The sequence below is a fragment of the Mesoplodon densirostris genome, chromosome 7 (assembly GCF_025265405.1).
Source record: "Mesoplodon densirostris isolate mMesDen1 chromosome 7, mMesDen1 primary haplotype, whole genome shotgun sequence".
NCBI lineage: Eukaryota > Metazoa > Chordata > Mammalia > Artiodactyla > Ziphiidae > Mesoplodon > Mesoplodon densirostris.
The window spans coordinates 62388669-62508700 of NC_082667.1; the positions used below are offsets into that span (position 1 = coordinate 62388669).

The 120032-nt window shown below is 50.3% G+C and overlaps 6 protein-coding genes across 12 annotated transcripts; 2 read left to right on the forward strand and 4 right to left on the reverse strand.

Moving 5' to 3' along the window:
- The first annotated feature begins 23532 nt into the window (after positions 1–23532).
- Positions 23533–28141, forward strand: SMPD1 (sphingomyelin phosphodiesterase 1). The gene is made up of 6 exons (XM_060104808.1): positions 23533–24017; positions 24952–25724; positions 26287–26458; positions 26766–26842; positions 27047–27192; positions 27376–28141. The coding sequence occupies exons 1-6, from the start codon at positions 23718–23720 to the stop codon at positions 27783–27785; spliced, it is 1878 nt and encodes a 625-aa protein (XP_059960791.1). The 5' UTR covers positions 23533–23717; the 3' UTR covers positions 27786–28141.
- Positions 28142–28273: 132 nt separating this feature from the next.
- On the reverse strand, positions 28274–51303 carry APBB1 (amyloid beta precursor protein binding family B member 1). 5 transcript variants are annotated; one of them, XM_060105463.1, is made up of 14 exons: positions 51171–51303; positions 43066–43797; positions 37097–37272; positions 36946–37002; positions 36777–36862; positions 36599–36662; positions 36012–36161; positions 35509–35636; positions 34993–35107; positions 34760–34844; positions 34402–34485; positions 29251–29366; positions 28931–29107; positions 28274–28846 (listed from the first exon to the last, which is right to left on the reverse strand). In XM_060105463.1, the coding sequence occupies exons 2-14, from the start codon at positions 43781–43783 to the stop codon at positions 28679–28681; spliced, it is 2124 nt and encodes a 707-aa protein (XP_059961446.1). In that variant the 5' UTR covers positions 43784–43797; positions 51171–51303; the 3' UTR covers positions 28274–28678. The 5 variants fall into 5 exon arrangements, with proteins under 5 accessions (XP_059961446.1, XP_059961447.1, XP_059961444.1 ...); XM_060105464.1 differs by having other exon boundaries at positions 51121–51303; XM_060105461.1 differs by lacking the exon at positions 51171–51303 and adding an exon at positions 50716–50847.
- Positions 51304–56398: 5095 nt separating this feature from the next.
- HPX (hemopexin) lies at positions 56399–65605 on the reverse strand. The gene is made up of 10 exons (XM_060105467.1): positions 65523–65605; positions 65309–65373; positions 64971–65042; positions 64671–64792; positions 62910–63060; positions 62004–62216; positions 61646–61753; positions 57038–57168; positions 56795–56957; positions 56399–56658 (listed from the first exon to the last, which is right to left on the reverse strand). Exons 1-10 carry the CDS (start codon positions 65603–65605, stop codon positions 56399–56401), a joined length of 1368 nt encoding a protein of 455 aa, XP_059961450.1.
- Positions 65606–73195: 7590 nt separating this feature from the next.
- TRIM3 (tripartite motif containing 3) lies at positions 73196–97730 on the reverse strand. The gene is made up of 12 exons (XM_060103603.1): positions 97594–97730; positions 89486–89651; positions 83736–83967; positions 83365–83516; positions 82953–83133; positions 81939–82671; positions 81730–81833; positions 75711–75878; positions 75347–75515; positions 75039–75109; positions 73892–74032; positions 73196–73769 (listed from the first exon to the last, which is right to left on the reverse strand). Exons 2-12 carry the CDS (start codon positions 89614–89616, stop codon positions 73617–73619), a joined length of 2235 nt encoding a protein of 744 aa, XP_059959586.1. The 5' UTR covers positions 89617–89651; positions 97594–97730; the 3' UTR covers positions 73196–73616.
- Positions 97731–100183: 2453 nt separating this feature from the next.
- On the reverse strand, positions 100184–105021 carry ARFIP2 (ADP ribosylation factor interacting protein 2). 2 transcript variants are annotated; one of them, XM_060104859.1, is made up of 8 exons: positions 104927–105021; positions 103984–104124; positions 103631–103727; positions 102783–102901; positions 102385–102606; positions 101700–101857; positions 101377–101551; positions 100184–100920 (listed from the first exon to the last, which is right to left on the reverse strand). In XM_060104859.1, exons 2-8 carry the CDS (start codon positions 104080–104082, stop codon positions 100765–100767), a joined length of 1026 nt encoding a protein of 341 aa, XP_059960842.1. In that variant the 5' UTR covers positions 104083–104124; positions 104927–105021; the 3' UTR covers positions 100184–100764. The 2 variants fall into 2 exon arrangements, with proteins under 2 accessions (XP_059960842.1, XP_059960843.1); XM_060104860.1 differs by lacking the exon at positions 103984–104124.
- Positions 105022–105180: 159 nt separating this feature from the next.
- On the forward strand, positions 105181–114012 carry TIMM10B (translocase of inner mitochondrial membrane 10B). Of its 2 annotated transcripts, XR_009533034.1 has the most exons (4): positions 105181–105266; positions 105458–105553; positions 105751–106038; positions 113994–114012. XR_009533034.1 is itself a non-coding variant. In XM_060104887.1 (3 exons), exons 1-3 carry the CDS (start codon positions 105225–105227, stop codon positions 105925–105927), a joined length of 315 nt encoding a protein of 104 aa, XP_059960870.1. In that variant the 5' UTR covers positions 105181–105224; the 3' UTR covers positions 105928–107770. The 2 variants fall into 2 exon arrangements, 1 of the variants encoding a protein (XP_059960870.1); XM_060104887.1 differs by lacking the exon at positions 113994–114012 and having other exon boundaries at positions 105751–107770.
- Positions 114013–120032: the final 6020 nt, after the last annotated feature.

Consider the following 120032-nt stretch of genomic DNA (forward strand, 5'->3'; position numbering starts at 1 on the left):
CTCAGTGACTGGGGCCCCTCAGTGACCTTGAGTCCCCTCATTCAGGACCCTCTGCCTCTCAGTAACTCGAGACCCTTACTCAGAGCCCAGTGGGCATATAGAGTGGCATTTGGGAGGCTCTTGGCTCCCAAGAGCTGAGCAGATCCCATCTGGTTTCCCAGCTACCTTCCCCCTTCCCCCCAGTCTCCAGAGAGGCCAAGACAGGGGCCTCTGGTCATCAGGGTTTTTCCATCTTGTTTTGCCTTTGCTCCTGGGTCCCTATTTCAGACGTGGCCACAGCTGTGCCCAGGTCTCATGAGGAGAGTGGGCCCTGCTGAGGCAATTGATCGCATCCCAGGAACCCTGGCCTGAGAGGACCAGATTCTGTCCAGAGCAGAGAAGCCCACCCGCCCTCACCTGGGGCTCACATCTGCTGGCTCCCAACACAAGGTCACACGTCTGGGTCACCTCACCCCTTCTCCCTCACAAACAGGGCCTCTGTCCCATCACAGTCCTAGAAAGCTGAGAGCTCCTCAGACCCAGCATCCCGCTAGGCCTGACACCCACCCCAGACCCTAGTGTTACCGGGGCCCTTCTCAGATTCTTGGACAGCAATACCATAGAAATGAATATCCTTTCCACAAGACTCTTAAGCAAGCAAAGCTTTTTATTTTAAAGAGATAACTTGTGGGATTTCCCTGGTGGCGCAGCGGTTAAGAATCCGCCTGCCAATGCAGGGGACATGGGTTCAAGCCCTGGCCCGGGAAGATCCCACATGCTGCGGAGCAACTAAGCCCGTGCACCACAACTACTGAGCCTGCGCTCTAGAGCCTGCGAGCCACAAGTATTGAAGCCTGCGCACCTAGAGCCTGTGCTCCGCAACAAGAGAAGCCACTGCAATGAGAAGCCCATGCACCACAAAGAAGAGTAGCCCCCGCTTGCCGCAGCTAGAGGAAGCCTGCGCACAGCAACCAAAACCCAATGCAGCCAAATAAATAAATAAATAGATAGATAAATAAATAAAAGAGATAACTTGTGTACAAGGAAGAAGGTAGAAAAAAACAAAATGCCAACTCCCACAGAAGGGGCAAGTTGCTTTTATAACAAAAGGGATCTTGTGATCACTGATAAGTTCCAGAAATCATCAAAATTCTTTGACCAGCAGCAGGTGGCTCCATGGTGGCTATCAGGAATTGGGAGTGCTTCTGTGAGGGGAATGGAATGCATGAGCATCTTCTGCAAGAAAGCTCAGGAACACATAAGGTTAAGATTTATAGTTGAGCTTCTTGTCTTGCGGCAACTAGGTATACTTGTTAGTGTGACGGAGATAAAATTAATCTTTTACTCCTGCGAGCCTGGTTTTTGTTTCCAGGGCTCAGGTCCCCAGGGACTTTGTTTTTTAACTTGAAAGTCCTCTTTTGTCCAAAGCTGTTCCCCAATCCTTTCCCAAAATGGCTGTACTCCTGTCTTCCTATCTCACTAGTGCAGACTCCCTGTCTCTCTTTCTTCCAAACCCAGCACAATTCAGGCCCTTCCCTCCTCAGTCCTCATGCCACTCGAGTCCATCTATTTATTCAAGCAAACATTAAATGAGCTTCTACATGGAATCATGCAAAGGAGGGTTGGGGTCTGGTGTGCAGCATACAGCAGCACAGAAGAGGCATTTGGGCTGAGATTTGAAGGACACGTAGGAGTTTGCCAAAGGGTCAAAGGATAAGAAGGTATTTGAGGAAGGAACTGTAGGTACAAATGCACAGAGAGGGCCGGGGGTGTGTTCTGAGAACTCCACACCGACACAGCTGCACATAAAGTGAAAAGCAGGCAAGAGGGAGAAGAGAGACATGGAGGGAGCAGACTGTGGGAAAGAGAGCATGGGGTTAGGAGCAGGAGAGGAAGCAGGGACACCAGTTAGGATACCTTGAAGCAATCTAAGCAAGAGATGATAGTGGCTTTGGCTAAGAGGGGAGCTGCAGAAGTACTTAGCAGCAGCAGGTTTTAGGATAGACTTTGGAGGAGAAGTAGACATAACTTGGTGATAAATAAAAGTTAGAGATAAAGGGAAATGAGAGGGCTTCCCTGGTGGCGCAGTGGTTGAGAGTCCGCCTGCCGATGCAGGGGACACGGGCTCATGCCCCGGTCCGGGAAGATCCCACATGCTGCGGAGCGGCTGGGCCCGTGAGCCATGGCCGCTGAGCCTGCACGTCCGGAGCCTGTGCTCTGCAACGGGAGAGGCCACAGCAGTGAGAGGCCCGCGTACCGAAAAAAAGGGAAATGAGAAGCCAAAAATGACTCAGGTTTCTGGTACAAATAATGAAGACTGGAGCACCGCCAAATCCAGGAAACAAGATCAAAAGTTCCATTTTAGACATAGTTAAGTTAGAGATGTCTGAGCTCAGCAGTAGAAACTGGATATATAAATCTGGAATCATCAGCATAAAAAGAGTCTGTGAGGCCGCAGGCGTGGCTGAGATCACCTGGTCCTCAGGAGGTGCAGGGATGCCTGGTTCAAGCCGATCAAAAAAGATCCCAATATAGGCAGCAGATCTTCCTTAGCACTTTGTGGACAGCTAGATTACCCTTATCTAATTTTTTTTTCTTGGTCAGGAGTGAATCTCTGCTTTCTACTATGGCCTTTAGACTCCTACAAGCAAAGCCCCTGCCCCAATCCCACGACTCAGGGGATCCCTGCTTTGGAGTGCCTTCCTCAAAGTTTGCTGTCTCCTCTGGTGCCTGCGACTGGCTGGGGCCAGGAGTGCTGCCCCTTTGGGTCACCCTAAATCTGTATCAGGATCTCTGTGTGCCACAGTCCCTATTTTCTCCCTTCAGAAGAAAGCACAGGATTTTTCTAAAATGAATCCTGGAGTATGGAAGATATTTCTAGATATGTCACAAAACTCATAACCCATAAAAGAAAATATCAAAATTTTAACAATGTAAAATAGAAATTCTGTATTGCAAAAACCACCGTAAGCAGGCTTCCCTGGTGGCACAGTGGTTACGAGTCTGCCTGCCAATTCAGGGAACACAGGTTCGAGCCCTGGTCTGGAAGAATCCTACATGCCGCGGAGCAACTAAGCCCGTGAGCTGCAACTGCTGAACCTGTGCTCTAGAGCCCGTGAGCCACAACTACTGAGCCCATGAGCCACAATTACTGAGCCCACTTGCCTAGAGCCCGTGCTCTGCAACAAGAAAAGCCACCACAATGAGAAGCCCCCGCACTGCAACGAAGAGTAGCCCCTGCTCGCTGCAACTAAAGAAAGCCCACACGCGGCAACAAAGACCCAACACAGGAAAAAATACATAATAAATTTTTCTAAAAAAAGAATATACACATGGCCCTAAATATAAAAAGATGCTCAACTTTACTCATAAAAATAAAAGGTGCACAAAGCGAGACAGAGGCATGGACATATATACACTACCAAACATAAGGTAGATAGATAGTGGGAAGCAGCCGCATAGCACAGGGAGATCAGCTCGGTGCTTTGTGACTGCCTGGAGGGGTGGGATAGGGAGGGTGGGAGGGAGGGAGACGCAAGAGGGAAGGGATATGGGAACATATGTATATGTATGACTGATTCACTTTGTTATAAAGCAGAAACTAATAAAAAAAATTTTAAAAATTTAAAAAATAAAAGGTACAAATTAAAACAACTCAGAAATATTTTATATCCGATCAGATTAGCAAAGATAATGCTTTGTTATAGTGAAATTGTTAAGAGATGGGCACTCCCAAATATTTGTTTTTATATTCAAAGTTCATCTCTGGAAAGATACCAAAGAAATTAGTAATACTGTTTGCCTCTGGGAAGGGGAACAGGGTAGGGGCAAGATTTTTTTTTATTCTGTATCCTTTTGTTCCTTTTGAATTTTGAACCATGTGAATGTGTTACCTTTTTAAAAAATTAATACAATTTTAATTAATAAAAATATAAATAAATATGGTTGTCTGAGTCCAAATCTACGTTTGCAAATTTGTTTGGAGGATGCCGCCCCTCTTGCTTGGTCTATCCAAATCCTATACACCCCATAGGGCCCAGTTCAGGTACTGCTTTTCCTGAAGCCTATTTTTTTTTTTTTTTTTTTTTTTTTTTGGCCACGTGGCATGTGGGATCTTAGTTCCCCACGCAGGGATCAAACCCACGCCCCCTGCACTGGAAGTGCGGAGTCTTAACCACTGGACAGCCAGGGAAGTACCCCCACAAAGCCTTTCTTGATCACTTAGCCCGTACTGACCTCTCCCTCCCCTGAACACAGTGACCTTTTTGTACAATCTGGGTCGGGTAAGTACAAGTAGTTAAAGAACACCAAAGTAAAAATAGAAAGCTTGAATTCTTATCTAAGCTCAAGCCCTTAAGTCATTCAAAAATTCAGACCATTCTCTGAGCTTGTGTGGGCCAGACACTGTGCAGGGGGGTGAGTGCAGAGAGGGAATATCAAGATAAGTTTAATTAGACCTGGCACTGAAGAGTTCCACATTGTGCTCTCCAAGAGCCTTGTTCTCTCCTTCCTTGGCCCACAGCCAAACTAGATTCCCCAGGCTTCCTTTTCCCACTTCCTGCCAAAGGAATATGGGCAGTAACGGTGGGTACTATTTCCAAACTTGGTGCATAAAAACTGCTTCCAAGCCTGGATCCTCTGCATTATCCTCTCCCCCACCCCCACCTGCCGCCTCCCCCGCCCCATCTGATGTCTGGATTTCCACATCTACAAGAACTTCAGGAGTCATGAGTTGAGTATGATAGAACCTTTATCTACCTGGGTCCCCCTCATTTCTCTTTCACCACAGACCCATGCTGGACAGTGACAACTTATATCAGGTTAAGTCACTGATATTTTAGGATGTTTCTTATAGCAGCTAGTGTTACTTATCCTAATATACAAGTATGGAAATAGAGTCATAATAGTCCTATAAACACAAAATTGTCCTGCAACATTACTATGCTTCCCGAATCAAATGGCTTCTGAGCTATCCACAGCACTATTTTTAACTTTCCTCAAATCATCAACTTCCCATCCACATGCTCTTCACTTACATCTTCATACTATGGTGATACAAATCTGCCTGTCCAGGGAGAGAGAGCCAAAGCCCCATCCTTAAGCTAAGGAATCGGACCACTTCCTTAGTCATTTCTTACACTTCCGTCTGTCTTCCTACCCAGGCAAGGAGTAGAGAAAAGACTTTTCAATTATTTGTTGTAAAGTTACTCATTATGTTATTGGTAGGCGTTGCAGTGTCACACACGCTTCCCACCTTTGCAATAATGTCCCGTCCCCAAGGCACACTATCTGAGAGGTTTACATGGCACCCTGAAAACTACTGTTTTCTAAATTGGAAGAAATCTGACCATCTCATAGCTTGTGTGACTGGCAAGATTTTCACAATGGAATGCTGACAGAGAGAGGCAGTGCCATGGAATCACTGAGAGCATGGCCAGTCTCTGGACAACCTGGAAGCAAGTCCCAAGCCTAATTCCACCACTCACTGGCTGCATGACTTCATTCAAGTCATTTAATCTCTGTAAGTCTCAGTTTCCTATGAACTGAGGATCATTATAGTACCTGTCTCAGAGTCATGTGATAATTTGATTAAATTTTCTGGTCCTTCCAGGCTTCCTCTCCCCATTCTTAGCTGCTAAGATACTAGAGCCCAGCTCTAGAATCTGATTTTGTAAGCCCCTCCAGACTTTGTACATTAAATCTCTGACTGCAGCAAATAAAAATTAGAACTCCACCATTTGCATCCAAAGAAACAGTGAGAGCGACAAATTAGATTTCAACAGAAAGAATACCACAGGCCCAGCAAGTTCTGGAAGGTCACCTGCCCTGTCCACACTGCACAGCTGCCCAGCTCTGGGAAAGCAGCCAGCTCTTCAGTGAGGTGGGAACTACAGGCTTTTGGCCACAGAGACTCCCAAGTATCTTTGTGTGATTCATGTGTTAAAGTGTCTGCTTTAACACAGGAAAGTTAAAGCAGGAAGCCTGCTTTTGGCTGGAGTTCTGCAGCAGGTAAAGAGCAAAAGAAAGTCCATTATTGGCTACTGGTAGCTTCTCATTGTCAAAAGGAGGAATAGATAAGAGATTTTTTTTAAAGAGAGAAATAAAAAGGAAAAAAGCTTGCAGAAAATAATATACTACCTTCTTGGCTTAGATTCAAGAAAGACAAGAAACATAAGGGAAATACCAAGAGGTAAAGTTCTGAGCCGGGCAGGCAGAAGACCCTGTTATTGGATGTATCCTTACATTAGACACTGGACTTTCTTATATTTTTAGGTGATAGATGCTGAAATTAGCTGCCTTGCTCAAGAGGAAGTGCAAGGCAAAATGCAACTGTGTTGCAGGTTCGTTTGGTCAGAGTTGCAGGGTCTAAGGGGAAATAGCATAAAGCCAGGAAGGTCATCCTAAAGGAGAATAAGACAGGGGACTGAGTGTTAAATAGGATCTAGAGTTTTGGGCTCTGTTTGAAGCTGGGAACAGAACCATGATTTTGGCTATCAACCCAGTTACTTTGTTTGCACCTTGAAGCCTCCACTGATGCTAGGCTGGGTTAGCAAGTAGCTTGTAAAACCAAGATCATTTTACCCCTCAGGTAAAATCAGAATATGGGTGAAGAGCACTTGTCACCTTCTGTTTGTAGCACTTCCTGCTCAGCCCGGCTTCCTGTGCAGCAACCGGAAGTCAAAGTTATAAGGGCTCTGGAGAGGAGTGAGAGGAGAAGGAATAGCAAAGGGCTGAGAAGGATCAGACAAGGGGGAAAAAGAGGAGGAAAGTGAAAGCTGAGATGACAGAGAAGCTGAGAGAAGATAGTGCTTGAAGACAGAGGATTCAAATGTGTCCAACTCTGGGACTTTCCTGGTGGTCCAGTGGTTAAGACTCTGCACTTCCAGTTCAAGGGGCGCGGGTTCGATCCCTGGCTGGGGGACTAAGATCCCATGTGCGGCACAGTGCCGCAAAAAAAAAAAAAAAAAAAAGTGTCCAATTCTGCTGGCAGATCCAGAAGACTGAAAAGTGTCTATTAGATCTGTTAATGTAGAGGTAATAGGTGCCTTAACTTTTTTGGTAGATTGGTGGGGTCAAAACAAGACCGGAGTCTTTTGAAGAACAAATAAGTGAGGAAGCGGAGACAGCATGTATGGAGAGCTCTCTTGAGATGCTCCGTATTTAAGAGAGAAGAATAAGGATGTTTGGAGATCAGGTTAGGTCCAGAGAGAAGACCGAGTTTGTTTTGTCTTGGTTTGCATCATTTTAATTTTTTTTATAAATTTATTTATTTTTTGCTGCGTTGGGTCTTCATTGCTGCACGCAGGCTTTCTCTAGTTGCGGCGAGCGGGGGCTACTCTTTGTTGCGATGCGCGGGCTTCTCATTGCGGTGGCTTCTCTTGTTGCAGAGCACGGGCTCTAGGCGCACGGGCTTCAGTAGTTGAGGCTTGTGGGCTCTAGAGTGCAGGCTCAGTTGTTGTGGCTCACAGGCTTAGTTGCTCCGCGGCATCCCGGACCAGGGCTCGAACCCGTGCTGCCTGCATTGGCAGGTGGATTCTTAACCACTGTGCCACCAGGGAAGCCCTGCATTATTTTAATTTTTAAAGATGGAGTGTCAATTGGGTTTTGGGGTTGAGTAGAAGCGGTTGAAGATGTCAGAGAAGGAATGAAACTGAGTCCCTCTAAAACCGAGTTCCTCTGCTCAGTTTTTGATTAACCTCTCTATCCAAGATATTATTCCCTTTCTTGTCCAACACCTGTTCCCCTCAAGACTGAGGAGAATCAAAGCAAAAGGGGAATTGATACCGAGGTGGACACTTTGGGGACCTCCTGGGCATAAAAGCCTTTCCGTATTCCCTGTTTCTTGTTTGTAGGAAATAGACTTTCAGCCTCCTAGACCTTCCAAAGGACAGATTCAAACAGTTATTAATTAGGAAAATAAGGGAATGAAGAAAAAAAACAGTAGTGAAATGAGGCCTGGGCCTGGTTCCTCTGCGGGGGAGGTGCAGAGCAATCTGATACGTATCTCTGAGTTCTTCTCCAAGAACTAAGGCCTCCACCCAGGGGGAGGATGGTAACTTGAGGCTGAGCTCAAGCACAAGGATCCCAGGTCAGATGGAACCAGAAGGGTGATGATTGAGTTTTCTGGAACACCACCCAGTTAAGTTACCACCAACCAATCAAAGGAGGGTTACACACCCTGCAACCCTTTCCCCAGATTTGCCTATAAAAACTTCCCTGAAACGCATCAGGGAGTTTGGGCCTTTTGAGCACGAATGTCTCGTTCTCCCTGCACGGCCCTTGCAATGAACCTTTCTCTGCTCCAAACTCCAACGTTTCAGTTCGTTTGGCCTCACTCATCGTTGGGAACACGAACTTGGGGTCGGCAATCAGAAGAGCGAGAGAGTGTGGCTGAGACTGTTATTGTTCTCCAGTAGCCACTCTCCCATATCCTGTGGTGCTTGAATCTATGAATGGGATGAAACAGAGAACAATAAAAGAAGTATTGGCCTTTGGTAGAAAGAGGAACACTTCCTCTGTTCAGAACTGAGCTCTACACCTTGTGTGATCTTAGGCAAGTTCCTTAACCTTTCTGCACCCAAGTTTCATCATCTGTAAAATAGTGTAAGAGTAGATGCACACACAATACAGTGCTATATAAATGTTTGCTGTGGCTGTTAGGACACAACAGAAAGGAAAGGGAGAGGATAGCTATAGATGTGAGTAGACTTTTAATTTGTTATAGCAAAAACAAGGATGTTTCTTTGTGGTGGCTCCTAAATTATCTGTGAAATAGAAGACAAAATCCTTAAATGCAACTTCATGGTGTGGGAGCAGATGAATCAGAGATACAAAAAGATTTACAGGGCTTCCCTGGTGGCGCAGTGGTTGGGAGTCCGCCTGCTGATGCAGGGGACATGGGTTCATGCCCCAGTCCGGGAGGATCCCACATGCCGCAGAGCGGCTAGGCCTGTGAGCCATGGCCGCTGAGCCTGCGCGTCCGGAGCCTGTGCTTCACAACGGGAGAGGCCACAGCAGTGAGAGGCCCGTGTACCGCAAAAAAAAAAAAAAAAAAAAAAAAAAAAAAAGATTTACAAAGTCTACAAACAATAAATGGAGAGGGTGTGGAGAAAAGGGAGCCCTCCTACACTGTTGGTGGGAATGTAAGTTGGTGCAGCCACTATGGAAAAAAGTACGGAGGTTCCTTAAAAAACTAAAACTAGAGTTACCATATGATCCAGCAATCCCACTCCTGGGCATATATCTAGAGAAAACTCTAATTTGAAAAGATACAGGCACCCCCATGTTCATAGCAGCACTGTTTATGATAGCCAAGACATGGAAACAACCTAAATGTCCATCAACAGATAAATGGATAAAGAAGATGTGGTGCATATATACAATGGAATACTACTCAGCCATAAAAAAGAATGAAATAATACCATTTGCAACAACATGGATAAACCTAGATATTATCATACTAAGTGAAGTAAGTCAGACAGAAAAGGACAAATATCATATGATACCACTTATATGTAGAATCTAAAATATGATTCAAATGGACTTATTTACAAGAAAGAAACAGACTCATAGACATAGAAGCAAAACTTATGGTTACCAAAGGGGAAAGGCTGCAGGGGTGGGTGGAAGAGGGGGATGAATTAAGACTTTGGATTAGCAAATACAAACTACTATATATAAAATAGATAAACAATAAGGTCTTACTATATAGCACAGGGAACTATATTCAATATCTTGTAATAACCTATAATGAAAAAGAATATATATATATATGTATATATAACTGAATCACTTTGCTGTACACCAGAATCTAACACAACATTGTAAATCAACTATAATTCAATTTTTTAAAAAAGATTTACAAAGTTATGGGACAAGCTGTAGAAAAAAATAGGGCAAGCTGACTAGAGAAAAGCAGAAAAACTGCCAGGCAGTACTGATGGGCCATGTGAAGCTGTGGATTATGAATTTATCATCATATCAATCTTCTCCCCTGTAGAATTTTCTATAACAATTTCAGCCCCTAGTATTCAGTAGTAGAAAAGCCAGATGAAAAGGACAGAGGGAAGAGGAGCTAGGGAGCTGCAGGTATCTGGAGAATCATTATAATGTTGGATTATAGACTATGATCTAGAAAGAACGTGAAGCCAGGAGGGGTGGATAAAAGGGAAAAAAATAATGACAGATTGAAGGTATTAATAAAGGCAGAGAGCTATTGCAGTGGTGGGGAGTGGTGAGCACATCCAGGCTCACCACTCAGGTGCACATGTCCACACAAATATATATATTGGTTTTCTAATTAAATTCCTATTTTCTGGCTGAAAAGTGCCACGTGGCTTAACTTCTATGGATAGTAGAGATGCTAAATGATCCATAGGTTGTGGACCGGATTCCACCCCCGTTCAGCCCCACCCCAGTACAGGATGGTCCCTCCGGCATTTCACTCCACCCATGGTGTCAAAGACCTGATCACCTGCTTCAGTGGAGCTCAAAATATCCTGAGCCATTGAAAGTGGGGTGTCCACATGGGGCAGTATGGTTGGGGTACAGCACTGTCTCAGGACACACACGGGTAACCTTCATCATTAGTAACGTGTACATAGTGGATGGGGAATCTCCTCCCAATGATGACTGGGAGATCATCAGCCAACACTGGTGACATGGGGTGGTCATGTGACTGTTGACAGGCAGTCCACAGGGCATGGCTTCTGCACAGCTTCCTGATTCTGGCTGATGGAGGTGGTACGGGCTCAGGCATCTTGGTGCTGACCCTGGAATAAGAGTCACTCCCGGTCCAGACTCCCAGCCTACCTTATCACTACCATCTCCTTGCTATCAGAAGTCCCCATGATCCTTACCTACTTTCTCCAGGGCAAGGATGTGGGGTTTGAATTACCTGCCTATCCCTGTTCTGTTCCCTATCTATTGTAATGGCATAAACTCCATGCCTTGATCCCCTTCCCTTTTTATTCCCCAAAGCTTGTTTGAAAATAAACACTACACCCAGTTACACACACACACACACACACACACACACACACCTCTAAACATTAGCCCTTTGCTTCTATTTGCATTCCTCCTACTAGCATAATCCTAAATTCCCTTGAGGTAATATGTATTTCCCACTGTCTAGAGCCCTGGGCAGCAAATATTTCCTGCAAAGGGCCAGAGAGAAAACACTTTAGGTTCCAGGGTCATAGAAGTTCTGTTGCAACTACTCAGCTCTGCCATACTGGTGTAAAAGCAGCCATAGACAATCATAAACTAGGGAGGATGTCTGTGTTCCAATAAAACTTTATTTATAGGCATTGAAATTTGAATTTCCTGTAACTTTTATATGTCACAACATATGATTCTTCTTTTGATTTTCTTTAACTTTTTTTTTTTCGGTTGCGTTGGGTCTTCGTTGCTGCGCATGGGCTTTCTCTATTGCAGCGAACGGGAGCTACTCTTCGTTGTGGTGCGCAGGCTTATTGCAGTGGCTTCTCTTGTTGCGGAGCACGGGTTCCAGGCGCGTGGGCTTCAGTAGTTGCAGTACATGGGCTCAGTAGTTGCAGTGCGTGGGCTCAGTAGTTGTGGCTCACAAGCTCTAGAGAGCAGGCTCGGTAGTTGCGGCACATGGGCTTAGTTGCTCCTCAGCATGTGGGGGATCTTCCCAGACCAGGGAGCGAACCCATGCCCCCTGCACTGGTAGGCAGATTCTTAACCACTGCACTATCAGGGAAGTCCCCTCTTTAACTATTGAAAAGTGTGAAAACCACTCTTAGCTTGTAGACTGTCCCAGAAAAACAACAATGGGCCAGATTTGGCCCATGGACAGTAGTTTGCCCACCCTCTGTCTAGAGGAAGAATATGCAGAAAGGAAACACACACAAACACACATAAAGAAAAATATTCCAAGATATCTCATGATTATTTATAGTGGAATACTAAAGTGCTTTTAAATTTTAGAGTAGAAGGTGCTTATTACAGCATTATTCAAGTTTTCATGGAGGGGAAGTACTTCTGCTACATTTGTGAGCAGATAAGGTAGGGGGTCTCCAGGGAAAGAAAACCAGGAATGGCTTTTCTGACATAAGAGGAGCCATTTTTTACCTAAACCACTTTGTGATCTAAGCCTGGCCACAGTGCGAGCCCTTGAACAGGTCTCAGTAATGAATGATCTTAAAGGAACAAAAAAATGAAGAAATAAACTGTTATCAGGCAAGAGAAGTAGCAATAGCAAGGATAACAAATTAGCTGTAAAGGCTCCCAGTTCTGTTTCAAAGACTACCCTAAAGCACTGTCTGGAGCTGTTTTGCAGAATTAAACCTTCCTCAGGTGCTCAACCACGAGACCAACTGGAACCTAAGGGATGAAATGTTGACCTTTTCTCACCCTCGTGACTCCTCTCAACTAAAGCCTGGACTCTGCAGTCACCCAAGCCCCTTCATGGATATGCATGTACCCTTAACTTGAAACTTCCCTGATTTTGTTGTTCGTGGAGACACTGCTTTGGGAAAGATCCCTAGTCTTTCCCAAAGATCCCTGGTTCTCCTTACTTGCTGCAGGTAATAAATCCTTCCTTCTCCCAATCTTTGCCTTTGTTGTGTCTTTTAGCTCGACACCCACCAAGAGGTGCACCCAGTTTTTGGGTAACACATTCTCCACAAGAGAACTCTATTGAAAGAATACTTCAGGTCTCTTTCTCCTCTCACCAAACTCGTGACTCAGTTGGTGAAATGAGGCAAGTGGCTGCTAAACCACAGCCCAGTCTTCTGGCTCTTGCTCTCACATAGGACTTGCAGGCCCACAAGGAGCACACTCTTTCTCCACTCTCGTTCTCCTCTTCTAGAGCAGCAGAGTATACACATCCCAGGCAGTGCACCAGTCAATCCACTGAGATGCGAGAATAAAATATTAGACTTTTAGAAGAGGTTTTTATTTTTATTTCATTCTCTTAAATTTATATTTTAATAATTTTTAAAGAAAAATAATGCAACAGTAAATTTATATGTAGTGATTTGTAAATGAATGAATATATGAGAATGAGTACTTAAAAATCATTTATTCATAGGAATTTGCCAGTAAAAAAGTGTGTTGCTCTCTCCCAGTAGATGGGCTATGGGCCAGGCTGTGATCCTCTATGCTTCTAGCTGAGTAAAGAACTGTTCTATAGCCCGAATTTTCCCCACAGATTGTCCCAAAGTCTGAATCTTGCTGAAGGGTGGCTTCAGGAGAAGATTCATAGGAAGTCTCATGCTGGCCTCCAGCCTCAGCATCCTCCAGCACAGTACCAGGTTAAAGCAGATGGTGCCCCTCCATCCCCATCTGCTTCTGGGCATTTACCCTCCATTCAGAATCCAGTGAGGACCCCTGTGATTAACTGCCTCCCTGGAACCACCCCAAAGTTAGCTCTCTATATGTTGACATGAAAAGATACTTTGCTAAGTGAAAGAAACAATGTACCTTTTTCCCTTTGTGTATTTTGTATTGTTGCCTATAAATACACCTGCAATGGAATATTGAATGAACTGAACTCAGTGAAGTACAATCATGTCTCAGCTTTCTTTCCTACCACAGCCTTCATACAGGTTGCACTGAATGCCCTTTCACACCACCCTTCCCATGATGTCTCAAGTAGATCTCATAGATTTCTGGTCACTTTCAGATGGAAAGAGTCTCACATTGGTAATTAAAACTAAACTCAGGATTTCCCTGGTGGTCCAGTGGTTAAGACTCCATGCTTCCTCTGCAGGGGACACAGGTTCCATCCCTGGTCAGGGAACTAAGATCCCACAGGTCACGCAGTGAGGCCAAAATAATAAATAAAATAAAATAAATAAAATAAAACTAAACTTACTTCGAGGTATTGAAATGATTCTGTTCTGCCTAAATCAAAATTCAAGACATTTCCAAATCAGAATTTCCCCCGTTAACCTTGCACTTCCAGCTCAGGCCAGTTCTGTGGCCTGGGGACTTGTAGTGATGAAAGAAGATGTGAATAGCTCTTTCATTCTCCATCCACCTCCTTCACCTCCCACAGCTGGCTCCGCCACAGTCCCCAGAGCATGTTTGTACATGAGTTTACTTGAAAGACATAGTTGGAAAGAAGGCAGCAGACTCTGTGCCACATTTCAGTTCTTCCAAGAACTCTCTCACCACACTTTGCCCTGGTAGCGTCATTGAGATTGCACTGGGTATATGTTTCTGCAACTCTCCCAAGACTTTCTCCCCGAGAAAGTTACCGGGTTCCCAGTCACTCTGAGTGGTTTTCTTGGAACACCGCGCCCCTCCCCCCATCTGACACTCACACATACACAAACATACTTAGAAAACCATAGCACTTGCCCCTTATGCTTTAACTTTCATAGAATTTCAGACCTATTTTACATAGACTGAAGGTGGATGTTAGGGTGAAGGTCAAAGGATCTATTAAGCCAACTTTTAAGTAATCCTTTGGGTATGTGTATTGCCTAAGGCTAGAGCGTTTGTCAAAATATTTAGATATCAGAAGTCTCATTCGGGCTTCCCTGGTTGCGCAGTGGTTAAGAATCTGCCTGCCAATGCAGGGGACACAGGTTCAAGCTCTGGTCCGGGAAGACCCCACATGCCTCAGAGCAACTAAGCCTGTGTGCCACAACTACTGAGCCCATGTGTCACAACTACTGAGCCCGCACGCCTAGAGCCCGTGCTCCGCAACAAGAGAAGCCACCGCAATGAGAAGCCTGCACACCGCAACAAAGAGTAGCCCCCACTCGCCACAACCAGAGAAAAGCCCGGGGGCAGCAACGAAGACGCAACGCAGCCAAATAAATAAATAAATAATAAAATTAAATAAATAAAATTAAATAATAAATTTATTTTAAAAAAGAGTCCCATTCAACATTCTGTTACACACATGTACACACACACACACACACATTATGGCAGGAACATTCTACAAACACACAGAGAAGTAGTCATGGTTCTCTCCAGAGAAAGGCTCAGGAGTTTGGGGTAGGAAGAATGCATCCTCTGTTTAAAGTATACCCATTAAAGTACTTAAAAACAATTTTTAACATGTGTATATATTACTTTTTCAATTCTAAGAAAACTGGCTGTTAAAAACATTGAAATCCTCCCAGTTAATTCTCCCATCTCCAAGATGGTCTCTGAAACACCTTACTGGGGTATGGTGACTACACAGGTGTAACAGAAAAGTGTGGGTGGTATTACTCACACAAAGCCAAGCAATGGCCTTGTTAAAGCAACTTCTCAGACAAGTTGACTTAATCAAGGGTTAAAGTTTTATTTTAAGCTATCCCTCAAGGGATCTAGGCTTCCAAGAAACCCAGTTGAAAAAATTTTTTTCTTTGGAGGAAAAAGGAGTATGTAGATAAAATTATTAGATAAGATGCAAGAAAAATATGTTCGGTTAAAGATCATTAGGCTCATCACAAGACTAATGAGCAACTGAGAGGGTTAAGTTCTAACTTTCTAAAAGAGACTGTTAACCAGATCAATCAGACCAAACCACAAAGTTCTTTTCCATTTAGTCTATCCAAGTGATTCAACTTTACCATCCAGGCAATAGCATAAGAGTTCATCTTTTCTCAGGTTTTGGATCATTTTTTTTTTCCATATCCATATCTGGATTCCCAGTCTTTTTTTTTTCAGTTTTATTGAGATATATTTGACATATATCTCTGTGTAAGTTTAAGGTGTACAGCATAATGACTTGACTTACATATATTGTGAAATGATTACCACAATAAATTTAGTTAACATCCCTCATCTCATGTAGATACCAAAAAAGAAAAAGAATAAAATGCAATTTTCCCCCTTGCAATGAGAACTCTTAGCATCTACTCTCTTAACTACTTCCACGTATACCATATAGCAGGTTAACTACAGTCATCGTGTTGTACACGACATCCCCAGTACTTGTTTATCTTATGATTGGAAGCCTGTACCTTTTGACCTGGATTTCCAGGCACACTTGTCAATAAGGTTGGCTGTTTCTCCTTAAATTCTTTGTCCTTCTGCTATCTCTGTACTGTCAACATTCTCCTCCAGACCCCTGCCTCAGCCTCACTCCTTTCTCAGAAACAAATAAACAGTGAGTGCCATTCCAGGAAGTGGGGACAGAGAGGTGACACTGAAGCTGTGCCCTCGCAGACATCCGGTAATTGGGTAACTGTCTCAGGCTGGGTGCCTGATGCGCGTGTTGCGTGGAGACGCACCCTGTGAGTGTCCGAGTGGCTGAGCTGAGACCTCAGCCACTCGGACCTGTTAGATGAGGGAGAAGGCAGTACAGACCAAGGCCTGTGTGGCCTCAAACTCCTACCCGCTGGAGGCCACAGGGACTTTGAAATCCCTTCACTTTCTGTCTTCTTCCTCCCCCTACACAAGGCTGAGGTACAGCACCTTCAGCCTCAGGGAAGCTGTATCTCTTTTCTTGTCCCGGTCCAACACTTACACGTGTGCTCCATCTGTCTATCTCCCAAGCCAGAAACCCTGCTGTCTTTAACTCGAGTATTCACTTTTTTCACTTATTTACCTATGGATCTGATGTGGCTGCTTGGAAGGTATCAAGAGTTCCCTCCCCACAGTGTCCAGTTGGTTCTCTTGAGGCTGCTTTCAAATATCTCTTCTATCTGTATGCCCTGCAGAAAGCCCCTCTTCAATGCCACTTTTCAAAATTCATCATCTCTAACTTGACTTATCACCATTCTTTACCAGCTGATCTTCTGGCCCTTCCTCATTGCAACTCCATAGCTTATGGGGAAAACCCCTGATTAAAGGATCCTTTAGTGACTCACTTGTCCAGATTGTAGCTAAACTCTTCAAGATCTGGTCCCTGGCCACGACTTCTCTTGCATCTCCTCTCAAAAGTACTCTTCATCTAAACTTTCAAAAATTTCCCCTTGTTGCATAATATTTCATGCCTTTTGTCCTTTACTTATACTCTGAAGTCTAATTTATTTAAGCAACCATTCTTTTTTTAAAATTTTTCTTTATTTTTTTTGCTTTATAACAAATTTAATCAGTTATACATATACATATGTTCCCATATCCCCTCCCTTTTGCGTCTCCCTCCCACCCTCCCTATCCCATCCCTCTAGGTGGTCACAAAGCACCAAGCTGATCTCCCTGTGCTATGCGGCTGCTTCTCACTAGCTATCTATTTTACATTTGGTAGTGTATGTATGTCCATGCCACTCTCTCACTTTGTCACAGCTTACCCTTCCCCCTCCCCATATCTTCAAGTCCATTCTCTAGTACGTCTGTGTCTTTATTCCTGTCTTGCCCCTAGGTTCTTCATGACCATTTTTTGTTTGTTTTTTAGATTCCATATATATGTGTTAGCATACCATATTTGTTTTTCTCTTTCTGACTTACTTCACTCTGTATGACAGACTCTAGGTCCATCCACCTCATTACAAATAACTCAATTTCGTTTCTTTTTATGGCTGAGTAATACTCCATTGTACATACGTGCTCCATCTTCTTTATCCATTCGTCTTAGTCATCTCTGTGTCTCGTGCTCCCTGGCACAACACGGGGCACAGAGTAGACTCTCCAAAGTGTTTGTCACCTGAATGGCCAGCTGGCCAGATGAAGGAAGGAATAAAATTAATAATAAATACACCCATTCCTTTGAGGATTAAGACTAAACTCTTTAGCGCAATCCTCCTAATTCAGCCTGTGCCAGCCTCTCCAGCCTCAGCTCTTGGTCCTTTCCAAGTCCGACTCCCTCTCAGGGCTCCCATCTTCTCTCCCAGTTCCCGAACCTGCCCAGCCCTCCCCGGCTAGAGGACGGTGCGAGAGGTTCCCTGTGCCGGAGCATCAGTCCTCCTACATCTATGCACACAAATCTCTTCCTCTGGAAACCTCCACGAGGGCCCTCAGTTGCAGGGGACGCTCCTCCTCTCCGCTCCCACGACTCCGCTCACTTAAACCGGTGAAGCACTCATCCGACTGATTAGAATTGCTCAGTTACTAGCACGATTGGTCCTCAGTATCCACGAGTTTGGCATTCACGGATTCAACCATCTGAGTGGTTGGTTAACTCCACGGGTGCCAAACACGCGGATATGGAGGGCCGACTGTACTCATTGTACGATGCCATTTTACACAAGGGACTTGAGCATCCAGTGGATTTTGGCATCTCCCAAGCTCCTGGAACCAATCCCCAACGGATATCGACGGTCAACTGTATAACAATATAGAGAAATTTCTAACTATATTTTCCTTAGATGCAGAATTAATCCCTCTCCTTTCAGAGGAGAATTGTTTGTATTGAATGAATCCTTTGATGAGAAGTTTAGGGGTGGGGAGATTGAGGCCCCGGAAGGCTGCATGAATAACAATAGGTGACTATACAGTAGGGCCTTTTTAGGGAGACTGAATTCAATGAGGGGTTTGTTTTGAAAAATCAGTGTGTATGTGTGTATGTGTGTATGTCTGTGTGTGTATGTGTTTTGAGTGAATGAATGCATGACTTCCTGGCTATAAAAGGAGCTGCTACTGTCTGTTAAATAAATGTTCCCTACATCTTAGGTGGACGGGGGTGGGGGGGTGCGATTTTTCAAAGTTTCCCACATTCTTTCCTTTGGTCTTCACCTCACTGCAGCCAGAGTTCCTCTCCCCTGACAGTGGACAACGTGAATAGGGGGTGGAAAGCCGGGGAGGGCTGGGAGTTGGACCTCATTAAATTAAATCAATGATCGTCATTACAGATGGCAGATGCAGACACTGTATTGCTGCGTGTTGCTCTAAGTACTCTTTAGCTCACTGAATCTTCACCACAACCCTGTACTATTATCTCCACGTCACACAGGAAGAAACTGAAGTTCAGAAAGTGACATGCTTTGCAGGGTCACACAACCAGCGAGTGGCAGAGCCAGAATTCTAACCTAGGAACCTGATTCTAAAGCCCACACCCTTAGTCACTGCCCTGCCACAGCGGGTTCTGTACTCACTGCGTTGGAACTGCCTGTCAGAAGAAACCGTTTTTTCAGGGTCTCTGGTACTCCCTAAAAATTCCACAAGAGGGAGCCCTTTCGCCATCAGTTCTTGGCTGCTGATGAATTACAGATTTAATTTGCAGTTTCCAAAGCAGCCCAAGAATCTACTGGTTACCTGTATAGAATTTGAACAGGTTTCCGGACAAAATGGAACATTAGGTACCCTAAATGGGATCAAATTAGCCCAAATTAATTAGGAAGTTCACAGTCCCAACCAGGCAGCCCATATTATCCCTCTGCCAATCACTCTCCTAGACTGGAACCCAGTTTGCGATGGTGGCAGGGGCTCTGTGAGCCTTAGATCTTTAAACACTGGGCCCCCCTTCCCTTCTCCAAGTTCTCCCCATTGTCCAGGAGACTGGGAGCCTCAAAAATAGGTTTCAGTGGTTCTAAAGACTGGAGAAAATCAAGAATAAAGTTGTCCTTGACCACTCTCACTACCAGCCCTGAAGGGCCCCACTTCATAATGACTCTTAGGCCACAGTATATCCAAGTTGTCTATGTGCCCTATCCTAAGACAGACATTGGGAATAAGAATGTGGTGGACGTGGTGTTATGCCCCCAGGTTCCCCTTCAGGTATGAAGGACTCACTCCTCCAGCTGCTGGGGTGCTGCTGGAACATGGCCCTCAAGGATGAGGCACTACAGGAGCCTCCACCTAGGACAGCCACCTCGCCCAAGGCTATACCCGCTTTCTGGGGCAGCCCTCATCCTATGACTGATCTGTTTTGGAGGAGAAAAAAGGTCCAATCCCCTTGCCTCAGCTTGGAACAATCCTGAAGAGTCATCTCAGCTTCAGAGTTCACTGTAGGGTCAGCTGCGGCCTCTGTAGGGAATGCATCAAAGCTAGTCCTCTGTCACTGCCCAGTCCTACTTTCTTCCTTTCTGCCACAGGTGGTGATCCTGAGACCACTCCCTAATACACCTGCTGCACGTTCATCTCCATCCTAGGGTCTGATTCTTGGGTAACTCAACCCGTAACAGTTGGTACCAAGGGTCTCTGAAAAAGCACATGCTGGGATGGGATTTGGGATCAGCTGGATCACTCACTACCCAGCTGACAACGAGGACCCTGTCACTGGTCAGGTGGAGCTTGGAGAGACCCTACTGAACTGGGATGGTCTACTGGTGGCAAGAAATGCATCAGGCTTTTGAGAAACATGAGGAAAACAGTAACTATAAGGATAAGGGAATTGCTCAGTCTTAAAAAAGAATGAGGGCTTCCCTGGTGACACAGTGGTTAAGAATCCGCCTGCCAATGCAGGGGACATGGGTTCGATCCCTGGTCCAGAAAGATCCCACATGCCGTGGAGCAACTAAGCCCATGTGCCACAACTACTGAGCCCACGTGCCACAACTACTGAAGCCCGTGTGCCTAGAGCCTGTGCTCTGAAGCAAGAGAAGCCACCGCAACGAGAAGCCTGCGTGCAGCAACGAAGACCCAATGCAGCTAAAAATAAATAATTTTTTTTTAAAAAAGAATGAAATAATGCCATTTGCAGCAACATGGATGGACCTAGAGATTATCATACTAAGTGAAGTAAACCAGACAAAGACAAATATCATATGATATCACTTATATGTGGAATCTAAAAAAAAAAAAAGGTACAAATAAACTTATCTACAAAACAGAAATAGACTCATAGACATAAAAAACAAACTTATGGTTACCAAAGGGGAAGGAGGGGAAGGGATAAATTAGGAGTCTGGGATTAATATATACATACTACTATGTATAAAATAGATAAACAGCAAGGTCTTACTGTATAGCACAGGGAATATACTCAGTGTTTTGTAATAACCTATAAGGGAAAAGAATCTGAAAAAGATTCTTTTATATATATTATATATATTCTTATATATATGTATATAAAACTGAATCACTTTTTTGTATACCTGAAACTAACACAAAATTGTAAATCAACTATACCTAAATGAAAATAAAAAAATTTTTAAAGGATAACGGAATTGAGTGACTATAGCTAAGCTTGATCAATACTCTGGAAAAGATAATGGAAAGTTGAAAATAATCAGCAGTTAAAAGCATCAAAAAAGTTTGGGATTGACATATACACACTACTATATATAAAATAGATGACTAATAAGAACCTGCTGTATAGCACAGGGAACTAACTCTACATAATACTCTGCAATGGCCTATTTGGGAAAAGAATCTAAAAAAAAAGAGAGAGAGGGGCTTCCCTGGTGGCGCAGTGGTTGAGAGTCCGCCTGCCGATGCAGGGGACACGGGTTCGTGCCCCGATCCCGGAAGATCCCACATGCTGCGGAGCGGCTGGGCCCGCGAGCCATGGCCGCGGAGCCTGTGTGTCCGGAGCCTGTGCTCCGCAACGGGAGAGGCCACAGCAGTGAGAGGCCCACGTACAGAAAAAAAAAAAAAAAAAAAAAGAGAGAGAGAGTAGATATATGTATAACTGATTCACTTTGTTGTACACCTGAAATTAACACAAAATTGTAAATCAACTATACTTCAATAAAAATAAATAAATAAATAAATAAATAGCATCCAAAAAAGTGATGGCCCATACCAAGTGAGGAAGAAATGCCATAACTGACAGGGAGGCTTTAAAAGGCTCAGAAAAGAGGGCTTCCCTGGTGACGCAGTGGTTGAGAGTCCACCTGCCGATGCAGGGGATGTGGGTTCATGCCCTGGTCCGGGAGGATCCCACATGCTGCGGAGCGGCTGGGCCCATGAGCCGCTGAGTGGCCTGCGTCCGGAGCCTGTGCTCCGCAAAGGGAGAGGCCACAACAGTGAGAGGCCCGCGTAGCGCAAAAAAAAAAAAAAGGCTTCTCCTATGTCAAAAAGCTATATCTGATTCTTTTCCTCTGGGGATACCCTAACCTATCTGCTTACAAAATGTCCCAGGTTGCCACCTATACTTCTGACCAACCAGCTGTAAATTCTAGGGTTCTATGACCCTCTACTCAGGTTTGATAATTTGCTTAGAACAGCTCACAGAACTCAGGAAAACACCTTACTTACATGTCCTGATTAATACAAAGGGTACAATTCAGGAATAGCCAGATGAAAGAGATGCATAGGGCAAGGCATGCGTGGGGGAATGTCACAGAACTTCCATGCCCTCTGCAGGTATACCCGCCTCCCAACACCTTGATATGTTCACCAACCCAGAAGCTCTGCGAGAGTTTTTATAGAGTTCAGTCTCCAACACCCTTCCCCAACCAGAAGATTGGGAGTGAGACTGAAACATCTCACTCTCTGATCAGTTCTTTCTGGTGACCAGCCCCATCCTGAGGCTATTTAGGGGTCCCACATTAACTCACCTTATTAGCATAAATTCAGGTGTGATTGAAAGGGGCTTGTATAAAGAACAAAAGACCCTCTCATCACTCAGGAAATTCAAAAGGTTTTAGGAGCTTAGTGCCAGAAACTGGAGATAAGACCAAATATATTTTCTATTATACCATAATTACTCTATCTGATATGATTCGGGGTGGGAGGGGTGGGGAGTCACTTGAAAAAAATTCTCAAGGCAAGAACTGACAGGACTTGGTAGATCTGTGCATCCTGGAGAAGCACTGAGTTACACAGTTTAGGTTTTAATTGCTATTCTGCCACTTAACTTTCCTATGCTTCAGTTTCCCCATCTGTAATATGGAGGTAATAATAGTACTATACTTACTTTTTTTTTGCGGTACGCAGGCCTCTCACTGTTGTGGCCTCTCCCGTTGCAGAGCACAGGCTCCGGATGCGCAGGCTCAGCGGCCATGGCTCACGGGCCCAGCCGCTCCGCGGCATGTGGGATCCTCCCGGACCGGGGCACGAACCCGTGTCCCCTGCATCGGCAGGTGGACTCTCAACCACTGCGCCACCAGGGAAGCCCTATACTTACTTCTTAGGGTTGTTGTTAGAACTGAGGATTAGTCATTATAAAGTGCCTGTTCCAGTGCCTGGGGCATCCTGTAGAGCTCAGTAAATGATAGCTTTCCCCATCATGGTTACAGGAAGGTGGGAAACCCAAGTCCTAATCCATGTTCCTGTCTGTATGGTCTTTACCCCTTCTTGGCCACTTCACCATTTTTGAGTCTGTTTCCTCTTCCATATAATGAAGGTATGGGTGTCCCCGCATGAGCCCAGGGTCCCTTCCATCTGGAGAAGTCTGAGTCAAAAAGATTATCAGTCAGGGCGACTCAAGGGTGTGGATAGCAGTGGCAGAACATAAGAAATTGAGGGTCGGAGCCCTCTGGGCCGGAGACGTAACAGTGTGAGAATCCCTGCCCCGCTGTACTCCCGGCCACCAACACCCCCCATGCCCTCTCCACTTCCACAGTTTAAAGTCCGGTGGGCCTGGCAGTTAGCTATTCCAGGAATTTGAGTGCAGGTTTGGAGAGAGGAGGGGCCTCTCACCAGCCACACATGATCGTCTCCAGCAAGGGCTGGGCGGCTACAGCGGCCTCGCACAGCGGGCAGAGCCTGGGCGGAATCGCAGGCGGGATCCTGGGCGGGTCCCAGGCGCGCCCGGCCCACTCCGCCTGCACCTCCGCCTCCCTAGCCTTGCCCAGGCTGCCAGCCACCGAGATCAGCTGCGGCGGAACCCAGGAAGAGGAAGGGGCGGAGCTGCTTTGTGGCTTGTCTCCGAGCAGTCAGCCGACTGCAGCGGGGGACTAATCGGTGTCCCTGGCACCGCCAGGGATCCTGAGAGCCGACCAGGGCCTACGCCTTCCGGGGCCGAGTGGGCGAACCTGCCTGGTCTAGGAAGCCAGGCGATGCCCCGCCACGGAGTGTCTTCCGGCCAGGGCCGCCCCAGGTCGGGCCGGGAGCAGACACTGGACAGGTCCTTGGGGGCCCCCAGCCTGAGGCTCCTGTGGATGGGCTTGGCGCTGGCGCTGGCCCTGCCCAACTACCAGGTTCTCTGCGCCCCTGCCGGGGCCCATCCTCTTCCCGCCCAAGGCCATCCCGCCAATTTCATTCGCCTAGCGCCCCAGCTCCGGGAAGCCTTTAGCTGGTGGAACCTTACCTGCTCCGCCTGCAAAGGACTGTTCACCGCGATCGACATCAGGCTGCGGGTGAGCGCTAAAGGGGCTGCGGGAGGTGCAGGCCAGAAGGGAGGGCTGGCGGTGGCGGCTGGGGCTAAGGCCGGCGCTCCGGGGTCCCCAAGAGCATCCCTGATGGAGAGGCTGTCATCCACAAGCCTTTACTGAATTTGCCCCCCTTTGGGGCCCCCCGCGGCTGCACACCACCACCATCACTACCTCCACTGTGACCTTGTGAAGTAAGGAAGGAGCGCAAGTTATATGCTGGGCACCGTGCCAACCCTTTTATACCGGGTAAATCTAGCCGGAAATGTGGTTTCATTACTGTGGTTATCTCCGTTTTACAAATGAATAGACGCCCCGGAGCTGAAGTCACTTGTAGGAGGGGACAGCTGCTGGGGGTTGGGCTGGACTCCCACCCTGGCGTGCCTGACTGAATCCCCTCCGCCTTACACCTAGCACCTCCGGCCCTGAGCACCGTGCCTGGGACAAGCTACTCACTCAAAGGGGACCTGAATTAAGGAATATCCAGATGTGTGGGATTAGTTGGGGCTGGGCTGCCTTGACTGACCCTGATGGGGGTATGAGGAGCGCTGGTTGGTAGGTGTGCTTCGTGGGGCTCCTTGGGGAATCAGGGCCCTCTCCTCGTGTGTGTCCCCAAACCCTGGTCAGTCTGTCATTCCGCCCAGCCCAAGTTTCAGAGCACTCAGCAGACAGTGCCCGAGAAAGCCAGCTGCGCAAGCAAAGGCTTGAAATGCCACTGAGCTAAAAAGGAAGTACCGGCCTGGTGATGCCTGAGTCAGGGCAATGTCTGTGAGAGGCAGGGGTGAACTGACATCTCTTCACCATGTGGTACTGAGTCCATTCTAGCCCCGGTGTGGATATGGAGACCCACAGGTCGTATCCAGGTGTTGGCCTGGTCCCTGTGCTGTTTCTGACTTCTCACCACTGGTTCTTCCCACCACAGAACGAGGCCAGCGTGGCCTGGGTGGGCTCCATGGCCATCAAGATGTGCATGCTGCTGAAAATAGCACCGCCTGCTGTGTGCCAGTCAGTGGTCCAGCTCTTCCAGGACGACATGGTGGAGGTGTGGAGGCGCTCGGTGCTGAGCCCGTCTGAGGCCTGTGGTCTGCTCCTGGGCTCTTCCTGTGGACACTGGGACATCTTCTCATCTTGGAACATCTCTTTGCCGGCTGTGCCAAAGCCATCCCCCAAGCCACCCGAGCCCCCGGCCCCAGGCTCCCCTGTCAGCCGCGTCCTCTTCCTCACTGACCTGCACTGGGATCATGACTACCTGGAGGGCACAGACCCCACCTGTGAGAACCCACTGTGTTGCCGCCGGGATTCTGGCCCACCGCCTGCCTCCCGGCCAGGTGCTGGATACTGGGGCGAGTACAGCAAGTGTGACCTGCCCCTGCGGACCCTGGAGAGCCTGTTGAGTGGCCTGGGCCCCGCCGGCCCTTTTGACATGGTGTACTGGACGGGCGATATCCCTGCCCACAACATCTGGCAGCAGTCTCGACAGGACCAGCTGCGGGCCCTGACCACCGTCACAGACCTTGTGAAGAAGTTCTTGGGGCCAGTGCCTGTGTACCCTGCTGTGGGCAACCACGAGAGCACACCCGTCAATGGCTTCCCTCCCCCCTTCATAGAGGGCAACCAGTCTTCGCACTGGCTCTATGAGGCGATGGCCAAGGCCTGGGAGCCCTGGCTGCCTGCTGAAGCCCTTCGCACCCTCAGGTATTTGAGGCCCACGGAAACCCAGGAAGGGAGGAGGAAGATGGATGAAAGTGAAGGGAGCAGGGAACCTAGCATTATGTGTGACTACTCTAGGCTGGGTCCTCAGCTCTCGCCACTGGCCCTCCAAATCGGACCCCGCTTTCCATTTCCACCCTTATCTCCAGCCACCCTCCTTCACAGGGTGAAGGGCGAGCAGCATACCTTCTCCATGGTAGTCTGTGTCTTTGCTCATGTTGGTCTTCTCTAAAATGCCTTCCCCTCTCTAACTTCCCAGCTTTTCCCAACCTTCCCAGGCCTAGGTCCTCTTCCCTCTGGATGGCCTTTGCCTCTTCTAGCTCACTTTTATGTCTCCTCTGAACTCCTAGAGCCTTTAGTCCTCTGAGCCACTTGCTTCAATCACAAGGGCCCTATCATCAGTGCTGTCTGATCTTCAACTAGAATGTGGGCTTGAGGGTAGGGATGTCCTAGGTGCCTCTGCCCTCCACCCAGATTCCCTGCACAGGACTGGGAATGCAGAGCTAGGATTATGAATGCATGCTGACCCGTGTTCACTTTGTTTCAGAACTGGGGGGTTCTATGCACTTTCCCCACGCCCTGGCCTCCGCCTCATCTCTCTCAATATGAATTTTTGTTCCCGTGAGAACTTCTGGCTCTTGATCAACTCCACAGATCCTGCTGGACAGCTCCAGTGGCTGGTGGGGGAGCTTCAGGCCTCTGAGGACCGAGGAGACAAAGTGAGGGAGAGTGGTGGGAACCCAGTGGGACAGGTGCCGGTAGGGTGGGAGGAATAGCAGGCCCTTCACAAATAGACTTCTCTCTGGATCTGGAGCACCTGTGAGCAGAGAAGCTTGACTTTCTGGCACTCCCAACAGTGTTCCTTGGGGTTTCAGCTCACGGTCACCCTTAGAAAGTCCTTTCGTTTGCTCCCCCTCTCTCTGGCCAGGAATGCCAGCCACTGTAGGAAAGATGAGTACCAACTAGCCTAGCCAGGGCTTCCTGGACCCCTCCTGCCCTGATAACCTTCCTTAACTCTCCCCACAGGTGCATATAATTGGCCACATTCCCCCAGGGCACTGCCTGAAGAGCTGGAGCTGGAATTATTACCGAATTGTGGAGAGGTAGGAGGGAGGTGTGTTGGGGTCAAGCGGGTGAAGAGTCTAAAGGTCAGAAATTCCCTCAAGCATCTCACCATCCCTGCTGCCCCACTGGGGCGGGGACGCTACTTCCTTGAACAGGACGGAGAAACAAAGCATCCAATCGTCCCCAGATCTCCTCCTCCCCTTGCTTGAAACTTCTGAGTATGATTAGTGTCTTCTGGCCAGGTATGAGAACACCTTAGCTGGTCAGTTCTTTGGCCACACCCACGTGGATGAGTTTGAGGTCTTCTATGACGAGGAGACCCTAAGCCGGCCGCTATCTGTAGCCTTCCTGGCGCCCAGTGCCACCACCTACATCAGCCTCAATCCTGGTGAGTGAGGTGAAAGCAAATTGTTGGGATAAAGGTCTCGGGATAGAGGAAGCTGATGAGAGGGAGGAAGTTGTCGGGGTAGAGGAAGGAGGGTTGGAGCCAAGGCCGCCCAGGGCGAGCTCTGCCTCCCCACTGGAGTTGCCTTTGCCCTTTCCCTCTCCAGTCAGCCCTCCCTCCTTGCAGGGTACCGTGTCTACCAAATAGATGGCAACTACTCCGGGAGCTCTCACCTGGTCCTGGACCACGAGACCTACATCCTGAACCTGACGCAGGCCAATGAGCCCGGAGCCACACCGCACTGGCAGCTCCTCTACAGGGCTCGGGAAACCTATGGGCTGCCCAATGTGCTGCCCGCTGCCTGGCACGACCTGGTGTACCGCATGCGGAGCGACACGCAGCTTTTCCAGACCTTCTGGTTTCTCTACCATAAGGGCCACCCGCCCTCAGAGCCCTGTGGCACACCCTGCCGCCTCGCCACTCTGTGCGCCCAGCTCTCCGCCCGGTCAGACAGCCCTGCTCTGTGTCGCCACCTGATGCCGGACGCAAACCTCCTTCCTGTCCAGAGCCTGCGGCCAAGGCCACCATTATGCTAACACCCCCAGGGCCCAGAGGTGGGAAAGTGCTTGTCTTAGAAAAGGAGCAAAAACCCCAGAAGGCCACTGTGGTGAGAAGAATGTCTGGTGGAAGAGCTTATCCCTGGGCCCAAGCACACCTCGGAAACAAGACCTCCTTTCCTGGATCTCGTTTAACAAAATATGGGAGTGGGGCTGGCTGCCCTGAGGCCGCTATCCTTTCGTGGCCGCGGAGCAGAGGTCTAAGTTGGCACTGCCCTGGGAAGACCAGACAGAAGCTGTCACCCCAGGCCTGTTCTGGCCAGCCAGGAACCCTGTACTGCTGCTGCTGCCTGGTTGCCAGGCTGTTAAAATAAAAACAAGGGACTTGGACTCCAGACCCTGCTATGACTGTCCCAGTTTCTTGTTTTGAGGCGGGAAGGTCAGGGAGGCCCTGAAAACAAGAGCCTAACTGAGGGATCAGGGTACCGGGAGTGATGGTGTGGTACAGGCACAGCAAGGCACACAGCTCAGCAGGGCAGACTTTATTAGTGATATCAGTACAGCAGAGGTGCCCATGGAGCCAAGGGAAGGGGACCCATGCCGGGACCAGTCCCCTCCTTTGGCCCCTGCAGGACCCTGCGAAGACGGGGCCTGGCCTAGACCAGTTCCTCCCGCTCCAGCGGAAACGTGGAGATGGAGAGCCTGGGGCTGGCCTTGCTTTCTGTTTCTCTTCTAATCAACCCAGTATTGTCACTTCCTTGCAGGATTAGATCTCCCTCCCAGCCCCTAGGCAGGGAACCCCAGCTACTGGGGAGGGGCAGCTCTGGGCGGGGTGCCTGAAGTCTAAGAATAACCTGTAGGGCCCCTCCCTGCCCCGTGCCCTTGAGTTCCCTGGGCCCCAACACAAGCAGGTGGAGGGAGCACTGAGGGCTTCAGGGCGTGTGGGCCCCCAGCCGTTTGGGCTTAAGGGAGCCCCACAGCGACTGAACGCCCCTGCGGACGGTCCACCCTACACGCCGCGCAACAGACTCAGCTGGGGGTGCCGGGAGGCAGGAGGTGGACGCCTGGGAGCGGGCATCCAGACACTTCTGGTAGCGGAGCTGCAGAGAGGCGGGAGGGGCAGTCACGCTCCGGCCTGCCCCGTGTGGGCCGCGTGCCACCGCTCCACCACCCTACCCGCTTACCATACACGCAGCCTGCACGGCCTCTGAGAGGCTGGCAGCATTGGGCTCGCACCAGAACATGTGGCAGCAGAAGGAGGCTGGGCCGGCAGCCATGATGAATGCAAACGTGTGGACATCTCTGCCCACAGCCAGGAAGGACAGGAAACGCACTCGGCACTCCCCCAGCACTGCCTCCGTCTGCGGGGAGGGGAGCCAGTTGGAAAGGAGTAGCCCGCCCCTCTTACACTGGGTGCGTCCGCCTTACTGACGGCCCTTCCCCTCATTCCCGGTCTCCCCTCCGTGGCAAGGCCCCTCCATACCTTCTCCACCCAGGTCTTTACCTGCTGGTGCAAGATGGTGAGGGTGGCAGGGGCCACGCTGACGTGACTTGGGGTCCACTGCTCACGGCTACTGGAGGACAGGACCGATTCCAGGGCCCCATTTATCACATCCACCCCTGAAAGATAAGGATATGAACATGGCACTGCCCGAGGTGGAGAGAGGATACCCCCGCTCTACACTAGACTTTCCAGCTCTGCCCAGTCAAGCCCAGGGCCTTTGCTCCATCCCCACTTCACTAGCCTACAGCCCTGGATGATGCTGTATCCCTTCCTTGGTACTCTCCTGCTTGGCTTCAGTGACTGGCACTTTTCTAGCCTCTTCCACCTTGAATCCTAAGCTTGGTATGCTTCACTGACTCTCTTTCTCCAGCCTCCTAAGCAGACTGACCCCCCAAAGCTCTATCCTCTCCATACCTTGCTCTCCACGTTCCAGTCCTCAAGGCCCAACCTTCATTTTTGTTTTAAAGATTTCCATTTGAGGAATGTTTACTCGTGTCATACCGTGCTAAGTCATTACAGTGCACTATGTCATTTACAGTCTCACAAAAGATCCCTTTATCTTCATTTTATAGATAAGGAAACTGAAGCTGATAGAAATCTGGTAATAAACCTTAGGTCACACTAAGAAATGGGGATCTGAAGGCAAGCAGTCTGATTCCAGAGCCTGGGTTCTTAACCAGGCCTTTCCCCTGCCCCTTGCCTACAGTCCTAGTTTCAGAACCAGAGTGCTGTCAAAATCTTAGCTGTACTCAGTAATTTCTATGATTTGCTCAAAAGCCAAGGAACCCCAGGTTCCTGGCTTTTAGATCAATCAACTTTCCCTTGTAACAATATCTCCTCTACTTCAAACTGCTGTTAAACATTTCCACCCATGCATCCCACTTTTGCTTGTACTCAGCAGAGAACCAAGGCAGGAGCACACTGGCATGGTGGGGCATGGGTTCTGTTTCCTGCACTGCTCGTGAGTTGGCTGTGTCATCTGGGTACCATCGCAGTGAAGAATTTAGAGTGAACGATGCCAGTGCAAAAGCACATACCTCTGTGGTCTGCTCTTGGGCCCTCTTGCCCCTTTCAGTGCCTCTGGGCTCCCACTAGGAGCAGAACACATGGACCCTTTGAGGGCAGAAAACAGATCTTCCTCGAAAGTTCTCCCTCATCTTGGCCTTGCTAGTCTTACCTCTGGCTGGATCAAAGCCAAACTCCTCTCCTAAGCATGAGGTACTCCAAAAACTGGCCTCATCCGATCTGTCAAGCTTCATATTTTACTGCTCCCTGAGCTTCAAATGATTTATGTAGCATTATTAACATCCAATCTTGGCGAATGCCCAGCTAGGCAGATGGGGAATACAAAGTAAGAGAAGTGGATGCCCTTGAGGGACAAACTGTAACTGAGGGAAAAGCCTCTGTCTAGAGGGCCCTTCCCCTCTTGACTGTCTGCGAAGCTCCCAATTCTCATGCTTCAGAGTTCACCCAGGGCCCACCTGGGAGGCCTTCCCTGCTGTAGGGCAGAGAGGGTATTGCTGGGACAACTCTCAGCACATCTTGTAACTGCTGGGAACCCTTTCTCCACACTGGGCTGTGGCCATCTCAAGGACAGAAACCAAGTTTAATTCATGTCTGTGTCCCCAGTCCTAGCACAGGGCTTATCTACTGAAGGAATTCCAGATGCTTGAGCAAGTCACCCTCGAGGCAACATGGGCAAATGCACCCAAACCGGAATAACCAAGCAACCCAGGAACCACAGAAGGGTGACAACACAGGCAGGAGTGGGTGGGTCAGGGCAGCCTGCAGAGGGCTCAGATGTGAATGACATCGATGCGAGTCAGTGGAAAAGCTCAAAGATCATGAGTGTAGACCATACATCAAAGTCAAACTGCTTAATAAGCAGATGGAGCTGTGGAGGTGGCACCTGGCCCCAGGATGGGGAGAAGCAGCATGCAGGCGGGGAAAGCAGTGGAACTAGGTGGCCTGGAAAAAGTCTATTTGGTAACAGCTCAGGACTGAAACCTACACCCTGACCCCAGCCCCAAGCTCCCAATCCCCCTTATCCTTATTTTTTTTCCATCTCGGTTGTAGCCTTCTAACATACTATATAATTTACTTATTTTATCTATCCTGAATAGAATGGCAGCTACTTGAAGGCAGGAATCTTGGTCAGTTTTGCTCATTAACACATACCAAGAACCTAGAGTACTGCCTGGCACAAATCAGGCACTCAGTAGTCATTTGTTGATGAACGAATGATTTATGAGTGAATATTGCAGCTTCAGGAGGGACCAATGTTAAACTCATGGAGGTTAAAAAGGGAGCATAAATAAAGCATGAAGTGGGACTTCCCTGGTGGCGCAGTGGTTAAGAATCCGCCTGCCAAGGCAGAGGACACAGTTCGATCCCTGGTCCGGGAAGATCCCACATGTCGCGGAGCAACTAAGCCCGTGCGCCACAACTACTGAGCCTGCGCTCTAGAGCCCACGAGCCACAACTACTGAGCCCACGCACCCCAACTACTGAAGCCTGTGCGCCTAGAGCCCGTGCTCCACAACGAAGAGTAGACCCCGCTCTCCGCAGCTAGAGAAAGCCCATGCAGCAACGAAGACCCAATGCAGCCAAAAATAAATTTTTTTTTTTTTTTTTTTTTTTTTTTGCTATACGCGGGCCTCTCACTGCTGTGGCCTCTCCCGCCGCGGAGCACAGGCTCCGGACACACAGGCTCCGCGGCCATGGCTCGCGGGCCCAGCCGCTCCGCGGCATGTGGGATCCTCCGGGATCGGGGCACGAACCCGTGTCCCCTGCATCGGCAGGCGGACTCTCAACCACTGCGCCACCAGGGAAGCCCCAAAAATAAATTTTAAAAAATAAATAAATTTAAAAAAAAAAAAACAAAAATAAAGCATGAAGTGAGTTTAGGGACTACTGTGTGAAAGCCATGGCTTCAACAGAGCAGACCCACTGAGCTGATGGACGGCAGAGGGGCCGTCAAGGGCTACAGACAGTTGCTTTAATACGGTGAGAACTTATGTGAGTGGCAGGTGGATAGGAGAGCAGGGTAGTAACTGGAAGAGGGGTGAAGTTGAGGGGGAGGGGGAGGAGGAAACTAGCGCAAAGGTGAAGGGCTCAGCCACGCCTCCTTCCTGCTCCCCCAGCAGGACTTTCTCGCCTGCAGCTTCTCATCTGTGGCAGTGCCACGGAATCCAATCCACTCCTCTCTGCAAATCCAGGCCTTCCTTCAAACCCCTGCTAAATCCCCACCCTCTCTAAGAAGGTTCCCTCACTGAATGTAAGGTGCTGGTCATTAGTCAGCATGGTTTGAGAGGAAGAGCAGAGAACTGAAGATGACCAGGGTTAGAGTCCTTGGTCTACCATCTCCTGGGCTATGTCATCTGAGGCATTCTTTCATTTGTGTGTTTGTTTATCCAATCACCCTACACTGTAGAGTTCTTCCTAAGTGTCTTTTGACGTGACACCCAACCATTGCTTAAAGCCGTCTCTTTTTTTCCCCTCTGACTTCGCTCCTCCACTGTCCATTAAATGTTGGAGGGGCTCACGGCCAGGCCCAGGCTCGTTTGCCTTCTCGCAGTGGCTGCCCACTTTCCGGCCTCGATCTTCTTCACACTCGTGGCTTTGCGGACCTCTCTACCCAGAGACGCCCACATTCGTATCTCCAGCCCAGACCACTCCTCCGTGAATCCAGATGCCAATTTGAGTTTGCCGCTCACCTTCCTGAAGGCATATCAAACTCAGCATGCCTGAAAATTGAACTCAAGTCTCCAAACCAAAATTGGCCTCTTCCAATGCTTACTACCTTCAGAGAATGGCACCACTATCTGGTTAGCTCCAAAAGCCAGGAAGCCAGGGGTCAGCCTTAGCGCCTCTGTCCCTCACCCCGCATCCAACCAATCACCAAGGCCTGCTGACTTTAATTGTCTAATCGTCTCTTGAATCCACACACTCCTCTTCAGCCCCAGCACAGTCCAAGATGTTCTCATTACTGGCCACAACTACTGCAAGATCCTCCTGGGTTCCCGACGTCCCCCTCCACCTGCTGAGCAGCCTTCTCCACTGGTATAGCCCAGGTGAGCGTTACACAACTCAAATGATCACGACTAGTGCGTGCCAGAGAAATCCCCTTATAACTCCCTGCCGCTCTTAGGATGAAGAACAAATCACTAACATGGCCTCTGAGGTCCCGCGGGGTCTGACTGCCCCCGAGCTCCCAGCCTCACCTGGCACGGCTGGCCTTTGAAGTACCAAGGTGCCTCCCATGATGGGTCCTCACACGGTTCACTCTGCCTGGAGTGATCTTTCCCCCTTTACTCCTGTCTCCATTCCACTTGGCCACATTAGATCCCACTCATTTTTTAAATCTCTGTTCAAATGTCACTTTCTCACGTCTTTTTGGACTCCCTAGACTAAATGAGGCTCCTCTGCTACACAGTTTCATAGCATCTTGCTACTTTCTTTCAGCGAATGACTCAACTTGTAGTTTTACATTTATTTGTGTGATTATTTGATTTATTCCTCTTTTTTTCCACTGTAATCTCCTGTAACCTCCATGAAGGCAGGGCTGTGGCCATTGTTCTCCCAGGACCTGGTACATGGTAGGCTTCATAGGTATTTGCTAAGTGAATGAACAAGTGAATAACAGGTACCGTAAAAGCACTAGAAATATAAGAGTGGACCTAATAGTCTCTACCCTCGGTTTCTTTATCTATAAAATGGGTATCATCATAATCCCAACCTCACAGGATCCTCAAGAATTAAATGACATGTAAGGGAGTACTTTACAAACACTAAAGCACATTGACAAACATGCTCACTGCTTCCTCTCTAGATGCTCACAGCCCATACCAAACCCAGCTCCCGGCTGCTCCAGCGTTTCCAGTCATCGAAGACCTGCCTCCCAACCTAACCAAAGCTTTTCTGTGGGATTCAGGAGTGGGTCTCCCTATATGCCTGGTTCACGGGTTCAGTGAGTGAAGGCAGGGTACGGAGTGCAGCTGGGACAGAAGTACAGGAGGTGGGATGCATGTTGAAGGGCAGGGGGACATCAGCAGGGGGAAGGTCTGGTAGAAGGGGCACCGGGAGGCAGAGGGTGGGAGCAGAGTTTTGGGATCAAGGAGGTGGTCCCTGCGTGAAAAAGGACACACATACCAACAGGTTTAGCAACAGGCACATTCCCCAGGTAATAGACTTGGAACTTTTGTACCAACTCATTCTTAGGCGCTGGGAATTCCACTGTGGGGAAGAAAGAAGAGGATCAATCATAGTGGCAGATCTTGCTCACTCCCAGTCCCCACCACCAGGGTATAAGCTGGACATTCACCCAGCCAAGGCCCTACCTCCACCCCCTCCCCCTGCCTCCCTTGAACCAAAGTCCCTCCACTTATTTGACCCAAAGAATTGAGTCTCCATTTTTCTATCACTCTGTCCAGTAGCTCGTGCCTCTTCTTGGGTCACCCCACCTTTGCCAACCAAGCTGAGACAGACCCGGCAGGGCTGTGACACTGACCTTGGAAAGGGACATCCACAAGTTTAGAGTGGTCCAGAGAGAGTCCATTTACCAAGCAGCGGGCATTGCGCCGTTCGGCCATGATCTGCAGAAGGGGAGAGGGGGAGGGGAAGAGCGAGGGAGGGTGCGTTAGGCTTCACAGCCCTGGAGCCCCCCACCCCGACTCAGGGACCCCACCCATATCCTTGTAGAGCAAAGGTGGCAGCTAGTCCAGGGTGCGAAGGGGGCCGTGCCTTAGAGCAGATCTCATGCAGGCTGGTGGCGATGTTCTTGGCAGGTGCCTCACAGCGAAACACGTGGCACTTGAGCATCTGGGTCAGCTTATCGCGAGCCACGTAGGCAAAGTCCCTGTTGAGGGGAGGGGCACCTCAGCATCTCCCAGTGCCTTCCAGTGCTGGGCCCCATTCCACCCCACCCACGCCCTCCCCATCCATCGCAGCTCCTCCAGGGCTTCTGCCCTCGGGATGGGGTCCTGCGGGCGCTGCCTTCTGGCCGGAGGGTAGACAGGCAAGCATGCCAAGGTCGAGGAGAATGGGCGAGCACAGCGGGCAGGGAGGGGCAGGGCAGGACAGGGGAACTCGGGTGCTTCATGGCATCTGGTCCAGGTGTGGGAAGAGGAACGGTCAAGGCAAATTAGGCACAGTACCTCTCTCTGGGTCCGGCAGCACAAGAGAGGCAAAGAGCAGAGTTAGGGAGGAGGGCCCCACTCTGACTGCCCGCCCCCCCAGGATCCCTGGCCCTGCTCCCACCTTCCGCTGTCCCGCCCGACGCCCCACACGCGAATGCTGACGATGGGCTGGGCGTGCAGCAGGGCCTGACTGTGCGGCTCCACCAGCTTTAGCGTCTCATCCTCCAGCTGTAGCAGCAGATCCTTTCCCTGCAGGCCCAGGAAGCAGACGCTCAGCGGTGCCCCAGCTGGGAAGGTGGCTGATCTTTGCCACTTCCAGCTTGAGGGAGGGTGAGCCACAGCTCGAGGGCCCTTGCTTTGGTGTCGGACCAGCCACCCGGCAGCCTCACTCTAGTAAAGGTCACACCTGTCATCTCTAACGAGACTCCTTTTATCATCCCCATCGCCGTTAAACAACCATCTCCCAAGGTCCCAACATGGAGTCACACATCCATCTCACAGGCTGTCACCTGGTGGGTGTGCACCTCCCTCCCCAGCCCTTGGGGCAGCAGCTGGGCTCTCCCAGCTCTCACAGTTCCCTTCATTTCTCCGTTGCCCAGCCACCCTGCCAGCTCAGGCCCTCACCTCCCCCCAGCCCCCAGACATGGGGTCGTGCAGATTGTTTTTGTGGTAGGAGAGCTGACGGATGCAATTGTTGACTGCCACACTGCTGCGGCCAGGGGCCAGCTCCTCCTCCGTCATCTCCACCCAGCCAAGGGAGCGCACGGCGAAACACTGCCAGACACAAAACAGGGGGTGGGAGATAGAGGCTCTGAGCTAAAATCGGAAGAGCTCCTAGCCCAGGACGCAAGGAGGTTTGCTGAGACCAGAGGAGTTCCTGACTCAGAACACGGCGGGTGGGAGGGTATAAGACTAAGAGGCTCTACAAACAGGATATAGTTGCAGGAGGGGTGCTGATCTCAGAGGAGACCCCTGCCAGTCAAGGAAGCATCTGAGCCAAGCCTGGAACGGCCCCCTGCCAGGCCACGGGACTGGTTGAGTTAAAAACTGAAGTGCCTCCCGCTCAGACACAGGGGTCTGTGCTGAGACTTCAAGAGCTCAGGACCTGGCAAGCTGTACTGAGACCAGAGAGGCCCGCAGAACGTGACCCAAGGGGCATTCCTGTACACAGGGGGGCCCAGCGTGGGAACGGGCATTGGTCTTGAACAAACCTTGATCCCTGGGTTGGCATTCCGTGGGGGCAGCTTCTCCTCCTCTTGGGGCAACGGCTCTGGGCTGGAGGCAGATGGTAACACTTGGTACAGGCCCCCAAACGGGGAGCTGTCCCAAGGTCCCTTCCAGACAGACCCATCCCACTGTCAGCCCACTGTGTCATGCCTTCCCACTTACCTGAGGCTCTGAGCTGGGAGAGGCAATGTCCCCTCCTCAGGGTCCTTCAGTCCCAAATCCATCGGGGCCTCCTCACTGGGCTCATCCTTGGGAAGGGGAGAGAGGAATCAGGACCAAAATGATGCCCCTTCTCCAGCTCCTCCATTGTGAAGGAGGTCCCCTCACTCACCTTCCAAAATTCTCCATCCTCGAAGCCTTCTCCATGCGCGAAGCCGGTCCAGGTGAGCTAGGAGGGGTGGGAGCCAGGGGTGGGTGGCTCATCTAGCAACAGCAGCGCCACCCTCCCCCCGGGTCAAAACCATCAGGCCCGCGAGCCTCACCTGGGACTCCTCTCGGGGGCTGCTCCCCTGTGACGGGGAGGCCTGGCCCGGGGGCTCCCACTGAGTGGTCCCTGTTGGGATGTGCCAGTAGTAGGTCCCTGAGGTGTCCTGGACCCTCATCCATCCAGCTGGCAGGTCGGAATCCGTCTCGAAGGCGTTCGGGTTCCAAAAGGAATCTGCCAGGTGGGGGGTCTTGGTGAGGGTCTGCCCACCCAACAAGCATATCGTGGGTGCTATGCCCAGTCCCCTCCCAAGACCCCATGGTGGAGGAAGGGCGGGGGAAGGGCTCCAGCACAAGGCTCCTGCTTCCTCCTAGAGCCTGAAGTCTGGAGTCACAGCATGGGGGGCCCCCAGCATGAGACGTGACTCAGGTCTCCTCCTGGGCTCTGCTCTTGGCTAATATGGCCAAACAGAGGGAAGGAGGGAGGCAGAGAGAAGGGAAGGTTGAGTGACCCCAAATGACCTCCTGTCATACATATCCAGATCCCAGGTGCACACACTTAGCAGCTCCTGCACACACAGGTGCACACAGACATACAACATATACAAGCCCTACTACATACCTGTGCAGCCACCACAAACCCAAGGGTGAGCACACACAGGAGATACCTGCACAGACAGCAGGTATTGCATGTGGGTGCACGCGCATGTGCAGGGGCAGACACACACACACCAACTCCAGCCATCCACTAGTGCGGCCACCATACACAGAGGAGTGCACACATACAGCGATATAGTCCAGCCCCTGCCACATGTGTGTGCAGAGACCACACCCACAATGACCCCCAAAACATGTGTGGGTACCACACAGACAGTGAATACACATTCAGACACACAACATATGTCAACCTCTGCCACATGTGTGCAGATACCGCAGACACCCACAACCTAACCCTTGCCACACACGAATGCAGGCAAACATTTCATGCACATGCACACACACCACGCACCTGTGACATAGCCCCTCCTCCCCCGGCAGAGCCACGCCACTCCAGCCCTGCAGCCCAGCTCAGGCCTCCACCACTTCTGTGCTCCCTGCCAGCCCCGCCCCACATCATACCCAGGACCGTGCTGCCCCTCACCTGGGCTACTGTCCTGCAGGACGATGGCCAGGAAGAAGTCCTGGGAGAACATGGCGCTTGTTCCCAGTCCCTCCTGCCTCCACCCTCCCTCCTCACAGCCCCTCCAGCCCAGCCAGCTGGGCTCACAGCCTGGTGCTGGGCTGCAGAGAAAAGCTCATCCCGCCCCCTTCTCACCAGGGCAGAGCGCCTGCCAGGCAAGATCCTCCCCCGCCTGGAGCTCACTAGGGAGGGGCCAGGACCACCAGGGAAGGGGACCCCATTGGGGTGGGGTAGGGCTCATGAGACCCCAGCCTTCCCTGCTCACATCTCTTCTTTCTAATCCTGCGTCCCCTCCCACCATCCTGAATCTCCATCCCACCCCAAAGCGGTCACCTCAGTGCCACAGTCAAGCCCAGTCTTAAGGACACCAGGAGGCTCAGCCCTTCGGGAATACCCCAGCTACCTGGGGCCCTGCAAAGCCTAGAGCTCTCAGTACAAACAGGGTGTGGCTTCAAGGCTCCCAGGGATCCCTCCCCTGCCCAGAACCTGCCCAGCGGTTCGAGCGGAGAGTGGGCTTCAGGGGCTGGGGCCCAGCAAGCTTGAGGCCGGGCTTGGGGCTTCCCAGCACCAACCCCCCTCACCTGCCAGGGCCCAGCTAGGCTGCAGCGTCTCCTCGGCAACCGCAGCACCAGGACCGGCTGGGAGCGCCCAGACTGCTGACGTGCTTCCCGTTACCAGGGAAACCAGGAATCCTGACTGGTCCAAGAGGCAGCACTGAGGGACAGGCAGTCCCCAGACCCAGGCTGCTGGGCAAACAGGCACGGAGGGCTGGGAGTGGGCGTGGTTACACCAAGGTGGCTGCATACCTGATGTGAGAGTCATTGGGGTGAGGTGCCTCACTGCCCTCAGCTTCCCAATGAGGTGGGCCCACAGAGGAGGGGCTCTTCTTGCCCATCCAGCCTCTAGGTACCCATTACTGCCTCTTTCCCCCCCACTCTCCCCTCCCCTCAGGCCCTAGGGAATTAGAATGCACACTTTTCCCCAGAGACCCTCCATCGTCTTCAGGGCTCTCCCGCCAAACCTTCCAGGAACCCCACACCCAGGGCAGCCGTGCCCCTCAGAGCCACACCTTTCTTCCTGAAGGGTCACAGACCCCTTGAATCTGCGGACCAGTTCACCATCTTCTGACTGAGTCACACACACCAATCCATCTGCCATCCCTGTCAGCCTGCACCTTCCTGCTTCAAAGAGCTTCATCCTTCCGATCTGTCCTGGAGGGGCCGCTCTCCCCCCTTGACCATCTGGGAGGCCCTTCTGGAGCTTGGCACATCTCCCTCCAAGCACAGCCCCACCCCGGCCTTGGCTTCCACAAGCACGCATTTATTCAGGAATGTACACTTTCACTCCTGCACCAATTCATTCCGGCGCTCCTCCACGCACTCAGAGGTTCATGTATCATTCATTCACCCACGCATGCCTCCCAGGCTAAGCCAGATGTAGTCATTTGCTCAGGAATCAGGAACGCTCTCCTTTCCCCACCCCCACGCACGCCCGTAGTCCAGACTACTAGTATCTTCTACCTAGGTCAATGCAGCAGCCTCACGAAGGGTCTCCCTCTTCCTGTTTAGTCTCCTCCAGTCTGAGCTGCATGCTACATCCCAAATGATTGTTCCAAAATGCTAACCTTCCCTCCAGTTGAATACTCGAATTGTTTTCTCCTTGCCCTCAGGATAGAACCCAAATTCCTCTACAAGGTTTGTTTGCTGTTTTGAGCCCCTAATCGCCTGCCTCTCAGCCTTACCTCTGACCACCCTCCATACCTCTGGTCTCTCTCTCCCTGCCTGGGACACGCCCCTTATCCTCCCGGAGCCCAGCCTCCCTCCCCTCAATCTTCACCTGGCACCAGCCACTCCTCCTTCCAGCATCAGTGTAAAGGTCGCTTCTCAAAACTGACCCACCCCCTCTCCCCGACCATGCACACAGGCAGGGTGCGTGATGTCCCTCCTGCACCTCCCCCACCCCATGGCCCAAACTACCTGTTTACTTCTGTCTCCACCCTAGACTGTGAGTGCCGTTGAGGGCAGGAACATCTGTCCCCGGCAGTATGTACTCTTAGCATTTAGGACAAGGCCTGGCACTGAGTATGAACCCAACACAGGTAGGAAAGTTCATTCATTCATCATTCATCATTTGGTCATCATTCGTTCATTCATATACTTATGCATGCAATCAACAACTTTGTGGAGATCCTAGGGTGGGAAGGAGAAAATAATGTTTGCTCAATTCTACCACACCCCTACGGGAGGCCAGACCTCCTCTGTGGCCTTCCTGGTCATAGCAGCACAGTTACAAAAGAGGCAGTGATGCAGCCCCTTCGGCCACCCTCAATTAACACAGCCTCCAGCAGAGCTTGATCCTTGCCCATCCTCTCGCCACACCCGCTCCCTTGCTGAGGTCACTGCCCACACCCAGCATACCCTTCCCAGCTCTTCAGCAGTTCTGTCCTCCCGCTCTCAGAAAGCTCATAGGAGCGGCCACTACAGTGACCATTCAGGGGCCCCAGAGCAGCCAGCCTCTCCATTACTTGGCCCCAGATTCACACCCCCTAAGGCAGAGGTTGCAAATAAGCAACCTGCAGTCTGATGTAAACCTCAGATAGATTTCGTTTGGCCTGCATGGTGCTTTTTTAAAAAACAGACTTGGTTGCTAGCATTTAGAAATTGGGATGTTTCACAGCGATATCTAATTTTCAGTTTCCCTTGAAAAGTTACATGAACTGGCTCCATTGAGACTACATCCCCCCCACCCCATCTAACCCTACAAAAAACAAGCTGGAGTGGAGTAGTAGTTGTTCTCTGCAAAAGGGACCCAGGCGATGACCACTGACTGCCGCTAACATCCCCCTAAAGACAGGCAATCAGACTTTGTCTTTGGTAGAATTACTCAATACCACCTGTGAAGTGTTCTTACAAAAACAAAACACAAAAAAACCCTCAAATCTGAACCTGATCAAGGCTCTAGAATTCACTGCCAATTGACAGGAAATCCAGGGGAAGAGGAACACGTACAATGCCACACAGGGAGGGTCTGCAAATCCAGACCGCGGAAAGCCCCGGGCCAACAACACAGTGGCTTCAATTAAAACAACAACAGCAACAAAACTGCGAGCAAAAATAGAGGTGGAAGAATAATGTATAGATCAAAAGAAACCTTGACATATTGACTATCAAAAGGTCTGTTCCTACTTGGATATTGATGCAATGAATCAAAACTTTTTAAAAAGAGTGGGGAGGGGCTTCCCTGGTGGCGCAGAGGTTGAGAGTCCGCCTGCCGATGCAGGGGACGTGGGTTCGTGCCCTGGTCCGGTAGGATCCCACATGCTGCGGAGTGGCTGGGCCCGTGAGCCATGGCCACTGAGCCTGTGCGTCCAGAGTCTGTGCTCCGCAACGGGAGAGACCACAACAGTGAGAGGCCCGCGTACCGCAAAAAAAGAAAGAAAAAAAAAAAAGAGTGGGGAGGACGTTTATCAGAAAACTGGGAAATGTAAACATTGACCGGATATTCGATGATATTAAGGAATTATTGCTAAATTTCCGTAGGCTTGATATTGATATTGTGGATTTTTTTTCAAAAGAGTTTTATCTTTCAGAAAGGCATGAATGAGTGGGGACTTCCCTGGTGGTCCAGCGGTTAAGATTCCGAGCTTCCACTGCAGGGGCCGTGGGTTCGATCCCTGGTTGGGGAACTAAGATCTTGCATGCCACATGGTGCAGCCAAAAAAAAAACCATGAGTAAACATTTACGGATGTATTTGCTTCAAAATAACCTAGGCTGGGGCCCAGGAGTGGTGGGGGTATAGATGCAGCAAGGTTGGCCATGTGTTGCTAATTGTTGAAACTGGGTCATGGGTAAATCAGGCTCGTTATTCTATTATTTTCGTATATGTCTGAAAATGTCCATAGTAAGTTCTTCGAAAGGGGATGACATGCTGCCCTTGGCTTGTCTGAACTGCATGCTCCCTGCAAAGGTCCCCCAGTTTGGGGTCTGGGTAAGGTGCCTGCTGCCTGGTGTGTGAGGAGTCTTTCCTGACACTAACACCCAGCCCAGGCTTGTGGCTGCAGCCCATTATCTCTGCCCTTTTCTCCTCAGCTGTCTGCATCTCTATGTGACACTAGCAAATGCAGAGACTCAACTTATTTAAACGGGACACATTTAATGGTCAATGCTTGGGAGTCCTCATATCTATCCCCCCCACCCCAACAAAGCATACGTTTCCTCTTCCTTTGTTTCCTCACTTTTAGTCGGTATCTTATTCCTGACTAAACAGTTCTCTTGCCATGTCCAGTGCAGTGCTCTGCACACAGTACCCCATTCTTTCCAAACAGACCTCTGTGGGGAGAAGCTGCCTCTAAAACACAGCCCGGGTGCACCTGAGCTCACCGTGCTGTAGGCATCAGTGACAGCATAAGGGCCCAGAGCTCGGGTCTGCACTTGGACTTGGTTTAGATCTCAGTTCTACTGTGATCTCAGACTGTCTGTGACCCCGGGAAAGGACTAAACCTCTCCAGGCCTCTTTTTTGTCACCTGTAGTATGGGCATCATTATGGTATCTACCTCACGTTATAGGGAGGATTCCGTACGATAATGCTGAGCACAGAGCCAGGACCTGGTAAGTGCCTCATCAACAGACCTAGTCCACCATCCATCAGGAGTGTGGGATGGTTGGGTCTCTCAACTTGTTCAAGCTGAATGTAGAGACCATTTCCTTCAGGAAACCCTGGACGTGGCCTGCTGAGGACTGAGGATGCAGGCTCTGTGACTCACGCCCAGGCTGACCCTCTGTATGGAGAGACCCACCCTCTGCCCTCTTGCCCTCCCACATTCCCCATAGCAAGCTCCAAAAGGTACCTGTGTCCTCCGGGGAGCCATAGGAGGGGCTGCCCTGGGATAAGGTGGCCCAGCTCGAGTCCTCGTCACTGGCTGCGCTGTTCCGCATGCCAAACAGAAGGCTGGCACTCTTGCTGTGCTCTCGGGGGCCGTCTGCAAGGGCCTGGGGACCGGGGGGCACCTCCGCACTCTCCAGGGGCTCTGGCAGCCCTGGGGGAGAAGACAAGTCCTCCTCCTCCTCTTCCTCCTCTTCCTCGTCATCCTCCTCGGCCTCCCCTGCCGCCTTCTCCTCTCCCTCATCTGGGCCCTGCTCTTGGGTGCTGATGATCAGGCCGGGTCCTCGGAGCCCTCTGTTGGCCGCATTGTGGGCGGAGAGCTCCAGCTCAGAATACAGGTGCATCAGGCCTTTGGGGCCCAAGGGTGCCATCTCGGGCTCCTGGCTGGCTTCCTCAGCCAGGGTCAAGGTCACGTTGCGATTCTGGTCACGGTGGGCTGTGGCGGCCCGCCGGAGCTGGTTCTGGCCCTCCTTTAGCCACTTGGCATTGGCGGGGCCTGGCTCGGGCCCACCCCCCTCCCCCATGGCGCTGCGCAGGTCCTTGGGTCCCACGGCCGTGGCCTGCAGCTTGGCGTTGAGCAGTTGGTTGTGGGCAGCGTGCAGGGGCAGGGGCAGGCTCAGGGCGGGGCCTCCGTGGCTGTTGGCATTAATGGCCGACTGGCTCAGGGATGATGGAACAGACATGGCCTTGGCAGATCCTGCAGGCGGGGAGGGGAAACCACGTTGAGCCTCCAGGTCAGGATAGCAGCACGCCTGCTTCTGTCCCAGGCCTGTGCCCTGCACCTCCTCGTCTCCCTGCACTCAGCAGGCCAGCACACACTGCTGTGTCTGCTGAGCTATTTTCCAGGAGAATAACTGGGCTCGACTTCTGTCCGCCATCACCACCACCACCAGCTCAAACCCCACCCCCACTGACCAGGCCCAGGCCCACAGTCCACCCCATCCCCAAATCCCCAGCCCTGAGCTTGCTGGGATAGCACAGCCAGCCCCTGCTTTGCCCTCACTCCCAACTGCAGAGACTCCACACAATGGCTCTCTGTGCATCCCCACCCCCAGCTCATCCAACTGGGGCTTGCTGTGCCAGGGTCACAGATGGTGAGGGACTGGCTCGTGTGTTCGGGACACTGGACACTGCCTGCCCCCTTCCTCCTGCCACACCGCTATGCACAACCCCACCACTGTGAGCTCCCCATGCTCTGTTCCTATCATCATAAATCGCTGGGTCCAATCAGCCCCCAAGCCCACCCCATCCTAGGGACCATGAGGACAAGAGAGAATGAGCATAGACCAAGCCCTCAAGGGCAAGGTCCTGGGAAGGCAGGTCATAAAGGAAGGGCCTTCAGCTCCAATTCGTGGTTCCTTTGACCAGTTGAAGCAACATTTTGGTGACTGTTTCTATATAGTATCTCACCTCGGGTACCAATTCCTCTGCCAGCCCCTATAATGCCCCATGCCTGGGTCACTGCAGGAGTCTTTGATCTGGACCCTCCAGCCCTTCAGGTCTTTGCCCAAATGTCACCTTTTCAGTGAGGCCTTCCCTGAATACCCTTTGTAAATCTGCAGGCCACCGTGGCCCCTCCCAGCAATCCCCAAACTCTCCCCAGCACCCAACACCATCTGACAAGCTAATTTATTATTTACTTTGTTTAATGATTGTCTGCTCATGACTCTAATTTCAGTTCCATGGTGGTGAGGATTTTGTCTTTCTTGTTTTTTTTTTTTTTTCCATGTAGTGTGCCTAGGGCTTAGCACAGTGCTGACACAGAGCAAGAACTCAATAAATATTTGTTGAATCAGTGTATGAATCTGCCCTCCCATCTGCCCCAGGCCCCATTTAGCATCTCCTCTGCCAGTTTCAGAAAACATACTCTGGTCATGTTACTGTGTCTCAACCATTGCTCACCATGCCCCAACCAAACTCCACCCGCCCTTTAGGTGAGGGGTCCTCCTGTCCCACAGCGAAAGCCCACCAGTCCTATCCCCTCGGACCCCTCCTGCATCCTCAGAAGCGCTTCGTGGATCACCTTCTCCTCCGATCAGCCAAGCCCATCACCCTAACGATTGATCTCACCCTCAAAGCCCCATCCCACCCTCCCCATCTCCCTGACCTTCCACTGCTAGGCTTCTCTCCTTCCCTGACCCCCACTGTAATGTGCTCATTCCCTGGACCCTCCCTGGCCACCCCCTCACAGTTTATTCTCCCTGACCAACCATTATCTGACTGTGTCTCCACCTGACCGTCTTAGACACCATCCTCCCCTCCCTGATACCCTCACTCAGAGGTCTCCTCCTACCTGACCTCCCCGCAACATGCAACTCTCCCCTACCGACCGCCCCCCAGGCACATCTTCCCCTCAAACTCCCGCTGCACAGTCCCTTCTCCTCAGTTTCTTACCTGAGCGCTCTCCACCTCCCTGTGTGCCCTGAGTTCTTTCTCTCCTTGAACCCATGGCCCCAGTGCTCTCTGTCTCCACAGCGCAGCTCTCAACCCTGAGCACAGACTGCCCGGAGGTGTTTAGGCTGCCCCGCAAGGCTCTGCCGTCTCTCGGGTGCAGTGCCGGGTCCTGGGGCAGGAGCCGCAGCTCGCCTTTCCATCACTCCTAGCCCCTCAGACCCTAGCACAATGCTATGCACACATCTGTGAAATAAATGTGAGAAGGTCCCTGTCCACGTGTCTGCCTCACATGTAACTACCTGCTGGTCTGCTCGGTATGGATCCACCTCGGCAATGGGAAAGCTCGTGGCCACCAGCATAAATGAGAAAGACAGACAGCTCTGTCTCTACCCAGAACCACAGTAATCGTCCAGAAATGGAAACCAGATCATGTCACTCTCCAGCTCAAAAAATTAGATGGCTCATGACTGACTGCCTTTAGGATAATGTCTGTACTCATTAGCAGATCACCAAGAGCCTCCTTGAGCCAATGCCTGTGACCTCTCGGGCCTCCTCCCCGTCCTGCCTCCTTCCCACCTTACACTCCAGCCACAGGAAGTATGGTGGATTCTAGAACGTGTCACACTCACATGGCCCCGGCTCTTTGTTTACACTGATCCCTTGGCTTGGAATCCCGTCTCCCCTCACGAGGACCTCTGCTCATGTTTCACTACTTGGCTCAGCGGTCAAAGCTCCTAAGCAGTAAGTCTTTTCTGTTCAGTCCCCTATCCCCATCCTCAGGCGCCCATTCCTTCCTTAGCTCACCATACCCAGCACTGCATTCTGTCTGAACATCTGAGACCCTGTCTCATTCAACTTTGCACCCCATTAGCAAAGAGTGTGTGCTGTGCGTCTGCACAGAGTGGGCCCCTGGTCAGGATGGAGGGGTGAGAGGAACAGGAGCTAGGAGGCTGAGAACTAATTGGGAATAGACACTGAGACAGGCTTGTGAGGCCTCATGGCTGGGGATGGGAGTGTCAGGGAGGGTGCTGGAGAATGATGAAGTGTCCCTGACAAGGAAGTAGGATGGGGTCCTGGACAGGTGAGGCCTGAGATCTAGGAAAAAAGGGAGGGAGGGAGTTAGCTTAAACTGATACCCTAGCTCAAAGGCTGTTCCTTTGAGTGGCATCTCCATGAGTTTCAGGAGATGGAAGACCCCATGACTCTGCCACACTCAGAGCATCCTAGGGATGCCAGGCCGTTCTCTGAAGCAGCAGTGTACGGAGCCAGGTTTCTCAGTGCTCAGGCCAGGACCGACCTCCTTCGCATTTGGAAGTATGGTCCGGGAAGGGCACATGCCCCGTGAGGCTGGGACAGTGAAGAACCAGGGTGACTGCAGGGCAGGCCTGCCCATCTGGTCATGGGGACAGAAAGCACTGGGGGAGGGAAGGGGGAAGTTGTGCTGTGTGAAGAGTGCTAAAGCCTGAGCGCCTGGCTCAAAGCAGTGCGGTCTCCTTCACCTCACTTTTTAAGGTCAAAGGATGACCAGCTGCCCAATACCTTCAAGAAGGGGCACAACCTAACCTCTCCCCTCTCACTGGCGCTACCCATACCTGGAGCCTCTCAAAGGATGGAAAGAGCCAAATGGATTCTGGCTCAAGGCAGGGAGCTGGGTGGAGCCCTCAGGGGAGGAGCTAAAAGAGTGGCCACTAAGCCTGAAGGGGCTGATAGGAGACCACACGGGTAGACAGGTGAGGCCTGCTCAAGGTCAATGGTCTTCTAACCTGACCACTTACTATATGCCAGGCACTGTGCTGAGCATGGGGGGAGAGTGATGAATAATAAAGAAATGACTGTTCCCCGAAGGAGCTCACAGTCTAGCAGGGAAACAGTCACTGAACGACTCATTACAATGCAGTGTAATGGCAGTCTCTGTCGCTCTAAGCACTCTCTATTTGTTGAATAAGTGATTGACTATTTTGATGGGGAAAGAACAGGGCACTATAGGAGCCCGAGGCTTACTTTGACCGAGACATTGGCGAAGACCTGCCTGAGACAAGAACACGACTCTCCTTGGACCACCCCCTTCACCATCCCTCCCTCTCAGAGGATGACCCCCAAGCCCCAACGCACTCCCAGTTCACGGAGGAAATGGCAGCCATCAGCCAGAGATGATCAAACCTACAAACTTACATCCTCAAACCTACAAACTTACTGACTCAGCACCTATCCTTTTCTCTCCTTTTTCCTAAAACCAGTTGCTTCGCCTGTCACTTAAATCCTTCCTTTCATGCATTTCCAGGAATTGTATGCCACTGTTAATCCATTTTTTTCTTCTACCTAATCAACCGCTCCTCAGTGGGATCCACTATCTCCCAACTTAAACACAGAATCTTTCTTGACCTGACATTCTTCCAGCGCCACTTGCTACTCTCTTTTCTCCCCCACACCCGCAAACTTCTTGAAAGAGCTGTCTTCACTCATGGTTGCCATATCCTCACCTGGGTCTCGCTCTTCAACTCTTCCCAGTCCTGCTTCCACTCTCAACATGCTTCAGTAACAGCTCCTACCAAGGTCAACATGACCCCTGTCTCATTTAATCCAACAGACACTTGGAGTCCTCATCCTGGTTGTACTCTCAGCAGCATCTGACACCATGGGCCTCTCATCCAGCTTTCATCCATGGCTTCCACACACTACATCTCCTGGTTTTCTTCCTACACTCTAGTTACTGCCTGGTGGTTTCTTACACTCCTTTGCTGGCTCTTCATCCTCTGCCAGCCGTTACACGTTGGAGTTTCTCACAGCTTGTTCTTATGCCCTTTTCTCTTTCTCACCCCATATTCGACACAGCTATTCATTCATGCCCATAGCTTCAGGTGCCCCCTACAAATTGACGCTTTCCAAAAGTACACCTTCATTGCAGACCTCTCATCTGAGCTCCAGACACACATATTCATCTTTCTACTCAACATCTCCACTTGGATGTCTCAAAGGCCTCTCAAACCAACATACCCACTCATGTTTCTCTCTCCCACACCCTAACTGGTTCTTTCAGGATCCTGGCTCATGGAATGACATGACCACCAGTTCTGTTCTGTAAACCAGAAGTAGCAATACCATTCTTGACACCACCTTCTCCCTCACTCCCCACATTCAATCCATCCCCAAGTACTGACGATTTTCTATCCAAGAAAAATTTTTGGACTTGATCGACTCTCTGCATCCACTACCGTCAACAGTCCACACCAAGGACAAAGATTTTAAGACCAAAATTCTTAACATGCCCTAAATTGCCCGGCTCAGCCTTCCTCTCCAGCTTTGGCACTCTGCTGTCCAGCATCACTGGCCTTTGATTCCTCGAAGACATCATGCTCTCTCTTTCCATAAGGTGTCTGCACGTGATTCCCCTTCTGCCTGGACCCTCCTTCCCCTACCCTCTCAGTCTAATTCCTTTGCCTCTTAGGTCAAATGTCATGTTCTCAGAGACGCCTTCCTTGACCCTCTCTCCCTACCTCCTAGTCCAGTTTAGTTGGTGCTCTTGTGTGTTCTCAAGGCACCATTCACCTTTCCCTTCATGGTATTTATTACATTCGTAATTTTATTCTTATCTGATTTTCCCCTTAGACTGTCAGCTCCATGGGGACAAGGACACAGTCTATTTTGCTCATAATTATATATTCAGTGCCTGACAGTATCTGGTATATATTAGGTGCTCAAAGCATACTTGTTGAATGAATAAATGATCAGACAGGTTTTTTTTTTAAGGAAAACACCACGTTAGAGTATTAAGAGGAGGTAGGCAAGAGGGTATGTTATCAGAGCAATCAAGGAAAAAAGGGGGTGTGTGGCCTAGATTAAGTTTGGCAACAGTGGGTGAGATGGAGTGAAATGAATGGATTTGTAAAATACTTAGGTAGTGGATGTAACAGAACTTGGTGACACAAGATGTACAGAGTGAGAGAGAGAGAGATTAATCTAGAATGTTGCCCAGGATTCCAGCTTGGGTAGCTGACTGGAAAGTATCCATTTCTGAGAGTTGAAGGAGGAACAGATTTGAAAGAAGGGGTAGAGAGGAAACATAGGAAAGATAATACAGCTTGGGATCAGTAAGTCTGGAATTCCTGTTGGATTTCCAAGGGGATGTCATGAGGCCAGTTGGATATTGTGTCTGGAGTTCAGGAAAGAGATCTGGGCAAGATGTATAAATCCAAGAATCATATATATACATATATATATATGAAATTTGAAGCCTTGAGAGTGAATAAAGGACCCGAGAAGAAAGTGCAGAATGAGCGAAGATGGCCCAGGAAAGAACCAAGAGCCTCACCAGCATCTAGAGAGAGGGGAAGGAGGTAGCAGATGAGATTGAGAAGGAGCAGACAATGCTGCAGGACAGAAACCAGGAAAATGTTTCAAGGAGAGTTGACACACACTACTAATACTAGAAAATGGAAGGGGGATAATAGGAAAGTGTCCATTGGAGTTGGCCACATGGACATCTCCAGTGACCTTGGCTTGAGCAGTTGCCGTGGGTGCCAGAGACAGAAGACCGAGTGAAGTGAATGAATGGGAAGTGAGGAAATAAAGACATCAAGTGTAGACGAGGTTCTGGCTTTAAGGAGTGGAGAGAGCTGGGACTCTGAGGTACTGGGAAAGCAAGAAACCCCCAGGCAGATTCAATAGGTTCGAAATATCCTCTGAATTGGCAGTGGGAAAACTGCTCCTAATGGGTGCTCCTGCCAGAGTGCTAGGCCTCCTGGCCGAGCGGGGCCACAGCCGGCCCCAGGGCACACCCCTCGGTCGCCGAGGGCAAGAGAATGCAGCTTGACAGATGCCAGGCCTGGGACCCTGCAGGAATCTGTGCAGCCTGTGAGCTTACCTCACCACACGTCCTCTTCCCAGTCCTTGACCTCCCCTCCCCCATCCCCTAGTCCCCATCCCCCATCCCCCATCCCCCCACAGCCCCTCGCTTCTCTTCCCCTGTTTTCGCTCCCTATTCATCCCGGAGGGGCAGGAGGTAAAGGTCGGGGAGGGGACGGTGTGAGGACCGAAGTAGAGTCAGACCTTGTATGGGGGAGAACAGGAGGGTAGTCGGAATACGCGGTGGGAGGGCCGCGCGCGGGGATGGGGCCTGGCGGGGGGACGCGGGCCGCCGCGGAGCTCGGGCTGCGGGGTCCGCCGGCCACTGGAGGCCGGGATCCGACCGCCCGGGCTGGGTCCCGGCACGGGCAGCTCCTACCTGCGCGGGGAGGCCCCAGGCCCAGGTGGCGGAGGTGGCTCAGGCTGCAGGGTTCGGGCTCCGCGGCGGCTTCTCCATCACAACATCCCCCGCCCAGGAGCGCGCGGGCCGCGGGGCCGCGCCCGGAGCAGCGGAGGCGCGCGCGGGGCAGCGGGTGGGGGAGGGGCGCCATCTTGGGCCGGGCGCGGGCCCGGAAGCGGGAGCCCCTCGGGGGCGTCACTGGTGGCAGCGCAGCGGAGGGCCCCTCCCTGCGGGACCCTCGGGCCTCGATGAGTCCAGCGGGCCAAAGCCCCTCGCCGGCCGCCATCCCTGCGCCGAGGTCCCAGGGTTCCAGAGCGCTGCCCCAGCCTCCGCCGACCCGCGCCCAGCCCGGCACCGCCCTCCACCACGAGGCCTTGGACTCACCCTGTGCGGCCCACAGGGCCCTGGCCCCGCACCCCGGCGGGGCGACTCACCGAGGGGTTGGAGCGGGACCGGCTGTGGCAGTGCCCGGGCCGCGGCCGCGCGGGGAGGGGCTCCGAGGAGGCAGCCTGCTCTGCACTTGCGGCAACACTCCGTGACGTCCTGGTGGAGAAGCGATGAGGGCACAGCGTTGGTGATAATAATAGCTCTTATTTAGTGGCCGCTTACACGGTGCCAGGCTCTGTGTTAAACCCGTTATATGCATTCGTCCTCACATCAGCCCTGTGAAGTTGCCACTATGATCATCCTCAGTTTTCAGAGGCAGATGCTGAGGTTCAGAAAGGTAAAGCAACTTGCCTGCAGTTACAGGTAAGTGGGGGAAACAAACTGGAACCCAGATGTTTCTTAACACTGCTGCTGAACATGAAACTGTGACAGCAAGGCCTTGCAGATGTGAAGAACGAATCGCTCCCTGGTGGAAATTCACAGGAGGGAAGGAAGAAGGGGGAATGTGGATGAAAAGTGTGAAGGAAGGAATGATGGGGCCCAATATTGCACAGACTCCCTGGATAGTGAGATAGTTCCCAGTGGTCAGGTTAGCGGCACAGAGGCTTTCAAAGATAGTGAGGGGGAGTATTACCATCCAGAAACCCTCTCCTGGCTCATTCCTCTAAGGCAGACGTTTTAATTTATTGTAACTACTAACTACTGAGCAACTCAAGATGCCCTCAAGGTACCTAAAACTAAAAATGTCCAAATCTAAATTCATTGTCTCATCCCCTTTATTGGCCTTCTTAGAAGTTTCACTGGGGTGAAAAAGAACCCTCCCCAGTGCATGTGTGCACGAACACACACACACACACACACTCTCACACACACACACACACACACACACACACACACGACTGGATGCAGCTCCACTTTATCCATCCCAGTGAGTGGCACCACCATCTACTTCTTGCCTAAGCCAGAAGCCTCAAGATCATCTTTGACTACACTTTCACTTGATTTGAGGTGAATATAAATGGTTTAACTTTTTTTTTTTTTTTTTTTTTTTTTTGCGGTACGCGGGCCTCTCACTGTTGTGGCCTCTCCCGTTGCGGAGCACAGGCTCCGGACGCGCAGGCTCAGCGGCCATGGCTCACGGGCCTAGCCGCTCCGCGGCATATGGGATCTTCCCGGACCGGGGCACGAACCCGTGTCTCCTGCATCGGCAGGCGGACTCTCAACTACTGCGCCACCAGGGAAGCCCTTAACTTTTTGTTACGGAAAATTTCAAATATATATAACATAAGGAGACAGAACAGTATAATGAACCCTCATATCCCCATCATTCAGCTTCAAACATTATCAACTCCTGGACAAGAAGTTACTATGAATTGACAACCTTCTATGATATACGAACCATGTACCAAGTCCCAAGCTAAGTCCTAGGGACCCAAAGATGAATCAGATTTGACTGTCACCCAACCTGGAGGGTATAACATGTGACCTTTGTCCTTGAAAGATGAGTAAGAGTTACCCAGAAGAAGAAAGGTGTCCTCATTCATTTGATCATTCTCTCTCAACAAATCATTATTATGTGGGAGGCACTGTCCTTGGTGCTAGGAACTTGTAAAGAAACAAGATTGAGTCCTTGCCCTCAGGGAGCTTGAATAACAGGGGAAAGAGATATTAAACATATGATTAGAAATGTGATGAGTATTTTGAAGATGTACATGATGCTGTGTGAATGGACTCAATTTGGTCTGGGGAGGTTTGGGAAGGCTTTCATATGGAAGGGCACTTATGTGAAGGGAAGGGGTGAAGAAGAGAAAATGATTCCAAGTCAAAGGGGAAGTACAATAATGGGTGGCCAGTATGGGTGTGGAGAAGAATGGCATAAGGTGAGGTGGAAAGGTGGACAGGTACCAAATCAAGGAGGGCCTTGTATGTTAGGCTTAGGGTTTTGGACTTTATTTTAAGGGCAATGGAAAATCAACATAGAGTTTGAGGCAGGGGAGGGGCATGTTCACCCTTGCATTTTAGATCACTTCTGGCTGCTAAGTGGAGGATAGATAGGAGGAGAGCAAAACTGGCAGGGTGGGGACCAGTTAGAAAGCAATTGATACAGTCTAGGTAGGAGATGACTATAGTGGTGGGAGTAGGGATGGAAAAAATTGCATAGGTTTAATAAATGTTCAGGAGGTACAATTCACAAAAACTGGTGATCAATTGATTGCCTGGCTATGGTAGTATAAAGGAAAGGATGACTTCCAGATTTCTGCTTGAGCAAGTGAAAAGAATCCAGAAATATCACTCATTTACAAACAGCCCACCAGAAGACTTGTCTTGCCAATCCCATTGAACAGAATGGCTTTAATATCCAGGGAAGTCTCTTCACGTAATCAGAGGTTCACAGATAGGATGGTGAGGATGGGGAGAGGAGTCTAATTAGCTAAGATGAAAAAAGTAAAGTGTACAGTTCACACACAGTGCTGTTTGACCCACACACCATCTTCCTGAATCCCTGATCTCCTAGGTCTGCAAAGCCTCCTGATCAGTGGGGAGTCAACCTGTGACCTTCATCCATCCCTTCTCTATTGTATCACATCCCCCTTCTGATGCTTTCTAGAGCAACCAATAGCCTATGAGCCACCTCAGATGCTATGTGTGGTTTTGACCAATGTGGGTCCCTCTGAGGCAGCAAACTTTTAAAATTATTACCTTGGACCTATCAGGAAAAACTTGAATTAGAAGTAAATCCATCCAGAGTCATTAACCAAGAGTACTGGCTTTATGCTATTTGGTTTGATAGATCAGCCTGGTGGACAACTGCATTACCAGGCAGCTGGCACCCAAATCACTTGTAGGGAGGAATAGAGCTTACAACTCAATTAGCAGCAAAGACACTTTTGGAGCAAAGGCAGCCTTTTCTACCACTACATGTAAATATTGCTTTGATATTGTAATTTTTCTTGTAGTTGATCCAATAAACCCTCTTTCTTCAGGGTGGTTGTTATCATTTGGGAAGCCCATAAGGAGTAGAATCTTCCTACATATTATATCGCAGTGGAATTCATCAATCAGTTGCTAGTCCTGGGAAGGACTTCCTCAAGACCCTTCTTCAACAGGATTGTTCTAATACATTCCCAGGAAGAGCATATAGGATGAGAAAAGAAAAGGATGGAGGATTGAACTCTGGGAGTGCCAGCAGAGGCAAGCCAGCAGAGGCAAAAAAGGCCAAGAGGAAAGCTGAGAAGAAACAGAGAGTAAGAGACGATCAGGAGAGAGTAATGTCACAGAGGAAATCCAAGGGAGGAAAGACTCAAGGAGGAAGACATGGTCCACAGCATCAAATGCAGCAAAGATTTCCAACAAGGTCAAGGCAAAAATGTATCCTTTGGCTGATGCCTTGTCTGCGTCCCCCTCCTGACTGTGTAAAGTAGCAGGCCTTGGGGGCAGGGACTGTCCAATTCATCTTTTTATCCATTGCCTGACACACTGCCCTGAACATAGGAGGTACTAAATGCATGGATGGAAGAAGCATGAGTTGGACCTTTTCTGGGAGTCCTTGGACACAAGCTAGAGGCTTCCCTGCAACAGAGCAGATGGGAGAAGAGAAGAAAGAGGAGGCTTAAGTCCTCCTTTCTCAATAGAGAGGAGGAAGTTAACCTAGTATCCAGCAGAGTTGCTGGATAACTGTTTAGACACTACTAGCCTCCCTGACATGATGCAGGGATGGCCCCATAGGTGACACATGGACTGAATAAGGCCCAGAACTGAGACTCTGGCCTTGTCCTCACCCCTCAGACTGAAGGAGGAGCAGCCAATCCCATGAGGAGAACCATCCAGACATCTTCCGGGTTGGAAGAGAAAGCTCAAGACACTCCTTGGAAGTGGACCCCACAGCCCTGGTGCCTGGCCCCTACCTTAGTTCCCAGCCCCAGCCAACCTCAAGTGCTGGGTGGACCCTGATCTAAAGGGCCCAGGTTCATCCCCTGCTTCCCTTTCTAGCTGTTGAGGCTGGGGAAGGAACCTGAGGCAGCTCAACTGAACTGCAGGGGCCTGGTGCCTATTGGGAGCCACTCTATGGCCTGGCCTCCCAGTGCAAAGCTTGTCCATCTACTCTTCTACCCATGAAAGCCCCACAGAGCAAGGGGCCACCAGGTCAGGAGGGGCTGACCCTAAACCAGGAGAGGCCATGGGCCAGAGTATGGGTATCCTTTCAGGCCCCTTCCGGAGTGAACCCAAGAGATGGGTTGAGTCCATACTCATGGTCACTGGGAGGTGTCTAGTATTATACCCATTTTATGGAAGAAGTCACTGAGGCTAAGATATGGAAGCTCAGAATGAGGGCCCCCTGCTAGAGTCTGAGGCTATTTTTTTGAGCCTAAAACAAACAAACTTTCAAGCTCAGGTGGGTTGGAAACGTAGAGGAGGAAAAGGGTCTCATCTGAGACCCAGTTGCCTATAGTCCAGGCCAATCCCCAGTCAAATGGTTGTCAGTAAGTTTGGAGCCTAAAGCTTTGGTCAGCTTATGACCTGAAAAGAACAAACCACTGCACCCTCCACCCAGATGACATTCGCTGGCCTAGATGGTGCAGATACCCAGGGGACTTAGCCAGCAGGACCCCCAAGGGCTGTGTGATATTTTGCAAATGAGTTTCATGGTGCCAGCTCCCCGAATCAGGCCTTCTCCCCTTTCCCCAGCTTGCCTCAGGTGAGTGAAAACACTCTGTTTTCATTCCACTTATTATGCCTAACTCATAGCAACCAAAGACTTATCTTCTGGAGTGATGCTCCCTGAACCCCCTGGACCTACAATTTGAGGGCCCCCGCGGCCCTCTGCGGCAGCACCGGGCCAACCCACTTTGCACAAACATAGACGCCTCCAGCCCTATTTTCCCAATGTCCTGGGGCCAAGCTGTGGTCAGTTATTAGCAGGTGGGGGCAGAGTCCCTGCTCTGCCTCTTACGTGCTGGGTAGACACAGGGGTTCCTTTCTCTACTTTTGTTCCTCTGTTTCCCTCTCTGTCTCAGTAGTCTGGAAGAAGTCAGTTTATGACCGGGGTTCAGGAATCACCTGTGCAGAAATGAGGTCTGTCCCTGAGCCCTCCCCTCCCTTGTCTCCCGCAGCCTGTTTAAGAGCCTCAAAAGAGAGGTTACGAGCTTCTCAACTCAAAGAAGAAGTGAGATTGTTCCACAACCAGGGCCCTTTGATTCAAGCGAGGAAGCACTCTGGCTTTATTGGAAGGAAAACCAGGAGAAGGAGCCGGGCCAGACTCACATCAGCAGGGCTGTCAGTGAAGGCAGCCCAGGAGGCTGTTCACTTTCTGGGGCTGGGGAAGGGCCTTGGCCACATTCAATTTCTCCACGTCTCTGTAGCAGTACAAATTGGGGCCTTGGACGAGGTACAAGCCGAGACCATTGGCGGAACACGAGTTGGGGCCCAGAGACTTTTCCGTACACAGGGCCGTGTCAACCTTTTCATGGGGCCAAGGAAGCTCTGTCCACGTGGCTTGAGCTCCTAACTTCAGGTCCAGCCACCACAGCTGCCGTCCTAGGAAGAAACACTGGACATAACATGGCTTCCACATCATGGGGATCCTGACCTGGCTCTTCTCATGCCCTGACGGGGATCTGTGCCATGGAGAAGTAGCAGAACAAGCCACCCCTCAGCACCCGACACCCCTCACCTGCCATGACATGGAGCCGAGAAGACCCAGGACAGGTAAAGGCTGCATCCACAGTATCAAGGTTGATCCCATGAGGGCTCCCGAATTCCTTCTCCAGCCGCTTTGGATAACCATCTGCTAGGGTATAGCCTCCCTTTGTCAGGAAGATATATACCTGGGTGCCCTGGAGGACAAAGGACATTAATCAGCACAGAGCTGGGTATTTTCCCAGTCTCCACCTCAAGCGTCTCTCCCAACACACACCTGGATCAGATAGAGCTTATCATCCCAGGAAAAGGCACTATCCACTGTTGAAGGACCATGGGGCCACAGGTGCTCAATGGGCCAGCTGTGCCACCCGTCCCGGCTGCTGTCCAGACGCCAGTAGTGGGATCCTGTGGGGTAGCAGAGGTACCTCTAGTACTGGTGGTAAAAGGCCAGGCAGTGAAGAGGCAAGGGACAGAGGCAGGGGTGAGTCTCAAGAGGGAGGAAGGAATGCATCCAGAGGCCAAGAGGGAAGAGGCCATGTGAGGAGTTGAGCAAGACTTGGTTGGCAAAGTTGGCATTGTGACCTAATTGGAATTGGAGTCAGTAGGGGCCTGACTTGCCAGGTAAGGCCAACGTCATGGGGTTCAGTGGGGTCTCCTTATGCATCTCAGATGTCTGTGTGCAAAGATGCTACAATGAGACAGTGGCCAGAAGTTAAAAGGGAAGCACTGCAGCAAGCTTCCACTGGGCGTTCTCATGCTGGCTGTGTTCTCTAATCCCTTGAGATGGTAGGAGACAGAGGGAGTAGCCAGACCAGCACCCTAATTTTCCTCTCCCTTTTTCATAACAACTTATTAAAGGAATTGTCTGAACACTCATTTACCTTTTCTTCCTCAGCCCACCTCACTTCATTCCTGTTTCCCTCTTCCATTGAGATTTCTCTTTTCCAGGTCACCAGTATCCTCCAACTTGCCAAATCTAATGTCTTCATCTTACTCTACCTCTCAGTGGCATTTGACTGCTCACAGCTCCCTTGTTTAAATATCTTTTTTGGATCTTGGCTCTGTGATTCCAGACTCTTCCAGTGTTCTTCTTATCTTTCCGACTTCCTCTTCAGCCTGATATCTATTATTGGAATCCCCCAGTTTGGACCTCTGCTCTATCTACACTCACTCTCTTGGTGATTTCACCTAGTCCAGAGCTTTAAACACCATCTATACTTTTGATCTGTTCTCTTTGGATCTGATGGACTTCTTCGAGTGTCAGGCTCAAACTCAGCTGCCTACCTGACCTGTCCATTTGGGACCATTAGACACCAAAACCCTAATGTGTCCAAACTTAATTTCTGCCCCCACCAAACACACACACACACACACACACACACCTCCTTCCCTAGTCTTTCCCAATTTTAGAAAAAGGAACCACCAGTCACCTAGTTTCCCAGTCCCCCAAAGCCAAGTCATTCTTGAAACCTCTCTTTTCCCTTCCCCATTCCGATCAATATCCAAGGCATTGGTTAAATGCTATGGGCCCGACTTCCAGCATACATCATGATGACTCCTCACCACCTCTGCTGCTGTTATCCCAGTCCAAGCTGTCATCACCTCTAATCCAGACAGCTGCAAGAACTCCTCGCTGGATTCCCTGCTTACACAATTGTACCTCTGTGACTTATATTCCACAAGAAGCCAGGATGATCGTTTAAAAAAAATAAGCCACGGGCTTCCCTGGTAGCGCAGTGGTTAAGAATCCACCTGCCAGTGCAGGGGACATGGGTTCAAGCCCTGGTCCGGGAAGATCCCACATGCCGCGGAGCAACTAAGCCCGTGTGCCACAACTACTGAGCCTGCGCTCTAGAGCCCGCGATCCACAACTACTGAAGCCTGCGCACCCTAGGACCCGTGCTCCGCAACAAGAGAAGCCACTGCAGTGAGAAGCCCGCGCACCGCAACGAAGAGTAGCCCCCGCTCGCCAACTAGAGAAAACCAGCGCGCAGCAATGAAGACCCAACGCAGCCATAAATAAATTAAATAAATAATAATTAATTAAAAAAGAAAAAAAGACAGATCCTTAAAAAAAATAAGCCAGAACATATCACAGCTTTGATCAAGAACCCTTCCCGGCTTCCTTTTACAGTTGAAAATCCTTACCAGGTCCATGTAATCTGGCCCCTGCCTCCCTCTTTTCAAGCCACTTACCTGCTCCTTCTCAACGTGTCAGCCACACTGGCCTCCTTTCTTGACCCCTCAAAGTATTTGCTGTCTACCCTCCCTAAAATGCTTCTCCTCCAGTGCTTTATGTGGCTAATTCCTTTTGATCACTGAAATCTCAGCTCAAAAATCATCTCTTCAGAGAAGGGGCCCCTAATTCTCTTCACCTCTATCCCATTATCCTGTCTTATTTTCTTCACAGCTTTTTGGGGACACTTAACATTTTTTATTTTCTATTTTAAAACATCAACGACTCATAAATTCATTTATTCTAGCTTCAAATGGTATTTGAGAATAAGAAGCATTCTGATGTTCCCAGAACACATCACAGCTATTAACACTGCCTGAAAGTATTCTCTTTCATTTTCTCTTTTTTACTGTCCTCTCTCCATCTAGCAGGCTCTCTGAGGGCAGGTGTCTCATCTGCCATGTTCACGACTGTATCTCAGTGCCTAGAAAAATGCCCAGTGCCTATCAGGTGCTCGATATTTTTTGGTGCTCGAAAAATAGCTGGTATTCCCAATGCAGCCACAAGTTCTCTTTATGGGTATTAACTGTGCAAGTCACAGTAACTACATATCCACCTTCCCCTCCTACTGAAACTACCCTGCTCGTGAGCCCTATTTAGAGAATCAGAGCTGTGCTGCATTTTGTGCAGAGAAAGTAAGTGCTGAGCCCCCAATCCATTAGAAGTCGATGCAGAGGCTGACCAGCAGCCACTTTAATGTGGTCTGGAATAAAAATATGGGCTGAGCCAGTCCCATTCTCTCTCTGGAAATCCAAGTAGGAAAAAGAGAGCCAAGGCAGTTATCAGTCAGATCTGAGGCTAAAAGATCCTGACTAGAGAGAAAGTAGAGAGGGCATGATGGTCCCTGTGCGAGCCGAAGTAGTGACAAAACAGAAAGAATGGATTAGCAACTAGGAGGTAGTGACGAGATTTATCAATAAGGGAGAGGAGAGGACCAGCCCTGTGCTGAGTGGCTGGGTCACACTGGTGTTTTCACCAAGACAGTGAGTTCCCACCTCAGCTGGGTATTTTTTTTTTTTTTTTTTTTTTTTTTTTTTTAGTTTCTGCTTTATAACAAAGTGAATCAGTCATACATATACATCTGTTCCCACATCCCTTCCCTCATGCATCTCCCTCCCTCCCACCCTCCCCATCCCACCCCTCCAGGCAGTCACAAAGCTCAGCTGGGTATTTTTAACATTAACAATATTCTCTCAACAGCTATAGAACATCTCTAATACTCTTTTTTTTTTTTTTTTTTTTTTTTTGCTGTACGCGGGCCTCTCACTGCTGTGGCCTCTCCCGTTGCGGAGCACAGGCTCCGGACACACAGGCTCCGCGGCCATGGCTCGCGGGCCCAGCCGCTCCGCGGCATGTGGGATCCTCCGGGATCGGGGCACGAACCCGTGTCCCCTGCATCGGCAGGCGGACTCTCAACCACTGCGCCACCAGGGAAGCCCTCTAATACTCTTGATTTAGGAATTCAGCTGCATTCTATGTATGGACACATGGTCTTGAGGTTCCATGATCTCTCCATGGCTGGGTGTTCTCTCTACATCTCTGTGTGGTCCCTGTGGCCCTATTTTCTTAGTGTCTCTATCTCCATGTCTCTCTGTCTATTTATCTCTCTATCTCTATAACCATTGCTATTTCACTTTGTGTATGTGTCCTCCCCATGGTGTCTTGCTCTCACCATAGCTGCATGTTCTCCTGATATTTATGTGTTCTTACTCTGGCATATATTCTCAGCATAAGTCTACCTTTTCACTACAGGTGTGTGTTTCATCACAGATGCATGTTCTCATTACAGCATGCATTCCTGCTGTGGGGATATGCTCTCCTTGCGGCTGTGTATTTTTCATTATAGCTTCGTAGTCATATCTGATCAGATTTATTCAGGGATTAGGAGCAAGAAAGGATTTTCACTCTTCTGTATTCTCACCGCTATTTTACATTTGTGTCTGATCATACATATATTTTAGGCTGAGTGTAATGTGGTAGGTCACTCCTTCTCCTGGAGCTGTCCTCAAGTATAGATCAAGACTTATCACTACCTGTCTGACTAGCCCTAGAACATCCTTAGGTATCATTAGATGGCTTTTTAATGGCACAGGTCTGGGGAGAGGAGGTTCTCCTGGTCACTCAGAGGAGAAATCTCTTCAGGCTGGTGAAACTATTGCCTAGAGGTCTAAGGGACTGAACACTTCTTGGCTGGTTCTCAGCAATGGGAACATCTCATCCCCAGGTAATGCTGTGCCCAGAGGCCTGGACATAGGAACCAGGCACCTGGAACAAGATGGAGCTCCTGATGATAAGCTCAAGGTGGGGAGGGCCAGAGGACCCTGCAAGACATGCAAGAGCAAAGAGAATATGAGAAGTCATAGGGTCCAAGAGGTCCAGAGAAGGCACAGATCTGGGAACCGATGGTACTGGGAGGTAGACAGGTGAAGTTAGAGGCCTCAGCGATGAGAGACAGGTTGAACCATATGCATCGGACAAAATGAGGGGTGAAAAGGGGCATGATAGGGTGTAAGGATGGGGGCCGATGGGACAAAATATGGGGCACAATGATGAAAATGGAGGAAATACGCCAGAGATGGGAGACACACATGAAAGAGATGGGAGGTATGGAGGGCAGAGATGGGGGAGTTGGAGGACATCTCTTACCACTGAAGGCATAGGTGGCACCATGTTTGTCAGACAGCAGTGCAGACAAGACTAGATCTGGGCTACAGCGTTTATCCCCATGGTGGGTCGCATTCCTGTGTGCATGGCCTTGGGGGAGAAATAGGTGAGGGGGAACACAGGAAGGCAAGAGGTCAGAATGAGTTCCGAGGTGGAAGAGATGGCTGGGGTTATTAGGGGTGCAGGTTGTCCCCATATGAGGACAGCTGGGAAGAGCCAGAATGGAAGTGGAGCTAGGGCAAGGGCCACAGGGTGAAGGTAGGAGCTGGGTTATATGGGGTCCGCGAACTCAGGGAAGGTGGACAAATTCCAGGAGGTCCCAGGGCTTGGGCTTTCTCACCTCTGCCAGGGCAGGGCATAAAGTAGTCTCGGACATCCAGAGGGTATTTAGGATGCACCTCTCCCGTGGTAGGGTTGAAGCGCAGGAATTGGTTACCCCGGAAGCAGTAGTAGCGGCTGAGCCATCGCATGGCAGCAGAGCAGTTGCCAACAGCCTGCCAGGAACGTTCCTTTTTGGTTTTTGTAGTGAAGTCCCAGAACCACGTGTGGTTGCCTTTGTCCAATCAACCAACAAGCATTCAGTGAGGCCGAGCTGTGCCTTCCCTTGTGCTTGTACTGGCCCCAGGATGGACCAGATATGGCCCCCATCACGTGGAGCTCACAGCCCAGCAGGGAAACAGTTGAGGAAAGCAATCATACAATAAAATGGAGCAGCAAAGTGCACATGATCAGCTCAGCAAGGGCGGTGGGTCAAGTCAGGGAAAACTTTCCAGAGAAGGTGATACTTAAACTAAAATCTGAAGGAGGAGTTACGAGGCAGACAAGATGGGGAGATGTAACTCTAGAAACAAAAGTCTAAAGCATGAAGCAAATTGGGTGTACAGGGAACAGCATAGTGTTTCTGGGGCTTCATATTCAAGGTAAGAGTTTGATGAGACTCAAGGCTGGAGGGTCAATAGGAACTTGGTCATGGAGAACCTTGTATGTAAAACTAAGGAACATAGATTTGTCCTAAGGGCCGTGGGGGACAATGAGGGACTTTTAGCAGAATTACACCCGGTAACCTTCTCCAGGATGACTTCCCCTCCTTCCCCTACTTGACCTCTAGACCATAATTGGCTTCTCTACTCCTTCCCTTCCTCAGGAAACCATATAGTGGTTCCACCACCACCACCATCCCTACCACTACCTCTGTCACCACCAACCTACCACTACCCCAGCCTCTCTTATTCCAGCCTGGACCGACCTTGGAAGAAGAAGACACCCTCATGGCGACATTCTTCACTGTGACATTCCACAGCTGCATCCACTGGGGATGGGATTCCAGGAAACTCCTCTTGGAGCAACTTTGGATATTCCTTGTTCTTCTCAGGAGGGTATGCCCAGAGTCTGTCCCCCTGCATGCAAAAACATGCTATTTTTAGTATGCACGCCAGGTACTGCCACTCTGCCGTCCCACACGTCTTTGATCTATTGCACTTACATAATATCCTTCTGCAGTCCCACACACTCTCAATCCATCTGTGGACAACAATATGCTGTCCCCTTGCACAACTTCAGTTTGTGCAAATCCCATCACTGTTACTATACCACACACAACTGACTGTGTACAACCAGATACTCCCGTGGCACAATTATCTGCAATACCACTGGTTTTGGCAGACACATCCACAAATAGTCGTCCTGCAATCATCCATCCATTCATACATTCACTTGTTCATTTATTCACTCAAGAAACAGTTGCTGAATGACTTACCATATGCCAGGTATTGTGAGAGGCACTGGGGATAAAGGGGTGACAAGACTCTGTCTCTGCCTTCAAGGAGTTCACTGTACAAAAGCAGAAAGGATCCTACAATCCTAGCCATGTGAGCCCCAAGGTGGAGGCATGTGAAGTGCACTGGGAATAAAGGGGGAATACCTAAGTCCTAGAGAATTCCTGGAAGGCTGCACAGAGGAGGAGGCATTTAGGCCAAGAGTTAAAAACTGAGCAGGAATATTCCAGGTAGACAAGTGTGGACTGGGCGTTATCAGCAGAGGGAGTAGCATGTACGCAGCATGCTCATGTGGCTGGCACACAGTGAATGTGGTGGAGGAGGAGATAAACCTGTAAAGGTAACCAAGGTCGAGGTGTCAAGACCCATGTGCACCTGGCTTGCAGGAATCAGCACGTGGTGGTGCCATTTGCTGAAACAGGGAACTCAGGAGGAGGGGTGGATTTGTACAGAAGATATTGAGCTCCGTTTGGGGGATGCTGAATCTGAGGTGCCTACGGAACATCTAAGTTGAAGATGTCAGCCTGGAAATCGGAAAGAGATGTCTGGAGCTCCAGGGAGAGATCCAGATCTGGGGTCCATAACGTGGAGAGAACTCAGAGCCATGGCATTGGTTGAGATCACCCAGGCAGGGTGTATGGAAGGGCTGGGAAGGATCCCCAAGAAACATTCAAGGAGTGGCCCAGGATGAGAAGCCTGAGAAGAACAGGAAAAGAGGCAGAAGGGAAAGCAAAGCCGGTATTGAGGGCCACCCTGACCACACAGCATCTTTGTGTGAGTCAGGGGAAGGTGCCAGAAGGAGCAGACACAGGCTGGGCCAAGGCATGGGACTTGACGAGCACAGTAGGCTGGATTTCATCCTCCACTTGCCCCTCGGCCAGGTACCATTGTGTTGTGAACAACCTGGCAACCATAGGAAGAAGACTTGATGCAGGGTCATGGAAGCAAGGGAAGAAATTTCCCGGAAGGAAAGGATGGCCGACAGATTGAGGAGTAGCAGCAGAGAGGTGTGTACGCAGATTAGGACTGAAGAAGAGCCACTGGATGTTGTGCCTCCCAGGCCCGCGTGCACACAAACTCCCCTAGCCCGACCTTTCTCAGAAAAGGAAGGCATAGGGGGCGGAAACCTGGAACCTGTTGGTAAGGGCTCCATGCCAGGGCCACTTGGGGGAGGGTCTCTAGTGTTGATTCCAGCACTTTCTGGCCTGGCCCTGACCTTGGTCCAGCCGTACCTTGATCAGCAAGACTCTGTCGTGGCCATGGCGGAACGCAGCGTCCACAGGGCCGGAGATATCCTTCCACTGCTCTGAGATTAACTCCTGAGTCCAATTCGGACCCTTCCACACGAACTCCCCTGCAAAACGCACACTCACTGAGGGACCTGGAACAAACTTCTGGCCTACTGAGCTAGTTACAAAGAAGCTATGGGTGATACTCTCAGATAATTCCTATGATCTCCCGTAGATGGATACACCCTCAGTGAAGGGGACCAAGTCTGAGGTCCCAAATGCCCCAATCCCAGCCCCTCCTACCTTTAAAAAACAGCATAGTCCCATGCTCATCCAGGGTGGCGGCATCAAAGCCCCAGCCATCCGAGCAGCGTTCTGGGAAGGAGGTGGGGAGATAGCAAATAAAAGACCAGTCAGGGGTGGGGTGGGGGGGTGGGAGGGAGGGAGACGCAAGAGGGAAGAGATATGGGGACAGATGTATATGTATAGCTGATTCACTTTGTTATAAAGCAGAAGCTAACACACCATTGTAAAGCAATTATACTCCAATAAAGATGTAAAAAAAAAAAAAAAAAGACCAGCCAGATGATACAGTGCAGAGACACAGCTAGACAGATAGACTCAGGAAGTCAGGGTCTCACCGATCACATCCGGGTCCAACTTGGTTGCATTCCCATGTTCAGCTCCATGCCTAGGGGCATTAGCCCTAGAAAGAAGACACAGAGATGTCTGGCTCCACAGGGTCCAATCCCTCTCCTTTAGCTCCTGACCCCAGACTTGCCCCAGACCTAAAAACTGGCCCTAGCCCACTCTTAATCTGGAGCCCAGTCCTCCTCCAGCCCCGGCTTCACTCACAGAGAAAGAGGATGGGCGTTAGCCAGAGACCAGCACAAGCCCAACAACCACAGTACAACTGGTGTTCCCAGTGCCCGAGCCATGATGAGCTGGAGAGGCCACAGGACAGCTCTGGGCACCTGGATGAGCCCCTATATAAGCATGGCAGCAACACCACCCCACCTCCAAGCCTGCTGGGAATGAGATCTCTCAGGGCTATGCCAATATTGGCTGATTACATCAGTGCAAATAAGGTCAGGGTCTGGAGAGAAATGTGAGTCCAAGACTAACTCTTCCTGACAGGAGGGCCATCCCCCTTCAGTGACTTTTGAGCAGTGACTAGCCCAGCCCACTGGTGTTCATCTGTGACTCTCTTCACCTTGGTGATGGGTCTGAGTGCCCATAAGGTCGGGAAAGGGGGTAGATTGATTGAGGACCACCTTTCTGTGGTTGGATTTACCTCAACAATGCAGGAGGAGAGAAGAGGAAAGTAACGTTTTTGTGTACTGTGCCATGCCCAGCTCTGAGACCCCTAAAGACACACTTACATATACTTAGTAACCACACATATATACAAACACACTTAGAACTACTCAGAGAACAGCTTCTTCCAAGCTCCATCAAGGGCCTTTTGGGGGCATCCCCAAGCCTCTTTAGCTTTGCACTTGATGGGTCAATAATATTTCACTGTTGCCAGAAGTCCAAGTTCCACCCTAGCCCCCACCCGCATTGACAAAGAGCTTTGCAAAACTCACCTGGGAGGGAAGGCTGACGGTAATGGTGCAGGAAGAGGTGTCTCTCTTCCAGAGAGACCTACTAGTAATTAGACTTTCTCCATAGTTTCCACCGTAAGGGGAAAGTGTTTTGTTTACCTATCACAGAATAAATAGAACTGTACTGGGGTTTCACAATATTTACAGCTGATTCTTGCTTAAATGTTATCCTCTCAATGAAGCCTTTCTTGACCACCCCATCTAACTATTTCAGACTCTCACGTGTTTCCTTTGTTACTTAATAAAACTTGAAATTATTTTGTCTGTCTGCTTACGCTTTTGCTTCTGCTTCTACATGCTTGTGCTTTGTTTCTTTGCTTGTTTTGATTTGCCTGTTTTATGTACCATTACATTTAAAAAAAATTTTTTGCCACACCATGCAGCATGTGGGATATTAGTTCCCCAACCAGGGATCGAAACTGTGCCACTTGCAATGGAAGGGCAGAGTCTTAACCACTGGACCACCAGGGCAGTCCCTGTACCATTACATTTTCTCCATCTAGTACCTGGCATGTACAGGCATACCTCAGAGATATCACAGGTTTGTTCCAGACCCTTGCAATAAAGTGAATATTGCGATAAAGTGAGTCAAACAAATTTTTTGGTTTCCCAGTGCATATAAAAGTTATGTTGACATAGGACTTCCCTGGTGGTGCAGTGGTTAAGAATCTGCCTGCCAATGCAGGAGACACGGGTTCAATCTCTGCTCCGGAAAGATCCCACATGCCGTGGAGCAACTAAGCCCGTGTGCCACAACTACTGAGCCTGCGCTCCAGAGCCTGTGAGCCACAACTACTGAGCCCTTGTGCCACAACTACTGAAGCCCACACGCCTAGAGCCTGTGCACCGCAACAAGAGATGCCACCGCAATGAGAAGCATGCCCACCGCAACGATGAGTAGCCCCCGCTCGCCATAACTAGAGAAAGCCCGCGTGCAGCAAAAAAGACCCAACTCAGCCAAAAATAAAATAAATTTAAAATAAATTTAAAAAAATTTTAAGTTATGTTTACACTATACTGTAATTTATTAAGTATGTAATAGCATTAGGTCTAAAAAAATGTACATACCTTAATTTAAAAATACTTTATTGCTTAAAATGCTAACCATCATCCGAGCCTTCAGGGAATTGTAATCTTTTTACAACAGTAACATCACAGATCACCATAACAAATATAATAATAATGAAAAAGTTTGAAATATTTCAAGAATTACCAGAATGTGACACAGTGACATGAACTAAGCAAATGCTGTTGGAAAAAATGTGCCAACAGACTTGCTTAACACAGGGTTGTCACAAACATTCAATTTGTAAAAACAATGCCACATCTGTGAAGTACAATAAAGTAAAATGCAATAAACAAGTATGCTTGTAATAGATGCTCAATAAATATTTGTTGAATGAGAAAAATTAATTTCAAGTACTGAATAGTGTTACTAACGTTGCAGCCAAATTGCTAACAGTTTTCCTCCTTCTGTGGTAAGGAGAATATCAGGATTGGGGTGTGTTATTTTGGAGGCATGTTGTGATCTAAGGGTCACAGGTCTCCTTGGCACTGACCTTCATCTTATGGTCTTGTTTCTCTCTCCAGTGTCCCTGCCCTACATCCCTCTCCTCCTCTTAGCCCTGCTATCTCTGGTACCTGCTATCTTCGGCACTCACTGGGGCTTCTCCCAAAGTCTGCCCCATTTCTATCTGAGATGTAGTTGCAGGAGACAAATATGGGCAGAGTCAGCTCTGGGCCAGGCTGAGGTTCCAGGATCCCTGTTCCCCAGTCCAGCCTGAAGGAGCCCTGATCCCTCTCAGATTCCCTTGACATATATAACCTTAGCAAAGGTCTCACTTCCCTTATCTACTCTGCGAAGATTCCTCCTAACAGGAAGACAGATTTCTGGGACCTCTGGAGCAGCGTGTCATCATGCCTCTGCCAAAAGCCTCAACATCCTCTCCTGACTTACAGTGAAGACAGCCATATTAACAGCATTCCTCCCCCTAGGTTAGTGAACAAAGCTGGACTCCCCAGGCCCTTGGCAGTATGGACAGTGCCTCGGCTCCCTCAACAGATACCTGACACCCACCTTCTCCCACTGCAGGGCGTCTCTGACTGCACCTGCTTCCCCCCAGCTGCTGGGCACTGGGGGCTGCTACTCCCAGACTCCCCCTCTCCTTTTCTTCAGCCTCTAAAACCTTATAAAACCTTCCTGGGATTCTCCCTCCTTGAGCACCCCGTGAACCTTTCATCAGCAAACCCCTCAACAGCTGTCTCTAGCTTCAGAACTGTGTCTGCGTGTCCTGCAGATTTCACTGAGCCTGCCTGGGGTGGTGGAAGCATTCACACGGAGTCACGGACACCCCTCAGAAAACCCACAGTGAGGGTCTTCAATAGTTGTACTGGCAGGGCCCCGCACGGGCCTGCTGGTCCAGGCAGCAGCCTCCCTGTGCCCTAGCAGGGCTCTTTGAGGGGAGACAGCACATATACTGGATGGCGGTTTTTCAGCTCAGCCTCTTCTTTCCCACACAGCTCTGGTCCCCTTCATAGCACCCCTATCTACCTATCACAGAAGAGTGATTTGTGGCACTTTTCCAGTGTTGTTTCCTAATTTGCTTGTCTACCCTAAGGTGGCTTAGATGCCATAATTGGAAGCCTTCTTCCTCCCGCCCACTCCCATCCCCCCAGCCTCTCAGGGACTAGACTAGCAGAGTCTTCTACATGGCAGGCAGCTCAGGTTGAAGCTCATATTCTGAGCAGGGGCTGAGAGGCCATTTGAGAACCCAGGCTGTGGATATGTTGGCCATCCTGGTGCTGGTAACAGGGCACAAGGCAACTGTTCTCAGGGGGCCCAAGATAGGGCTGGCCTTGCTTCTCTTCCCCTCACTTGAGATGGCTGTTTCTGCTTGTCCTGAGTCCTTCCCAGCACGCTGGCTTCGGCTCAGGACAAAGTGCCTGCCCATACTTGGGCCTGAGCGCCCCCTGGAGGCCGAAGGGATCAGTGCGCTCCCACCCTTTGACCAGAGGCCACAGCCCCGGAGTTTTTCCTCCCAGAAACTAGCTCCCTACAGCCTTCCTCCTTCGCTCTCCTCAGCCTGGCTGTGGGGCCTTAGTGCCACATCCTCTCCCTCTGCAAATCTCTGCTGCCCAGAGCGGGTGTGGGGATCTCAGTCTCTTGCTTGATTTCTTGGGGAATTCAAGCCCAGAAATATACAACCATCCCCTTTTCCATGTGGTCTTCACAATCCTCGTAACAAGCAGCTTTCTGGCTTCCCCCTAAGGCAGTCTGAATATGGGCCTGCAAACATCTTCATGGACAGAGCTTTCCCCTGCATTGCCAGGGACCACATTTAAGCTGGACACTGACCCACTGTCCCTTGGAATGGATGTGTACAGCCTGCCCTGCTGTCATCTGAGTTCTCTGACCTCAGTTACTTCTCCTGGGCGCACTGAGTGCTGCCTGTGCTGGGCCTGCTGCCTGTGGCTGTGTACTCCAGGGAGCAGAGACTGGATTCTCCCTTGCCCTGGGCTTAGAAGAATTGGGATACAGCTCCAGGTACCAAAAAGTGCTTGCTGCTCCCAACCAACTCCTCCAGGATTTTCTATTGCTCTGTTTCTAATGGGCCTTCCTGCATAGTCTATTCTTGCTTCCCTATGAATAAATAATTATAATAATAATTTGCTCATATCTTTTGGGCACATGTACGTGCTTGGCATTGTGCTAAACACTTAACATGGATTATTTTATTAAATCATATTATTGGTATGACTTAATAAAATATATACTGTATTATTAGTCCCATGTTACACATGGGGAAACCGACTTTTGGTGTCTTAGCCAAAGCCCATTATTAGCAGGTGGTAGAGCCATGATTAAGTTCTGGCTGCCTGACTCCCTGGGGTGTGCTCTTTACCCTATCAAGGGGTGTCCTTGTGCATATTTAACAGCCAGCTTTCCAGAAGGGAAAAAGCCCTGATTTGTAGCATTTATTAGTTTCTGTGGTGTAAATACTCCTATCACGGCCATCTTCAAGCTACCAACAAGACCAACAAGCTACCAACAAGCATCTTTAAGCTGCATCTTCTCATGGAGTTGAGAAGAAATGCACAGTAACATACTACTTACTGTATGGTATTTCCACCTTGCAGGTAGGACACATATAAATAACCCCAAGAGCACAGGTAATAGTAAAATGCAGTAAAATAATTAGGAAGTGATGAATTTTGATTATTTATTATATTTGATTTTAATAAAATGAATTTAATTCTTTTTTTTTTTTTTTTTTTTTTTTTTGCGGTATGCGGGCCTCTCACTGTTGTGGCCTCTCCCGTTGCGGAGCACAAGCTCCGGACGCGCAGGCCCAGGGGCCATGGCTCACGGGCCCAGCCACTCCGTGGCATGTGGAATCTTCCCGGACCGGGGCACGAACCCGTGTCCCCTGCATCAGCAGGCGGACTCTCAACCACTGCACCACCAGGGAAGCCCTGAATTTAATTTTACATAATTTAATTTTTAAATAATGGCTGAGTTTTCAACAATCAGTTGTCAAAATTCCTGCAAATTTTGGGAATTCCCTGGTGGTCCAGTGATTAGAAGTCCGAGCTCTCACTGCAGAGGGCCTGGGTTCAATCCCTGGTCGGGGAACTAAAATCCCACAAGCTGTGTGGCACGACCAAAAAAAAAAAAAAAAAATTCCTGAAAATTTGACAATGAGCCCTCGTGAGCCAATATGAACCAGCTCCAGTACTGCACTGTTCACCATCCTGCCTTAATGAACAGGACCAGGATTTTATCTGCTTTATTCAATGCTATATCTTCAGTGCCTAGAGCAGGGTCTGAAACATTGTATGTGTTTAATAAATACTGAATCCTATTGTTCCTACTTCCTAATTAGACCTAAGAGTGCAAACACCATCATTTCTTATCTGATTACTGAAATAGCCTCTCCCTCTCTGCTTCTCCTGCCCCTCTATAACACATTCTTTGTAGCAACCATGGTACTCTTCAAAAACATATCTGAGACCACCTCATACTCCAGCTTAAACGTCTTTTTTCTTGAAGATAAAAATCAGTCTTAATTCTACTAGCCAGAGAACATCACTATATATTAACATTTTGTCTATTCCAGGCTTTTTCTATTCTTGCAATTTCCTTTTTAAAACAAAGGTATGGGGCTTCCCTGGTGGCGTAGTGGTTGGGAGTCCGCCTGCCGATGCGGGGGACGCGGGTTCGTGCCCCGGCCCGGGAGGACCCCACATGCCGTGGAGCGGCTGGATCCGTGAGCCATGGCCGCTGGGCCTGCGCGTCCGGAGCCTGTGCTCCGCAACGGGAGAGGCCACAACAGTGAGAGGCCCGCGTATCGCAAAAAAAAAAAAAAAAAAAAAATATGATTTTATAAATCTTTTTTTCTGGGACTTCCCTGGTGGCTCAGTGGTTAAAAATCTGCCTGCCAATGCAAGGGCACGCGGGTTTGAGCTCCAGTCCGGGAAGATCCCACATGCCGCAGAGCGTCTGGGCCCGTGAGCCATGGCCGCTGAGCCTGCGCGTCCGGAGCCTGTGCTCCGCAACGGGAGAGGCCACAACAGTGAGAGGCCCGCGTACCGAAAAAAAAAAAAAAAAAAAAAAAAACTTAGGCCAAATAAGTCAAGGCATAGCTTCCACTGCCTGTCACCCCCTCCATCTACTTCTGGGCCCAAGGTCTGAATCGGAAATAAAATGCCCACTGTGATCAGATCTAGGAAAAAGTGAGTGACTGCCCCACACACACCCCACCCCCCACCCCCGCCCTGGCTTGAGATGACTTCTGCATGGCTTAGGCTGGTGCTGAGTGATGATTGAGCACACCACCTCTGCTGGCCAGGGCATGGGCTCAGGCAATCCTACTCCTAATTGGGGCCAGGTCCTGTAACACTTGCCCTAGAGCCTTCAGGGAGTTCATCTGTCCCTCCACCTGCTTACCAGGTCCCAACCAGTGGGGCCAAAAAGCACCAGGAAGGTGAGCACACCACGTGGTCCACACAGTGTCCCTTTGATCTCTGCAAAGCCCCTGTGGTCTTCCACAGGCCCATGGACAGGCCCTCCCACCCTAGCCCTGGGAATCATACTACACCAGCACAAAGTCTCGAGCTTCCCCATGACCTCTTATAACCAACCTTCCCAGATCCATCACTCCCCAAATATTGTTGAGTGCCTTCTCTGCCAGTCAGCATGGTAGGTGCAAGGGGCGTAAGAATGAGTAAGGTGCTATCACTTACCAGTTACGAGTATGACACCTACAGATTCAAGACTGGGCTCTGCTCTTACTCAGCAATGAAGAGCAGCTTCAGCCTTTTGTAGAGAGGGAGAATCACAGTCCCTACCTCCCAAATCGCTGAGAGCTAGTGGTAATTATCTCTGGAACTGGCAGCCAAACCCTGGCAGAACAGAGCTCCGGAGGGGATGCTAGGACACTTGTTCCACTGTGGGGAAAGGGCAGCAGTCTTGGCACGAAGAGCAGGAGGATGAAGCAGAGCTCCAAGCCTTCAGGACTGAGTTCTAAAGTTGGCCACGGAGTCTCCCACAGCCAGCTTCCACCTGGGCTCGCCCCAGGTCCCTAACCCAGGCCTGCGTTTCAAGGATTGCTGTCATCCTTCCAACTGTTCTCCCTACAGCTGCTGGCTGTGTTCTAGGCCAGGGTCATTTCTCAGCCCCAGAGCAGATAGCCAAAGGACTTACTATTTCTGCAGGAGACGTGGGTCTGGGGACAGGCATTTAGAAGTGGCTGAGCCCCAGGCGCTCCCCCTCTCTGCTCTCCTCTCCTGAAGATTCAAAACATCAGGGCACATTTGGGAATCTGTGTCCCCTACCCAGCTGCTTGCCCACCTTTTCATCAAGAGGTAGTTGCACCCTCCCCTCCCCTCCCAGCCCCAGCCCACAAGAAAGCAACAAAACCATCGTGGTGAACACATTTATTTAATATGAGGGGTGGGTATTGCTGTCTCTGTCAGTGTGTATGGGCTGGTAGGGAGACAACCAGAGGGACTTCTGCCCTGGAGTAAGAGGCTGTTCTGGCCCCAGGCTGAGGGGGTGGGGAGCAGACTGAGGGGATGGGGTGGTGTGTAAGGAGGGGAGGGGAGGGTGAAGCTCTGCACACATCCTTGGGACCATGGTCCAGGCCCACCCAGTCACCAAAGCAAGAACCGAATAAATAAAGTGCAACCGTGGGGTTGGGAGGGGGGAGAGGGAGGGCACCGGGCGCACCCATGCCCGCAGCCCACATTCAGTGCTGCCAGGTCTGGCCCACCTCCTGGCCAGACCCTCTTGTCCAGTCACCCCTATGTCCGTCCCTCCAAGAGCCAGGCAGGCCCTGTGCAGCTACTGGAGGTAGCGATAGGCCTTAAAGCAGTGGTTGCCCGCGTCGGCCACCACCACGTGGCCATCCGAGGTCAGTGCCAGGCCCTGCGGGCCATACAGTGGCTCTGCAGATGTGTTGATATAGGACAGGAAGGAGCCAGAGCTGTCGAATACCTGAGGGACGAGTGGAGATTGGAAGGAGCCGTGAGATCAGGCAGATGAGTGGCATTTGGGGAGGGGGTGCCTGGGGCCCAGCGGGAGACCCCACCCTGGTGCCATCCCTGGGCCTTCCTCACCTGGATGCGGCTATTGCCCCAGTCAGCCACGATGATGTTTCCATTGGAGTCCACAGCTACTCCCGTGGGGGCATTGAACTGCCCATTGCCCTCGCCGTGGGAGCCAAACTTGAAGAGGAACTCTCCGTCGGCACTGTACACCTGGCAGGGGAAAGGGCTGGGGACTGGGGACCCGGCCTCAGGCAGAAGGCGGCGCCTTGGAGGAGGATGGGGTGAAGCCCCAGGGCTGAGGACCCCCAGATCTGTAGCTATAAACCAGTTCTTCTTCCCAGGCTTCACGGCCATGCATGCCACTGCCTACTGGACATCTCCAGCTGATGTCCCTTGGGCAGCTTATCTTCCCTGGGAAAGTAGTTCTTCTTTCTCCTTCCCAGTGACTGGCAACACCCAGGTAGCCATGAGTCATTCTCGACTCCACCTTCTCCTCTGTTTGATGGCCAATGAATTACCACAACCCGCTGACTGTATCGCAAATCTGTACCCTATGCATATATTGCCCCTGCAGTGGTCCTCAGCTAGATTATAGTAAAAGACTGATCTTCCTGCCTCTAGTCTCACCCCAGCCACAGCGATCTTTCTAAGACACGCAGGCCTGCATCACCCTCCTGCCTGCAATCATTCAGTGACTCCCCATAGCTCTTAGGAAGAGAGCAAGCCCCTTAAGGGGATGAGCAAGCCTCATTCTCACCTGGCACCATTCCCCTCTTCAAACCTCATCTGAACTACTTGTAGTTTCTTGACGATATGGTATGAGTTCCCACCTCCTTGGCTTCTCCTGTCCCCCTACCTTCTGGTGAATTCCCACTTGTGCTTAGTCTGACCTGAATCAAATGCTCCTGCTACACCCTCACTCAGTTTCCCTGCACTCTCCTACCACAGAATGTATCACATCACACTGTAATATCCTGGCACCTTCTTCTCTTCCCCACTAGACCATAACCAATAAGACAGGGAATGTATTTGCTTTATTCATCACTGTATTCCCAGCTTCTAGCATAGTGCCTGGGACAATGCAGCCATGCCATAAATGTTAATTGTTCAAATGAATGATCTCAAGGGGGAAAAAAGGGAGGTGAGGGAGAGAGGAGTCTTGTGCAAGAGGAAAGGATGTTGGAACAGTGGTCATGGAGGGAGGGAGGACACTGACCTTCACTGAATGGTTATGGAAATCCGTCACTACAATCTCATTCTTGTTGTTCACAGCCACAAAATGGGGCCCTGAAAATACAAAGCGGGCTCTCTGGCAGTAAACCAGGATACTGAGTGGGATGGGGGAGAACATCTGGGATGACAAAGCTGCAGTGTGAGAAGTGTGGGGTCTCTGGGATGATGGTGCTAGGGTATAGTGAAGGGACGGGGTCCCCTAGGGCCAAAATATAGGAGGAGGGGGTCTGTAGAGCTGGGACATCCAGGGGAGTTCTCTGGGACTGGGGTCTCTAAATTCTTTCCCAATACCTGCAAAGTGGCGGTCAGTGGCCCCACGGCCCCCAAAACGGCCAACCAGCTTGCCATTGGGCTGGAAGGTAAAGACGCAGCAGGACTTGTTGTCGACCACAATGATATGCCCATTCCGGTCTACAGCCACTCCCTTGGGGCCCATGAGGCGGCCAGCTCCAATCTTGGTCTGGAGGAAGGGGATATCCGTTAGGGGCTTTATCCTGCCTGGTGGGGAGAGTAGTCCCAGCCTGGCACCAAAGCAGAACGTTAGGCTGAGGCTGGATGGAGCAGTCCAGGCAGGCCCTGACCACCAGGAGGCACTAGAATGGTCATCTCAGCTGGCCACCAAGGGTGCAGAGTAGAGTGACAGCAGGCCTCTCACCTTGAACTTGCCCTCAGGGGAGAAGATGCTGACCCAACGGTTGTCATAGTCTGCCACGATAATGTCTCCATTGGTGTCCACGGCCACACCTGTGGGACGCTGCAGCTGCCCAGGCGAGCGTCCTCGGACCCCAAAGCGGAATTTGAACTGGCCTTCATTGGAGAAAACCTGGAGCAGAGGAGGAAGGGAGGGAGGGGGCAGGAGGGGAGAGACTGTGGGCACAGAGGGAAGGGAGCAGGACCCTGAGGGAGGAGACCCACCCCCATTCATTCAGCACTCAACAAGCACTTCCGGACACCCTGCCGTGGGTAGAATCAGACATTGCCAGCGCAGACCTTAGGGGACATGCAGCAGACGTGTGAATGGGACTGTGAGAATGTGAAAGGGGTGAGAGGTGGTCCAAGAGCAGGGGCAATCTGAGCTAATAGCCTAATAAGGATGCCAAGAGCTGAACCAAAGTTGGCGAGTAAAGAAGGAGGAAGAAACGTGTTTAAGCAGAGTCAGCAGTATGTAGAAGGCACAGAGTCCAATAGGGGCACTGCTTGAATTCAGTATGGGCACTACTTGCCTAGTGTGGATGGAGTGCAGTGGGCACTCCCGTAAAGAACAGGAGTAAGGTTTTATTCTGCGTATGATGAGAATTCACTGAAAATTTCTGGGCAGGAAAGTGACAAGATGAGATTTGACTCTGTAGTATAATAAGAAATATATTTGAGGGACTTCCCTGGTGGCACAGTGGTTGAGAATCTGCCCGCCAACACAGGGGACACGGGTTCGAGCCCTGGTCCGGTAAGATCCTACCTGCCGCGGAGCAACTAAGCCCATGTGTCACAACTACTGAAGCCCGCGCGCCTAGAGCCCGTGCTCCACAAGAGAAGCCACAATGAGAGGCCCGTGCAATGCAACAAAGAGTAGCCCCCGCTCGCCACAACTAGAGAAAGCCCACGCACAGCAACGAACCCAAGGCAGCCAAAAATAAACAAATAAATAAATTTGGGGAAAAAAAAGAAATATTTTTGGCCTTTGTCCCCAGTGCCTGGCACAGAGCTCCTCAAACCCTTAAAATTTCCTGATCAATAAGTGTCTTTTGTCATTCATAAGGAGTCCCTTTTGAGTTTATGCTAATGAGGTGACTTAGGGCGGGGCCCCTAGATAGCTTCAGGATGGGGCTGGTCACCAGAAAGACCATCTGATTAAAGGGTCGGAACTTTCATCTCTACCCACCAACCTCTGGGAAGGAGAAGGGGTGGGGAGCACAGATTAAGCTTTATAAAAATTCTTGAACAACAAGATATGATGAGCTTCCGGGTTGGTGCCAGGAGGGTGTGTACCCCAGTTCCACAGGAACCAAAGCTCCTTATACTAAGGACTCTTCCAGACCTCACCCTATGTATCTCTTACCTGGCTGTTCATCTGTATCTTTTATAATATCTGTTATAGTAAACTGATAAACGTAATTAAATGTTTGTCTGAGTTCTGTGAGCTGCTCTAGCTAATTGAACACAAGGAGTGGGTTGTGGGAACTTCCAATTTATAGCTGGTTGGTCAGACTACAGGTGACAAACAGAACTTTCGATTAGCATCTGAAGTAGGGGCAGTCTAATGGGACTGAGCCTTCAACCTGTGGGATGTGATGCCATCTCCAGATAGATCATGTCAGAATTGAGTTGAATTTATAGGATCCCTGGTCAGTGTCCACTGAAAACTGGAGAACTGCTTGGTGGTGCTGGAAAAAGCACATGGGAGATTTTTCAGAAAGAGCACTCTGGCCGCAGGGAGGAGTCGAGACTGGAAGCTGGCCGGCCAGTCAGAGGTGCTGCAGTGGTTCAGGTGAGAACTGATGATGGCTTGGACCAGGGCACTTGCTGGAGGGAAGTAGATGGATCAAGAGACATACAGGAGGAAGACTCCAAGGACTCAGCAGCAGACAAGAAAGGGGTAGGTGAGGGTGGGGGAATGGACAAGGATTAGCCCGTCCAGGCTATGCGGCTGATAAGGTAATCTGGACGGAGGAAACCTTTCAATCTCTCACCCTCTTGTACTTCTTCCACCTTAGCAACATGCTCAGGTCTCACCATCCTAAAAGCACCTACGATTTTAATGCTCCTCTCCTCTATAGCTAAGCCTTCTTGCTTCTTCTTCACAGCCACAACATCACTCACTGCATAAGGCTCACACATTGCTTTGTTATAACTCTAGGGACACAAGATAAATCAGAGCCAGGAGCAGCCTTGGAGAACTCAAGTTATGGGCCTTGGCCTTGTTCTTTGATCCAGATGTTCTCCCTCCCGCGTGGACTGAGCCCCCTGCCCCTGCATCATCCCTATTTCTTAGGCCCGCAGGGCTGTTTGAACTGGTCTCACCAATGGACATCACTTCCTCCTGATGTGGACCTCCCATCATGCGCTTCCCTGGCTGATCAGAACTGCCCCTGGCTTCTGCCCTGGTCCCCTGTTGTTGGACAGCACTTGCCAGCACAAGAAGGTAGGCACCACGGGCTGAAGAGGTGTTGTGAGAGGGAGGAAAAGGTACCACCAGCTGGGTAGTGAGGCAATGTGTCGGCCTCCTCCACTCCGAGCAGCTTAGTTTCTAGCTCAACACTGAGGCTTTAGGGGGTCTTCCTCTTCCCAACCTATCCTAACCTATCCCACCCATTATACCTGGCCAACTCTTACTCATCCTCCAGTTCTCAGAATTTCCAGGTCACTTCTTCAGAGAACGCTTTTTTTTTTTTTTTTTTTTTGCAGTACGCGGGCCTCTCACTGCTGTGGCCTCTCCCGTTGTGGAGCACAGGCTCCAGACGCGCAGGCTCAGTGGCCATGGCTCACGGGCCCAGCCGCTCCGCGGCATGTGGATCTTCCCGGACACGAACCTGTGTCCCCTGCATCGGCAGGCGGACTCTCAACCACTGCACCAGCAGGGAAGCCCCAGAGAAGGTTTTAATGATTAACTCCATCTCCTAAATCAATATACACACATAAAGTTAAGTCTCCGTGATATATGCTTTTTAGCTCTTTTCATAACAACTGTCACTCCTGTCACTAAACAACTGCTAAATATCCTTGTCCCCCATCTAAGGAGGTAAGCCCCAGGTGGGGCAGGGACTGTCTGTTTTGTTCGCTGCTGCATTTGCAGCACTGGAATAGCAACTGGCACACAGCAGACATTCAACAAATGAATAAATCCGTCAGCTCACTCCCAGACCTGAATCGGACACCTCCCCTTGGATGCCGCACAGCTATCTCAAACTCACCGCACGCAACAGTGAATTCATCAACTTATTCCCAGGCCCACTCCCAAATGGCAACACCGCCTACTCAGGTCACCAAGCCCTGCAGTTCTTTTTTTTTTTTTTTTTTTTTTTTTTTGCGGTATGCAGGCCTCTCACTGTTGTGGCCTCTCTCCCGTGCACAGGCTCCGGACGCGCAGGCTCAGCGGCCATGGCTCACGGGCCCAGCCGCTCCGCGGCATATGGGATCTTCCCGGACCGGGGCACGAACCCGTGTCCCCTGCATCGGCAGGCGGACTCTCAACCACTGCGCCACCAGGGAAGCCCAGCCCTGCAATTCTTGATCCCTCCCTTTCCCTGGATATCTGATGGCTCATCAAAACCTGCTTCCTTATTTGCTTCCTTATCTCTAGAATCTGCCAGTGCCCTAATTTGATCCTTAACATCTCTCTCTTTTGCCATGGTAGCAGTAAGCAACTTCAGGATCTGAGTCTACTTGGGGGAGAGACCAAAACAAAATAAAACGAACAAACCAGTGATTCTGGTAGAGAATGAAAAGTGCTATATGGCAAAAGGCTGAGAGAGCTTGGAGGAGAGTGTGATTAGCATTCTGCCTGAAGGAAATGAGGATGTTTTCACAGAAGAGCTGATAAAATTTCTGGACTCAGACCATTACACAAGCATGTAATATATCCAAATCAAATTCTTCATTCAGAATCACAAAATGTTTCTTCTCTTCTGTCAGCTGATGCTGATTCAGCTCAAGGAGAGGATTTACCTCAGCTGCCACCATAGCCGGGTCCAAAGGAGGAGAAGTTCACGAGAGCCCCAATCCTCATGAACCGAGGAGGGAGTCACAGTGCATCTGGGAGCCTGGCCCATAGCAGACCTGAGGACCCCAGAGTGAGGGAACCTCAGCTTTGGAATCGAGAGCCAGGCTCCTAGCAGCTATGAGGCTGCTGCGTGGGTGGCGGCAGGGGCAAGGAGGATTGCTGTAGTAGAAGGAAGTGTTTGGAGCGGGGAGGGGCTGCACTAGGCCCTCCTTCTTAAGTCCCCACCCTGCAACAACAGACAAACACAGGCCCTCGTCAGGGAGACAAAGTGGCACATCTTTCCGGGGACAGGAGTACCTGTGTGTGTGCGCACCCCAGGGGAAGTTTCCCAAACCTCAACTTTTGTGCCAAAAAGCATCCTTGGCATAAGAAGGAGGAATGGAGCTGGAGGGTGGAGGGTGTGATGGAGCAGGGCCTCAGCACCACCCCCACCCATCCAAAGCCCTCCACTCCTCACCATCCAGCCTGGACCCAAACGCCTCCCTGCGCGGTCCTGAGCCTCTCCTCTCCTCTGCTCTTAGGAACAAGGTGGGAATAAAGGCGGGCTAGAGAGGCTTGGGAGTATAGTCATGGAAGAGTTCCTGGCTCCTTCAGTTGGCTAGGTGGAAAGCAAGGGCCAGGAGGAGCTGACACTGAGGTGACAGGCCTTTGGCAGAGCTGCATCTGTGACAGGGGTACTCAGGCAGAGGGTCAGGAAGAAGTTTAAATGTACAGATGGGAAGTAAGGATCTTCAGGGAAAAGTTTTACTACCTGACAAAACGTTTCCAAGAACTGAAAGCTTACAGTAGTTAGAAACAATCCTGTACAGAATAAAATCAAAATTCCACAGCTTCCTCTCCAAAACCATTTACAGCGTGACCTCAGCTACTGCACTGCTAATAGTAATCTCCCTCCAGCCGCTCTGGGACCCTTTCAGTTCCCTGAACAACACCCTATAGCAGCACCTTCCCACCTCCTGGCTTTTGTCCCCACCTGGACAATGGTATTTTCAACAACAGCTAACAGTTAGAAGGTTCACTTGGTGTCAGGCACAGTACATGATGTCATTCAATGCTCCCAGCAACCCTCTGAGGTATTCTTTTCCTAATTTTACACATGAGTTAACCTAAGCTCAGGGAGGTCACATGACTTGTCAGTAAGTGGCAGAGCTAGGATTGAAGCCCAGGTGTCTGGTTTCAGAGCCTGAGCTTTGAACTGCTCTGCTGCGCCTACCATACTGGTGCCCGTCACTAGGCTCTGCCCCTTCGTAGGCTCACTACCAGGAAAAGAGAAAACCGCATTTTCTGGCTTTATGGAGCTCAGAGTGCAGCAGAGGCTACGTCCATTCAAGTGGCAGATGCTTTACTCAGGTGTGTGATGCACTGGGAGGGCCAGAGGCAGGACCACCTATGAGGACGCCCTATAGTCTAGCCACTGGAAGGCGCCCCTTTTCACAAGCTATCCCCGTTTGACTGTCTAGTCAACTGGACGTTTGCAGAGACGGGCACAAGACGACACGCATTCCGGATCCATGCAGGCATGTTGGAAGATAGTGGGGGAGCTGCAGAGACTGCATCCTGACCACTGTGGTAGGCGGAAAGTAAGCCAGCCAGGTGGAGACTCAGGTGGAGGCAGAGGGGAGGGAACAATGAGCCAGATCTTTGGGGTCCAGGAGCTGGTCTGGCCTGAGCCACAGCCTGGGAGGTAGGGGCTGCCAGCACAGTAAACCCCGGTGCCTAACTGTGAAGGTGCTGGTTACTGCTGTGGCCCTTGTGGAACGGATGGTGAGTGAGTGGGGGAGGGGCGGTGCTGTGATTCATTGCTCTTTAAGTAAAGGTACTATCTGTAGGGTTTCATCCTTCAGGAGGCGACCTGTATACTTTGTTGGGGTTTTGTTTCTTTGTTTTGCTTGTTTTGTTGTTGTTTTAGTAGGCTGTAGCTTGAGAGCTTCTATTTTGGTGTTAGGGGAGCGCTTACCTGGATACATTGGTTGTTGCTGTCTGCTACCACTATGCGGCCGCTGCTGGCTGCGGACACACCCTGTAAATTGGTGAATTCACCCTTCTCCCTTCCACGACTGCCTGTGGGGAAGAAATGGGATGGAAGCGAAAAACTCACACTGAGGTCATTTTGAGTCTCGGGCCCCGCCCCATCCCCCCTCTGGCTCCGCCCTCGGCTCTCTGTACCAACGCGGAAGACGAGTTCGTCCTCAATGGGGTTGTCCTTCCGTTTGCCGCCGGTGCTGTACATGGAGCTGGGCCTACGCACCGCCTTCTGGCGCACGTGGCTGCCCGGGCCGCCAGGGGACTTGACACGGCGCTTGACGTCGTCCGGGGAAGGTGGCAGGTCCCCGGGACGCAGGGCCCGCACGCGGAAGGGGCTGCCGCGCACCGGCTGTCCATAGAGCAGCACCGAGAGGAGCAGCTCGCCTTCGGAGCGCGCCGTGTACACCAGCTCGTACGTGCCGTTCTTGTGGTCCACCACGGGCACCGGCAGGCGTGTGCCGTCGGGGCCCGTGATCTCCGCGCGCAGCTCGGCGCTGCCTGTGCGCACCAGCCGCCCATCCTTGTCTTTGGTGGTGACAGTGAGAGAGGCGGGCTGGCCCACCAGCGCCTGGCGTAGGCCCTCGCCAGTGGCCACCGTCTCGTGTGCAGTGGCGCTCGTCGTGAGCAGCGCACCCAGATTGAGCACCGATCGCCGCAGGCCGTCGACCTCGAGGACCAGTTCCAGCTGCGCGTTCTCGTGGGGCCGCTCCGGGAAGGCCTGTGCTGCCAACGCCGCCAGCCGCTCTCGCATGTGCTTGCGCACGAGCAACACCTCCGGGGCCGAGCCCAGGCGCAGTGCCTGCTCAGCGAAGCTGCAGCTACTGCCGATGTGTTCCTGCCCCTGGCGCAGTGTGTCTAACTGGGTCTGCAACACCTGAGGAGGGGTTAGGGGAGGGTTGGGGAAGCAGGCTCGTGGAGGGGAAGGGGAGGGGGTTGTCTCCGTGATCCCTGATGAACTTGTACTATGGCAGGAAGGGAATACAAGAGGGTGAGTGTGGACGAGGGACACAGAGGCCCGCAGTACCTACTGGCCACGCCAGAAAGGGGCAAGTATAGACTAGGGGAAGAGGTGCACGCGTGTGGGGAGCGGGAGACGCATGGAGGCAACAGGCCATCTCATGATGGACGGTGGTGGGAAAGGGTGAACAGACACACCTTCTGCTTGGCTCCACAAATGGCCTCCAGGTCGCTGACCAGGGCCTGCTTGCGCTGCTGCAGCGCTTGCTCCAGGTCCTCGAAGGCTGCGCCGATCTGGGCCAGGGCCTCTGCCTTGCGCTCCTGCAGCTGCTGGCTGATGCCCCCCACTAAGGCGATGGCAGCGGACAGCTGTGGTAGTCTGGGGAGGGGAAACAGCTCATACCAGGGCTGCTTGAGGATGCCCTCACCAAACAGTCCCTTCTCCCTGGAGACCCTACTGCCGCCCTCCAGGATTTCCGCTCCCTGAGACCACCCCCCCACTACCCTCCCTAAGAATTTTATCTCCACCCTCCCGAAGGTCCCTCCTCTGCCCTTGCTGAAACACCATCCCAGACGGCCCCACCAGCCCGGGCTCCCGCCGGGCGCCTACCGGCCGCGCACCGCCTCGAGCTGGCGCTGCAGGGCCGCCTTGTGCTGCTCCACCACGTCGCGCAGCAGCACGGTGCCATGCTCCCGATGCTCGCCGGCGCGGCACTCGCCGCACATGGCCGTCTCACAGGCCTCACAGTAAAACTCCATCGTCTGGCGGCGTAAGGACTCCCGTCAGGCAACGACTAGACACCACACTTCTCTGTCCCCTGCCCTCCCCCACCTGCCTTCCTTGCCTCTCACCTTCCAGGTGTACCCCCCCTACCTGGACCACTTAGAACACCCTCTCACCCACAGCCACTCGGCCCCTCCCCCGACCTCTCCTCCCCCTCCACCCCAAGTCCTGGCCTCACTGGGCCTGCTTGGGCCCACCTTGCCTTCATGGTTGGGGCAGGAGAGGGGGCGGCCAGCCACTGCGCTGAGGGGGTGGGGGTCCTCGGGGTCGTGGGCCCCATCAGGTGCCTGTTGCATGGCCTCCATGAGGCTGCTGATGAAGAAGTTGTTCTGCAGCGCAGAGACGCCCTGCTCAGGGAGGATGGACGTCTGCCGACACACTGGGCAGGACAGTGTCAGGCTCTGCGCAGGGATGTAGTTCTGGAGGCATCTGGCGAGGGAGGGGGGGGAGTCAAAGGGATGAAGGGGCAGGGCGGTGTCAGTGCGCCCCTCCTCTCACCTGCCATGGGTGCCAGTCCTCCTCCTCACAGGTGTGCTGTTACATTCGTTTTGAAACCTCTCGGGCTGGCACACGCATCTTGTCCTGACAGCAGGGGTAAAAGGCCTCACCTCTCACAACTGAGTGACAACACATCCCTGACGTCTCTCAGAAGATCAGACATAGCCGCATCCCTCACAGTGTGCACAGACACAAGTTCACCTTTCACAGGTGTTTACAAACCCTTCTCACAGAAAATGTGTGACTACCTACCCCCGCACCATTAACTCATTAAACATTTACTGACTGCCTCCTCTTGCCAAGTTTATGCCAAGCTCTGGGGATACAAAGATAAAGCACAGTGCCTACCTCTAAAATACTTTCCGCGTGTAGAGAAAAAAAGTAACAAAATTAGAGTTTGTAGAAGTAAACAGTGTGATGATTAAAGGCATGGGTCCTGGAGCTAGGCTGCCTGGGTTCAATTCCCAGGTCAGTCAACTATTATACTGTATGACCCCTGACAAGTTACTTAACTTTTATGAGCCAAGGATCCCTCCTTTGTAAGATGGAGACAGTACGGGCTTCACAAGGTGTGGAGAATTAAATGTAAAGTGCTGACATGCCTGACTCACGGCAAGTACGATATATTCTAGTATTACAATACTATTATAATACTAATTATAGCTATTAGTATTACCTATCATTAATACAAGGAACAGAGAAGATGCAGTGATAAGGAAATGCACAGAAGGGGCCTCTGGCAGTAGAGAGGGTAGCCAGAAAAGGCTGAAGAGGAGGTGACATAAGCAAAATCTTCATGGACAAATAATTGTCAGTCTGACCAAGAAAGGTGCAGGGAGAGGAGGAAGGGTGTTCCAGATACAGAAGGTGGCCAGAAACAGCATAGTATGAGTAGGGAATTATAAGCAGTTCAAGGTGGCTGGAGAGGACGTCCAAGGCAAGGAATGGTAAGGGAAGTGTGGAGAGAGAGGCATGCGCCAGCTCATGGAGGGCTCCTGGGTCACGTCGAGGAGCTTAGAGGTTATCTCACCAGCACGAGGGAGCTGCAGGAGCATGGTACAGCCAGGTTTACATTTTATCAAGTTCCTCTTCACTGCCTGTGTGTGGAGGGTGAATGTGAACATGATGAGACAGCAGACAAGGGGTAGCAGCATCCTCCTCCTCAGCATCCAGCTACCACTTATCAAGCACAATGTGCCAGGCTGTGCTTTGCACTTGGTGTTTGTTAATGGACTCAGAAAGGGTAAGTGGTCCAAAGTCACAAAGCTGGTAAGCACAAGAGCCAGATCCAAGGCAAAGCGTGTGCTTAACCGAGGGACTCTTGTAATAGTCTAGGCAAGAGGTGAGGAAGGGGCTTCCCTGGTGGCACAGTGGTTGAGAGTCCGCCTGCCGATGCAGGGGACACGGGTTCGTGCCCCGGTCCGGGAGGATCCCGCATGCCGCGGAGCGGCTGGGCCCGTGAGCCATGGCCGCTGAGCCTGCGCGTCCGGAGCCTGTGCTCCGCAGCGGGAGAGGCCACAACAGTGAGAGGCACGCGTACCGCAAAAAAAAAAAAAAAAAAAAAAAAAAAGAGGTGAGGACGACCTGGATGTAGGCAACAGCAATGCAGACTGAGGTGGAACAAATTTGAGAAGTATTTAAAAAGTGCAGCCAGTGGGTCGTGCTGTCTGATTAGATATGGGGAGTGAGAGATGAGTCTCAGTTGACTCCCAGATTCCTAGCTTAGATGACTGAGTGACATTCACCACGATGAGAAACACAGAAAGAGGACTGGTTTACAGGGAAGTTCAGCCTTGCCCTGGTTGAGTTTACTGTAACGGTGGGACATCCAGGCAGAGGGGATCAGTAGACAGCTGGGGAGAAGGCAGGTTAGAGATAAAGACAGGGAGGCCGTCAACACTTAGATGGCTTCTGTAGCCACGGGAGAGGATATGATCACCAAGAAGGGGATTACAGCGCCCAGAGCAGGACAGAGCACCCAGCAAATACTGAAAGAGGAGAGCAAAGAGGAACGGGCAGAGAGGTAGGAGGAGAGTGTCAGGGCAGCAAAGTGAGTAGTGCAATCTCAGAAGCAGGGAGTGAGTGGTCATCAGTGTCAAAAGCAGCTGAGGAGTCAGGGAAGGTAAGGACTGGAAAATGCCCATGGAATTTGGCAACTGTAAGAGTACTTTTGTCTGTAAGGAAAACAGTGAGTCGGGGGGGGGCGGGTAGAGGAAGGCAGGCTTGACTCTTGCCAGTTGAAGAGTGAATGAGAGGTTGGAAGTTTGAGTAAAAAGTAGGTTGATGGGTTAGATGGCAGCTGGGAGGGACAGAGGGACAAAGGAGTGTTCTTATTTGTTTGTAACGGGAGGCTTGAGCATGTTTATAAGTTGAGGAGCCAGTAGAGGAGGAGGGAGGGAAGAGACTAGAAGACATGGGACGAGGTCTGGAGATGGGAGAGTGGCTTAGGCTGGCTGGAAGAGGAGGAGTGGACCCCATCCTCTGGATGGAGGGAGGGGAAAATGAGGTGGATGCACTTGAGCACAGGGGGCAAAATTAGAGAGAGGATGCCCAACTTGCCTCTGGCAAGGTCAGCTGCTGAAAGCGAAGGAGTGGGGTGGTGGTGGGAATCCAGGAGGACAGGGAGGCTGGAATTAGTCACTGAATGGAGAGGAGAGGAATCTTACTAGAAACACACTGACGGCAGCTGTGTTTGGAGACCACAGATTTGTGGAGGGAAGATTTACGTGTTGCAAAGTTTCCCATATCCTCAGTCTCTTCTCTTCACGTTCTCTACATTCTTGATCTGAATTAATTAATTTTTCTTTATTTAACAAACACTATGTGCCAGGCACAATGCTAACTGCTTCACAAATATTAACTTATTTGTGACCTAGTTCCCCCTTCAGTCTTCTCGAGTTGAGAGTGGCTTTTGTCTCATACTCCACATTCCTCAGGACCAGAAGGTGGGGTTGAGTCCTCCCTGCCCCCAACTGGCACATTTCTAAATTCTTCTACTTCAGCTCCTTGGAAGCTCAGGCCTTCTGTCTGCAACACCCTTCCTTGATGCTGTCTACGCTGACTCAACGGCTGCTTCCCCATTGGCCGAAGTCTTTCTTCTGGCTCACTCTCCTCTGTTACCCTCCCTCCCACCCCAACACACACACTCCTGCCATCATTCTCGGTGGCTCTGGCATCCACAGGGTGACCCACCCACCGTCAAGATTTCTTAGTTCCTAAGCTTCCTCTCAGCCCCTCCCCCCGTGATCTTTTCCTCCAGTTCACCTCAGCTGTCCACTCCCATGCTCCCCGGCACTACCTATGTCTCATCACCCATCACGGCATCAACTATGAAATCTGCATTTCAACCGTTCCACTCAGTTCCCCTGTAACTCTCTCCCCAGCTTTGCTGAATCTGGGGTTTACCCTGAATACCTTTGAACTCATCAAGATCTCCATCCTACGTGTTGCACACACCTGGCTTACGACTGCTTCCTAACTGGCTTCCTGTTTCCACTCTTGCTTCTCTAGAATCCACTCTCCAAATGGCAACCAGAATGAGCTTTAAAAAAATCTAATGTATGGAATTCCCTGGCAGTCCAGTTGTTAGGACTCCGTGCTCTCACTGCCGAGGGCTCAGGTTCGATCCCTGGATGGGGAGCTAAAATCCCATAAGCCATGCGGTGCGGCCAAAAAACAAAAGTCTAATTTATGTCACATTATTTCCCTGCTAAAAAAAAAAAAAATCCTCCGGTGGTTTCCCACTGCATATAGAAAAAAATCCAAAACTTTCTTAAAACTGCCAGCTGCTCCGTGAACTGTTCTGACTCTTTCGGACCTCACTTCATCCCACTTTCCTCCTCACTCAGTCACGCTGGCTTCTCCCCTGGTCTCTGAACATGCCCCACTTACTCCTTTCTTAAGGCCTTTGCATGGAACAGCGCGAAGATAATCCTGTTGCCTGGAACAATCTGTACATGTCTGTTTCCTTCTCATCCTCAGGTTGCAGGTCAAATGTCACCTCCTCGGGGAAGCCTTCCCTGATGACTCTATGTAGACTAGCCCCTGGCCCAACTGCCCTCATTACTCCCTGTTTATTTCCTGGAAAACACTTAGCCCAAGCTGTGACTCTCCTGTCTGATTATTTGCTTGCCTACTGTCTGTCACCTCCCACTACAGCATAAGTCTTTGAGAGCAGGGACCAAGGGATAAATGAATGAGTAGTATTAAGAGAGAAGGCTCTGCAGTTAAACCTGGATTCAGACCTCAACTATTTACTTGCTGCGGAGGCTCGGAAATATCTCTTAATTACTTAATGACTCTGAACCCTAGTTTCCTCCTCTCTAAAATGGGGATAATAAAGTATCTGTGGTGAGGATCAAGTAAATCAATACATGTAAATCACTTAGCCAGTCCCTGGCAAATAGTAAGCAATCAATACACGGTAGCTATTGTTATAATTTCTCAGGCACTGATTTTCTCCAAGAGTGCTCAGTGATCTGGGTATAGGAGAAGGTATGGAGATATCCAATTACGGCTCAGATCCAGGACTGGGCTTCTGCCACATGGGTTTAGAAAAGGACAAAGGTGTGTGGGAATTGTAGAGGCCTATGGCCCACCGTGGGATTCAGGATGGGTAGGAAAGAAAGGGAGACCAGGAAGGAGATGGAGGCTGGGAGAAGACGGGTCAGTCAAGGGCATTGGACATCTACATCCAGTCAAAGCTGGTGTAGTGAGAGTTGGGTAATGGAAGCCAAGAGTGGGATACTAGAGTTTGTAACCACAGAAGAAGTGGTATTATTCTGGGTGGTGGCAAGATGCAGGGCGTCGTTGGGAGGGTGTCTGACTGAGGTGGCACGGACTACATTTATCTGTAGTCTGACTGTATGATGATTTGATTACTATCTTTCTCCTTCCCTATACTGTAAGCTCCTTAAGAACAAGGATCATGTCTGTTTTTGCTTATCACTGCTTGCCCAGTGCCTGGGACAGGTCTGGCACATAGTAGTTGCTCGATAAATAAATATTTGTTAAGTGAATGAATAATAGATAGAAGCCCAGAGGCTGGGAGGGGTTGCCTTTTATTCAGTGCCTCAGGACAACAGTGAGGACAGGCAGGGAGGACAGACCTCGCTTTGAACATCCTCCCACTGGTCAGAAAGTTCTGGTGCCAGAGCTGGTTGAGAGTCTCAGCTCTGCCTGATTTCTCTGGTGGTGTCGAAGGCTGCCTTGGGGTTTGGGCAGGGGCAGAGAAGGCCCTGTTCTGGGCAGGGGCCACAGCCCAGTGTTAGGAACCTCTGGTCCTCTCACAGGTTCTTGCACCGAACCCTTACCTCCTGTAGGCTGGGGTTCATCTGCTCCCCTCCATGTGTGCACACATCTCCCTCACCTCTTACAGGTTTACACATGCCACTCCCTTCTCCAGGGGGCCTGCAAGGTCCTCATCCCTCCCCGGTACACACACCCTCACCTCTCACAGAAGGTGTGCAGACAGGGCAGAACCTTGGGGCACCGGTATCGATCCAGGCAGATGCTGCACACCAGGAACTGCTTGTCCATTGGCTGGACCTCTGGGCCAGGGCTGTCCTCCCTCTTCGCCATGGTGCCCACGGATGGCACCTGCCACTCACACCAGCCTGTGTATGGAAAGATGGTCAGCACCAGGGAAGCCAGCAATCCCTCTCCCCACCTGATCCCCATCACTCAAAACCCCTGCAGAGCACTAGCCCCGTCTCTCCTCTGCCAGGAACCGAGCAGGGGGAAGAACACAGACTGAGTACCCTCCGAGCCTGCTGCTCTGGGTAAAAGCACAGGCGTCAGGTTAGATTGATTTCAAACCCAGCTCAGCCTCTTACCAGCTGTGTGACCTTGCACAATTCATATACCCTCTCGGAGCCTCAGTTTCCTAATTTGCATTTATGGAAATAATAATCCCTACCTCAAATGGTTGTTTTGAGAATTTGTGATAGTGTATGTCGAGTGTGTGGTACAGGGATATCCTTCACTGATACACCCACCCTTCATCTCCTCTGTCTCCCCCAAACCCTCCCCCGGAGACTTTCCTGATGGAGTGTCTCTCCTCTGACCACCTGCAGCCCTTCTATCTATGCTCTGACCCACCTTCCAGCACAACTGCCCGGGATCACATTCTTTTCCACATCCAATCAGTATCCAGGTCTCGTGGATTCTGCCTCCCAAATACCTTATCCCCTTTTCTCCAACTGCACAGATACCACCCCCAATTCAGGTGCCACCAATTCTCTCCAGTGATACAGCAACAGCCTCCTAACTGGTGTCCTTCTCCTCGCCTATGCCTTCTCATCCCTCTCCCTCACAGGCTTCTAAACACACATTCCATCTTCTAACTAACTCCCTGTTTAAATTCTTTCAATGGTTCTCCATTGTCCAGAGGACAAAGTCCAAACTCCTTAAATTGGCCAACAAAGCTTAGCTTTGGCCCACACCTCCCTCTACCACCTCGCCTCATGATTCTATGAGTAGTCACACTGGTTTCTTTCTTTTCAGTTCCTGGAAAACTCCTTGTTCTCTTTGGCTTCTGGGCAGTCACACATTCTGTTCCCTCTGCCTGAGATCCTCTTCTCACTCCAACTTCGTCTGGCTAACTCTTGCTTATCTTTCAGGTCTGCATGTAAATGTCACTTCCTCCAGAAGGCCTTCCCAGATTTCCTGAAGTCTGGGTGAGGTGCTCCACCTTTTATGTCATTCTGCACCTTGTCTTTCCTCCATCCTGGCCCTTATACACTATACTGTAATTTTCTTGTTACTTCTCTGCTTTTTCCATAGTATTCAGAGTTCCTGAGGAGAGGCATTATTATTATTATTTTTTTTTTGCGGTACGTGGGCCTCTCACTGTTGTGGCCTCTCCCATTGCGGAGCACAGGCTCTGGACGTGCAGGCTCAGCGGCCATGGCTCACGGGCCTAGGCGCTCCGCGGCATGTGGGATCTTCCCGGACCGGGGCACGAACCCGTGTCTCCTGCATCAGCAGGCGGACTCTCAACCACTGCACCACCAGGGAAGCCCGAGGCATTATATTTGATTTCTTTTTTATTCCTAGCACTTAGCACAGAGCCTGACATAAGGATTGGTCTATATTTATTGAATTAATTCAGTAATTCAACAAATATTTATTAAGTGCCTACTTTGTACAGGCGCTGGGGATAGAGTGATAAACAGAACAGATATGGTCACTGTCCTTGTGGTGGGGAGGCAGTGAAAAGTAAATAAATGAATAAATATATAATTACAAATTGGGAGAGGGGAGTGCTATACAGAAGAAAAGGATGCTATGAGAAAGAATGCTTTTTTGATTGGGTGATTGGGGAAGGCCTTTCCAAGCAGGTAACTTTTAAGTAGAGCTTTGAGGGCTAGAAGGAAAATAGTAGGGATGAGGGTGTGGGCATCAGAGAGTGAGGGAGGGAAATCATTCTAGGCTGAAGGAACAGCATGAAGGAAAGTCCTTAGGCAGAAACTCACTGAGAAGCCGAAAGGGTTCATGTGGTCAGAGCAAAGGGAATAAAAGGCCACAGGTGAGTTTGGGAAGGTAGGCTGGAATGAGATCACAAAGGACCTTGATGTTAAGAATCTGGGTTCTATCCCAAACTGGGAGGGAAATGATGTAATTTACAAAAAATAAAAATAAATTTAAAAGCTACACTGGCAGCTATGAGGATGGGAGAGGAGCCAGGGTGGAAGCAGGGAGACCGCTTGGAAGGCTACCCCAGTTCTTCAGGTAGGCTGATGTTGGGTATTAGCAGAGCTCTAGGCAAAAAAGTGGATTGATTTGAGAAATAACCATGAGGGTGAGTCAAAAGGACACCACGATGGACTGGATGTGGGAGGGGAAAGGAATGACAATAAGGACTCCCAGGTTTCTCCCCTGAGGATGATGGGCTGTGCCTAGAGACAGTGAAGGCTAAGGAGCTGATTTGGGCCATTCCATTTTAACCATGAGATGTCTGAGAGGTGCCTGTATGATACCCAGGTAGAGATGTCAAGTAAGAAATAGAATATAGGAGCTCCAGGGAGAGGTCTGGGCTGGTTTTTGACTTGGACGCATTGGCATATTAATGACACAAGGCAATGATAACGGATGGGACCATCCAGGGATAGAGAGTGAAGAGTGAAGGAGAACTCAGAGAGATGGGAGGAAGACCAAGAGTGTGTGGGATCAAGGAAGTCAGGGGAGGAGGGGGGATTCAAGAAAGAAGGAGCGGTGAAGTAAGATGAAGACTGGAGAGTGTCCACCAGATTTGGCTGTGGTGGAATGGGAGGGGCAGAAGTCAGGTCAGAGTGATGGAAAGATGAATGGAGATGAAGCAATTAACACAGCAGTTGTAGACAGTTCAGGAGAGAAGTCTGGCCATGAAGGGAAGCAGAAAGATAGTCAGACTACTTCAAAAGAGGCAGTGACTGGGCGCCGGTCAGCACTATCTGTGCCCAACTCGATGCACCATGGCCCTCTCTAAAAACAATGCATGAATGAATGAATGCAGTGGGGCCAGTCCAGAGTCCAGAGCTCTCTCCAGGTTTGCGGAGGGGCAGGAGAGGGGCTCAACTGCATGTGCCTTATGTTTATGTGAGGGTGGGCATGGATAGGGTAGGAAGGGCATCCCTGAATGTGGACACTGGGATTCTGAGGTTCTTTCCCCAGATGTGCAGGGTTCTGAATCTGGAGACTCAATACAAAGAGAACAACATAGCAGGAGGAGGACAGATCGAGGGTTGGCAGAGGGAGCAGGAGGCCAGAGCCCAGCTGAAGCTTCTGTTTGGCGAAGGGGAGGGCTGAGAGGAAGAGTAGGAGTGGTCTACTGGGCCCTTCTGGGGCAGCTGGAAGTCAGGCTCCGCCTCTCACCAAGCCCAAGGGGCTCTCCCAGCCTGTCACACAGGGGCGGTGATTGGGCAACATCCAAGCACGGACAGCTCCTCCCTCCCTTCCCCTTCCTGCTTCAGTTCCCCACCCAGACGTGCTGGGCATGCAGCCGCTGAGGTCACACCCCTGCCTAAATCACCAAGATTCCCTTCCTCTCCTGGGCTTTTACTCCCACCTCTCCCATCTCGCTGCTCCTTAGAGATCTGCCCCCGAGGTCCTATAGGCCATGGTTTAAATAGACTTTATCACAGCAGGTACTTGGAAAATCTTGAACTCAGAGCTGAGATTTCACCCTCCTTCCTCGGGCTGCCTACTGCCATCTCTGCATCCCTTATCCTTCCCATCTTTTAACTGAGGTTCTAAAGGCACTTCATTTCCTTTTCAGCATTCATTCAGCACCTCTGCTAGGCCTGGGGATACAAAGATAAATACTCGCAGCTCAGCCTTCATGGATTCCACAGTCTAATAAATCAATTAATGTAGCGCAATATGGTGAGGGCTATGACAGGGAAGCACAGATTGATTGCTAAGAGTCACCTAACCTAGATCTGGGGCGAGGGAAGGATGTACCGGAGGCTGGAGGTCCAGAGAGTTCTCCTGAGGCAAGGGCCATTCAAGAGCTCCAGGATGGGTAAGAGTTAAAGAGAGAATGGTGCCTTCTGCATCAGGAGACTGAATCAAACACTGTGACAGGGGAGGACTAAGAAATGAGATGCGGTGGTAGGCAGGAGCTAGATCATACAAATCTTTGCTGGCCTTAGTGAGGAGTTGAGACGTTACCCTTCCCTGCTAGGGGATTAAGGCTTTATCCAAAGAGCAAAGGAGCAGGGTGGGGAGGTGAAGAGGGTTTAAGTAGAGAGTGAGAGAGCAAAAAGAGTAAATTTTTGACTGCACTGTGGAAAACTGTTGAGGGGTATCATGAGTAGAAAGTTAAGAGACTGCCATGATATCGTAGAGGAGAGAAGATGGTGGCCTTGATTAGGGGAGTAGCTAAGGGGAGGTTGACAGAAGTGGATTTTATAGGGAGGAATCAATAGAACTCGGTGACCAGTTGGTTAGATATGAAGAGTAGAGGGAGAAGAAAGAATTAGAGATGATTCCTAGTTTTCTGGCTTGAAAACTCTGAAAGACAAGCAGTTTGGATGGGAGGGTGACAGCTCAGTGTTTAGTAAGAGGAATCTGAGGTGCCTGTGGGACATTTGAGAGGTCCAGCTGGCAGTTGGAAAGATAAGCTGGAGCCTAGGAAAGAGGTCTGGCCTGGAGATATGGATTTGGGAGTTGGTGTAGAGATGGTACCTGAAGGCATGGAAGTGGATGACATCGCCCAGAGAGGGCATAAGATGAGAAAGGAGAGCCTGTGACTGTGCCCCAACGAACCTCAACATTTAAGGGACAGGCCCAGAATGCAAAGCCTGAAAAGAAATTGAAAAGGTGTGGCCAGAGAGGCAGGAGAATCAGGAAAGAGATATGAAAGCCAAGGGAGAAGAGAGCTTCACGAGTAAGAGAACAATCTTCATTGTGAAATGCTGCAAACAGTTCCCATGATCTAAAGCCCAAAAGAAGCTGGTATTAACCTCGGGGAGTGTGGTTCCTAAGGGCTGGAGGAAAGGAAGCCAGATCCAGGGGGCTGAAGAGGAAGTTGATTGTGAGCAAATGAGGACAGCCAGTGCTGATTCCACCTGATCTTTGACATCTGCAAAGGATGTGTTTCAAGGCTTTTCAGTTTCTCCAAATTCTCAAACAGCATCTAATTTCCTCCATGACTTCCTCGTACAACCTCATGAGAGTCCCAGTATACATGATTGACACAGCTGTGAGTGAAGGTAGGTGACCGAGGCATTGTTAAAAAGTGGACGCAAGAGGCCAGGTAGGCTCACTTGCTTCTGAAAATGACTCACTCCTGGTCACTAGCCTCCAAGTGTATTTGATCATTTGAGGCTTCAGCAAAATGGCAAATGACTGCAGGCTACAGTCTTTGGGTTTTTCTTTGAAACAGATGAAGCCTTGGAGGAGGTGAAGTCCTCAAAGCCAAGGAATCCTTGTAATAAGATTGGCAGGGAAGGAAAATGATGAAATTTGCAGTACCAACTCTCCCACTCCCTACTGCCAGACTGAGTAAGTAGGTGAATGAACCATTCAATGAGCTGATCAACCTATCAAACAATCAAACTTCCTGGGCACTCTGGACAAGGCCCTTAAAGTGGTTACTGGAGACACAGTGCTGAAACAGACGCACTCCCTGTCCTTCACAAGTTCTCAGACTAGTGTGGGAAACAGACATGGAAATACACAACTACCATGTGATAAGGGTCATGATATTGACATATTCAAACTGCTATGGCAGCAAAGAGGAGGAAGTACCCAACTCTGAAGGTGGTGGAGAATAAAGAAGACTTGCAGAGGAAGGGATATATGAGCTGGCTCTTGGGGGACAAATAGGAGTTTGATAGGTACACTGGGAAAACAGTGAGTAATGGAACAGAAGCATGAAAAATTAAGAAACATGGACCAGTTGGGCAAGAGAGCAAAACTCAAAAGGGCAGAGGCTGTACTTGATGCTATCACAACCCACTCGATGCGAGTTCTCCACTTGCCTCTCTGGCTGCTCCTTCACTGTCCATTCCTTATATGTCTAGCTCCTCAGGGCTTTGTTCTAGGGCCTCTTCTCCCCTCACTTTCATACTCTGTCTGGAAAATCTCACCGTCTCCCATGGTTTCAGTTACCATCCACTTGCTAATGACTCCCAAAGCCTTATCTCCTGTGCAGAAAACTTCTTGAAACCACACCTGTATATCCAGCTGTACCCTGGACATCTGTACAGGGATGATGCTACAGACTAGTCTAAAACTGAATTCACTTTCCCCTAACCTACTCATCTTGCTGCATCTCTCATCTCAATAAAAGCCACCACCATCCACCTAGCCACATCAGCCAGAATCCTGGGAGTCTTTTCAATTCCTCCTCTTCTTTCAACTTTCAGATATAAGGTATGACTATTATCCTTGCTTCTGCTCCTAAAATGTGTCTAGGTTAAAAGTCAGGAGATCCAGGAGCTAGTCCTGACTCTCACTAATTTCACCAATGCAAGGTAAGACTCTGGACAAGTTCCTACTCCATCCCCTTACTTGCCAATTGGGGGAGGGTATCTTTTTCTTCCCCAAATCTGAGATTCCCAAGGTTTTCTGTCCAGCCAAAGGTCCCTACAGACTGTAATATGTGCCCATGATTAAATCCAGTCTTGTACTACCTTGAGTATGATTGCTGGTTTCCACAGGAAGGCTAGGTGTGTTAGAGAGTGGTTGTAGTTGTCCCCACCTCCCTTCCAAGATAAATGTTTGCTGAGTTTAGGGTACCCATGACACTCCCTCTGGGCACCCCCTACCCTCGCCTAGCCAAATGGTTTTGCTCCATTTTTCTGAACACAGCCTGTACTATATCAACTATGGGCCTTCGCTCAAGCTCTTCTCTCGGCAAGAATGCCATTGTCCCCTAAGTGGCTGAGGCAGCACCTGGCACACAGAGGGTGCTCAGTATATGTTGGTGATAAGAGAGCCATGTTTAAATCACTGCAGTATCCTCTCACCAGACAGAGAGGCAAAATCAAAGGCAATAACAAGACAAGTGAATTAAGTTCCATGGAAAAAGGCCTCCGCTTAACATAAAGAAGCTTTCCCATAACAGAAGTAGTAAGTGCTCTGTCACTGGAGGCATGCAAGCCAAGAGAAGCAGGGCACCTGTCAGGCCTGCAGCTCTGATTCCAATTCTGCAGCAAATCAGAACCCTGCTTAGGGGATGAATGGGCACTGATGAGCTGGACAGACAGGCAGGGAGAGACCTGTGAAAAAGACCTCTGCACCTGCTCCAACCTACCAGATCTCATCTTCCTACAGGGGCCAGTCCTAGGTTTTTGCTTTCCACATCGGAGACCCCCACACCAGGAACAAGCCCAGGGCTGGCCTTTAGTGGAATGACCTCCCTGGGGTGCAGCCTGCCCCTCCAACCTGCAACCATCTGTCCCTGCAGGTTTGCAGCCCATGATCTGAAGCCAAGTCCAGAAGGGAGGAGGCCAGAACCAGGGAGGAGCCTGGGGTCCTCCAGGCGGGGCCCAGGCTGCAGGGGAAACAGAAGGGTCCTTTCCTACAAGAAACAGCCTCCGGATGCGGCTTCCTGTCCAGAGGCCAGTGCTAAAGGAGGAAAGGGTGTCCTCTATTCCCGCCGGTGGGCCTCTAGGTGCCTGAGGAGGGAGGGGGTAGCAAAGGGTGGAAGTGTCTGCACCAGGGAGAAAGGAACCCTCGGACAAGCTGGGCCACAAGATTCCAGAGTCCCACTCAGCAGCCCCACCCGCTCCCCCACCCCCCACCATCCTCGGCCGCAGCGTTCGACACCCTCCGCCAACATACACAAGCTCCCAAACCTCGCGCTCCTCCAAGGAAGCATCACCCATCCACCCGCGCCTCCCCCCTCAAACATGGACCTCACGTGAGCAGCCACAGCCCGAAGAATCCCCCCGCTGCTCTCACGGACAGGGACACGCCTCACGTGGACAGAGACAGGCACAGCTTTTGAAAAGCATCTATGCCCTCACCCACAGACACTCGGACAGACACACCGCCGCTCGCACCCGGACCGGGACCTGGGCAGACAGGGATACAAACGCACCCCTGGGGGCCGCCCGTCGCACTCACCGCGGCGAGGCAGGATGGGAGGGCCAAGACCCGGACTGCGGCCACTCCGAGGGGCCCGCGGCGCTGCTGCTGCCAGCGCCCGTCCGCCCGGCTCTGCCCGCGGCGCCGCCCCACGTCCCGCGCCTCCGCCTGTCCCCGCGCCGGCGCCGCCGCCGGACCCGCCGCACAGGCCGGAGGGAGGGGCCGGGGCGGGGCTGCGGACCAGCCGGAGGAGGGGGCGGCTCGGAGACCGAAGACCCACCCACGCCCCGCCCGCCGCCACGGAGGCCCCGCCCGCCCCAACCCCACCCGCACCGCTCCTCCAACTCTCCCGAAGCTCCTGCAGGAGCTACCTCTCCTGTCGGGCTGGGGAACCCTTGAGCAGGATCCCGGATCCCGGATCCTCGATCTCCGCCAGCTGCCTCTGGCTCCCGACGGCTCCAGGAAAGGGCAGCGCAGTGGGTCTCAGGGACTGGGCGGACGCTCCGTCACGAAAAGGCAGCTGGACGGCAGGGTGTTCGGACTCTGGGAGCCGGTAAGGGCTGTCTCCTGGAGGTGCCCTTCCAGGCTTTCCTGGGGGGCTCCTACGGACTATGCTACTGTGGTCTCTGCTGAGCAGGGGGAGACAGGGATCGCCTGTGCCTCGGCACGGATCTCTGGGCGGCGGACGAGCCCCAGGGTAGAAGGGCAGTACGCAGAGCTCTGGGAGAAGGGGCTGACGGGGTAGAAAGATGGGGGACTTAACTTGGCTCAGGGTGCCTGGCTCTCCCTCAGGAGCCCCCTCGCGAGGAAATTATGGTTCAGACCATCCAGCGACTCCCTTCCACCCTCCAAAGACCAGAGCAATTCTCAGAATCATCGCCTTGTGGAAAAGCAGCCCCGGTAGAAAATAATAAAAAGTATAACAGTTAACAAGGACTGAGTGCTTATTATGTGCCAGACACATAACGAATCACTTTACATATATTATCTTCTTTAGTACTCATAATCTTAATAGGTAGTTTCTTTTATTAGCCGTGTTTTGCAACGGAAATAACTGAGGGCCCTTGGCTCCCCAGACATTAACCCTGATCACTCAGGCAGAAAGTGCTGGAACCAGGGTTTGAGCTCTGCTTATAGGTCCTGCCTCGTCACTTGGAGTCTCAGTACCTTTCATGTTGAAAAAGCCCCAGTGGCCCATAAAGTGAGGGGCCACCCCACTCTATAGTGAAGCCCCAGTCAGATAACTGCACCCTTCCAGAGGTAGGGGAGAATGCTGAAAAATTCTGGAGCATTCCTCGGTCAAGGAGCATAGCGTGATGGTACCTGGTCCCTGAGTAAATCAAAGTGCTATTGGGGAGCTTTCTTGCATCACACAAGGTTCAGATTTGGGCTCAACACCAGGATGCAGCAGGGACCCTGGGAAGTGCCTTGACATCTCATCTGCCTCAGTTCTGGCACCCAGCACAGGTGTTCTGGTGCTTGTGAATGAGCCTCAGACAGGGTTCATGCTTGCTTTGGAATATGGGGCCAGGGCTAAGAGACTACTCAATATGAAGCAACTCCCTGTGTAACACTATTTTAAGCCTCACAAAGACTTCTTTCCTCAATCCTAAACTTCTCCCATGTCATCAAACGTCTGCTGATAAGGCTTCACAGCTCCTTTGAACAAAGGGCAAAAGTCCTTAAGCAGCCTGAAAAGGCTCAGCATGATCTACTACCTTACCTCTATAGTCATCCTCTAGCCACTCCCCCTTCATTTTTCCCAAGCTGAATTCCTTCCTGTTCCTACTCAGGGCCTTCACATATGTTGGCCTCTTTGCCTAAGATGCTCTTCCCCCTACTCTTTACCTGGCTGTCCTCTAGTTACCCTCAGGTCTCAGCTTTCAAGTTGACATCCCCATCTCCACCTATCTAGGCTAGATGCCCCTCCTCTGTGCTCCCATAGCTCCCTGTACTTCTGTATTTCTGTATCCTAGGACTTATCACTGTATTATAGTTGCCTAGTTACTTGCCTCTATCTCCCACTAGGCTGTAAGCACTGTGGGCAGGGACCGTGGTTTGTTTTTTTGTTTTTTGTTTTTTTTGCGGTACACGGGCCTCTCACTGTTGCGGAGCACAGGCTCCGGACGCGCAGGCTCAGCGGCCATGGCTCACGGGCCCAGCCGCTCCGCGGCATGTGGGATCCTCCCAGACCGGGGCACGAACCCGTATCCCCCGCATCGGCAGGAGGACTCTCAACTACTGCGCCACCAGGGAGGCCCCAGGGACCGTGTTTTATTCCCTGATGTTTCGCCAGGGTCTAGCGCAGTGCCTGGCAAATAAAAACACTCAGTAAATATTTGCTGTATGAATGACTGGATGATGGAGGTCAGTGGGCCCAACCCCCTCTGGGGCCTGTGTTTTAAGAACCAATGCTATCCTGGTGCTAGCCTAAAGGGCAAATAAAGCTTTGGCTCCTACTGGGGCTGGGTGAGGAGAGTAGGCCCTCAGATTCTTCCTGAAACCTGTGACTTCAGCTATCTGGCCCCAGCTCTCCTGAAATGATAGGATTTTGGTGTGTAATTAGACTGAACGTTTCTCTACCCAGACCACCCTCCTAGAGTCCCCCACAAATTGACCTCACTGGGCCTGCTTTTATGAAAGGTTTATTCCTAGTGCTAGGTCCCAATCTTCCAGGGCTCTAAGCACAATTAAACTGGGTGGGTAGGTGAGGGGAGACCCATTCAGATGCAGGGCCAGAAATGGGGCTCCCCATATCCCCACCCCTTTGGTCCCAGTCCCCTTCTCTGCAATGGGCACGCATTGAGGAGGGACAAAGGATATTGGAGGCAACATCATTGGCCCAGGGGAGCCCAAGAAGAGCTGCCATTGGCTGACAGGGCCTTTTGAGGCTCTGCCATTGGTCAGGGGGCACACCCCAGGAACTGGGATAGGCCTGAGGAGTGATGCCATTGGCCAGGGAGTGGTTTTTGTCATAGCCTTTGGCTGTGGAGTGGAAGGAAAAGATCTGGGAATGAAGCCCAGTGGCCAGGAAGATAAAGGACAGGGCAGCAGCTGCTGGGCCTGCAGACCTCCTGTCAGGCCCCAGCCAGGGAAAGGGAACCCAAGCCAGAGCGCAGGTGGCAAGGGATGTCCCATGTCCAAATCTCCCCCACCCTGGGACTGCCCCTCCCAATGTCCTTCTTGACAGCCAGGTTGGGCTGGAGTGGCTCACTGCTCCTCTAGCCAGGAGGGCTTCTCAGCTCCTGGAGGCCGCAGCTTGATGTTGAACTGCTGCAGGGTCTGCTCCAGTTGTTTCTGGTTCCCAGCAAAGTAGGCTGACACAGCATTGTGGAAGAGCAGCAGCTGCTTGTGCATCACCTTGATCTGGGGGTCCAGCAAGGTCAGCTGAGACTGGACTGACACCCTTCCTGAGGGGCTATGAGCCTGAGCCCAGACCAGGGGCACATGGACTCTGCTCTGATGGTGCTTTTGGAGTGGGGGCTGACCTCCATCAAGGGAGCCAAAGGATAAAAGCCAGTGTGATAGGAGAAACCTGACTTGATTGGCAGGGCCAGAGGTTCTGGCACCCAAGCTCAAGGGGTGGATTTTTCCCAGTTATGTTCTTGGGATCAGCAGCCAAATCCTCCAATAGAAAAGGGCCAGGGATCAGAGGGAGGGTGACGGGAAAGGTCCAGGGGTTGAGCGGGCTGAAGGAAGATCCCACGCCTTAGCCAGGCTGCATTTCCCCATCCAATAATGGGGTGGGGTTTTTTTTTGGTGGTGGGGGGGTCAGTGTTACAGATGGGAAGGTGGGCTGGGTCAAAGGGGTGGGGTTAGCACCTTGTTTTCTTCCAGGAACTTGAGCTTGATGGCCACATCTCCCCGCAGCTTCTCATATTTGTCCCGATGGGCCTGGAAAGTGGCCTGGGCACTCTCAAGTCGACCACGCATCCCTGCGTCACGGGGGCCTAGGCTCAGCTCCTCTAAGTCTGTCCGGTAGGCATCGTATTCCAGCCTGGGGAGGGGGTGATATGGGCTGGTCTCCACCCCTTTGCCCTCCACACATACTCTCCTTTCTTTTCTCAATTCTTATGCCCCTAAAGCTCAAACTTCCACCCATGCCAGCCAACGCCCCAAACCCCAGGCCCTGCCAGTGCCCACACCTGGCAGCCTCATACTGTTTGACAGTCATGAGTGTGTCTTCCATGGTCTTGGTTACCAACGTGTTGATGCTAGAGACAAAGAAGTTCACAGCCCCTAGCAGCGTCTCTCCATTCTTGCACAGCAGCTTCTGCGTCTCTGCATTGTAGCCAAATTCCTCCTGAGGGCAGAAGGGAGGGACAGGCCTTGAGTAACAGTCGGGGCTGTAGGGCCCTTCTTTCCCCTCCTCTCCCGGGAGGAACCAGCCATTGAAAGTGGAACAACCCAGCACTGCCTCCAGCAAGGCTCCCTTAGCCAGAAAGTTAGTGGGGCTGCCCTGGGGATGCCTGGGGCAGGAATGTGGGAGTGAGGGCCTCAGATGAAGTTCACAGGACTGGAGTAGGGAAAGCTAGTGCAGCAGGCAAAGAAGGGGCTCCGATTAGGCTGAGCACTGAAGGCATTCCTGTCAATGCAGAGAGGGGTACTTGTGAGGCACCTGGTGTGCCGCCTGCCCCACCCCCTCCAACTTCTGGACCTCCGTACAAGCCCCTGCCTCCACAGGTGGGTGCTGCTGGGGGCAGAGCTGGGCCCGCCCTGGAGGGGTTCTCCCTCTGGGCTGCAGGAGGGAGGGAGGCTGAGGGGTGACTGCCTGGCGGGCCCGGGCCCAGCACCCCCCCCCCCCCACCCTCTCAGGCCTGGCTGAGGCACCTGAAGCTCTGGGGACTTCTGGCTGAGGTCAGCAAAGGCGTCCCCTAGTGCATGCTGGGTCTGCAGCAGGCTGTAGAGGTGGGCTGTCAGTGCCCGGCCCAGCTGCAGGACACTCTCATACTTGCGCTTTGTCTCACGCAGCAGCTCAATCTGCAGCTCTAGCTCCAGGTCCACAGTCCGGGAGCCTCGGCCAAATCGCTCTGATAACAGCTGCTTTGTACACTGATTGGGAAGTGAGGGAATAGGTCAGAGACCCCAGCACCCTGTCCTCCCAAAAGGTACCTACCCCAGCATCCCCAGGCTCCTAGTCTCAGCCATAGGTGGGACATTAGGATCTGGAAGACGGGGAAAAGGTACCCAGGGGAGTTTGGGGGAAGGGAGAGGTGCTTGAATCCCACCTTATATGTGTTGATGCCCCATTTCTTGACGATGTCAAACTTCTCTCCAGCGATGCCCCGAGCCACCTCATCTCCGGGGCCAGCAGGAGTGGTATTGTGAGATGGATGGCGGCCAGACCCTAAAGGATCAAGTTCTCTGACACCAGCCTCTCTCAGATACAATCAGACACCTCTGTGGTTCCGCCCATACTTCCCTCCCAGCACATGAAAATGACTTCCCTGAAGGAGCAGAAGCTAGAGACAATTAGAGTCTCCTACTCACTAGGAGGAACTCATACATTGTGCCCTGAGACCCAAAACCCAATATACATCCGGCCTCCTTCTGAAGTGGCGGTGGGGATTGAAGGAGGGAAGAGGGAGTTGCTAGTGTACAGAGGTAGAGAAAACAGCAGGAAGTAGGCTGAATATGGGGTGACTGATCAAGGATAGTGGGTCCGTCAAACAGAAAACCCGGCTGACATTCCCATGTGGATACTAGTCAGTGTGAGATTCAGAGCTGTTTGTTCCTCTAAATGTTAGAGTCTAAAGTAAAACTCTGAGAAGCCTCACAAAGCTCCAAATCAGATTCAGGCTCCAGAGCAGGCGGGGGAGGCCTGTGAAACAGAGTTCTTTGCTTGACTTAGGTGGTGACAGCAGAGAAAGGACAAGTGGGGCTAAATGACAAGTGGGAGCAGATGGACAACTCTGGGAACTGGGCTTGGGCTGAGATTCCATAGGGTTCATACTAGCAGAGGTTCCCAGGATCTCCAGACATAATTCAAGCCTTCTTAGACATACTCTATGCTCCCTAGAACCACCACTCTCTCCCTCTCCGCTCAAGCTCCCTGTCCTGTTCTGATCATTCATACCTGTGGGGATGAGTCCATCACCAGAGCCCCCATAGCCACCAGACACAATGCTGGTTTCATTGAGGTTGGGTCCTGACACCATCACCTGCTGGAGGTCCTATAGGCCAGAGAAGAGGGGGGCTTCAGGAACATAGGGGCAGCTGAAGCATTTGGGGGGTGAAAACAAGCTTGGATTGAAGCATCATAGAGAGAGCACACAAGGGAAGTCTGCACAGAATCAGAACAAAGATTTGTAAAAAGATTGAAGGGAGATAGGTAAGTTAGGGGAAGGCTACTGGAATAGGGATGACAGTTCAGGGCTTATGAGTTGGGATTCCTCAATTGAAACAAAATGAAGAATCAAACAGAAGCACCTGCTCCAGCCCATCATCCTCAGGAAGCTGCCCAGCTTCACCATTCCCGTGGATGGGGATCTCCATTGTGGCTGCCTTCCCTAGGATCCCGTCCGTCATGGCTAGCGAAGGGACTGGAGTCAAAGTCTCTACCCCAGCGCCCTGCAAAGCCCAACACAGACAGTTCTGGAAACTGGCCAGTACTCCAAAGAGGAAGATCTCCCCTGCCATTTCGGAGGCTGTCCCAGGGTCTCAGTGTTCTGGGGTTTGGCCACTACTCTTCCCTGAAGTATATGTATTTCTCCCCTCCAAGGTGCGTATGTGTAACACGCACACCCAGCCCTCAGGTGTGCCTGACCTGAGGTCATGTTCTCATGAACCCCCCCCATCCTACCAGGACTCTGGTGATCATTCATGCATTCAATCACTCAAAGGACATTTAATGAGTGCTTACTATGTGTCATGCACTATTTGAGGCAATAGAGATACAGCAGTGAACAAGAGAGATAAAGTCTGTGCTCTCAAGAAGCGTATGCCCATGCAGGTGTTTCTCCCCATCAGGAGATGAACCCCTTTCCCAGGGCTCAGGTGTGTACCCCCATTCAGGTACGTTCACCACTGCTTGGCCTCTCACACTCCTTTAGTGTTTCTTCCTCTTTCCTGCAGGGGGTCTTCCCCTCCTCCATCCCATGCACCTCCTCTTCCTCGGGCCCTCCCCCCTCAGGCCTTAGTTGAATCAGTTGGTATAAGTTCCCGACCTCTGGGAAAAGCCTTTTTTTCCCAGTACATAGGTAGGTGATCCCTTCCAAAGTCAGTTATGTCTCCCCAGGTGTGTGTCTCCGCCCTCCCCCCATACACCTGGGCATCAGGTGTGTCCTCATCCTTCCCCAGGGTTCAGAGGCATCTTGCCCCCACGTCAGGTTCGTGCATTCAACTTGCCCTCGCCCATGCACGTCCCTCTCACCTCGGGCCGGGCCGCTCTTCCCCTCAGGGCGCCAGGCCCGGGCCGCGCGGGGACCTCGGGCTCCAGTTCCTGTCGCGATCCTAGCAGCAGGTCAGGGACTCGGCGGAAGTGACGTCCTCTCCCGGGCAGAAGAAGCCGGCCACGTCGCAGATTATGAGGGCGGAAGTGACGCTGGGATCTGGGGGCAGGGCTATCCTGGAGCCAACCTCTCTGTCCCTGGGGAGCCACGAGAGGTCACTTCCGGGGCGTTACCGAGAAGCTGTGAAGGAAGTGACGTAGGGCACGCGCCGGGGGCGTGATGGAGCAGCAGCAGCAACAGCAGCAGCGGCAGCTCAGAAACGTGAGTGGGAGCTTTAGGGCCATGCGTTCAGCTAGCATCCCTGTCTGCATGGCGGGAACCCCAAGGAACCAGGCATCAGAGGGCTGGGAATGTCGGGCCATGGGGTGCGGTCCTGGGAAAGCTCGGGCGGCGTGGCCTTGAATTGAGATGTGGCCCCTCTTCGCTGAGTTCCTTGTCCCCCTTCTTCCCAGCTGCGGGACTTCCTGTTGGTCTACAATCGGATGACGGAACTCTGCTTCCAGCGCTGCGTGCCCAGCCTGCACCACCGAGCTCTGGATGCTGAGGAGGTTAGGTGGGGGAACTGAGTAGGGAGATTACCCTCGATCCTCAGAATTAACCGTAGACTGCTTCCCTCTTCCGCCACTTCCCCTACCTCTGGCTCTGGCCTTTCTACAACCCTCGCCCCTAGGCTGGGTATGGGAAGGAAGGAGACGGACCTGACAAGACACCTTTGGCTTCTACTTCCACCCTGTCTTCCTTCCAGGAGGCCTGTCTGCACAGCTGTGCTGGGAAGCTGATCCATTCCAATCACCGCCTCATGGCCGCTTACGTGCAGCTCATGCCTGCCCTGGTACAGCGCCGCATCGCAGACTACGAGGCTGCCTCATCTGTGCCAGGTGTTGCTGCTGAACAGCCCGAAACCTCGCCATCAGGGAGCTAGCCGTCCCCAACCCCGGGAAGGGAGGCACGGGATGGACCCTCAAATTTAAGGAGCCAGTGGACCTTGGGCTGGGTGCAACCTGTATATAGAAAGTGAAGAGTTGCCTGAGAGGTGGGTACTGTTGCTCCTTTTCCTGGAGCTAATAAACCCACTTTTACTCTGTTTGGTTTATAGTCTGGGCAAGGAAGCTTTGCCCACTTGATTGGCACCATCTTTATATTCTGTCAGGATGCTTCAGCCCTGGCAGCAGAGAAATTGCCTTCAACGTGTAGAAGGAAAACCTCAGTATTCCCAGGCACCTGGTTAAAGCGACGTCTGTGGGTACAATTTTAAGACTGGTAATAGCGACAAGAAGTTGGTTTCTGCCCAGATGACAGAAAATGGGAACTCTGTCTAGCTGTCCTTAAATCTGTCTGACTTAAATGGCTCACTTAGAGATATCTAAGGACAGCAGATTAAGAATCCACAGGGCTTTTAGGCGCTACCTCCTGGGAAGTCAGTAGCCTCAGACAGAGATGAAACCTGTAAGAATTCTGGGGTGTTCTGGAACGTGAAACACTTCCTCAAGTTGTTACTTAATATTTTCTGTCTTCTTAGGATGAGCAGTAAAATTTTTAAACAAAGAAGGTCTGTGTGCTTGTCTTCAGGAGCAGTCAGAAAGGGGAAAACTTGTGGAACCATATTCTGCAATACAGTCAGACTCGAGGGATAAAAACCTAAGGGAGAAGTAGATGGTGATGTTATGGGGGAAAAAGGAAGAAAGCCAAATCTTCAGGACTTCTTGAATGTTACCTTAATGTCTTACTGCTTGTCTGAAATGTCCTGATTCCATCTCTTAGTCTACCCCACATTGTTCCCACTGTGCCTGTTCTGTGATTTCTAATTTCAACCTGTCTGTTCTTTCCTCGTTATTTCCCTCCATGTGGAATTTACTTCTGTATTCAGCAATCTGAGTGGCCTATACATTACTGAATTTTCTTGCCATTTTTGTGTCCTTTTTGTATCAGCTGTTTTAACATTTCTGTTCCTCCATTCACACTGCTAGAGAAAAAGCTGTGTAGTGAATGCCACTAAATATTCAAGGTCTCCAACCTCAACCAAGCCCTCATTACAAACAAGCAACCCTTTGTGAGTTCCTGGTCTGTTTGCTCTCCTAATCACTACGTCAGTTATTTTACACCTTCATTGTTCTCCTTAATCCCCTACCTCACCCTTGACTATTCCCCATCAGGTGACCATGTTTGATTTTTAAAATGGAAGTAGAACTTCTTAGACATTGGCTCCCACAGTCATTAAAAAAAAAAGAACGAAATAAAAGAAAACTTACAACCATCCACAAAGCAGATGTTTTCTCTCCTGTACAGATCAGGACGTTGAAATTCTCTGGTAGCAGACCCTGTCTGAAAATGCAGACCTGTCTTTAAATTCTTTTACTGCACCAGGCTGCCTTTCAAAATATCTGTTGAGCACCCACTTTTTATAGGTTCTGGTCTTGGTATTATCCCCACTTAACAGATGAGGAAGCAAGAATTCAGTATGTACCAGAAGCCCACCTTATACACAGTTACCTATTGAGAAAAGTGGCTCTAATCAGCTTTTTGCCTCATTAGCTGAACAAACCTTGAACAGAAAGGTTTGCTATGACCCTTCCTTAATAAAAAAGTCGTTGACCAGGAACTTTCCTACTGAGTGGCTTCATGTCTGCTCAATAAAGGTCTCTCCTTGAAAAGTGTAAATGCAGGTAAAGCAGCTTGTGAACTTTGCAATTCCCAGAGACAGGAATGCGGACCTGAGATATTGTTCTGATGGTGGGAGGATTCTTCTACATCGATATTTATGTATATCCCTGCAATAAACTTCCATTGTGAATTATCTATGTTTCCATGTCACATAATTAGTAATTGCTGGAGAAGGGCTAGGAACACAGATCTGTCTGACTCTAAAGCCTATGTCCTTTGAACTTCCAGAGCTTATATTTGCCTGCTCATCTGCAGTCAACCTTTCCCTAGGCATGGAAAGACAAGTGTCCCTCAGTCTGATCCACCAAGACTTTTTAATCTCCTTTCCTTTCTGTTTATAAATAGGTTCAATACTTACAAAAAGAACCTTATTCCTACTATCTGTCTTCCTTTGTCACTGAAATCTCCTTCAGGTCTTACCATAAAGTCTTAGCCATTGGTATAATGAGCAATGTGATGTTTCAAGCACAACACGAGGATAAATGTTGACAAAGCTTTATCCCTTTATCACAAACACTATTTGAGACAGGGTTGTTCTTGCTATTGTGGCTTCAGAACTTAACTGCCTACTCCTTTGCAAAGTCTAATTCCTTTGAGCCTATTCAACTATACCACTCTCATTACTTATCTGTAGTAACTGCCACTCTCCTACTTTCCTCTACATAGCTAGCCGTTGGTCTTCCTCTTGATACTTTAGTGTTACACAAGACAGTCCTTTCAGTGTTTTTGTCTCTTAGTTCCTTGACCCAATCTCTAATGATTTCTACTGTCTCAGCTACTCTTACTTACATCCTTTCCATTGTCACCACCCCAAACTGCTCCATCTTCAAAACACTATTACTTGCATCTTATTCACTGACTGTATTCCTTCCACTTTGTTTATTGAACTATTCCTCTACCATTTTTTTTTAATTTCACTGCCGCATTCAGACCATTGCTTCTACATTCTCTCCATTAACACCTTCCTGTCTTTAGATTCCTGTCGAGCTTAAATTCTAGTCATTCTTGGGACTTTGCTGGTCGTCCAGTGGTTGAGACTCTGCACTTCCACTGCAGGGGGCCTGGGTTCGATCCCTGGTCTAGGAACTCAGCTCCCAAACGCCATGGGGCGTGGCCAAAAACAAAGTCCTTATTAAATTCTAGTAATTCTTTTGGAATAGGCTAAATTTCCTTCCCTCTCATTTCTTTGTTGGACTTGGGTAAAATGAAACATTTGTGCCTGCATTTAGACATCTAAAAACTGCCCAAGGTAATGACTATAGAGCAGATTTATATCACTATGAATCCATGGTTATCAACTTCAAATGGAGTCTGAGGCCCTGTCATCCCACTAGATTTTTCTAGTCGTCTTTCCTGTTCCCTGCAATGACTATTTCAAGCCAATATTCCTTTTTTTTTTTTTTTTTTTTTTTTTTGAGAGGCCACTGTCGTGGCCTCTCCCGTTGCGGAGCACAGGCTCCAGATGCACAGGCTCAGCGGCCATGGCTCACGGGCCCAGCCGCTCCGCGGCATGTGGGATCTTCCTGGACCGGGGCACGAACCTGCGTCCCCTGCATCGGCAGGCGGACTCTCAACCACTGCGCCACCAGGGAAGCCCTCCAATATTCCTTTTTTTAATACAAATTTATTTATTTTATTTATTTTTTGGCTGCGTTGGGTCTTCTTTGCTGAGCATGGGCTTTCTTTAGTTGCGGTGAGCGGGGGCTACTGATCATTGTGGTGCGTGGGCTTCTCATTGCGGTGGCTTCTTGTTGCGGAGCACAGGCTCTAGGCACGTGGGCTTCAGTTGTGGCACGTGGGCTCAGTAGTTGTGGCTCATGGGCCTCAGTAGTTGTGGTTCACGGGCTTAGTTGCTCCACGGATCTTCCTGGACCAGGGCTCGAACCCATGTCCCCTGCATTGGCAGGCAGATTCTTAACGACTGCGCCACTAGGGAAGCCCCAAACCAATATTCTTAAGCCTCTTATTATCCCCACGATTCTCTTCACTTTCTGCAGGTAACCTTATTCTAACTTCATAGGCAAAAGTAGAAGCTATCAGTTAGGAGCTTCCGCAACATCTTGCAACTCAAAACTTGGTCACCCATCTACATCTGCATCATTCTCTCCTCTTTCCCTCCCGTCTAAACAGAACAAGTATCCCTCTTATGGCCAGTGCCTATTCCTGTGCACTGGATCCTAGTCCTTCCTTCTTTGGAGATCTCTGACTTTTTCCCACTTTACTAAATTCTCATCAGTGTTTAAGCATGCCAAAGACTCCCGTTACAACAAACAAACCGCTCTACCTCACAGGTACCGTCCAGTTTTTTTCCATTTTACAGCTAAACTCAAAACGGTGGATACTTTGGCCTTCTCCATTCCCACTTCTCTGCCCACTCTATTTTGACTTCTGTAACCTTTATTCTATTGAAATAGTTCTTCCTGAGGTCACCCTAGCTCACCAAGTGACCTTCATATCCCTAAATCCAGTGGTTATTTCCTCAGCTTACTTCACTTCTTAGTGGCATCTGGTACTATCGACTTGTTCCTCATGGACACTCTCACTGGTGTCTGTGATTCTATTCGTGTTCTCACTACTACCTCTGGCCACAGCTTCTTAGCCTCCTTTGCGGGCTTACCCACCTCCAGCCATTAAATCTAAAAGTTTCTCAAGGTCCTGTTATTTCTCTAATTTTTCTGGGATTGTTTCATCCCCATTTTGAGCGTTAGTCACTGATAATTCAGATCTCTCCTGTGAGCTACTCGATTTGACATCTCCACTTAGGGGTTTCAAAAACATCCCAACTCAACATGTTTCCTCATAAACTTTCCTCCTATGCCTGGTACTCAACCAGTTGCAGAAACTAGAAACCTCACTCATCCCTTCACTCAATTACCAAATCCTATCAGTTTACATTTCTAAAAGTCCCTTGATTCTGTCTGCTTCTCTTCATCTTCACAATCTCTCACCAAGATTATTGCAATTCCTGCTTCTTCCCATATCCACTTCTGCACCCCTCCAATCTGTTGTCCATTCATTGGCCAGAAGACACAAACTGATGCTTAAAACCTTGCAGTAGCTTCCCATTAGGATTCAAAACTGACATTCTACATATGACCTACAAGGCCCTGCATGATCCAGCCTCCCCCATCCCGCCCCCCACCCACTTCAGCTTAATCTTGTCAGTAACTGTCAAACACTGGACAGTTAATGCTGTTTGTTGAACTGAATTGAATGGAACTGAACCACACCTCACTCCCTCTCTGTATTCTAACCACTCTGGCCTTTCAGTTCCTCTAACCAGTCATACCCTACTCCATCTCAGGGCCTATCTGCCGTCTCCTGACTTGGAATGCTTTCCCCCTTACTCTCCCTACCTAATTTCTACTCATTCTTGAGTACTTAGTTCAAATACTGTCTCCTCAAATAACACTTCCCAAACTCCAGCTCCCATAAATGCTTATGTTTTTGGCATGTAGCACTTGTACACTTGGTAAGTATCAATATAAACCCCATGAGGTCAGAGTCCTTGTCTGTATTGCTCACAGTTGTATCCTCCTTACAGTGCCTGACACATAAAAGTGCTTGATAAATATTTGTTGAATGAGCATCTTTCAGTCTCTTCCTAGCTCAATCATGCCACCTTTTATTAGGGCTTACTCTGATTACCCTTTTTAAAATTGCAACCCATCCTCCCCTCGGACATTCCTGAGCTTCTTTTTTTCCCCCAGCACTGTCACTTCTCACATACTGCATAGTTTACTCATTTTGTTTATTATTTGTGTCCTCCCCCACTAGAATGTCAGCTCCATAAATCAGGAATTTTTGTCAGTGTTATTATTTAAATTGGTGCCCAAACACAATTGATACTCCACAAATATTTGTTGACAAATGAAGGCAAGAGAGAATATTACCAGAGCAAAGGTCTAGAGCTTGGCTTTAGAGGGAGGAAGATCATCTCTTATTGGTAACAGGAAGGAGGGAGGAATGGATGAGATCAGATCTAAGTAGTTTTTCGATTTGGTTTTGGAAGATTGAGAGTTCCTTTTAAATAGCTTGTGTAACGGTTAGTTTTATGTGTCAGTTTGGCTAGGTTACAGTACCCAGTTATTTCATCAAACATTAATAATAGAGGTATTGCTGTGATCGTATTTTATAGATGTGGTTAACATCTATAATTAGTTGACTTTAAGCAAAAGAAACTTCCCTCAATAACGTGGGTGGGCTTCATCTAATTAGTTGAAGGCCTCAAGAGCAAAAACTGAGATTTCCCAGAAAAGAAATTCTGCCTCAAGATTGCAACATTAACTCCTGCCCTAGCATGCTGACCTGCCCTACAGATTTTGGACTTCCCAGCGCCACAGTCGTGTGAGCCAATTCCTTAAAATCTCTCTCTCTCTCTCTCTCTCTCTCTCTCTCTATATATATATATATACACACACACACACACACACACGCATATATATCTTTCTTCCTCCTTCCCTCCCTCCATTCCTCCTCTGCTTTTTTTCTCTGGAGAACCCTGACTGATACAGCATCTACATTTTTTTTTTTAAGTTGGAAGTGAAGTTATCATCAGAGAGTAAAGCCAAAGAAAATGGAAGGTGGGAAAGTACAGCAGAATGTTTGAAATAGTCATTGCACAGAATGAGAGAGTGAACTGACAAAAGGAACATAATTAGATTATTAGGTAGTGTTGAAGGCTCAGTAGAGGTTACTGAACAGAATTCCCTTTTGGCTTTGTCTGTCTGGAAAACTTTTTTTTAATCGAAGTATAATTGATATACATTGTTATATTAGTTTCAGGTGTGCAACATAGTGATTTGACATTTATGTACCTTATGAGATGTTCACCACAGTAAGTCTAGTCACCATCTGTCACCATTTTAAGTTATGACAATATTATTGACTGTATTCCCTCTTCTGTGTATTACATCCCATAATTTATTTTATAACTGGAAAAAGCTATTATTTTAAGGCCTAAAACTTTAAGGCCTACCTGTAATTCTTCCTTGCCCTTTCCAGGAAGGATTCTTATTTGTGCCCTCATTGAACCCTTCTTTGTCTCGTTCACCATTACGTCCCCAGCACTTGGTAGAGTGCCATAAACAACAACAAAAGCACATAGCTCACACAAATCAGTTATATCACGTGTGTATTATCTACCAGGCTCTAGTCTAAGCATTTTATATACATTAACTCATTTAATTCTCACAACAACCCTGTAAAGTAGGTACTACTGTTATCTTCATTTTACACAAAAAAATAAGATTGCAGTAAAATATCCCATGACTAGCAAGTGGTGGAGTCAGGTTTTCAATCCAGTCAGTGTGACTTCCAGAGTCTGTCCTCTTTCTCACTAATGAAGATTGATTGCTATACATTTATGCATTTGTTCCACAAATACTTTCTGATCACCTACTCATGGTGCCTAGCACTAGGGGCTGGGGATACAGCAGAGAGCAGTCAGAACTTGCCACCATGGAGCTTATACTTCTAGTCAGGGGAAACAGACAATAAGCAGTTAAGTAAGTATTGATATGAGAAGGTAATAAGTGCTATGCGGAAAATTAACGCAGGGTAAGAAGGATAAGGAAGGTGGGGAGAGTGTTGCTGTTTTAGGCTGGGTTGTCAGAGAAGAACTCACTAATGAGGTCTCCTCAAGCAGAAACTTGAAATGAGGGAGGAAGCCTTGTGGACATCTGGAAAAAGAGTGTTCACTGTGGTATCAGCCTCTACTTGCCCATAGCATCCATTGTCCCCTTCTTCCTTTACTAATAGAACCCCTGACTTTAACCTGGGCAGATGGTGGCTGAAAATAAAGATCAGATTTTGCAGCTTTCCTTGCAGCTAGGTGTGTCCATGTGATTGAGTGATGCATGCATTGCCAGGTTGTGCCCTTAAGGGTAAGGGTATGCCTTCTCCTACTCTTTCCCCCATCTCACTACTTGGGATGGGGCCCAACACACATGGTGGTGAACTGTCTTGGACCTTGAAGATAAGGACCACTTTCCTGGAGAAAGCAGAACAACTAAAAGGCTGCCGTATTAGCCCTGGAGTACTTATTCCTGGACAGTTGTGTGAGAGAAAAAGTAAGCTTCTATTATGTTTAAGCCATCATATTTTTGGGGTCTTTTTGTTATTACAGCATATGTGTAGTAGACAGAATGTTAACATGGTGCCCAAGATTTCCCACCCCCTGTGTACACACCCTGTATAATCCCTAGGACTGTGAATATGACAGATTTTACTTCTGTGATTAGGTTGTATTATATGACATACTTGACTGTAAGAAAGGGGGATTATCCAGGTGGGCCTGGCCTAACCACATGAACTTTTTAAAAGCAGGGAGTTTTCTCTGGCTGGTTGCAGAAGAGAATGTCAGAAAGACTTGAAACATAAGAAGGATCTGAGGTGCTGTTGCTGGTTTGAAGATGAAGGTGCCATATGGCAAGGAAGACAGGTGGCCTCTAGGACCTGAGAGTGGCCCCTGAGGCCCAGGAGGAAACAGGGACCTCAGTCCCACAACCGCAAGAAACTGAATCCTGTCAACAACAAGAATGAGCTTGAGGATTTTCCCCCAGAGCCTCCAGACAAGAGCTCAGCCCAGCTGACCTTTCAGGCTTATGATATCCTGAGCAGGGAACCCAGTCAGGCCATGCTGGGCATCGATGTACAGAACTGTGAGATACTAAATGGATGTTGTTTTAAAGCTGCTTAGTTTGTGGCAATTGGTTACACGGCCACAGAAAACTTCTCTGTCTTCTAAATGAACCGTAAGCAGAGATGTACTGTATGAAGGCTCTAGGGGGTGGGGGGTGGAGCATGCTCAGTGTGATCCAGGCACAGAGGAGTGGTGTGAATAGGGATAGATGGACAAAAGCCCACAGAGGTAGCAGCCAGCTGATGAGATAGCAAATTGTAGGCTGTGTAGGACTTCGGCTTTCCTGAGGGAATGAGATGATAAGGCATTAGTGAGTTTTGAGCAGAGGAGTGATAGGATCTGCCTGTATTTGAAAAAGGTCACTGGCTGCTCTGAAAAGAGCGGATTGTAGGGGCAAGGGAGGAAACAAAGAGACCAGTTAGAAGTCTATGGAATAATCTAGGTGAGAGTTGATAGTGGCCTAGACCAAGGTTTAGCTCTTAGGGTGGTGAGAAATAGTTGGATTTTGGATATATTTTGAAGCTATAGCTTAACAAAATTTGCTAAAGCATTAGACATGGGATGTGTGTGGGGGGAGAGGGGAGTCAAAGGTGATGCTAAATTTTGACCCAAGCAACTGGAAAAATGGACTTGCTATTTACTGAGATGGGGAAGACAGTGAAAGGAACAGGTTTGTTTGGAAGGGAGGCAGTTAGGAGTCTGGTTTTGGACATTTTAAGTTTTTAAGTTTGGGATTCTTATCAGATTTATAAAGCAGAGGTGGGACTCTATCACGTGCTGAATTTCTATTCATTGTTAATCATTCAAGTGTTCCCCCCACCTCCAACCCCAATTTTGAGTTCCCTGTGATCAAGGAGTTTGTCTTGTTTGGGTTTTTTGCAGGGGGTGAGGTGGGCTAGGCGGATACGTGCGAGTGTGTGTTGGGTTGGGGAGTGTCCCAAAGACAGCTTGCTGGTGCCCGTGGCAGCTTACAGGCTCAGTAATAGATAAACAGGCACGTGCATTACACCTGCCCACGACACCCTTAGGATTGCGACTTCCCCAAATCAACCACGTAGCTCTTTTCCAGACCCAACCGGTCAGACGGCCTGTTCCCAAGGCCGGCAGGCAGCCTGTAGGTTTGGCCTAGGCTCGGCCCTCCCCCCTAGGCCCCGCCCCTTTCTGGCTTTGCCCGAGGTCTCAAAGGAGGCTCGGCCCTCAAGCGATCCAGTAACTGTTCTCACCGCTGGGAGGGGGTGGGGCTGCGGGTGAGTTTGCTGCTGAGGGTCAGCTTCCTTTCGCACCGCTCCCCGCACCGCCCCCAAGACAACGGCTCTCTCCACTGCCCCCAGGCATGTCCCCTTCTCCTGCGCTCCTACGCATCCTCCTCCCCTCCGTTCCCCACCCTCCTCTTCCTTCTTTCCTCCTCCTTCCAGCCCGGCCCTCTCCGCTCTACCCCGCGCCCCACTCCATCCAACCAAGTAGTTCTCTGTACCCACGCCTCTGCTTTCTGTCCTCAACACATCCCTCAGCCCATGGGCAAATGGGACTGGGGCTTCGCTGCCTCTGAGTGACGACGTGTTCCTCCCTTCAGGCGATCGCCAGGCTCCAATCCCAGTGACAGTTCCCTGCTGTTCTAAGGTCCTCTGAGTGAGCCCTTTCGGTGTGTGTGTCTACAAGTGATCACACGTGTGTGTGCCAGTCTCTGGGTGGAGGTGGCTGTGTGTAGAGCGAGCCTGTGCCTAGGACCCAAGTCTAAGTTCATCCATTTTTCCAGCAGGCACTTCCCCATGAAACCTCACCAGCAGATACCGCTCTCTTCCCTTCCCTTGCCTCCTGTGCCCCTTAGGCCAGGTGAGGGGACAATGTTCTGGGCAGTGGGAAGGGACTTTTGTGCAGGGAGGGCCCTACCTCTGTCCTGGGCCTGCTTTTTACCAGTCTTTGGGGGAGTCTGTGGGGTCCGTTGAGGGTCCCAGGAAAGGCCCTCTGCTGGTCTAGCTCTGCCCTGCAGCTCCATCCATTTTCCTGTCCTAAGTCCCTCCCTTCCCCTTTCTCCCAATCCCTTTGACCCTGCCCAGAGCCTAAGCCCCCTTCTCTTGCCCTCTTTTGGGCTGAACTAAGCAGGTGAGATCCAGCAACCAGGAACCTGGAACTGGCAGTCGGATCCTGAGCAGTGGGCAGGGTCAGTTCGTCAGCAGTTGAATGCCTGGCTCCTCTTGGTCTCGGATGAAGAGGCGTCATCGAAAGCCCTTGAATCTCGGCACTCTGTAGGTGTCCTAGACAAAGCAGAGCAGCCCTGGACCTGTCAGGGAAAACAGAGGCAGTTTCTGAAGGCAGTGACTCAATCAGGGCGGCCTGCAGTGCTGGAGCTCCTGGTAGCTGAGCTCCAAACTCTGTTCTCAGCAGTGCTGCAGGATGGCAGCCCTGCAGCTTGGTACTACACGTACGCAGTGCTGGGTCTGCTGCCTCCATATCGTGCGCTGCTTGTTGGTCGCCTTGATTTGCTGCCTTTCCTGGAGCGGCTGTACCGCTGGGCACCCTGGGTCCAGGCCCAGCTCCAGCTGGACCTGCTAGGTGCCATAGACCAGGCCTTTCCCCGAGACACCTCTTTGTTAGAGGGCACCTCCCATGTTGACTGCTATCCCCAGAAGCATAGGTTCCATCACGGGCCCCCATGCCCAGCCTGCCCTTTTGTGCAGGCCCGGTGGGGAGGGCAGCAAGTAGAGGAGGGGCTGGCCACATGGCTACGACCATTGACACTGCCGGAGCTACAGCACAGCCTGGGTATTGTTGGCACTGAGGTGGCCCTGGAAGAGGCCCACTGGCTAGATGGCCTTAGCCTCCTGCCCTTGGCACTAGCGACGGACATCCCTGTACAGTATGAAAGCAGTGACAGTGACAACGCAGAAGAGGAGCCTGTCGGAAGAAGAGAGACTAAGTAAGTGAGGGACCTAGTCTGGGGCTTTGAGCAAAAGAGAGAAAGAACCCTCTTCCTTTCTGTCTGCAAAATAAACCCAGTGGTCTCAGTGTTAATCCACATAAGGAAATGCAGAAATGAATGAAAATCAAAAGTCAACGATGAGGAAGCCAAAGCTTCAGACAATAGCTTGAGTTTCCAGAGTTTCTAGACTTCTTTTTCATATAGTGCTTAGTTGTTTTTCTCACTTGTTCGTAATCCCTGAGTCTTGCCTCTGGGCCTACCTAGTGCTGGGTGCTGGATGTTTGATCCAGGTCCTTCCCTCGTGATGCTCCTAGGTGAGTGCTTGTCTGAGGACCCTTCCCACTCATGTCTGTGTGAACTAAGCCAGCTCCAAGGCACATTACATTTGGCAGCACTGACAGATAGGACTTTCATTCTGATCTTCCAGAGCCTTCTTCCTGCCCTGCGAGTGAGGGGATCCTGGCCCCTGGAGTGGTGATTTTCTCCCCAGTCTGGCTCTCACTGCTCTCTTCAGGGTTTCAGAATGCCTACAGAGACCCCCTCTTCTGAGAGTTCTCTAACTCTAATCTTGGAATTTCTCCCTGTCCTCTGGCCAGCTTGTCTGTGACATATTCACTGTCTGGGAAGAAGGGTAGTTTTACCTTTAATCTAGCTTGGCTTTCTCAATTTTTGCTCTAAGTTAATGGCTGGGTCAAGTTTTTCCTGAAATCTTAATGGTGGGCAGATAGGCAGGCTCCTGGGGGCCTGATGACAGGTGGCCAGTGCCAACAGCATATGCCTTCAGTAACTCCAGCAGACTCTTCTTTTCAAAGATCTTCCCTGGGCCCTAAGTATAAGTCTCCTTTCCTGGGGGAACCTAACTTGAGTGAGAATGGGCTGAGATGTTGGCAAGAAGCCAAGTTCTTTGTCCACTCTTTGGAGCTGGTGGTAAACCTCTGAGGCCTAGCTAATGTGACTTAATTTGTACCATGTGCCCCAGGACTGGCCTCCCAGGCATTGATGCATTCAAGAAGTATTATTGGTTATCTAATATATGTCAGGAACTGCTAGATGGTGAGGATACAGAAGTGGTAAGATAGACTCAAGCTCTTCCCTGGGGTTTTACAGCTTAGTTAAGGGAGATAGATGTTAAGTAAGTTGATTTAAGTAAAATATCATTACAATTTGTGTTAAGTGCTATAAAAATCAAAGAACACTGCCTTTCCCCTGGCTGCTCCTCTGGAGTGTGTGTGTGTGTATACACATCAGAGTTAGGGGAAAGCACATCAGAGGAGTTTGGGTTTAGATTAGGGTTAACAAAATATCTTGAAGATTAGGAGGTGAAAGAAAGAGGAAAGTTTCAAGGAGGAGGGAGCAGTCGGTAGTGTTAAATGCTACCGAGGCAAGTAAGAAAAATCTGAAAAATACTCATTGAATTTAGCGATAAGGAAGAGGTTGGTGAGAGTGGTTTCAGTGGAGTTTTGTGAGGAGGAAGGCAGATTGTAGTGCGTACAGGAGTGAATGGAAGGTGAAGAAGTGGAAATCACGTTTTGTTATTCTTTCATGAAGCTTGGCTTGAAAGGGAAAGAGAGAGATTAGGACAGCAGATTGAAAGAATAGTGGTATCTGAGTAGGACTCAAAAAATGGAGAGATGTTTATGGTCTTTAAGATAGTGCTTGAGAAGTAAGTGCTCAATAAATATTTGTAGAGTGAATGAATAAATATAGGCTAACAGTCAAAGAAGAAGAGATTGAAAATACATCATGAAGGGAGCTTCCCTGGCGGTCCAGTGGTTAAGACTTCACCTTCCAATGCAGGGGCTGCGGATTCGATCCCTGGTTGGGGAGTTAAGATCCCACATGCCTCGGGGCCAAAAAATCAAAGCATAAAACAGAAGCAATGTTGTAACAAATTCAATAAAGACTTAAAAAAATGGTCCACATCAAAAAAAAAATCTTATAAAAAGAAAAAATACATCATGAAGACGGGATAAGTGATCCTGAGCACAAATGGAGGAATTAGCCTTGCAGAGAAGAAAGTCACTCCTTCCTCGCAAATTAGGAGACAAGATTAGGATGGAAATATGTACAGATAAATGTGTGGAAAGGCAGCTGAACTTGAGGGAGTTATTTAACGGCTGAGAGCCTCAGTTTTCCCTGGTCAGAGATGGAGGCAGAGAAGGGGGCTGGGAGCTCAGCAGGGCTGGGCATAGGTGGGGGGGTGGGTAGGTTGAGGCCTGGAATAGCAGCTGAGGAGACTGCAAGGGGTAGCTCCCTGAGGACTTGTACTAAGACATTGAGCAGAGTGAGCTCACAGATGAGACTGGACACCAGGAATCCAGAGAGGAGCTGATGACATTCCGTTGTTCCAAGATCTTCTGAACCTACTTAGATCATGTAGCACTTTAATTATTGAGGAAATGAATCTTTAATAGCAGTTACACCATTAAAATGTCGTGATCTGACGTCAAAATCATAAACCCCACTGTTGATGTGAACTTTAGAATAGGATTGCATTGTATCCCTGGGGTAACTTGTTCTGTTGATCTAGATTTGGGTCAATTAATGACACGAATATACTTTGACTGATTAATTTTTCAGAGAGTTTTTGGGGTTTTTTTGTGTGTGCTCTAACCAAAATTATTAGCCCAGGTAATTGACTTTTGACTTCTTGAATAATTAATTTTAATACCAGTTTTATCGACTGGTAGGGGGTAGGAAGATGGATGGTACTGGTGCAGGCTTGAGTGGGCTGAAGGATGCATCATCGGATCCCGGCTGGGAAGTGATGGATGTGAAGCTGGAAGTTGGGTGATGATGGAGG

Bases quoted from the DNA above. Each gene is read 5' to 3' on its own strand.
- APBB1 (XM_060105463.1), bottom strand. From the start codon at position 43,783: ATGTCTGTTCCATCATCCCTGAGCCAGTCGGCCATTAATGCCAACAGC. The intron at 36,863-36,945 runs GTGAGTGAGGGG...CCCCTTCCCAAG, and splicing joins AGGATGGAGAATTTTGGAAG to GATGAGCCCAGTGAGGAGGC. The intron at 36,663-36,776 runs GTAAGTGGGAAG...ATCTGCCTCCAG, and splicing joins CTCCCAGCTCAGAGCCTCAG to CCCAGAGCCGTTGCCCCAAG.
- SMPD1 (XM_060104808.1), top strand. From the start codon at position 23,718: ATGCCCCGCCACGGAGTGTCTTCCGGCCAGGGCCGCCCCAGGTCGGGC. The intron at 25,725-26,286 runs GTATTTGAGGCC...ACTTTGTTTCAG, and splicing joins GAAGCCCTTCGCACCCTCAG to AACTGGGGGGTTCTATGCAC. The intron at 26,459-26,765 runs GTGAGGGAGAGT...CTCTCCCCACAG, and splicing joins CTGAGGACCGAGGAGACAAA to GTGCATATAATTGGCCACAT.
- HPX (XM_060105467.1), bottom strand. From the start codon at position 65,605: ATGGCTCGGGCACTGGGAACACCAGTTGTACTGTGGTTGTTGGGCTTG. The intron at 63,061-64,670 runs GTACGGCTGGAC...TTTTGCATGCAG, and splicing joins ACAGAGTCTTGCTGATCAAG to GGGGACAGACTCTGGGCATA. The intron at 56,958-57,037 runs GTGTGTGTTGGG...TTTGTCCTCCAG, and splicing joins ATAAGCTCTATCTGATCCAG to GGCACCCAGGTATATATCTT.
- TIMM10B (XM_060104887.1), top strand. From the start codon at position 105,225: ATGGAGCAGCAGCAGCAACAGCAGCAGCGGCAGCTCAGAAAC. The intron at 105,267-105,457 runs GTGAGTGGGAGC...CCTTCTTCCCAG, and splicing joins AGCAGCGGCAGCTCAGAAAC to CTGCGGGACTTCCTGTTGGT. The intron at 105,554-105,750 runs GTTAGGTGGGGG...TCTTCCTTCCAG, and splicing joins GAGCTCTGGATGCTGAGGAG to GAGGCCTGTCTGCACAGCTG.
- TRIM3 (XM_060103603.1), bottom strand. From the start codon at position 89,616: ATGGCGAAGAGGGAGGACAGCCCTGGCCCAGAGGTCCAGCCAATGGAC. The intron at 83,517-83,735 runs GTGGGCCCAAGC...TTACGCCGCCAG, and splicing joins GCCCCAACCATGAAGGCAAG to ACGATGGAGTTTTACTGTGA. The intron at 74,033-75,038 runs GTCAGTGTCCTC...TTCCCCTGCCAG, and splicing joins TCCATAACCATTCAGTGAAG to GTGTACAGTGCCGACGGAGA.
- ARFIP2 (XM_060104859.1), bottom strand. From the start codon at position 104,082: ATGACGGACGGGATCCTAGGGAAGGCAGCCACAATGGAGATCCCCATC. The intron at 102,902-103,630 runs GTATGAATGATC...TTGATCCTTTAG, and splicing joins TGATGGACTCATCCCCACAG to GGTCTGGCCGCCATCCATCT. The intron at 101,552-101,699 runs GTGTGGGCACTG...CCCCCTCCCCAG, and splicing joins AAACAGTATGAGGCTGCCAG to GCTGGAATACGATGCCTACC.